The following is a 132,418-nucleotide window of genomic DNA, read 5'->3' on the forward strand; positions in this document are numbered from 1 at the left end:
TGCTGTATAGATAATGTACAGCTGCATGGTACTTGTGCTGTACACTTCTCCTATACTTCCCCGAATTCTAAATATTTCTAGTAGAGAGGAAAAAAGCTGAATCCGGCTAATGAGCACATCTTACATCTGTTGGGTTGTTTTAATAGTACTATCCTTTGATTGGACTCAAAGCCTCATACATGCTAGGCATGCATTCTACCACACCTCCTGCCCCCTTCTTGCTTTAAGTATTTTAAATAATTTTTGGGCTTTGCTCTTCCCTCACATACACCTCCCACAGAGCTGGGATTTCAGGAATGAACCACCTAGCCAGAAGAATTTGTTGAGATAAGGTCTGCTTGCTAACACTTTGCCTAGACTAGCCTTGGATCTCAGTCCTCCCCATCTCCGTTATTCCCCATGGTGTGAGATATTATAATCCCATTATTATTCTGAGTTCTCAGATTGGAGTTTTGTGGTGCTAGAAGGCACTGCTTTCTTACTTCTTACTTGACTTGAAATTATAAACCTTCATCAGTGGACATAATTCTGCTCTAGACTATCAGAACCTCATATCAATGTGTGGACACTGCTCATTGTTAAATCATAGTTCAGGATATGTTGCATGACTTTAAGCCTCACTTTTTACACACACACACACACACACACACACACACACACATACACACAAACACACACACATACCATTGTCTTCAGTGGTGACTTTGTATATCTTCTGTGAGACCACCTGAATCCTCTCCTGTGCATCTTAGAGCTTTTCTTACCAATCTTGCTGCTCTCCAGTTTGCTCCCTCCTCAGGTGTCCAGTCTCTGCCCTTGACAGTGGCTGAGGCTTGTAATACTGGGATTAGAGAAAAAGAAAAGATAGATACAGATATTTAAGTATAAACCTCATCTCTTGCACTTTTAGGTGATTTTAGATGCTTGTTTTCATCAGATCCTCACTCCCATTACTTCTCCCAGCCTCCCAATGCCATGTCCTTCTCCTAGATCCCACAGAAGGCTCAGCTGATATTATAGGAAACCGAAACATTGTGCTTCTGTGAAACCTGCATTGCTGCTGCTTTGAGTAAATGTATTTTTATCAGCGATAATTTTTCTTAATGGAATATGGGAGAATCAGAAAAAACTACTTATTTAAAGCAGTTTCACTTAACCTTTCTCTTACTCAGTTTATTTAAATTAACTTCATATGCCTATGAGGGACATTACACAAAACAATCTTTCTATGTATTTATATTTTTGCTTGTTTCTGTGGTATCATGACTCAAATTCCTTAAACTTTTTGAGGCAAAGATCTTCATTGTGGCAAATATGGCAAATTTTCAGAATGGAAGGGAGAATGGAGATCAATTAACATCTTACATCATCCACTGTCCAGGGCTGCTATTTCCACTATTGGAATTGATGATACCTTGTTTGCAGATTCATTGTCATGAAATGGCCCTTACATCATTGATAAAAGTGAGTATCTTGGGTTCCGTTTATAGCATTGGACTTTTGGTGTCTGCATACTATGTGTCTGAAGGACCCAAGAGCAAGCTTATCTCCACAGAAGTGAGGTCTCCTCTCATGATAGAGGGAGATAATGTGGGGACTTTCCAAAGGAAGAGGCTATTACTCAGCACTCCTATATTACAGGATTTGGAGAGAGAACAAAACAAACCCGTAAACTGGCCTTAGAACTTGACCTCTTCCCACTCATTTCTTTCTTCTTCAGAAAATAAAGCTGAGTAAGCTGAGGAAGGAAGCACACTACCTCCTAATTCAAATTTTGTTGCCTGGTTTCCCCAGACAATTCCTATACCCTTTCATGAGGGTTTGACCTAACATCTGATCTTGTCAAGTGTCTTCTCAGAAGGAATTCTATTGAATAATAATGTCTTCAAAAACTAACTTTGTGGAAAATCTTTACTTCCCTTCCATATCTAAGACAGCCTTTAACTCAGCACACAGATGATCCAGTGGGAACAAATACAAATTGAGTATGCTGCATTGTACACCTCGTAATGTTTATGGGCTTTAATTTTAAGTTTTAAAAGATATGTATAAAAACCAGAAGCCTGCTGGTTCATGCCTGTAATCCTAGCTAATCAGGGGGCTGAAATCTGAGGATTGCAATTTGAAGCCAGCTGAGACAAGAAAGTCCATGAGACTCTTATCTCCAATAAACTACTAAGAAAAAGCTGGAAGTGGTGTTGGGATTTAGTGGGTAGAACACTAGCCTTGAGCACAAAGGGGCTCAGAGACAGTGCACAGGCCCTATGTTCAAGCGCCATGGCTAGCAAACAAAACCGCATGTATACTTAACAAAACTGTACACATTTCCTCTTTAGGTCCATCATGATCTCCTACCACTAGCCACACTGCTGCTGGATTTTTGTAGTTCATGATCATACAGCTTTCTGGACTCGGGAGGTCTCTCCTGACAGGTCATTTCTACAAAGATTTGGTATGTGGCTGTGTTTTAACTGAGTTTCTGTTCAACTCATGTTTACAAATGAGTTTACACATCATCATAGCACCCTTCCTCTGGGAAGGGCTGCTGGTGAATTTAGCATGGACCTCTGAAATAGAGACATAATTTCATTTGACATTATTATCATTCCAGGCAAAAATTGAAATTCCAGTTATAAAACAATGTATCAATCCTATTGAAATCCTGGTATTGATTTTCCTCAAAGACTTTGAAACCAGAATTTTTTTAATCTTGAAAATGAAGTACAGAGGGGTTACAATTACACAAGCAAGGTAATGAGTACATTTCTTTTTTGGAGGGAGGGAGTCCGGTCATGGGCCAGAACTCTGGGCCTGGTCCCTGTCCCTCAGCTCTTCACCTCAAGGCTAGCACTCAACCACTTGAGCCACAGCACCACTTCCAGCTTTTTATTTCTGCTTCTGTGGTGCTGAGGAATCAAACCCAGGGCCTCATGCATGCAAGGCAAGCACTGTACCACTGAGCCACCTTCCCAGCCCACATGAGTACATTTCTTATCAAGCATTGCAGCCCACATGAGTACATTTCTTATCAAGCATTGTTCCCTCCTCCTTTGTTTCCCCTTCCCTTCCCTTCCCATCTCACTCCCCATACCACACCAATGTTGTAAAGTTTGTTTTTTGACATAATGTCTTGTACATCTCATTGTTGCAATGGGTCCACCTGTATCCCTGTTTAAACAATTTGTTTTTTCCCTTCCCCTCCACAAATTATAGCAACATCAAATACAGTGAAAACAGGGTTATACCGAGGAGGAGGGACATAAAAAACCACAAAGAAATCATCTTATAAATATGTTTAAAACAATAGAAAGAAAGAAAAAAATGTGAGTCCTTATCTTGGGGTTCATTTCACCTAACATCAACTCCTCTGAACATTTCTGCTTGTCTCAGACATATACTAGTCATTGCAAATAAGGGAAACCATGGGACCTGTGTTTCTTTGGGTTTGAGACGAGAATGTTTTATATATCATGGGAGAAGCATGGAATTGTGGACAGTTTTTGATTCTCATGTGTTCATGTACCACAGCTTTATCGTTAAACTCCATTGTGAGCTTTCGAACAATGCCTTGGGCCATCTCATTTAGAAACCTTAGATATTAGTGCAACTTGTTCTTTTAAAGGATCAATTCTTGCATAATGCAAAACATTACTTACCTTGGGGGCAATTGGCAAGGCTGAGATGAAGTCGGCCTCACCTAACGGACTACACCTCACACCAATTGCTGGAATCTGCATCTGCAAGCCCTGTTCTCCTGTGTTCCTTACAAACTTCCCAACCTCCCTCCTTACAATATAATCTAGCTGGAAGCAGTGACTCACATCTGTAATTCTAGCTACTCAAAAGTCTGAGATACATCCAGAGGATTTGTGTTAAGACCAGATCAATTAGAAAAGTCTGTTAAAATTGAGCCTCTAATGATTAGTACAAACAGAACTGAAAGTGTGAATCAAGTAGTCAAGTGCCAGCCAACTAAGCAGAAGACCCTGAGTTAAACTGCAGGACTAGCAAAGGGGGGAGGGGAGATGCAGCACTATATTCCATCTTGATAGTATTCAGAGGATGAGGAACTAGTAGGAAGTGCTTCAATAGCTGTTGTCAGTCAAGCCCTGGCTTAGAACTCTGTATATGAAAAGTTGTAGTTATTCTTCAATGGTCAGGCTCAAACTACCTACAAAGAATCACTTTATATGTATGTAGGTATAAGTTTATGCTTTGATCTACTGTGTGAAATCAGAACAAGAAACTACCTCTGAAAACAGAATCAGCTGTATGGTGGGGAGGAAGAAGCAGATTCCCTATATAGTATAACATCAACCTCCCTGGAACTACAAAGCCTATAAAACAAACTCCAGCACAACATTGGCTGTGTTTTATGGCAAGTTCTTGTCCCCTGCAAAGGCCACCCTCTCCCATGTCTGCTTTGCTCTCCAATTTCCTGTGGCAGTAGCATCCACCAACACATAATGGGATACAGGCATTGAGATGCTTGCTGATCTTTCTTTCCAACCTTATGTCTTAAATTAGCTTATCTCCATGTCCATAAGTTAATTTAGTCCAGTTTATAAGACCTTAGAAAATACGTGTTTCCAATTCAATGTGTAAAGTCTCCTTGCAGGGGCAGGTTATATCCCTTAGTCAATAACCCTTCAGTCAGTACTATAAAATCTTAGTGCCAAGAGAGAAAATTGGAAATTCTATATGCAATAGTCAGAGTGGCCAAAAGCCACTGTAAATATGAAAGCTGTTCTGGCTATGTCACCTACAACCAGTGGCAGCAGCCACACCTGTGTAATATCCAGGCTGTAGGTAAGCCTTTACAACCTGCAGCAGGTAGATCCACAGTCTACCTTTTCTGGGAGGAGGCTTTTTAAGAAATATTAGTTTTTATGATTTGCACAGTTTCTGCTTGGCAACTTCCAATCTAGAATAGATTTTTGTCATCTGCTCACATATGCAATGTTTTTACTTGTTCATCCTGTGTATGTTTTTAACTTTAGAAACTTAGTGAATACTTTCATCCAGTTTAAGAAGCCTAATTTTTAGCAGTAAAGGGCCCAGCCATTGGACTAGGAGCATCCATATTGCCTCTTTGTGATGTGGTTTGGACCAAGGAAAAGGCTTCCAAACACCCTGTATCCCCATAGGACAGGATCCAGATGGCTGCTCTACTGGTATCTTTCCCAAGGATATGGGAAGCACATCTGTGAGTACCTTGGTTAAAAACCTATTTTAGACAATGTCCTAAGAACCTGTGCTTTGGGTGTTGTTCCACTCAGGGTATCTTGTGTGTTCTCTGGGGACATTTCATCAAACCTACTTGGTTCATGCAGTGCTGTAAAACTTCCCAGGAGAAGGCCTTTTCTCCCATGAGGAGCTTCCAGATTTACCTAAATCACACTGATACCCAGTTTTCAATCAAGAATTTTATTTTACTTCACTTTAAAAGCTGCCCTTTTAAAGTAGCAGTGGGAGGCCATGCACACACACCTGTAATACTAGCCTTTTGGGAGGCTGATACCAGAATTGCAGTTTGAAGCCAGTGTAGGCAGAGAAACCCAAGAGATTCTTATTGCAATTAGCCTGGAAAAAGCCACTAGTGATCAGTGGCTGGAATGGTAGAGTTCCAGCTTTGAACAAAAAGAGCCAGGTTAAGAGCCAAAGGCCCTGAGTTCAAGTCCTATTATACACAATGTCCCCCACACCTGTACCCACACACCTTCCCCAACAAACACACAAAAGCAATTAGGGAGCAAACTTGCACAAATAAAAGAAGCGGGGAGAGGGGTTCAGTACAATTTTGTGGTTCATTTTTTCACTATTTAAATTGGTCCATTCATGATGAGTGATTGTGTTTGTGTTTTCTCAGTTACATATACCTTGTTCCTTAGTTCTAGAGACAGACTGAGAGTGTTGGCAGAGAGGAGAATGCACAGAGTTTGAATTCTGTTGAAGGGAGGGACTGGATGTCAGATTGGATAGGGGACAAGTCAACTCCTCCAGCTCCACCACTGCATGTCCCATAGTTTGACCTGGCCAATTGGCATGATGCTGTCTTTGTACCCATCAGTGTGGGGAGCGCAGGAAGACCATTGTGTCATGGAGAATGACTGTAGCTGAGGGAGTTGCGGAAGGAACTGACAGCCCACAGCTGAAGTAACAGGATCTCCCTTTGGGGTTCACAGCTAAGTTTACCTCCTCATGTAGAAATATCCAGTATCCAAGGGTATCACTTCTTTGGGGAGCCTACAATGTGGGGAGATAGTACAATTTCAGGCAATCTTGGGAGCAATTAGAGTACAATGAAGAAGAAAATGTGTGTCTCTTCTCTGAAATTCCAGAGGGTAAGAGTAACTGAGGAGAGGAAGCTGTCAGTCAATGCTGAGTTGGTAGGGTTGAGAAGGAAGGCATATTGGAGTTGGGAGTCACATGTGTAATCCTAACTATTTAAGATGCTGAGATTTGGATGATCATTATTCTGGGCCAGCCCAGGCCCAAAACTGGGTGACCTCTCCTCTTAAGCTAGTAATGAATATCAACTTCACTACAACAGGAAGCTTAAAATAGGTGAGTCCAGGCCCAGGCATGTACCTGGATAGGAAGCAAGACCATAACTAAAAAATGACCAGCACAAAATAGGCATATATCTCACCTACCAAGCAAGTACAATACTCTGAGTTCTAACACGAGTACCATGAACAAGGTTAAGCATGGTGACCTCGGTGCCCCAGTGTGATTCACTGAGATGGCTGCAGCATCTGTTGCTCTGTAGGCTCCTGCCAAAGAGGAACAGTCCATCGAAATCCCTCAATCTATGCTTACCAAGACAGCAAATGCTGAGCAGAACCCCTCACGATGGCCAAGGATGGAGGTTTAGTTGGAACTTTGGCCCCTCAAAGGGGAGGAGAGCAACAATCTGCAGGACCAGATGGACTCCTGAGTGAGAGAAGGGCAGAAGGAGGCAATGTTGAGGTTGGTACAGGGCTTGTGTTTAATGACTAATATGGCTTCAGTGGAAATGTTCTGACTTTGATTAATATGTTTTATAACATGTGAATCAAGGGAGAGCTAGGGCAGTGAGGGAAACACACTTGTGTAAATTTTCCGTAGGTTGAAACTTACTCTAAAGTCTAAGTTGTTTTTGAAAACTGAAATGTGGAGAAGTTGATAAAAGAGCACAGCTCCCCAGTACTGGCACTGTTCTCTGCAGATTTACCTGCCCTATCCATCCCTCTACTGGTGGGTACTTGTCCCCAGTGTGCCTCATACCCCATCCCAGTGTGCTGCTCAATCCAGAACAGCTGCTGTTGGGCAGGGAGGATCAGGAAGCCCTGATGCACTCATGTGCCAACAGTGCCTCCTTCCCTTGGAGGCACAACACAATCCAGAGCTCTGCAGCACCCTATCATTGCTATGAATTGGAGTCTCCAACACTTGGGCTTTGCCTGCATTATTCCCCCACACCTCCAGACCAGCCTTTTGGGACTTCTGAGACCTGGAGGATAAGAAAGGGAGGCCTGGAGGCAACATCTGTTCCCATTGGAGCACTGAGTTTGCCACAAGGACCTAACAGGCTGAGAATCTTGTGAATGAACAATGCAGGGTGGCTAAACTTTGATACTCTCTGCTAACATGTCAAGCATTTACTGACATTTATATTCTAGCCCTCTGTGTCCACCAAACCATGGCCATTTGGGGTGTGTGTGTATGTCTGATAAGTCAGAAAGTGATTGGCTAGCAAACAAGAATGACCAGTGTAATGGGTTCATATGGTTGACTGTACTGGCCCTTTATGAGAGATCTCTGGTAGATCTGAATGTGATGTTGCAGTTGGCAATTCTTTCCATCAACCCATCCCTCTGTTTATCATTCAATTCACATCCTACTCCCTACTTTTCCAGCTCTCTGACCAGCAGTCCAGGTTAACACTCAGTACTGTTCAGCCCCAATACTTTGACATCAAGTAGATGACCAGTGCAGTCCCATTTGGGGTTATTTTCCTCTTCTTGTCACTATAAGATGATACTGTAAGGAAGAGGCCAGTCCCCTCCTTGGCTTGCATACCCACACTGTCTGACCACAACAAATCCATTTCTATAAGCTCATAAGTGCTTAGTAAGTATGAAGGTGTCTTCTCAGAAATTTCATGCCACGTTTTAGGCTCCTGTCTTTCTTCACCTGTAGCCTAGCATACCTTCCTTGGGCAGATTACTGAGTTTTTCTGAAACTTCGCCAGCAATTTGAGAAGAGTAAGGGTTGGACTCAGGTCTCAGCCTCCTACTTTCCTGATATCCAGGAGTCCCACAAGTACAAGAGAGTATTCTGCCCTCACCTGGGAGGTCCATGTTTAGCACATGATGGTATCGGGTCAGGTCCCATAATGCTCCACCTGGCATTGAAATGCTTTTTTGTCCATTTTACTATGCTTTGTCCACCTATCCCTACCTGATTAAGGGTAGATCTTTAAGCTCATTGTGAGTTATTACTGAAGAAGGTGACTTGCTAACAATTAAATGCTAATTCTACCACTAAAGAATCCTTATTTCCAGGAAAATGTTAAGATCATTGTAAACAATAATCTGGGGGAATGTGTGGAGGTGCAATGGTATGGGAGGATGAGGGTCAACTAGAGGAAAGACTAAGTAAATATGGATAGGTAAACACCATCTAACCAAATGGCATTTTGGAAGTGGAATCTTTGTACTGAATGTTGACAGTGGTAGAATTCTTGATGGTTCATTGTGTTTGGAAAGATAAAAATTGGTTTGAAGTATCTGCAACATAAGCACGTGCAACTTAATATTATCAGTGTACACAACAAGTGCATGAGTACATGAAGTTGTACACATACACACACATACACAAAGTTGGAATTGAAGAGATGTTATTAGTACAGACCTGGGACTAAAGGACCTGTGCTACAAGCAACACAAGGTGACCTATACTATGACAGCTCTTGCTCATATTGTATGCTCACCGTAGCCATACTTCCAGCCCTTCTTTTGCGATTATTTTGAAGGTGGGATCTCAAGACTTTTCTGCTTAGGCTGGTCTCAGAGCCACCATCCTCCAAATTTAAGACTGCCTATTAGCTAAGATCACAGGTATGAGCCACCAATCCTGGCCCACTGCTTGTGTGTTTAAGTGGAAAATGGTTAACAGGGGGCTGGGAAGGTGGCTCAGTGGTAGAGTGCTTGCCTTGCATGCATGAGGCCCTGGGTTCGATTCTCCAACACCACAAAAGCAAAAAGAAAAAAAGCCAGAAGTGGCACTGTGGCTCAAATGGTAGCCTTGAGCTGAAGAGCTGAGGGACAGCGCCCAGGCCCAGGCCTAGAGTTCAAGCCCCACAACCGGACCAAAAAAAAAAGAAAAGAAAATGGTTAACAGCCTTGAATCAGTCATGTCATTCACACTCTTGGCAAAATTCAGGAACTCCTTTTATTGTCTTGCACATCCAAAAGTGAAAAGCACAAGTCAGGAAAGACTCCCTAGTAACAAACAGATGTGTATGGAGCTAGCTGGGAAGAGGACCACCATGACCTTGTGCTGGCTAGAGACAGATGGCTCCAGTTAGACCAGATGGAGAGAACCAGATAAGGACATGAATAGAATGTAATGGAAGAGAACGATGTTAGAGCTATTGGATGACTTTCAAAGGGCAGAAAACAAAAAGAAGTAATGAGACTAGGCATGGTGGTACATGCCTATGATCTGCATACAAAGGTAGCTTAGCCCAAAGTCCTATTTAAATTAGACCCTATCTCAAAAAAGAGAAGTTACTGAGAGAACAGAGTGGAACACTATCACTGAGTTCTCTGGACCTGAACATGTTGGTATATACTATTGAAAATATACTTCTATTGGCTAGCAGGACTAGGCTATGGCTTCCCTACTATATGTTGAGAAAGAAAATGATGCTCTAAGATGGGAAAATTCAGTGGTCCTAGGGCCCTTCTTCTTTATCCACTCTCACTTGTCTGCCTTGAAGAACTGACTTAATATAAAGAACAAGGTTTAGTGAGATTTCTGATAAGTGTTTACTTATAGTAGATCCTTTTCCCCCAAGGAGAGGCTGCTTAGTCAACCTGTGGATTAGCAGAACATTCCAGACTCTTCAGATGTTCATGACCTGTCCAAGACTGTGCTCAAATGCCAGCCTCACTTAGGGTGATATTCAGAACCTTGCAAGGCTTTCTGCTGAGGAACAGGTCCTCTGCCACTGTGTTCATCCTTCTTGCCTCTCTTGAAGGGTGGTGAGTCAGCCATACCTGTGCCCTCCAGCATTTGCTCATGTGCTATGTGCACTGCGTGGAAGTAAAAAAGCAGTGGAAACTGTAGTGTCCTGTGGGCAATTTTCATGAAGATTTCATCTCTTGAGAAGGGAGACACTATCCACTGCTTGTTTACCTGAAGCCCAGAAGCTCTGGGTCTGGTTTTCAGCACTGCCAGGGAAACACAGAAGGAAGTCATCATTTCGACCCATTCTCCCCTCTTCACCCTGCATGAGCATCTGGGAGCCTGTTGCTGGAATGGTAAATCCAGACACTTTCCTCTGAAATCAAAATGAAAACCTGGGACAAAATTAAAGTCAGTGTAAAGTGAATAAGCATGTATCGATGTATACACTATTACATGTTGTAAAAACAAAAGAATGTTCACTTCCTTCATGCAGTCATTCGAAGTCATGTGTCAGACTCACTCAGCATGGCAATAATTTTGGGAACATCAAAGTCCTGGCTGCTTTGTTTCTTATAGTTATATCCACATGGTGAAATGTGATATCCAGCAGTAATAGTTCAGCCATTAGAACATGGGCTCTGTGTCTCAGGAACAAGTCACTTTTTGTAACTCAGAGAGGAAAAGAAACCCCAGACAGCCATTCTATGCCTGGCTCACTTCCATAAGATTAATAATTACTTGGCCTTATTTATGGCTCATTTTCTTGCATATGAAGAGTTCACACATGGGAGCTGGCTTTAGAGGACAGAGTGCAGATAAAAGAAGTTAAAACAATAACCTCAAACACAAAGTAGACCTTTTCTAGTTCACATTTTTGGAGTCCATATGATTCTGAATGAGGTTATGTCTTTCTCATAATAGCCCAGCCCATCTGCCCATTGGATCATGACTCCACACAATTCATAATTAGTGTCTACTAGCATGTGTGCCACAGGATCTGGGGTTTGTGAGTACCCATCCTCATTGTTGACATTGGGGGATGAGGCTCCCTCTGTCTGCTTGCATCATGTTTCACATCTCAACACTCTCCTTCCTTTCAGGCCAATGAAATGATGCTCAGTGGTTGGAAGCTGACTTCACAGGAGACTTGTGGCAAAGGCCTGGTCTCCCAGGTTTCTGGCCAGGGAAGTCATGGAGCTCGCCTCCTGTAATACAGTTGTTCATGTAGTTGGTTCTTTTACATGTTAGTTTTTAAAAAATAAAATCTGGGAAGGTGGCCTGGTGGTAGAGTGCTTGCCTAGCATGCATGAAGCCCTGAGTTTGATTCTTCAGTAACCACATATCCAGAAAAAGCTGGAAGTGTTGCTGTGGTTCAAGTGTTAGTATGCTATCTTTAAGCAAAAAATGCTTAGGGACAGTGCACAGGCACTGAGTTCAGGCCCCAGGAATTGCAAAAATGAACAAATTGTTGATCAGCTTTTACCACTTCAGGCCATAAAAATGGGTAACAAGGCTCAGGACTGTTGCTATAAGAGCTCATGTCTTCCCACAAACAGAAGGATAAGGCTCTTGTCTCTCACTTTCCAGTACCCAGAAAACCCTCAAATGATGAATGGATTAATAAAATGTGGTATACATGTATGAGGTTACATATATATATATGCATATATATACATATATGTGTATGTATGAGGTTACATACATGTATACCACATTTTAAATACATATATGTATATATAGATATAAATATATACATATATGTGTGTATATGTACATATTTACATATATATAAATGTATGTATAAACACACACATACACACACACAAACAGAGAGAAATCTCACTCATCCATCAGAGAGCATGATAGACTACCATTTGTAATAATGTGGAAAGACTGGGAAAGCATTATATTATGGGAAGTAATCCAGACCCAGAGAACACAAGCTGAATGGTTTCCCTTATTTGTGGCTGCTACAATGCTCCAATAAACCCAAAAGCAAATACACTTAGTTGTATGCTAATAGTTACAGATGAATTAACTGAAGTATAATAGACTCTATGAAGAGCAGAAATAGTGTGGTATTTTTTCCTCTAAAGAAATGTTTAATGGTCTGCCAAGAAAACAAAAACTCTCAAAGTTTGTCTGGCAATCCATTCACTTGTTAATAATTTAGTAATTAAGGATGCTCTCACCAGAGTGGGCAACAGTAAACGTAGTAGTCACACACATTTTAGTGACTAAAATTCCAAAGCCTACTGACATTACAAATAAATGTATCATGTTTAAAATTTTAATCTATTTCTATTTCCTGACTTGCCACACCAAGAGTTATTGTCTTACAAGGGAATATGAAAATAAAAAAATCCATTTGTGGAAATGAGCATGAGATTAGTTGTTCTTTCTCAGAAGTTTGTCTCAATGAAAACAAAGAATTAAACTTAAATGCTGAGGAAAATAAATGTTATTACTTCATTATACCATAAAAGAATGTAAACTGTGAGCAAGGTAAATATGACAGGCAAAAATAAGGCAAATAACAGAGTTTCAGTGAAGTAAATTTCTTTTTTCTCACTGCTATCTAAAACCCTCCATCTCTGTTCTTCTGATACACAGCTGAGAATCTGGCAGACCTCTTAAGGACCAGAGCAGAATGGACAATCTCCACACAGGACAGATGAACACAGTGAGTTGACAAGTACCCAAGGAGTGGGTGTTTCAATATGGGAAACTGTTGGAATAATTATTGTTTCCTCATAATCCAGACAAATGTTCATGCCAAGGTCCAAAAATGTCGAAGTCAGGCTTATAAAGCCACAGGTGAAAAAGAAATAATCTAACATGAAAGTTAAATGTTTCAAACAGGAATGTGGTAATGCATGACTGTAATCCTAGAACTCTGGAATGTGAGGCAGGAGGATCTTCACTTTTAGTCCAGCTAGGCAATAAAGTCAGGTCCTGCTTTAGGAAGCTCAGGTTTCCTACTATCACTTGCCAAAGAATAACTACTTGCACTAGAAGCACCATCTGAGATTTCCATGACACCCTCTCCATCTTCACATTCATTGCGTTTACTGGTTTCTTCTCTGTCACTGTCCACTTTCTAGTCAATCAACTGCAGTTCATCTCCCTTGGCCCTATCTTCTGCACACAAATTGTTTCTGCCAATAGTGCTAATCTCATTGTTTCTCTGTATTTTAAACAGTGTCCTATCTTCATCAGACTGATCATTTTCACTGGATCTCCATGGTACACTTGTGAGCTCAATTACTAGATGTGGTTGTTTCTTTGGTCTTGAAGATAATTCAATATTTCAATATTTCAGATGTCCTGAAATCCCTCTCCAAACTTGAGCCATGCTTCAGAGAGGGAAGCAGCAGCTGTGCCCACTCTCCTAAGACTTGTTCTTCTGACCTGTGGTGGACTCTTGTGAAAAAAATGGGTACTCTATGTCCCACTTCCTTTTCCACTTGGATCTGCTGGTGCCATCACCAGAGACATGGTATCAGCCCATGATAATAGACTTGTTTTGAGAGAATAAGACAAAAACCAATAAAGGAAGCACAAGGAAAGTATATGGTGTTCAGTGTGAAAATAGAAAATTCACAGTGAAGCAAAACTTATGCAGGTCAAACCTCCATTTTCAGAAGCCATGAAGGTCAAGCCATCATACTAGTTCTTCATGTCTGTGTGTAACATATATCCTCATGTTCTTCTGTGGTCATGTAGATCATACTGACCACCAGGAGTCACTGGAAGTACAGGACACATTGGTGCAGGGGTGGAGGGGTTCTCCTGGAGGCCTTTTTTGGGACTGACAGGCCAGCGATAAGGGCAAGAAGGAGGCAGCAGTAGTTGCAGGGATTACTGCCAATTATTAGATATTAAATTATGTCTCCATTTAATGATGTGTCCCAGTTGAACAATTAATAAAGCATTAATTAATAATTACTCAATATCCCATTATTGTTTATCATATATGTACATATACACATATATATTTACATATTTTATAGAATGAGACAGATGTCTATGTATAATTAAATTATGCATCATGTGTCACTACCTATTATTAGATTTAATTATGTCTCCATGTAATTTTTATTCTGGTAATGCTTAATAAAATATTAATAAAACTTAATACACTTCCTATAATTGTTGCATCTAATTTAATCTAGAATGATTCACTAATTCAACCCTTTATCATTTATTGTAGTGACAATTATTCCACCTATGACATTTATTACATTTATGACATTCTATTACATAGCATATAGATTTGCATCCAAATTATACATCCTACCTGACACTGAGCACTTTCAAAGAAAAAGAAAACGTGTCATGCTCAGCTTCTCACTCCAAGATTATACTTTTGGCAGTGTTGGGATCTAAACTCAGGGCCTAGAAGTTCATGAATGGGTGATTGTAAGCACAGCAGCCAATTAAGCTCCTAGGCAGTTGCCAGGCCCTGAAATCGAGCCCCATATATTGACTCCATATTGTGCTTAGTATAGCTATTCATTAAATTTTTTGTTTTATTCATCTATTTGCCATTTATTTTATCGACTGTTATTACACATGGAATATTTATTACATTTATTACAGAGGATATAGATTTGCCTATGTATGAAACTTCACACCTGACATCCAGGACTTTCACAGAAAAGGAAAACATGTGTCACCATGGTCTTCTTACTCCATGATTCAATTTTTGTGAGTGCTGGCATCTGAACTCACAGCCTACAAGGCCCAATGCATGAATGGGTGAATGTCAGCATGCCAGCCTGGTGCATATTGAGCCCACAAGTAGTTCCCAGCACCTGAGATCGAGCCCCAGGGTTTGAAAAATAAGAACACATTGACATGCAGATGGTAGTACACAAATAAATATAGATCTTTATAGAGTGCCAGAGATGTCTATACAATATTCAGTTATATATGCTACATTCCTACCAGTTCTTGGGTACTTATTATGCCTCCATGTAATTAATATTGTTTTCATCCTTAATGAATTATTAATTAAATCAACCACTGTCCCAAAATAATTGCATCCATGTAATTAATAGTATTCTTTTAGTGTGCCAAAAATATTCATTAAACTCCATCGGCCTCCTAAAGTCACTCTAACCTTGACATTCATAACCTTCCATCAGTATTCCTATGACTAGGAACGAGACTTTTAGGATCTCCTGCCATTGGTAAGGGTCAGGACCGGGCTTCCCACCCAGGGCCTCTGTTGCCATGTTGGCCTATGGCTTCCCTGATAGCCCGCCAGCCTTCAGCAATGCTAGGTTACCAACACTTTTCAGCTGTGTCATTCAGACCCAGGAAGGTCACCTTGCAAAGAAAACAAATGTAAAACTTGCAGCCATATGCAAGTTGCCGAGTTTTTTTTTTAGTGTTTTTTTTTTTCCTGTCAGCCTTTGGGGCCCAGGAACCAAGGTTTGGCTGTGGGTCCAGTGGCTGCACCCTAGCCTAGAGTGATTGAAGCTGAGGCAGAGTTGCTGTGACCTGAGTTCAAGCCCTGTGCTTGACAAAATAAAAATGCATACATACATACATACATACATACATACATACATACATATATACATACATACAAAATATCTAAAATATTTTTGAGGCTCCTTGGCTTGGAATTCATGCCATTTTTTTTCTGCCAGGCCTGGGATTTGAATTCAGGGTCTGGTTAAATCTGCAGCATTGTGGGAGAAGGGGAAGCCCATCATGCTGGAAGACAAGAAAGTCAGGCCTGTCTCCAGAGCCTGAATTCAAGTCCTAGCACTCGTATACATTTTAAATACATGATTTATATTTACATACACATGTTTACTGCATATTGCAGTTAGTGTAGTTATTCATTTTATTTTGTTTTATTTATTTATTATATATTTTAGTGAGTATGATTACACATATAACATTTTTACATACTAATACATAGGACATAGATTTGCCTGTGTATTAGACATCATTCCTGAGACCCCGGATTTTCACCAATTAGGAAAACAAGTGGGACAATTGGCTTCTTCCATCAGGATTAAGTTTTTGGCAGTTCTGTGATTTGAACTCCGGGCCTAGAAGGCCCACTTCATGAATGGGTCAATGTTAGCACACCAGTCTGATGCAAGTGAAGTTGTCGGGCAACTTTGAGGACCTGAGATCAAGCCCTAGCGGTGGCCACTATATAAACACATAGATGTGTAGATTTCAGTGTGTGTGTGTATTTACGTATGTATATGCATCCATCAATGTATACAGAGACAGATAGACATTTATGTAGATTCTAGTGTATAACTCTATATAAAGTGATGTCTATATCTTACTTTTATATATTCTAATACTACCAATTATTTGGTCTAGAATTATGCCTCCATTAATTAATCACAGAACAAGACTTAATAAATATTAAATTAATCAATGACCTGTATTTATTGCATACAAACTTACAGAATGACTAGCTAATCAGTAATTCAATTAGTACATTTCAAACATCCTACTAGTGTTCCTATACATAGGAACAAGTTTCCTAGGATCTTCAGCAGTGTGTAGGTGCCAGTCCCAGAATCCAACTCAGGGCCTAGGTGTGTGAGCTTCACTAACAGCCCACCAGCCTTCAGCCATGCAAGGTCACGTTCAATTTTCAAGCCAAGTCATTGAGACCCAGGATAGTCACAGTGCAAAGGAAACAAAGGTAAAACAGTTATGTAAAACTTCCTGGTTTTTTCCTCCTCCGTTTGTGTTGGTTTGATTTTTTTTGCCAGTGCTGGGAGTTGAACTCGGTCCTAGGATCCCTGGATCATCTGTGGGTGTAAAAGCTGCACCCCAGCCTAGAGTAATCATGGTTTAAGGCACAATAAAATGCTTTCTTGAGCAAAAAGAGCTCAGGGAAAATTTCTAGGTTCACAGCTCAAGCCTCAGGACCTGCCACACAAAAAAAGATCCAGTAACTCCATGTGTCTGTGTATGAATGCATGTATTTCTATTGGAGAACATCGAGATTCTCTATGAAGAAAAGCACCCAGCTAGGAAATTTGCTTTGAATAGAATGATTTCATAGCACAGAGAGTGCTTTCAAAACAGTGCATATGCCGGGGCTCCCCTCACTATTCCCAGTGTAGCCTGAGTGTTTCTGTGCACCACAGGCTGCTGGAGGAAGTCTGCCTCATTGTTGGAACAAGCAGACAAAAAGCCTCACTCCTGTACAGCTTTGTAACAATTCATCTGGGGGCAATTGGTGAGGATGAATGTGGGTGGGCTCTGAAGTCCAGGAGAAAAAGGTCTCTTTGTACACCAAGGTCTTTCTCTCCCCAGTGCTGTGTTTTGACAGGAAGCTTTCATTTGTGACACCTCCCATGACAGGCCTGGGTGATGTCTCTGAGCTCTTCAGCTCAAGCTCTACCACTTGAGCTACAGAACTCCTTCAGGCTTTCTGGTGGTTCACTGGAGATAACCATCTCAAGGGATTTCCTGCCCAGGCTGGTTTGGACCCTGATCCTCAGCTCTCTGCCTGCTGAGTAGCTAGGATGACAGGCACGAGTCAGCAGCGCTGGCTTCCACTTCAAGTTGCTAAGTGGTGAGTAAGAGATAATAGTCTCATGGGACCTTTTGTGTCCGGGATAGTTTTGAACCCAGATCCTCAGATCTCAGCTTCCTGAGTAGGCAGGATGACAGACCTCAGCTACAGATACCTAGGGTCCTTGGCTCTACATGATAGGGCACTAGCCATGAGCCCAACAGGGAAGGGTCAGTGCCTAGGCCCTGAGTTCAACATTCACAACCGAGAAAAATAATCCAGGAGACAACTCATTAGAGTTCAATACATACATAATTTTGGCCCTGACATGGAGACATATTTGAGCCTCAACTTTCTCATGTGCACAATCATCTTACTTGTGGAGCTCTTACAAGGACCAGATGAAAGAATGCACCCCGTGAAGGACTCAGCACAAAACAACTCATGAAGGTCTCATCACATAGCTGTATCCCACAAGCTGTCTAGAATTAGGGTGTTTTCATCAGTATCACCATTCTTTCAGAAACATGTCACAAACTGTACAAAGTTCATATCTAATGGCTTAAAGGGGTGGGGGTTTTGGGGGGGGGAGTTAGCCATGGGGATTTCACTCAAAGTTGGGGCTACTATCCTAAGATCTTTAGCTCAAGGCTAGAGCTCTAACACTTTGAGCCACAGCTCAGAGTTTCTCAGACTTCCTGCCAGGGCTGGGTTTTAAACCCACCAGTGTCAGATCTCAGCCCCTGGGTATCTTAGATGAAAGGGGTGAATGAGCCAGCAGCATCTGGTTCCATGGAGCTGGGTTGCAGTGGTTTACCTCTGGCTAAGTCAGGTTAGATGGCAGCTGTCAACACCAGACTCCCAGCTTGCTCTGTGATGAGGTATTTGCAGTCCTATCCTTATATCATTGTGCTCAGAAAATTCTTTTTTTTGGTGCCAGTCTTGAGTCTTGAGTAAGTGTCTGGACACAGTCCCTAAGCTTTTATGCTCAAAGCTAGTGCTCAACTGCTTGAGTGACAGCACAACTTCTGAATTTTTCTGGGCATGTGGTAGTGAGGAATAGAAACCAGGGCTTTGTATGTACTAAGGGAGCACTCTACCACTGAGCCCCAGGAGTGACAAGTGTATAAACAAATAAACGTGTAGATTGGTAGATAGATAGATAGATAGATAGATAGATAGATAGACAGACAGACAGACAGATAGATGTATACGTATAAAACAAGAGAGATGTCTGTATATTATGAAATTGCATATACGATATTACTACTATTGGCAACTAAGTTATTCCTTCCTTTTTTAAGTATCATGACTGAATACATAATAAAGTAGTAATTGAAAATTAATTAATGTAGTATAATTGTGTATAATCTTATAATATGAAAATCATACACTAACTTCTAATTTAATTGTTACTTTTATAACATTCCATTTGTACGGATGTATCATCAGAATGTATTTCTTTGAACCTCCCACCATTCATTAGTGGCAGTCCTGGGATTTGACCTCCAGGCCTAGGTCGCCAGTTTTGGCTATGGCTTCCCTAATAGCCTGCCAAACATCAGCAATGCAAGATCATGTGCACTTTCTGGGCCTTGTCATTTAGACCCACGATGGTCACAACACAAAGGAAAAAAATTAGTAAAACCACCCCCTTGAACTTCTCAGTTTTATCCTTCTCCTTATTATTATTTTATTCCCAGCCCCAGGGTCAGCTGTGGCAGAGGTGCCAAGACCTAAGTGCTTGGCCAAAATAAAATAAATAAATAAATAAATAATAAGGCCCTGACTTGGAATTTGCACCATTTTTCTGGCAGGCTTGGGATTTGAACTCAGGGTCTGGGTAACTCTGTGGCATTGTCCTTGAAGATAAGAAATTCAGATCAAGTCCCAGGGCTTGAATTCAAGCCTCAGCACTGGAAAAAATAATATTCATATATGAGATCTATTTACATACATGGGTTTACTGCGTATGGCGTTTACTACCCTTATTTATTTAGCATTGTTACACATATAACACTTCATTTATTACATCATATCACCTAGATTATGTTTGCATTTGGATTATACATTATACTGAGACCCAGGACTTTCACACAGAAGGAAAAAATATGTGTCAAAGTTGGCTTCTTACTCCATGAATAAATTTTTGGCCTTGCTGGGATTTCAACTCATGGCCTACAATGCCCAATCCATAAATGGGATCACAGTCTTAGCACACCAGCCTCCAGAAAACAGAGCTGCCAGGAAGTTCTGAAGACCTTTGATCAAGTCACACTAGTACCCAATATATACATTAATAGATATGTATATGTATATATGTGTGTGTGTATATATATAGATATATACTGAGAGAGGGAATGTGATGATATTAAATTATATATATATAATTACCAATTATTAGTTATTACATTATGCCACCATTTAATGAAGTATCATGGTTGAATATTTATACAAGCATTAATTAAAAATTAGTCAAAATCTTTCAATTAGGGGAATCATACCATGGTGCTAGAATGGAAGATATAAATCCAATAATATTTGTGTGGCATTCTAAAATAGAATCATGAATTAACTGCAAATTTAATTATTACTTTTATAATATTTCATTAGCATTCACACGAATAGGAATGAGTTTGTCAGGGTCTCCCTCCATTTGTGGGTGGCAATCCTAGCAATCAAACTCCAGGGTAGTTTACTTCTAATGCAAACCCTTGGAATGACACAGTGAAGATTTCAGATTGTCATGGTTTAAAAAAGAACAAAAAAAGAAAGCTAGGTGTCAGCGGCTCCTGCCTGTAATCCTAGCTCCTCAGGAGGCTGAGATGTAGAGAATGCCAACTTGAATTCAGCCAGGGCAGGAAAGTAGGAGACACTTATTTCTAAGAGATCACAGGGAAAAACAACAACAACAGCAAAAAAAAAAAACATGAGTGGGATCGTGACTCGAGTTGCAGAGTACTGCCCTTGAGCAAAAGGAACTCAGGGACAGGGCCTAGGTTCATAGTTCAACCCCAGACCTGCCCCCCCTCCAAAAAAAAGGCAGCAGTAACTCCATGTCTCTGTGTATGGATGGATGATATATGAATGATGGGCATTCAGCAGGTTGTCCATGTTCAGCCCACCCAACTTGGGCAAGCTGGGACAAGCCCTCAGAGTTGCTAGGCTGTAGGAGTGGTCGAAGGTTCAGGATCCATATTCTCTATCCCTCTGTAGTATGTGAACCTAGACCTCTGGGGCCTGGTGGCTCTCATTCATTCATCATTCCTCATTGCCGAGTCATAGACTGGTCCTAAATCTCAGCAAAGATATGAAATAGTCAGTGATTTCTATGCCAAATGGGGTAAGCCAATAAATCCCACCCTCATAACTCCAGTTACAATTCAGCCTTGGGCTGTGAATGTGGCTTAGTGGTAGAGTGCTTACCTAGCATGCACAAAGTTCTGGGTTCAATTTCTCAGTACCACAGAAACAGAGAAAGCCAAAAGTGGCACTGTGGCTATCCTTGAGCAAAAGAAGCTCAGGAGCATGCCCAGACCCTGAGTTCAAGCCCGATGACCGGCAAAAAAAAAAAGTGAGCCTGGTGAGACATATTCTTCTGGGACTCAAGTGGTAGAGTGCTAGCCTTGAATGAAAAAAACTGAGGGACAGAGCCCAGGACCTGAGTTCAAGCCCTAGTACCAAGATGCACCCACACACACAGGAAGGTGGTAATGATGAGCTGAGCCAGAACTGGGGGCAGTCCTGAGGCATAGTCACAGTAAACTCTTAAGCCAGATCATGTGGTTTCTCCCTAAGTCCTTCTTGGGCTGAGGGGTCTGGGCCAAGGCAGTAAGCTCCAGGGAACCCGCCCCTCCATCCATGCATGGGGCCACAGGACCAAATGAAAGAACACTACGCATACTCTTTTGTAGTTGGCCCATGATTGCAGACCTTCATTTGCCCCCAAGCACTGGTGAGGAAAGAAGGGCTCTGAGCCCTGGGACTCCAGGCTGCTGCTAGAAGTAGCAGCCAGCCGGCTGTGGATTTGTGAGCACACAAGTCTTTCATGAGCCCAACTCAACACCCCCTCCCCCGAGGTGTGCCTGACAGATTTGCACTTTTGTGATCCCTGTATGAGCAGGCATTACCTGCCGTGCCATCTTGCAGCTTCTGCCCCTCCTGGCCCAGATCTCAGCCTCCTGAGTAGCTAGGAAAATGAGAGCTTGAGCTATCACTATCCTTCTTGGCTAAAGACAGAGTATCTCTCTACCAGCCTAGCACCCATCTACAGTTACCCCTCCTACTCCACCCCTACACCTCCAGACTGCAGAGGAATCATACCCTTCCCTGAGGTCAAAGAAATATGATCAGGTTTGAGCTTTATGTTCTCCACATAGTCAGGGGCTTCTGGGAGCTGAAGTGTACTGTAGTTCAAGTGGTAGAACACCAATCTTATGTAAACAAGCTAAAGGATACCACCTAGGCTCTGAGTTCAAGCCCCGGTAAATTCACAAACACACACACACACACACACACAAAGCACACACAAACATCCTTAGTAGGTCCCAATGTCTTATACCAGCAATCCTAGCTACGTAAGAAGCTGAGCTCTTAGGATGGCAGCTTGAAGCCAGCCCAGGCAGGAAAGTCCGTGAGACTCTTCTCTCCACTAAACTACTAAAAAAGATGAAAGATGAGCTGTGGTTCAAGTGGTAGAGTGTTAGCTTTGAGCAATGGAAGCTCAGGGACAGTGCCTAGGCCCTGAGTTCCAGCTCGAAGACATTTTAAAGACAACCTTTTCCCCCACCCCACCCCCAATCAGGCCATAAACCAGATTTTGGTTACCCTGGATCTCACTTCCACTCCTGCCACTTTCACAGCACTGCCACAAGTGGCCGGTGTGGGGCCAGCACTGAATTAAGAAGTGAACGTACAACAAGGGGGGGCATAGCCAGGTCAAGGCTAATGCCCCAGAACATTGAGGTATTGGCCATACTAGTCTCTCATGCCCCAGTTCCCTGGACCTAGAATCTAAAGTGTGTGCATCTGTATTCTGGGCATCCAGAATTGTCTAGAAGGACCTGAGCAGCCAAGCTGGGGGGAGGGGGGGAAATAGACTTTCCTGTGACAACGTATGTTGACATTTCCTAGACACTGACGGATACTTCCAAGCCACCTTGGCCTCACCTCACATGTAACCCCGGATCCTCCTTACTTGGGCGGCCTTCAGTCAGCCATCAAGCTCGAGTTGGCCAGAGCCACGGGAAAACTTCCATTCCCCACTCCACTGCCAGCGTGCAGGGAGGGATGTGCAGCCAGAGACCCAGCTGAGGAAAAGTCAGGACATCGCATGACTGAGGCCTCCCAGAGGCAAGGGAGACCCTATGCTAGCTGGCCATGGTGACCCAGAATACAGAATCCCCTGGAGGTGCCCAAAGATTTGTACAGGCTGGACTTAGGCCCCAAAGAAAAACTGGAATGCAGGCCTCTGGCAATTTAGGACTCATTATAGACCCTGACAGGGGGTTAAAGGGCAAGGTCAGTGTGGAGGAGGGGCAACATCCAAGGTCAGAAAGAGGCAGACAGGCACCCAGGAAGGAGACAGAGAGAGGCCAAGGAAAAATACACACACACACACACATACACACACACACACACACAGTTAGCCCAAGGCCTCAGCAGTCCATGAGCACCCTGAACATCCCACACCCAAGAAGATGGCACTACCATCCTCAGACCAAGTGTAGACAAAACTCAGGACATCTCACACATCTGGAATGGCTCATAACACATCTTGGCATTTCCTAAATGTACATACCACTATGCAGAAAACTCAGCTACTTTATTTTTGGTTGTCAGTCATGGGGTTTGAACTCTGGGCCTGCACGCAATCCCTTAGCTCTTGAGCTGAAGGTGGGCACTCTACCACTGAAGCCACAGTACCACTTCTGGCTTTCTAGTGGTTAATTGGAGATAAAGTCTCACACATTTTCCTGCCCAAGCTGGCTTTGAACCACGATCCTCAGATCTCAGCCTCCTGAGTAGCTAGGATGACAGTTGTGAGCCACTGGCAATGACCGGCTTCAGCCACCTTCTAATACCAAGGGAAAACCCAACTCATCAAGACACAAACCACATGTAACCCTACACTTCAGACTTTGTCACCAGCATTCAAAACCATTCTTCCATGAATGGAGAGCATATAATTGACACTGCCATCCCACCCCTGCTCTCATTCACCCACTCCCTGCCTACCACAGGCCACAACCTCTGGAGTTCTTGGTAAGGCACCACCCACACTGTTACGGCTTCATACTGGGGCAAACCCGGGGAGGCCAGCATCTGGTCTCCCAACCATAGCAACCCCACTGCTTCAACATCTCTTGCAATCAAGGAAGGGATGCCTTTCTTTCTTTCCTGTTTTATTTTCTTTTATTTTTCTACTTTTTTGGTTGAGGGGCTTGAACTCAGGACTTGGGTACTGTCCCTGATGTCGATTTTTCTTCAAGGCCAGTGCTCTACCACTTGAGCCACAGTGCCAATTCCAGTTGGATTGGAGATGAGCTTCTTGTGACACTTTCCTGGGAAATGAGATCCACTGGATCTCAGCCTCCTGAGTGGCCAGGATGACAGGTGTGGGATGAGAGGGGTGAGCGACTGGCTTAAGGTGTCTAGTCCTTCAGAATTTCCACCTACTCCTCCTCTAGAAGCTACCACCTAGACACCCCTCTACCTCCCTCAGGGACAGCAAAGGGGCTCAGAATTTGGGTGGGGCCATGGGGATTAAAGGGCCCCCTCACATCACTAGCCCTCTCTAAGCTCCCATCTGCCTCCTCCTGATTGCCTGGTCTTCCAGGGCAGATCTGACCCACAAGGAGTTCTGGGGCCTGCCCTATATCCTCCTGCCCCACCCAACCAGTACCTGAGGATTTCTGGGGTCAGCTGCTCCATGTCCCGGGGGAAGACTTTGGGAGGGTTGCTGATAAATGGATCCAGGGGTGCGCAGGGCAAAAGGAGTATCCAGCTCCCCTCTGTCAAAGGAGACACAAAGCACGGATGGATCTACTAAGAGCTTCAGGGCATAGCCATCAACCTGTCACAAAGATCCCTGGGAGAACTGTTTTATGGTGACAGCCCTGGGGCTTGACATCGGGACCCTGGCACTGTCCGCTGTCCCCGACTTTCTTTGTCTCCAGGGGAGGGCTCTTTCACCTGAGCCACAGTGCCACTTCCAGCTTTTTCTGTGTATGCAGGACCTAGGAATCCAAACTGTACTTTCCTGCGAGCTTGATGAGCCCTTTACCTCTAAGACACAATTCCAGCCCTGGATAGCTGTTCTTCTATGATCCCTCAGACCTGTATAGGGATAGTCTTGCACATCTATACCAAGTCGCACATCTATACCGAGTCTCTCACCAGCAGCCCTGGCTGGAAATGAACATGCTCTGCTGTGTTGTCCATCATATTCAGCACCTTTGCTCTCTGTGCTTCCTGTCAGATCCTCCTACTTAAGCAAAACCCCCTTTTCAAGTGCTGCCTCCAAGAAGACCATTCCGATCACCTCGGCAGAGCTGGAGCCTCTCCACTCTTCAGGCTGCCAGCCTTGTAAGACTCTGCCTTCAAGCCAATGTGAGTTGATAGTGCACAAAGGGAAAGGCCTGGATTCCACCACCGGATTTCTGAAGGCCCTGATACACCACCCAGGGACAGGTTTTGTATCACACTCCATGAGAGGGGACTCGAGGCCCAGGCAATCTGTGGGCAAAAAGATGGGGCCATTTCTTTGTGTGGGCTTGAACTGAGGATCTGGGAGCTGTCTCTCTGAGTTTTATTGTTCAAGGCTGGTGCTCTACCACTTGAGCCACAGCTCCACTTCTAGCTTTTTGGTGGTTCCATGGAGAGTAGAGTCTCACAGGCTTTCCAGCTTATGGCTGGCTTCAAGCTGTGATCCTGAGATCTAAACCTCCGGAGTAGCCAGAATGACAGGCATGAGCCTGAGCCTCAGGTGATGGGCACCAACGGCTTTTTTGTTGTTGTTGTTCCTGTTTATCTCCTGTCAACTAGCAAGCCCAACTTAAAATAATCAGTTACAGGGGATCAAAATTCTCTCCTAGGTCAGTTAATCCAAGGAGATAAAGTGTCTTTGGAAAAGGCTAGTCTGAGTTGGTTTAGGGGTGTTTGTGTGTTCGTATGTGTGTTTGTGTGTGTGTGTGTGTGTGTGTGTGTGTCTGTGTGTGTGTGTGTGAGTAAAAGTGTCCGGGATACCTACCCTCATCTCTGCAGTGCCTCATCCTCCCAGCAGGGAGTGCATCCAGGATCCTGACCCCAAGGAAGGTGGAGGGGTACCTAAGGTCACATCCAGGGGGATGATCCGAATTCTCTCCTGCAGCCTTAGCCTGGACAGATAAAGGAGAGAAGGAGAGGTTTAGGGGAACATCAAGGGGAGCCCCTTACCTTTGGCTACAAGTACCAGCAGAAGACTGTATCCATCTTTCTTGGTAGTCAGATAAAAGGTGCACACTGTTCATTTATTTTATGATTGTGTTAGTCCTAGGACTTGGATTCAAGGCCTGGGTGTTACCCCTGAGCTTCTTTTGTTCAAGGCTGAGGCTCTACCACTTGAGCCACAGCACTGGCTTATGTGTGGGTTTGGAGAGGGAGGTGGTTTATGGGAGATAAGAATCTCACGGACTTTCCTGCCCCGGCTGCCCATCAGACCTCAGCCTCCAAAAGAGCCAGGATGATGGGTGGGAGCCATGACCTCCTGACCGCCACCATCCATTTATAATCCCTTAGGCCCAGGGCTGGACCACCCACACTACACCTCCTTGTTGGGAGTAGGAAGCAGACATGAGTGGGTTTGATACTTCAACAGCCTACCTATCTTTGAGCATTGTTCTGGGTCAGTCTGAAGGAGGCTTCGTCCTTATCCACAGCAATGACTTGGCTCTGTCACAAGAACAAATGTCCAATGGGAGGTGTCAGGTCTGGGGTCTTTCCTCTGAACCCCGCCCCCCTAACCAAAATGACACTCCCCAGCAAAGGGTAGTACACACAGAGTGTTTTTATTGACTTACAGCCAGGGTCTTGTCAGATAGGTGGGGGTATAGGTCAGAGGCCCAGGATTATGCTGGGCAGGGAGGAAAAGTGACACCTTCTCATCCACTTTCCTTCAACGGTGTAGCAGAGGGATATGGGGAAGGACTCATGGGATGGACAATGAATAACCGTCATGGTCTAGCCGGGGCACGGAGGGGCTTACCTCATGAAGCTGGTTCAACAGGCTGAGCAAAACAGCTCCTGACCCACAGCCCACCTCCAGAATGAGAGGGTCACTGTGGGTTCCAGCCACATGGGGATGCTGGGCTACCTCCTCCAGCACCCATTCAACCAGTTCCTGAGAGAGAGAAAGAGAGAGAGAGAAGGAGAGGGAGAGAGGGGGGAGGGGAAGAGAGATGGAGAGAGAGGACCAGAATTACACTTAAGCCAGGTGCCAGTGGCTCAGGCCTATAATCCTAACTACACAGAGGGTGAGATGTGAAGACCATGGCTCATAGCTGGCCCTGGCAGAAAGATCTGTCAGACTCTTATCCTCAAAGGACCAACAGAAAACCAGAAGTGATGCAGGGGATTCCAAACCAAGGCCTGCATGATCCCTTCTTCCTTCCTTTCCTCCTTTTCTCCCTCCATCCTTCCCTCCTCTCTTTTTCTTTCCTCTCTTTGTGTCACCCATAGGCTTTGAAATCAGAGCCTGGGTGCTGTCCCTGAGCCTTTTTACTCAAGGCCAACAGTCTATGGCTTGAGCCACTCATCCACTTCTGGCATTTTCTTTTTGGTAGTTAGTTGGAGATAAGAGTCTTATAGGATTTCCTGCATGGGCCTTAATCCTCAATCCTCCCATCTCAGTCTCCTAAGTAGCTAGGATGACAGGAGTGAAGCAATGATATCCAGCCCAAACCAAGATTTCTTCATGTGCTGTGGAACCAGCACTGGAACCTTTCATCGTGTATGAGCCCCCCTCTTCCCTCCCCAGGCTTGGCACATGCTGTAACAGTATGTTGGATAAATAAATGAGCATCTGTCTATGACAATACTACAGACAAGTTCCATCTAATTCAGGTAAGCATCCTGGGTGGGGGCAAAGCCTGAGGTAGCTCTCCCACAGTTCTCCCTCCTCCCTCTTCCCACCCTCCTGGTGCCACTGCACTTAACTGTTTTGGTTCCAAGAACGTAGCCATGATGTCCTCACTGGATTCCTGAGCCTCTGGTATGCCTATCTTCTCAAAGTTCTCTGTTCAGCCACTGACCAGCTCTGTGGCACTCCATTCCCCACTCAGGTGTGAATATGGTTGCTGTGAGGTGAACGCCAGGCTCAAGGGGCCTCCTCTCCACTCCTGGAGCAGACAGGATGGTCCACTAGATCCGTCCCCCAAGTTTCATGTTCCAGAGAAAGGATCCTTGAGGCATCCCAGGTCTCTGAATCTCCCAGTGCAGGTGCTGGGAATTGTCTATGTTCACAGCTGGCAGGCTGCGGATGGTGAGGTCACAATCACAATCTCTGCTCCCCAAGACATCCACAACTGTGGTGGTCACCCTAGAGAGAGCCGGAGGAGAATCAGCAGCAGCCGACGATAGTAGCAGGAAACCATCTGGCTTGGGAACTCTGCCTGTGCTGCTTTGAACGTCATTGTTTGGTGGCTGAAAGGTCCATCTAATTTGACCCAGAATTCCAGGCGTTACGTAGAAATTGCCAGCTTCAAGAAAAAACCCTGGCAGGGTGCTGGTGGCTCACACCTAAAATCCTAGCTACTCAGTAGGCTGAGATCTGAGGATCGCGGTTCAAAGCCAGCCCGGACAGATGAGACCGTGAGACTCCTATCTCCAATAAAACCACCAGAAAACTGGAAGTGGTGCTGTAGCTCAAGTAGTAGAGTGCTGACCTTGAGCTGAAGAGCTGAGGGGACAGCGCCCAAGCCCAGAGTTCAAGCCCCACGACTGACAAAAAAAAAGAAAAAAGGAAAAACCCTGGAAAAGCTGGCATTTCACTTGTCCCAATCAAACTTAATGGGTTCCAAAATCAGTAGTCCCCTTTTCCTTCCAGACAGCCTACAGCAGGTTACAGAAAATGCCATTCAGAGAGCCTTAGCTAACTGCCATGTGCTGATCCCAAGCAGGCTCCAGCAGGGGGAACACACTTGCCTACCATTGCCCAGCTGGAAACAGCCCAGTAGGGACACAGATTGGAGTCTGCAGGACTCCAGGGAGGACTGCCCACCAGTACACTGCCCTGGGAGGAATTCCATGCAACCATTGGGGGCCGGGAGCCCCCTGATCAGATGCCCATGGACACCGTCAATGCCCTGGGTAAGATTCCCCTCTCATCCTCAGTCGTGATGAACCATCTGCCATGTCACACCGTTTATCACTTCCCAGACCCTCCTAGCTTCACAGCCCCTGCCCTACAACCCCTATCTCATTCCCTAATTATGTTTGGCAGATACATTCCCAACTTTGAATTAGCTCAACTGTACACATGAGAGTAGACTGTCTGGCTGGAAGAGTGGGGCTGTGGTCACAGTAGCCTCATGAGCCTTCTGGTTAAAGACAGAAGAGCAGGTATCCACGCTGGTCTGCGGTTCACACAGGCCTCCTAGGAGAGACCCACGCAGGCCCAGCAGTTACTGTGGGCTGCAGGTAAGGGGAAGAAAGTGGTGGGAAGGAACATTTAATGAAACCTTCTCTAAAGGAGCCATGACAATGTGAAAGAGAAAACAAAAACTGTGGCTGGGCTCATACTGGGCATTAATGAAAAAAGAACAACAAATACACACATGCACACAAATAAAATGCTTTTGCTCGGGCTAGGAATGTGGCTCAGTGGTAGAGCGCTTTCCTTGCATGCACAAGGCCCTGGGTTCAATTCCTCAGCACCACATAAACAAAAAGAAAAAAGTCAGAAGTGGTGCTGTGGCTCAAGTGGTAGAGTGCTAGCCTTGAGCTGAAGAGCTGAGTGACAGCACACAGGCCCAGAGTTCAGACCTCACAACCGGACCCCCCCCCAAAAAATGCTTTTTCTCTTTTTAGACATGCTCACTGTACAATGAGAAAGATGATCTCTCTCTCTCTCTCTCTCTCTCTCTCATACACACCTAAACACACAGACTCAGAGCAGTGCTTCTCCTGAATTTGTTGGTTTCTCATCTGGGCAATGTACCAGCTCAAGCACTGGAGTTCCCTTGTCAGAACCAGGGGCAACCACCCAAGGGGAACAATGCTCTAATAATGCAGCACCACCCTGCCTCCCCCTTTCTCCAGGGCCAGACCTTTCCCCTTGGGAACAACCAGCCTTGACTCCCCATTCACCAAAACCCTAGGCTAGGACGCTGGGTGAAGGAGTCCTGAAAAACGTGGCTCCTCAGAGTCTGGACAGAAAACAAAGCAGAGGATCATGGTGCCTCCAAAGAGGTGTCTGACCTGGGGTGGGGCATTGTTGGGGACTTTGATGAGGTCCTAAAGGCTATATACATGGATGGACTCCCTACTTCCAGCCTACATACTTCTGGGCAACTTGGCAGATTCTTGGGGAGGACGAGGAGACCAGATGGACTGGGAGCACTAGCAGAAGCCGGCAGAACTGGGAAATGTGATCACCCAGTCAGAACTGTTGACAGCTGGGGTTGGGGGTACAGGCCGGTTGTATGTGTGTCAGAGGGGGTGTCTTTTTCTCCCAAATACCCACCTTCTATCTGACCCCAGTGCCCTCACCTCTCTAGTGGGCTCTTCTGGGAATGTCCTCAGGTGAAAGGGTGACTGAGCACAGAAGACAAGGGCTCACACAGCAAGGGGGCCTATCTTCTGTATCCGACATCCCCCTCCCCAGCAAAAAGGAAAAGACCTAAGAAGGCAAGTGTGGGGTGCTGCTCTCCATCTCTGACTAAAGCCACCAGGTTCCCACCAGGGAGAGAAAGGATGCAGATGCAAGGCTGTGTGGCTCCCACTGCTCCAGGGTAGGGGCTCTGTGGTGCCCCCTCCTCACCCATCCCTGAAGCTTCCCTTTTCCTGGGACACTGGCATCTAGGGATGAGGGTGGGATCCCTGGGTGGACACCCACCTCCACTCCCCACCCCTAGGGTGCATTTGTGGCAGAGCCAGGACAGACTGTGGGGCACGGTGGAGGTGCAGGCAGGACTGGACTGGGAGGGGAGAGGCAAGGGTGCGGGTCCGCGAGGGTGGGGAGGAAGGGTAGAGTGGGGGACCGGGTTTATGGGGGGGTCATGGAGTGCAGGAGTGCAGGTCGGCCACTCACTTGAGCTGCTGGGAGAAGCTGTAGGCTGCCTCTCAGGGTGTGTGCCGGGAGTCTGAGGACCGAGGGCCGGAACCAAGTCAGGACCACAAGCAGGCCAGGGGCAAAACAGCTCCGCCAGGTGACTGCTAGAGGCTCCACGGGTCCCAGCCAGCAGTGCCATGTTTGAAATGCAGAGCGGGCGCGTGGTGGAGCTTCGCACAGCCTCTGCTCCTCCTCAGCCACCCCCTTAGCCTCAGCGGCCTCCTAACCTGTGCCGGCTGCCGCCTCAGCAGCCACTGCCTCTGCCCTGTTCCCCACACCGGGACCTCAGACTCAGGGCCACCATGGCTGGGCGCCTCCGAGGGGCTGCATGTGGCAATGTGCCTGCCATGCAGGCTCCGCATGCTCTGCGCTCCAGGCCAAGACCCACACTATGATCGGAGCAGCCGCCAGCCACTGAAGCTGTTTCCATGGGTGCTAGTGCTCATGCTCGCTCTTCTCCTAGCTCTCTCTTGGCCCCACACTCCTCTCCAGGGCCACCCCACCCCTTCTGCACACACACCCGCCCCTTTGGGCCACTGGCCATTGCTGCCACCAAAGTGTGCCCCTGGGCCCCCCCCTCCTCCCCTTGGTCCCGCCCTCACCTCTGGCCTCAATTGCAGCCCTGACTGGCTCCTGAGGCTTCTAGACCATGGCACTTGCAGACTTACCTCAGCTCAGCACTACCCCCCACCCCCAGTACCAGCCTAGGGGATCGAATCTCCCCTCAGCCCCACTGCTGGAGGAGACTCTCCTCCATCCCCTTCCACTCCACACACCAAGCAGGTGCATGGTGACACTCGTGTGTGTGTGTGTGTGTGTGTGTGTGTGTGTGTGTGATGGGGATAACCACCTCTCAAGGACTCAGAACATAGCACATTTTGGGATGACTCAGCACACAGCACTCTTCCAAAATCAGCACACAGCACCCTGTGTAATGACTCAGCACACAGCTCCTTTTGAAGGACTCAGCATGTAGTATGCTGGGTAGAGTACTCAGCACACAACACCCTTTGAAGGAGGGAGTCCATAGTCCCAGTGTAAAGGACTCAGTGCATGGCATGCTTTGAAAAACTCAGCACATAGCACTCTTTCTCAGGGACTCATCACACCCTGTGTTGAATCACACTGTGTAAAACACCCAATGCACAGCATCCTTCAAAAAACTCAGCACACAGAACAATTTTGAAGGACTCAGCACATACCACACTGTGGAAGCACTCAGCACACAGCACCATTTGAAGGACAGTACTGTTGGGTCTTCATCCGTCCCACAAAAGACGGACGGGGTCCAAGGAAAGGAAAGCTAAGTGCGGCGCTTGCCCATTCCCCAGCCTCCCTCAGCCCGGGAGACAATCAGACACAGCGGGGAACCAAATCCAGCAGGTAGAAAACTCCTTTATTAACAGAGAGCAGCCCCTTTTTAAAGACAAAAAGGGTGGGTGGCATGGTAAGGGAGGAAGAGGAACCAATCACTGTCAAGATCACACCCTATCATTCACCTGAGCCTTCAGGGGCTGGTTAGGCCTTGATCGGCAGGTCAATTGGGCTCTGCCCACTCAACCCCCTCCCAGTGCCATCTTTGCTGCCCATGTGCTCCACACAGTATAGAGCACCCTGTGTAAAAGACTCAGCACACAGCACTCAAAAAACACCTTGTCCCTCTCTTCTCAAGGGCTCAGCACATAGCAGGACCCTTTGGGATGCATTAGCACACCACACCTTTTGTAGGACTAAGCATATAGTACGTTGTGTAATGGACTCATCATACAGCACCCTTTGAAAAACCCAGGACGGCCCACTCTTCTCAGGGATTCAGCACATAGCACCCTCTGGGATGACTCAGCAAACAGCACCTTTTTGAGGACTCAGCACAAAACTCCCATGTGGGAAGGACCCAGCAAATGGTGCCCTGTGAAGGACTCAGCACATAGCTGTATGTCACAAGTTCAGCTGTCATTAGAATTAGGTTGCTTTCTTCAGTATCACCATTCTTCAGAAACACTGCACAAATCCTACTAGTTCATATTTAGACAGAGTGTGTTTTTTGGGGGAAGGTCAGCTGGGGGTCTTGAATCAAAGCCTGAGGGCCCTGTCTCTGAGCTATTTGGTTCAATGCTAGAGCTCTACCACTTGGAGGCACAGATCCAATTTTTTGGGGGAGTTGTTCTTTCACAGGTCTTATGGTGATAAGTAAGGACAAGTTGGGGTATCCATGGGCAAAGGCTATTAGCTCAACCTAGAGCAGTCCTCTCCCTTCCTTGTGTCCCTGGAAAGCCAGGCTTCCTGGAGCTCTCTTGGCCAAGGGTTGAACAGACTGCTCTGGCATCAGCAATCAGTGTGAGCAAAAGTCAGCTTGGCCCTAGTAACTTGCCCAAATGGAACTCTAAAGGATAATGGCATGGGGCTGCATGTTCTGCGTGGGGCCACCAGGGAGCAGGAGTAGCCCACAATAGGGATAGTACTTGAGAGTTGTGTTTACTCTTGCTTCCCTGGGGCCCCCATCATGCTTCAAAGCCACCCTGGAGAGGAAAGTCCTTGAGACTCTTACCTACAATTAACCATCCAAAAGCAAGTGGGGCTGTGGCTCAAGTGGCACAGCACTAGCCTTCAGCAAGAAAACTCAGGGATAAAGCCTAGGCCCTTAGTTCACACACACACACACACACACACACACACACACACACACACACATACACACACAAAGACGACATGCATGCAAAATCAGAGATTTCAACACTGCAGTCTTTGGGTATTCTCTACTTTTTCCCCAATAAGCCTGGTGGCTGCTTGCCTAGGTGTTTGGTGCCTACAACATCACCTGGCATCTTCAATTTTGGGGCAACAGAATGGCGAGAAGGTCAACCTTCCCCCATCCCAGCTCCTTGATTGGGTCATGGTCTATCCAGGCCCTTTGGAGCTCCTTTACAGACTCGCCAACATTCCTTCAAAAGGCATCACATACTGGGCACTGGTGGCTCATGCCTGTCATCCTAGCTACTCAGGAAGTTGAGATCTGGAGGATCACGATGCCAAGCCAGTCTGGGCAGGACAGTGTATGAGACTCTTATCGATGAACCGTCAGAAAACAAAAGTGGCATTGTGGCTCAAGTGGTAGTGCCAGCCTTGAGAAAAAGAGCTCAGGGACAGCGCTCATGGCCAACAACAACAAGGAGAGGCATTGCATGTTGTCTTTGGGATTGGCATGGCCCAAATATAATTGGAATTAATTATAATTGGAATTAATCAAGTCCTCCAAGACAAAGAAGTAACTCCTTTAGTCCTGTGCTCCTCCATCTCTTCTCACCCCCTGGCCTTGTCCGTGCTTTGGGTCAGCATGGGTCTGGCTGGATGGGAGGGCTCCAAGGAAGATCCCAGAGCAATATCACCACCTCTTTCTGCCCTGCTCAACCTACTGCTTCTGCTCATTGCCATAGACCTTCTTCCTGGAATCCATCCATGAGGTCATCATCACCAACATTGTGGTGAGCGGTGGGTCTGAACTAACTAGGGGCACTCAGAGGTGGAAGTAGGTCTGGGACTGGAAGCTTTCACCTTGGGTGTCAGCTGAGGCCATGGCTGACCTTTATTTCATCCTGAGCCTTGCACTGGTGGAAAAACAGTGTGGACTTCACATTGAGTCAGGTAAGATTGGAATCTGGAGGACCACTTGTGTGGGGGAGGATGTGGGAGGGACTCAGGAGCCAGTTGTTGGTACTCTCTTGGGACTCCCCTCTCCCTCTCTCATCCCTCAATGGTAGAAGAGAAACTTCAACTAAAGGTGTGGGAAGAGGGGGCAAAGGAATATTTTGGTGTGAACCAGACTTGTGCTTCATAATCATCCTAGCCCGTTTCCTATTTATCTGAGGAATGGCCATATGGGTTTGGGAGGGGGAAGAATCATCCTAGCTGAGAATGTGGCTTAGTGGTAGAGTGTTCACCTAGCATGCCTAAAGCCCTGGGTTCTATTCCACACAGAAAAAGCAGAAGGGGACGTGGGACAAGCCTTGATCAAAAAGAGCTCAGGGAGAGTGGCCAGGCCCTGAGTTCAAGCCCCAAGGCTGGAAGAACAAATCTTTGTTTTTAGGCTTTTTTTTTGTTTGAAAACAATTTATTCCTTGTGATAAGCATAACATGGGTCTCTTTCCTGGCCACCAATGGGCCATTAGATGTCCCTTGAGTTTAGGCCAACTCCCTGCAGCTTCTGCCCTACCCTACCCCCAGTTTATCCTTCCCTTCACCCGGCAGATGGAGGCCTGAGAGAAAGCCACTTGGTCACCTATATCTGGTGACTGCCAAGGCTTTTGAGAGTCAGTATGTCACATAGAGAGTCATGATCCACATCAGTCTACAGGAGAAAGTGAGGGAGCACTCCTCCCCTGAGCCTGGGAGCTGTGGGCAGATCTGAATGTGGGGCATCTGGGGCAGGATGTGCTCCTTGGGGGAGTCCACTATGGGGTCGGGAACCCTGACCTCTCCTCTGGCAGTTTCCATGCTGTCTTCAAGTTGCAATTCTTCAAAACCTCTCTGCTCCTCCCTCATTTCACCCACAACAGGCCCTGAGGCATCTGAAGCAGTGTTGGTGGTGGGGGCTCAGCCTGTGCTGGCATCTGGAGACTGTTGTCTGTGCTTCTTTTGGGAGGAGTGACAACAGCTCCTGCAGCACTCTCCTCTTCTCCAGCATCTCCTAGGACAGCAAGTGCATGCACTGGGCTTTCTCCCAACACAGCTCATTCAGGACCAGCATCTGCTCTTTACATACCATGAGGGACTCTTCGATAGTTCGGATGTTTGCTGACAGCTGGCTGCATCAATGGAGGAGCTCACCTGCTGGACTCTGGAAGTCCACCTCATCAGGCAGGTCATGGACGAAGCAGATTTTCTTTTCAGATGCCCATGTGTCCCGCTTCCCATCCCCACACATGCTGTGGTGGATCTCATGGGGCTGAGGGCCTGTGGCTTCAGCTAAGTCTGGCACTGAGCTGCTGGGTCGGACTGGGGGCGCCTGCAGCTGGCCCACCATTCTTGTGTCAGGATTTTCCCCTGTGGATCTCATCCTCCAAGAGCTTCTCGCAGAGCCATATCACTCTTGGTCTGGGGAACATCTCCATCCTCTGTGATGATCACATCGCGATTGGGGCGGTGGGGAGAGAATTGCCTCCTTACCTTTTGCTTCTCCAGGCCTCATGCCTTCCCCTTCCACAGGGAAAACCAGGAAGCTCAGCTGGGCCTGCAGGCACTCCTCCTGTGATCTGGTGGCTTCCAGGCACTTGAGAGTGTCCTGCCACTTCAGGGACACCACCTGGTCCCTCCAGTTTGTTGAGCCCTTCACTTGCTTCAGCTGCTCCAGCAGCTGGGTCTGCCTCTCTAAGTGCTGCTGCAGGGACTCCTTCTCAGAGCACAGTCATTCATTGGAGACAATGTGTCATTCACAGGAGGCTCTGAACTCCTGCACTGGCCTAGGGACTGCTCCTTTTCTCCTGAGCTGCTTGGCTCTCTCTCTCAGCCACCACTATCCATTTCTCTATCTTCTCCTCTGAGCAGTCCAACTGTTCCCGCAGATGTTTCTTCATCTGCTGCTGAGTCCAGGATGCTGGCGAGCTCCTCCTTCTCACTGCTCACCCTGTGGAGAGCGTCCCACAGCAGGGCCAGCTTGTCCTCCAGTTGTCCATCCCACACACATGCTCATCGTGGGGTCTCAGGGATTTCTTGCTGATCCTAGGCTTTCTCCTCCAGTCTCTGCAGTTGCTCCTGCTGCTCCACGTTTGAAGACGGAGACTGGTTTTCCTGGACCTGGATGTGAAGTTGTTCCTCCAGGTTTTTCAATTCCATCTCCTTGCTGTAGGCTTGGGCTTGCAGATGCCACTAGGCCTGAGATGGTCCCGTGGGGGAACGTGGCTTTACCAGCTTCCTTCTCAGTTCCCACAGCTCATTCCCTAGGTCCAACACATGCCTTGCCCCTCATTTCTTCTCCTCTGTCAGTTGGTTCACCCATTGGGTCAGCCGCCATGCCTGTTCCTTCCGTGTAGACTTCTCAATGCTCAGGTCTCCATGAAGGTGTCTCTCTCCAGATTCACTGTGGTCACCAGCCAGCTCAGGTTGTCCAGTAATCTCTTCAGTACCTCACTCCCCTCCAGCACTTGTTGGAACTTGGATATTCTCTTCTTCATGTTGCTCCTCTGTATCCACAGCACTTCCAGCTTCTCCTGCAACTCTGTGTTCACTTGTTCCAGGTCATCGAAGCTTCTGGTCTTTTCCTAGAGCTGAAGGGTCACATCATTCAGCTGTTCGAAGAATATTTTGGTCTCCTTCTTTGCAACAGTGACCATAGAAGCTATTTTCTCCAGCTCTACAATGGGCCACTCTGTAGCTTGCAGGCCGCTGGTGAGAGCTTGGTGCTCCCTTTCTCTGTCATCAGTGTCCTGCTGCACTTGGGCCAGTGCACATTGTAAATCACTTTCTGCTGAAACCAACCGCTATATGGGTGCCTTGTGGATCTCTACCTCCATTTTTGGTGCTGCATGTATCTGTTCTATCTTCTCCCTCTCTTACTTCCATTGATCCTGTGGGTCTGTCTTTCCCTGCTTCAGTGGTTGGATCTTCACAAAGAGTGCCTGGTTTCTTCTTTTCTGTGGTCCAGGGTGGGCACCACATTCCAGTAGCACCTCTGTGGATCCTCGGTGGTATTGGGACCTTTCACACTCTGGACACTGGTGGCTGTGACTGTGTCCAAAGCAAGGGAGGCCCATGGTCGGCATCACCTTTAGCCAGACTCTCCATTCAATCCGGCTCCCCAGTGGTGTTTGTCTTGGGGATCCCTCCCTTTTTCATGTTCTTTGTTTTCTTGAATAGTTCAAGTCTGTCAGGAGGATACTGCTGGTGTTCTTGGGGCAGTTTCTTGCCCACAATTCTCCCATTGACTCTTATTGTTTCAGGCATCTGAGCAATGGGATGGGAAAGTTGGGCTGTCCACATTCTCAAGCTCTAGGAAATCCTCTATTCTCCCACTCAATGACTAGGACATCATTTCCTACTCTACCTCAAAGTCACCTGGAGTCTCTTGCTCACCACTCAGCCACCTCTACCTTCCTCAACTGCTGGTAGTGGTGTCAACCAACAGAGGGAAACCCTGGTGCTACTGGGAAGCATGGAATGTGGGCGTGGCCACTATTCTTGTATCTATTGGTCAAAAAGAACAATGAAAGAATGAGGGTGTGCCCGGAATCCTGGGATGCAGAGAGAATGGATGGAGTCAAGATGACAGCAGCCCCTTTGCCAGTTGGGGACAAGACGGAGACCTGTTTTAGCCAGTTGGCTGCACAGATTGTTGTGTATGTCTCTTTGTTGCCAGTCCTAGAACTTGAACTCAGGATCTTGGCTCAGTCCATGAGCTGTTCTTGCTCAAGATTAGCCCTCTACCACTGGAGCTACATAGCTCTACTTCTGGCTTTGTTGGCATTGAGGTTGGACAGGGGTCTCAAGGACTTTCCTGCCTAGGGTGACTTTGACCATAATCCTCCTATCACAGCCTTGTAAGTATCAAGGAGGACTGGTGAGAGCCACTGGTGCCTGGCTAATCATTGTTCGGGATTATGGCTTCCCCAGTAGCCTGCAAGCTTTCAGCAATGTAAGATGAAGTAGCCTTTGGAGCTGGATCATTCAGACCTTGATGACCATGGTGCAAAAGAAGAAAATGTAAAAACGCCATCCCACCACTCTTTTTCTGTGCACCCTCCCCCCCCACCCTGCACAAAGCCTGAAGTTCTAGGATCACAGGGTAGGCTGTGTTTCCAGGGGCTGCACCCCAGCCTATGGTGATGAAAGCTGAGGCACGGTTGCCATGACCTGAGTTCAAGAACATGTTTGGCAATACAAGCAAAAAAAAAATAGCTCCCTGGCTTGCAATTCACACTGTTTCTCCTACCTTTGAATTTGAACTTAAGGCCTGGGTAACTCTGAAGCACTGTGGACAAAGGGGAAGCTCACCATGCTTGAAGACAAGAAAGTAAGGCCTGGTCCCTAGGCCTGAATTCAAGCACCCACCCCAGAAACATTCTATTTATATATATTGTAAAGTTAGATTTGTACTTACATATAGATGGTCAGTCCATAACCTGTTTGTCGTGGTTGTTTATTGTATTTCTGTTTTATTCATTTATTTTCCATTTTTATTGTGAAAATACTCTACAGAGGGGTTACAATTAAATGGGCAAGATAATAAGTATATTTCTTATCAAGCATTGTAGCCTCCTCCTTTGTTTCCCCATAAGATCCCTTCCCATCCTCCTCTCAGCCCCCCCACAATCCTCCCCGCTCCATCCCCCCTGTAAGCCTCCTATCCCCACCCCCAGCACTAAAGTTGTAAAGTTCGTTTTTGACTTGTACATCTCATTGTTGCAATGAGTCCACCTGTATCCCTATTAAACGATTTGTTTTTCCCCTTCCGCTCCACAAATTATACCTACATCAAATACAGTGAAAGCAGGAGTTACACTGTAGGGGAGGGACATACAAAACGACAAAGAAATAATCTTATAAATGTGTTAGAAACAATCTCAAGAAAGGAAAAAAAATATTTGAGTACATATCTTAAGGTTCATTTCCCTAACATCACCTTATCTGAACTTTTCTGCTTGACTCAGACATATACTAGATATTGCAAATAAGAGAAACCATGGGATCTATGTTTCTTTGGACTTGGCTTACTTCACTTGATATAATTTTTTCCAAGTCTTTCCATTTCCTAATAAATGGGGCAATGTCATTTTTTCTGATGGAGGCATAGAATTCTATTGTGTATATATACCACATTTTCTTGATCCATTCATCTACTGAGGGGCACCTGGGTTGGTTCCATATCTTAGCTATAGTAAATGGTGCTGCAATAAACATAGTCATGCTGGTAGCTTTAGTGTGGTCTTGTTTGTAAACATTTGGGTAAATGCCCAAAAGTGGGTTTGCTCGGTCACAGGGGAGCTCTATGTGGAGTCTTTTGAGGACCCTCCATACTACTTTCCAAAGTGGCTGAACAAGTTTACATTCCCACCAACAATGAAGTAAGGTTCCCTTCTGTCCACATCCCCTCTAGCATCTGTTGTAAGAGTTCTTGATTCTTGCCATTCTAACTGGGGTGAGGTGGTATGTCAATGTTGTTTTGATTTGCATTTCTTTTATGGCTAGGGAGGTTGAGCCTTTCTTCATGTGTCTATTGGCCATGCTTTTTCCTCTTCAGAGAAGTTTCTCTTTAAATCTTTAGCCCACTTATTTATTGGGCAGTTGTTTCTTTGAGGATTTGTTGTTGGGGGATTTAATTTTTTGAGTTCCAAGTATATTTTAGATATGAGATTTTTATTGATTGTGATGACACATATTGCATTTATGATATTGATGAAAACCCATCACATAGTATCTAGATTTGTAGATGTGTTCTCCATCATGTGTGACACCCAGGACTCTCAGAGAAAAGAAAAACAGGTATCCCACTTAGCTTCTTGCTCCATGATCCAATTGTTGGCAGTGCTGGGATCTGAACTTAGGGCCTGTCAGACCCAATTCAGACCCTAAATGGGTGTGTCAACATGGCAACCTCTAGCCTATGAAGCTGCCAGGGAATTTCCAGACCTCGAGATTGAGCCACATGGATGGACAAAATAGCCATACATGGATAGACAGGTGGTAGAACACCAATAAATATTTATTTGTACAGAGTGCCAGAGACATCTACCTAGGATTCAATGACATCAACTAAGTTCCTACTAACTCTTAGGTCTTTATTATGCCACCATTGAAGGAATAGTATTCTTTTCATGCTTAATAAACCATTCACTAAGATGAATCATCGTCCTAGGATCATTGCATCTAATTTTGGACTAGACCAATGCACGCAGAAACTTCTCATTCAATCACAAGTTTACTAACATTTCATTGTTATTCCCATGCATAGGAACAAGTATCTTGGGATCTCCCCCCACTGGTAGGTGTCAGGACCAGGATTCAAGCTCAGGGCCTATGTTGCCACATGGACCTATGGCTTCCCTGATAGCCCGTTAGCCTTCTCCAATGCAAGGTGAAGTACCCTTTGCAGCTGTGTAATTCAGACCCAGGAAGGTCACCATGCAAAAGAAGAAAATATAAAAAATCCATCCTGTGACATTTTTTCTGTCATTTTTCTATAATTTTTTCCTGCAAAGCTTCAGAACCTAGGATCCCAGGATTGGCAACGGGCCCATGGGAGCCCGCCAGCCTGAGGTGATCGAAGCTGAGGCAGAGTTGTCATGAACTGAGTTCAAATCCCATGCTTGGCAATAATAATAATAATAATAACAACAACAACACACCCTGGCTCAAAATTCTCACCATTTTTCTGCCACATCTGAGATTCCAACTCAGGTCTGGCAAACTTTGTTGCACTGTGGGGGAAGGTGAAGCTCACCATCCTTGAGACTACAAGGTCAGCCTAGTCCCAGGGCATGAACTGAAGCCCTAGCACTGGCAAAAATCATATGCTCACCTATTTTACACATAGGATCTCTCTTTACATAGAGATATGGAATGCATCATGCATTCAGTATAGTTATTCTTTTTATTGTGTGCCTTAGTCATGGATGCATTTTGTATTTTATTGCATATGATGACAGCTATAACTGTGCTGACATGGATGGCAACTGATTCCTATGAATATAGAGTTGCCTATATAGCATACTGCATCCTAGCTGAGACCCAGGACTTTCACCGGACAGAAAAACAGGTGCAACGATTGGCTTCTCACATCAGGATTCATCTTTTGGCAGTGCTGGGATCTGACCTCGGGGACAGGCAGGCCCAATGGGCAAATGGGTCCAGGTAAGCACATCAGCCTGTGAGGCACTAAGGAGCTAGGCCATTCCCCGGACCTGAGATTGAGCCCCGCAGTGATGGTGACCAGTGATGGAATCCAATCTACCTTGTGACTATCGATTCTTGGATCTTCCCCAATGCCTCCATTTCATGACTGTGATGATTATGGTCATGTTTCATCAACTCTTCATTAAAAATAATCGATACCCCATGAGTCTTGCCTATCATTTCCTACTAGCATCAAGCAGGAACTACTTATTCAAAGATGAGATCCATAAAATTCCATGACTCTTCCTAGGTCTGGAAACGAGTATCGCAGGATCTCCCGCCATTCCCTCAATGTATGGGGGTTGATCGGGATTCGACCTCGGGGCCTCAGTTTCTGGGTCGACCTCTGGCTCTTCTGATAGCCAACAGGCCATCAGCCACACCAGGTTACCTTCACTTTGCAGGCCAGCATGGTCAGCACGCAAAGGAAAATAAATGCAAAATCACCAGGTGGAACTTCCAATCGCTTTTATTCCCCCTCGCGGCTTTTTTTTTTCCAGCAAGCCCCTGGATCCGAGGGTCCATGGACGGGCTGTGGGTCCAGAGACTGCAGCCTAGGATGATCGGAGCTGAGGCAGAGTTGCCATGACTTGAGTTCAAGCCCCGGGTCTGGCAAAAAAAATAAGTTAATAAAAAATTATGAATGAAGCACCCTAGATAAGATCTCACTCTGTTATACTGCCAGAGCTGGGATTTGAACTCTGGTCTGGGTAACCCCATTGCACTGTGGGAGAAGGGGAAGCTCACCATCCTTGAAGGCTAGAATGTCAGGCCTGGTCCAGGGCTTGATTTGAAGCCCAAGCACTGGACAAAATAACAAGCCCACCTCTTTTACACATAGGATCTCTATTTACATACAGGTGTGATATGCATCTTGCATTCAATGTAGTTATCTTTTTTTATTTTGAGTCTTATTCATGGATGTATTGTGTATTTTATTGAGTATGGTGACAGGTATATCTGTGCTTACATGGATGTCAATTATTCCCATGGCTATAGAGTTGCCTATATAGCATTCTGCATCCTCGCTGAGGCCCAGGACTTTCACAGGACAGGAAAACAGGTGGATCGATGTGCTTCTCATATCACGATGAATCTTTTGGAAGTGCTGGGATTCGAACTCAGGGCCTAGCTGGCCCAATTGGTGAATTGGGTCAATTTGAGCACACCAGCCTGTGAGACACTACGGAGCTAGGATGTACCCAGGTCCTGAGACTGAGCCCTGGAAGGAGAGATCAATATAGTCATGAATTCATCATTTAAATACAGGATCTATATTATCATACATGGATGGGTGACATCTTGCATTCAGTGTACTCGTTCTCTTTATTTTGTGTCTTATTCCCATGAATGCAATGTGTATTTTATTGATTATAATGACAGATATAACTGTGCTGACATGGATGGCAACCCATTCCCTTGTGTATAGGCTTGCCCATGTAGTAATCTCCGTCCTCCCTGAAACTCAGGTCTTTCTCAGGACAGGAAAACAGATGTATCAATGGGCTTCTCACATCAGGATAATATTTTGGCAGTGCTGGGATACAAACTCAGGGCCTAGAAGGCCCAATTGGTGAATGGGTAAAGGTGAGCACACCAGCCTGTGAGCCACTAAGGAGGTAGGCCACTCCCAGGACCTGAGATACAGCCGTGGAAAGAGGAGATTGGGAGGAGGGGGAAAATAGACATGCATTTATAAGTGCAAGTTAGTATGCAAATAAGTACATATTTTTATAGTGTAGGAGAGATGGCGACCTGTGATGGAATCTACCTTGTGACTACCAATGCTTGGATCTTCCCAGATGTCTCCATTTCATGACTGTGATGATTATGGTCACGCATCATCAATTCTTCATTAAAAATAATCGATACCCCATGAGTCTTGCCTATCATTTCCTACTCACATCAAGCAGGAACTACTCATTCAAGGATGAGATTGATTGCATTCCACGACTCTTCTTAGGTCCGGAAATGAGTGTCCCTAGATCTCCAGCCCTTCTTTCATCGTAACAGGGCTGACTGGGATTCGTCTTCGGGGCCTTCATTGTCTGGTTAGCCTGTGGCTCCCCCAAAAACCAGCAGGCCTTCAGCCATGCCAGGTCAACTTCACTCTACAGGCAGCCATGTTCAGACCCAGAATGGTCACCATGCAAAGGAAAATAAACATAAAAGTGCCAGGTGGAACTTCCCACTGCTTTTTTTCCCCTCACGGGTTTTTTTTTCTTCCAGCAAGCCCCAGCGTCAGAGGGTTCAAGGACAGGCTGTGGGTCCAGAGGCTGCAGCCTAGGATGATCAGAGCTGAGGCAGAGTTGCCACGAATTGAGTTCAAGCCCCGGGTCTGGTAAAAAAAAAATTAAAAAACTATGAATGAAGAACCCTAGCTCAGAATTTGTGCCATTTTACTGCGAGAGCTGGGATTGAACTCAGGTTTGGGTAACTCGATTGCACTGTGGGGGAAGGTGAAGCTCACTGTCCTTGAAGACTAAAAGGTCAGGCCTGGAACTGGGCCTGATTTGAAGCCCCAGTACTGGACAAGCCCACCCTTTTAAATATAGGATCTCTATTTACATACAGGTGTGGTATGCACCTTGTTTTCAGTATAGTTAATCTTTTTATTTTGTGTCTTATTCATCTATGTATTGTGTATTTTATTGAGTATAGGATGACATATATAACTGTGCTCACATGGATAACAACCTTTTCCCATGAGTATAGAGTTGCCTATGCTTTCTAGATCCTAGCTGTGACCCAGGACTTGCACAGGATAGGAAAACATCTGCAAAGTTTGGCATCTCACATCAGGATGAACCTTTGGCAGTGCTGGAAGTTGAACTCAGGGACTGGCAGAACCAACTGCCAAATTGGTCCACATGAGAACACCAGCTTGTGAGCCACTAAGGAGCTAGGCCATTCCAAGGACCTGAGACCTAATCCTGGGGTGGGGGTGAAGCACCATATTCATCCATTCATTAGCTTAAATTAATATGCTAATAAAGGCCTGTTTGTTTAGAGTAGGAGATGTGGCAAGCTGTGTTGGAATCTTATCTTTCATGTGACTACCATTCTTGGATCTTTCTCAATGTCTCGATTTCCTGAATGTAATTATTATTGTCACACTTCATGCAGTCTTAATTAAGATCTTGCCTATCATTGCCTATGTGAATCATGCATGAACTTCTCAACTCGTCCCTAAGTCTGAATTCAAGCACCAGGACTGAAAAACATAACATTTATAGACATTTTAAAAATTTGAGTTATATCTCTATATTCATTTTAAATCGTGTTTGTTGGAGTGATTCATTATATTTTATTATTATTGATTGATTGATTGATTTAGCATTTTTTATGGACTGTGAGTACACCTACAACATTCATTACATTTGTTCTAATCTATTCCATAGCATGTAGCTTTGCAGACATAATGTGCACATCATACCTGACACCCAGCACTTGCACAGAAAAGGAAAACAGGTGTCACACATGGAATCTTACACCAGGAACAAACTTTTGGCAATGATGGGACCTTGACTGAGGGACTAGGAGGCCCAATTCGTGAAGGGATGAGTGTCAGCACGGCAGCATCTAGCCCATGCAGGTGCCAAGTGGATCCCAAGACCTGGGAACAAGTTCCAGGTTTGGCCAAAATAGCAAAAATGTTCTATGCAGATGATGATATACAAATAAATATAAATTGAGATATTTACATACTGCCAGAAATGTCTATTTAGTATTCAATGACACTTACTACGCTCCTATGGATTCTCAGGTCTTTAGTGAGGACTCCATTTAAGCAATAGTATTCTTTTAGTGCATAATAAACTATGAATTAAAATTAGTCGGTGTCCTGTGATTATTGGGTTTAATTTTCTTCTAGACTGATTGATGAACTACTCATCCAACCGTGACATTGTTCACATTCCTCTGGTGCTTCAATAGACAGGCAATAGTTTCTGAGGCTCCCCAGCCCTTTGTGTCGTGACCAGGGTTCAAACTCAGGAACTAGGATTCCAGGTTGGGCTATGGCTTCGCTGACAGCCTGCCAGCCTTCAGCAGTGCCAGGTGACCTACAGGCTGCAGCCGTGTTATTTGGACCCGGGATGGTCACCATGCAAGGAAGGAAAACCAAGAAACCGCCGACCATCCACAGATCGTGTTTTTTTTCGGTGCTGTTTTCATTTTGTTTTCCTGTCAGCCCCTGAGGCGTACCATCCCATGATGGGCTAAGGGTCCAGAGGCTGTACCATCCCAGCCTAGGGTGATGGAAGCTGAGGCGTGTTGCCACAACCTCAGTTCAAGCCCCGTGATTGTCAATCAATCAATCAATAAAAATTTAAAATATTAAAAATAGCTGGGCACCAGTGGCTCACACCTGTAATCCTAGCTACTCAAGAGGCAGAGGATTGTGGTTCAAATCCAACCCAGGCTGTAAAGCCCATGAGACTCTTATCTCCAATAAAGCACTAGAAAACCAGAAGTGGTGCTGTGGCTCAAGTGGCAGTGCACTTGCCTTGAGCTGAAGAGTGCAGGGACAGCGCCCAAGGCCAGAGATCAAGCCCCACGAAAAAGAAATTGCAAAAATACTAATGAAGCTCCCCAGCTTGACTTTGTGCCTTTTTTTTCTGTCAGGCCTAGGATTTGAACTCAGAATCTGGGTAACTCTAATGCACTGTGGGGCATGGGGAAACTCACCATCTTTGAAGACAAGCAAATCAGGACTGTTCCCTAGGCCTGAATTCAACCCCTAGCCCTGAATTCAATCCACATTTGAAATAATGATTAATATCTACATACTTATGTTTACCACATATTATTTTACTGTGTATTTATTTTATTTTTGCACTATTCATTCATTCATTATTTATATTGACTATTATTACACTTATAACATGTATTAAATTGATTACATCTTATGAGAACTATACAGATTAGCATATTTATTATATATCATACTTCAGACCCAGGACATTCACAGAAATTCTATAGTAGATGATCCCATGCTTAGAAAAACAGAAAGAAACCAAAGTCAAATTCATCCCTAGGCACCCCACTCACATCGGTAATCCCAGCTCCTCAAGAGGTGAGAACTGGAAGATGAAGTTTCAAAGCCAATCCAGGCAGAAAAGCCTGAGAGACCACATCTCCAATTAACTGGCAAAAAGCCAGGCTACAGGTATGGCTGAAGTGGTAGAAAATCAGCTATGAACAATCAAGCCAAGAAAGAGCAAGCTGAATTCAAGTGCAGAGAGGGGGCTAGGGAAAGAAAGCAGAGAGAAATCCTCCAAAAATAGAGAACAAAACAACAGTACACACATCCCACCTAATTTATGGTACCAACAAACTGAAAATAAAAAATCAAGCTTGTGCAGTTGTATAACTTTACATGAGCACATATGCTTTTAGGTACACTTCAAAACTATGTTTTAATAATACATATGTATATATATTAAAATGTATATATATATATATATATATCTTTAAATAAACTAAGAAAGCAGCCAATGAATAAATACTTCTGAATTAGTGCCTTAACAATGGCATTATAAATTATTTATTTTAAAAGTGTATTCCAAGTTTCTTTCCTCAGGATCAATCTATAAGAAGTTTGTTCATGTGCTGTGCATCGGTGGCTCACACCTATAATCCTAGCTACTTAGGAGGCTGAGATCTGAGGATGGCGGTTCAAAGCCAGATTGGAAAGGAAAGTCCATGAGACTCTTATCTCCAATAAACTGGAAACGGTACTGTGGCTCAAGCGGTAGAGCACTTGCCATGAGTTGAAGAGCTGAAGGCGGGCAGCCAGACCCAGAGTTCAAGCCCCACCACCGACAAAAAAGAAAGAAAGAAAGAAAGAAAGAAAGAAAGAAAGAAAGAAAGAAAGAAAGAAAGAAAGAAAGAAAGAAAGAAAGAAAGAAAGAAAGAAAGAAAGAAAGAAAGAAAGAAGATTGTTCATACAGATCATAAAATTCTAACCTTCTGAGCTTTAGGAAACTTATCTTCCTTTTCCTCCAGGGTCTTATGCTCCTTAGGCAAGTACTCCACTACTGAGCTACATCCCAGTCCCAATGGTTTAGTTTTTCATTTTACAATTCACTTTATTCCCAAAATGCTTATAAGTACCTCCTGTCCTTACAGAAGTGAGTTTTTATTCAGAAACCCAACCTTTTGTGGTATGAGGACTCCCCTAGTGTATTTTGTGGTAGGCACTGAGGAAAACTCACACGATGCAATTGCAGAGAGTTTATAGTTATAGAAATAACTAAATAGAAATAACATCAACTGTCCCTCTAGGGAGGAATGATGTACTCATTTTCATTCTCACTCTTCATGGCAGATGGTCAAATTGGAAACACCAATGTGCTATGCTGAAATGTAAATGTTTAAACCCCTTTTTGAAAACTCTCATGTTATAAAATCAAAATGTATCAAATAAAGGCCATGTGAACTTTAAAAAATATGAAAAATGCTAATGAAGCTCCCTGGCTTGGAATGTGTGTTATTTTTTGTCTGCAAGGCCAGGGATTTGAACTTGGAGTCTGGGTAACTGTGTTGCACCTGGGGGAAGGGGAAGGTCTCTATGCTTGAATATCAGAAAGTCAGGCCTCTTCCCTAGGCCTGAATTCAGACCCCAACCCTGGAAAACATAGTCCTTACATGTATTTTAAGGATAAGATTGAACTTCCAGACAGGTGTTCAGTCTATATCATGTTTGGTGTGGTTATTCATTGTACTTTTTGTTTTATTCATTTATTTACTGTTTATTTTATTGACTGTGATGACACCTAACCATGTATTACATTGTTTACACCCTATCACATAGCATTTAGATTTATAGACTTGTTCTCTATCATGCCTGACACCTCACATCTCACAGAAAAGGAAAACAGGTGTCACACTTGGCTTCTTACTCCAGAAGGAAATATTTGGCAGGCTCTGAGATTGAGCCCCAGGGGTGGCCAAAATAGCCATACATGGATAGGCAGGTGGTAGTACACCAATAAATACATATTCGTACAGAGTGCCAGAGCCGTGTATCTAGTATTCAATGACATCTGCTACATTCCTACCAAGTCTTAGGTAGTTATTATGTCTCCATTGAAGGAATATTATTCTTTTCATGCCTGATTAACCATTAATAAAGTTCAATCAGCGTCCTAGGATTATTGCGTCTAATTTGAGTCCAGACAGCTGCACGAACTATTCAATCATGAGTTGGATACCATTCCATCAGAATTTCTATGCACAGGGAGGAGTCTCTTGGGATCTCCTGCCATGGGTAGGTGTCAGGACCAGGATTTGAACTCAGGGACTGTGTTGCGGGGTTGGCCTATGGCTTTCCTAACAGTCCGCCAGCCTTCAGCAATGAAAGGTCACCTGTGCGTGGCATCCATGTCATTCAGACCTAGGATGGTCACCGTGCAAGGAACCAAAGCCAAGAAACTGCCTACCATGTGTAGCTCATGGCTTGTTTTAGTGTCATTTTCATTTTGTTTTCCTGTCAGACATCGGTCTTAGGATTCCAGGATCCACTTTGGTTCTGGAGGCTGCACCCCAGGCTAGTGTGATGGAAGCTGAGACAGAGCTGTCATGATCTGAGTTCAAGCCAGGTGCATGGCCAAAAACAAACAAAAAAATTAAATTAAAAAATTAAAACAATTAAAAAATTAAACAATTAAAAAAACAATTATTTACCTCCCTGTTTTGCAATTCGTGCCATTTTTTTCTGCGAGTCCTGGGATTTGAACTCAAGGTCAGGGTAAATAGGCAGCACTGTCAGGCTAGGGGAATCACACCATATTTAAAGCCAAGAAAGTCTAGCCTGTTCCCTAGGCCTGAATTCAACCTCAGTCCTGCAAAATATATTCCTCATATACATTTTATTTACATTTTAAAGACAGGATTTATACTTCCATATAGTCAGACAATATCATGTTTGGTATGGTTATTCATTTCATTTCTTGTTTTATTCATTTATTTACCATTTATTTTATTGACTCTGATGACATCTATACCGTTTATTACATTGTTTACTTCCTATCACATAACATCTAGATTTGTAGATGTGTTCACTATCATGCCTGACACCCAGGACTCTCTCAGAAAAGGAAAACATGTGTCACACTCGGCTTCTTACTCCAAGATTAAATTTTTGGCAGTGCTGGGATCCAAACTCGGGGCCTAGCAGGCCCAATTCATGAATGGGTAAGGGTGAGCATGGCAGCCTCTAGCCAATAAAGCTGTGAGGTGGTTCCCAGGTACTGAGATGGAGCCCAGGTTTGGCCAAAACAGTGATACATGGATTGGCAGATGGTGGCATACAATTAATACATATTGGTAAAGAATGCCAGAGCCATCTATCTGACTGAATGATGCTAACTACATTCCTACCAACTCTTAGGTATTTATTATACTGCCTTTGAAGTAATATTATTCTTTTCATGCTTAATAAACTATCAATTAAAATCAATCAGCATCCTAGGATTATTACATCCCCTTTTATACTCGAGTGATGCACGAACTACTCTTTCAATCAGTATTCCTATGCATAGGAATGAGTCTCTTGTGATGTCCTGCCATTGGTAGGTGTCAGGACTTAGATTTGTTACCCAGGACCTATGTTGACAGGTTGGCCTATGGCTTCCCTGATGGCCCACAAGCCTTCAGGAATAGCATTTCAACTCAACTTTGCAGCCGTGTCATTCAGACTCAGGATGGTCACCCTGCAAAGAAAAAAATAATGTAAAACACCCAGTCCTCTGCAGCTCGCCACTTTTTGTGCTGTCCCACATTTTTTTTTCTTCATGCAAGCCCTCTGGGCCTAGGATCCCAGCATCGACTATGGGTGAGAGTCTGCAGCCCAGTCTAAGGAAATCAAAGCTGAGGTAGAATTGCCACGACCTGAGTTCAAGCTCCATGGTTGGCAAAAAAAAGAATAAATAAATAAATTAATTATTTAACTAAATTGAAAAAAATCCCCCTGGTTTGGAATTTCTGCCAGTTTTCTTTCCTAGTCTGGGATTTGAACTCAGGATCTTGGTAAATCTGTAGTAATGTGAGGGAAGGTACAGAGATTCTACTACTTGAGTTCAAATCCTGTGCCAAGCCAAAAACAAAAAATTAAGTCACTGACCTCAGCTGGGGGGTGGGGGGATAGCTGTGGAGGTGGGAGGGAAGGGATGGGAAGGGGAAAACAAGGAGGAGGCAACAATGCTCAATAGTAAATGTACTTATTACTTTGCTCATGTAACTGTAACCCCTTTATACAGCATTTTTACAAAAACAATGTACAAAAATGAAACAACTTAGAGCTCGGGGAAGCACTTTGCAGGTAAGGGAAAGATGATTGAATAGATATACAAAATTATACACTGCTGTTTTTAAAATGTTCAGTATGGAACTGAATAAACATAACTGCTTCCATTAAAACTAATAAAGTCACTGTCTTGGAACAGTAGCTAGTATTTCTGCCACTGCTGGGATTTAATCTCACCATCCGGGTAACTCTTTTGCATCGTAGGTGAAGGGGAAGCTCACTGTCCTTGAGGAAAAAAAATTCAAGGTAGAGTTCCCAGGGCCTGAATTAAGTCCCTATAATGGAAAATAATATTTATGTACATGTGTAATATATGTTACATATTACATGTGTATGTTTATTAGAAACTATGATTTTTATTATTCATTTTGTATTTCTGTATTTCTATAATTGATTCATTTACTTATTATTTATTGTATTAGTATTATTATACACATAATATTTATTACATTTTACACATCTATTATAAAATTATACATAATAATTTAGGACATTGACTCATTTTTCATTAATAATTTATTAAATGTTGAAACATGATACATAATTAAATGGAGCCATTTGTCACAGTCTTCACATGTTTAGAGTCTCTCCCAAAAATGAGCTTTGTCTTGTTTATCTTTAACACCTTCCTGTAGGAATTTCTTTAGATGATTTATACTCAGAAACTTTTCCTTGAGGATAGACAAGTTGAGGGATAAAATTGTAAGGGTGGGACTGGGAATGTGGTGTAGGGGTAGAGAGCTTGCTCAGCATGCATGAATGCCAGGGATTGAATCCTCAGTGCTACATACTCAGAAAAAAAACAGAAGCTGTGGAGTGCTCAAGTGGTAGAGCACTAGCCTTGAGAAAAAGAAGCACAGAGACAGTAACCAGGCCCTAAGTTCAAGTCCCAACACTGGCAAAAACAATAGGCCAGATGCCAGTGGCTCACACCTGGAACCCTATCTTCTCAAGAGGCTGAGATCCGAAGACCACAGATCAAAGGCAGCCTAGGCAAGGAAAGCCTGCTAGACTTTTATCTCCAATGAACCACCAAAAGATCCCATGTGGCACTGTGGCTCAAGTGGTAGAGTGTTCGCCTTTAGATGAAGGGCTCAGGAACAGTGCCCAGGCTTGAGTTCAAGACACACGATGGACAAAAAGTGAGGGTTAATCAAAGTACTTTTCCTATTTGCTAATTAGAAGAACATTCTCTGGAAAATGAATGCTGATGTACACCAGAATTGGAGTCAGAGCTCAAGGTTCAAGTTTAGCAGATCCATATGCCCAGCCTCTCAGACCCTAACATTATAACCTTGTGTCCTACAGAATTCTGAAAGGTCCATTGTTGAAAGGCTTAATATGCTCCCCAAGCCTTTTGTGATAAGCAGTTGACTTATATTTTCAATGTCATTACAATTCTGACCTAGCAGAGCACCAGTAGTAAGGCCCATCACCCTAGCTCAGGAGGCTGAGGTCTGAGGATCACAGGGTGAAGGCAGCCAGGTCAGGAAAGTCTATGACACTCTGACTTCCACTTCTGAAAGGGTAGATGTTCAAGGGCTTCCTGGGTTTCCCTTGGTGATGAGAAGTTACTTGTACTTGAGTTGAACTCAAGGCCTGGGCACTGTCTCTAGCACTCTACTACTTGAGCCACAGCACCAGTTCTGGCTTTTTCTCTGCATGTGCTATAGAGTGATCAAACGCCATGCTTCTTGCATGCTAGGCAAGCACTCTCACACTAATCCACATTCCCAGTCCTCTCATCTTTTTCTTAATGGTAGTTTCTACATAAGTATGCTACCACTTTACATTCCCCAAGTTTAATTTTCTGAATACTTGTTATTTAAAAAAAAACCTGATCTTCTCTTCCCCTGCCTGATTTGTGACTGTTCCTGCCTTGGCCTCATAATTAAATGTAAATAAAGGCTGCTGAGATCTTAAGTGTGCATCATATAAGGACACAGGTCTGGAACTATGGAAGAAAAAAGCCATGGGCCTGAAAAGAAGAGAACGATGCAATATGTGCAACAAGTCTATCTGAAAAATAAATCTGTACATAAAAGGAGAAGTATTGCATACAATCTGCTTGCACTCAGGGAGGCAATATACACACATAAGTAGGTAGGACACTAATACATAAACTTGGCCTTCTCTTTTTGAATTTTTTTGGTGGCCATATCAGGGCTTAAACTCAGGGCCCTATGTGTTCCTCAGCTGTTTTGCTCAAGGCTGAGACTCTACCACTGCCACAGCTCCACTTCTAGCCATCTGGGTCAATTGGACATACACGCCTGCCAGGTTTTCCTGCCTGGTCTGGCTTGTATCTCCTGTTTGGCTTTCTTTCTCAAAGCTGGAGCTCTACCCTCTGGGTCACTGATACACTTCTGGTTTTCTGGTGGTTTATTGGAAATAAGAGTCTCGCAGACTTTTCTGCTCGAGCTGGCTTTGAACAGAGCTCTCCTGAGGAGACTTCAAGTGGCTTTTCTCAGGGATTCACTGAGGATCTGTTCCACACAAATCTTTAGTCTAAATCTTGAGAGGTACTAGAGAAAAATAGGAAACATGAAGATGCTTCTAGTATGTTGTAGATACTTCAGGTTGGAGACACAAAACACTGAAAATTATTAAATAATTTTATAGGCAGACAGTATGAGTATCGCTCCAAATTTTGGTCCTCTCATGCTGAGACAGTAAATTCACTGCAGCTCAATGCTAAGTGACTGAACTGGCATGTCCTGTCGACATTTGCTGCCAAAATCATGTGACACTCATTTCTCACTTTTGGCTTCAAACCTGTGACCAGAAGAGAAGAGGAGGAGAGAAAATCCTTCTCAGAGAAAGCACCTATAAAGAACATTGGGTAGTTGACTTATAAATTCAAAGCATTGGAATGGTGCTGTTAAGTAGTCAGATTGTCCAGATTAAAAAATGAAGAAGAAAGGCAGGTGCCAGTGGCTGCTGACTGTAATCCCAGCTCCTCAGGAGGCTGAGATGTAGAGAATCTGAGTTTGAATCCAGCCAGCATAGGAAAGTCCATGACACTGTTATTTCTAAGAGATCACAGAAAACCCAAAAGTGGGTCTGTGGCTCAAGGTTAATGCACTACTCTTGAGCAAAAGTAACTCAGGGACAGCGCCTATGCTCACAGTTCAACCCCAGGACCTGCTTCCATGTCCTTGTGTATGTGTGGATGTATTTCTATAGGTGAAGCTCCAGAGTAGCTATGATAAAAGGCATCAAGCTAGAAATTTTGTTTTCAACACAATGATTTCATAACACAGAGACTGCTTTCATGACAGTGCATGTTCCTGGACTCCCCTCACAGTTCCCAGTGCAGCCTGCGGGTTTCTCTGCCTCCCAGGCTTGCTGGAAGAAGTCTCTCTCATTGTCTGAACAGGCAGACAAAAGGCCTCAGTCCTGTACAGCTGTGTAACAAACAACTCCATATGGCCAATTAGTGAGGATGAGTGTGGATGAGCTCTGAAGGTCAGGACAAAAAGGCCTCTTTGTACCCCAAGCTATCTCTCTCCCCAGTGCTCCGTGTTGACAGACAGCCTTCATTTATGCCACCTCCTTTGGCAGGCCAAGTTCCCAGCATGTATCCTGCCTTTGTGAAACTATATTCTGGTGTTCAGATACAGTGCTCAATATAATTCAGGAGTCCTTCTGGCAGTAAACTAGGGCACTTATCCTCAAGAAGTGTTTCATTGAGGGTGATGATGGGCCTATGATGCCTCTGCTAGGTTTCTGGAAGCTTTGGAAATCCAAGCACATGTCTGATCTCACAATGCTTGTTGTCATCTAAGACTGCTGAAGCACATTAGGTATTGAAACCTTTGACATCTCCTAGTTGAGCCCTGGGTGGCAAAGTTTTGGGGTTGAACACAGAGCCTGATGCTGACCATAAGCTCAGTGCAGGAGCCCAGTGCTTTACCATTTTGTGTCACAGCTTTACTTGTAGTCTGTGTGTGTGTGTGTGTGTGTGTGTGTGTGTGTGTGCATGCGTGCGCACACACATACACCAGTCCTGGAGCTTGAACTCAGAAACTGAGCACTGTACCTAATTTCTCTTGTACAAGAATAGCCCTCTCCCACAGAGCCACTTCAGGCTTTTTTCTAGTGATGTGTTCCTGAGAAATCAAGTCCAGAGTTTCATAGATGCAAAGCACTCTACCCCTAAGGCACATTCCCAGCCCTCTACTTCAGGTTTGTTATTTTGTTTCTTTTTTGTTGTTGTTGCTTGTAGGAGTTGAAGTCTGGGCCTGGGTGCTGTCCCTCAAGTCTTGTGCTCTACCACTTGAGCCAAAGCACCATTTCAGGTTTTCTCATGGTTCATTGGAGCTAAATGTCTCAAAGACTCCTGCCCAGGCTAGCTTTGAACCATGATCCTCAGATCTCATCCTCCTGAAGAGCTAGGATGACAAGCATGAGTGACAAGCATCCAGCTTCCACTTCAGGTTTCTTAGTGGTGAATTGGAGATAATAGTCTCATGGGACCTTTTGTGTCTGGCATAGTTTGGATGCGAGATCCTCAGATCTCAGCTTCCTGAGAAGGCAGGCTGACAGACCTCAGCTATAGACCCCTAGGCTGTGGCACTCTACTGTAAGGGGGTCCTTGGCTCCACATGGTGGAGTGCTAGCCATGTGCCCAAGAGGTAAGGGTCAGTGCCTATGATGTGAGTTCAAGGTTCATGATTGAGAAAAACACAAAACAAAACAATTGTCTGCAGTAGATAACTCACCCACTCTTCAGTAATACATAATTTTGTCTCTACCATGGGGACATATCTGCGTCTCAATATTCTTGTCTGCATAATCATCTCAGTTGTGTAGCTCTTACAAGGACCATATGAAAGAATGCATTCTGTGAAGGACACAGCAGATGGCACTCTTTGAAGGACTCAGCACACAGTATCATGTGAAGACTCAGCACCCAGCACCCAAAGCAGGACTCAACACACTGCACCCTGTGAAGGACTCAGAACACAGCACCCTGTGCCAGACTCAGCACAGGGAATCCTATGGACTCAGCACATAGCTCTATTCCACAAGCTGTCATTGGAATTAGATTGCTTTTATCAGTATCACCATTCTTTGAGGAACATTTCACAAATCACACAAGTTCACTTCTAATGGTTTAGTGGGGGTGTTTTTTTGGGGAGGCGGAGGAAGGCTATCCATAGGGCTTGAACTCAATGCATGGGGATACTGTTCTAATAACATTTGCTCAAGGCTAAGGCTCTAATACTTAGAGCCACATCTCCAAGAGTCTCACATACTACCTACCAGGGCTTGGTTTTAAAGCTCCCAAGCAGCCAGGATGATGGGGTAAACCAGCAGCATCTGGTTCTGTGGAGCTGGGTTGCAGCTCTTTACATCTGCTTGAGTCAGGTTAGGTGGCAGCTGTCAGTGCCAACTCCTAGCTTGTTCTGTGATGTGGTATTTGAAGTCCTGTCCTTCTATAATTGCAGTTAGAACATTCTACCTTTTGTTGGTGGCTGTGCTGGGGCTTGAGTAAGGGCTTAGATACTGTCCCTAAGCATTTGCGCTCAAGGCTAGCACTCAATTGATTGAAAGAAGCAGAACTTTCAGGTTTTCTGTTTATGTGGCACTGAGGAATGGAACCCAGGGCTTTGTGCTTACTAGGGGAGAACTCAATCACTAAGCCCCAGGAGTAAAGGAGATATAAATAGATAGATTGTTGTATATAAATATTATATACACAAAAGAGAGATGTCTATATTATTAAATTATAGATAATATTATTACAAATTATTAGGTATTAAAATATATCTCCATTTAATGATATGTCCCAGTTAACAATTAATAAAGCATTAATTAATACTCAGTATCCTGTTATTATTTATTACATATGTTCATACACTCATGCATATAATTAAATATTTTATAGAATGAGACAGATATCTATATATTATTAAATTATGCATCATGTGCTACTACCAATTATTAGGTATTTATGTCTCTATGCAATTTTTATTCTGTTAATAGTTAATAAAATATTAATTAAACTTAATCCATGTCCTATAATTACTGCATCTAATTTTATCCTAGAATGATTCATTACTAATTCAATCTGTTTATCATTTATTATAGTGACAATTCTTCCACCTATGACATTTTTTTACCTTTGTGACATCCTATTTACAATAGCATATTGATTTACATTCGAATTATATATCTTACCTGACACTGAGCACTTTCAAAGAAAAGAAAATCATGTGTCACGCTAGGCTCCCCACTCCACGATTACATTTTTGGCAGTGCTGGGATCTAAACTCAGGGCCTAGAATGCTCAATTCACTTATGGGTGGCTGCCAGCACAGCAGCCTTTAGCCAATTCAGCTGCCAGGTTGTTCCCAGGCCCTGAGATCGAGCCCCATATATTGACTCCATATTGTGCTTAGTGTAGCTATTCATTTTTTTGTTTTATTCATTTATTTACCATTTATTTTATTGATTGTTCTTACACATGGACTATTTATTACGTTTATTACATAGGATAGATTTGTCTATGTATGAAACTTCACACCTGACATCCAGGACTTTCACAGCAAAGGAAAACCTGTGTCACCATGGGCTTCTTACTCCATGAGTCAATTTTTGTGAGTGCTGGCATCTGAACTCACAACCTACAAGGCCCAATTCATGAATGGGTGAGTGTCAGTATGCAAGCCTGGGGCATATTGAGCTGACAAGTAGTTTCCAGCACCTGAGATCGAGCCCCAGCGGTTGACAAAATAAGAACAGATTGACATGAAGATGGTAGTACAGTACCCAAATAAATATAGATCTTTATAGAGTACCAGAGATGTCTATACATTATTTAGTTAAATAGGCTACATTCCTACCAATATTTGGGTATTTTTAATGCCTCCATGTAATTTATAGTATTGTTTTCATCCTTAATGAATTGTTAATTAAATCAACCAACCACTGTCCTGAAACTATTGGGTCGATGTAATCAATAGTATTCTTTTAATGTGTCAAAAATGTTCATTAAAATCCATCAGCCTCCTAAAATCACTCTAATTTTATAGTAGTATCATTCAGGAACAACTTATTCAACCTTGACATTCATAACCTTCCATCAGTATTCCTATGAATAGGAATGAGATTATTAGGATCTCCCGCCATTTGTAGGGGTCAGGACCAGGTTTGAACCCAGGGCCTATGTTGCCGTGTTGGCCCATGGCTGCCCTGGTAGCCTTCCAGCCTTCAGCAATACCAGGTTTCCAACACTTTTCAGCCATGTCATTCAGACCCAGGAAGTTCACCTTGCAAAGAAAACAAATGTAAAACCGGCAACCATCTGCAAGTTGCAGGTTTTTATTCTTTGTTTCTGTGTTGTTTTATTTATTTATTATTCCTGTCAGCATTTGGGCCCCAAGAACCCAGGTTTGGCTGTGGGTCAAGTGGCTACACCCAAGCCTGGAGTGATCGAAGCAGAGGCAGAGTTGCCATGCCCTGAGTTCAAGTTCTGGGCTTGACAAAATTAATATAAATAAAAATAAACGCATTCAAAATATTTTAATAATTATGAGGCTGCTTGGCTTGGAATTCATGCCATTTTTTTCTGCCAGTCCTGGGATTTGAACTCAGGGCCTAGGTACATATACAGCACTGTGGCAGAAGGGAAACTTACCAAGCTTGTAGACAAAAAAGTCAGGCCTGTTCCCAGGGCCTGAATTCAAGTCCTAGCTCTTGCAAAAATAATATTCATATGCTTTTTAAATACAGGATTCATATTTACATACACATGTTTGCTGCATATTGCAGTTAGTGTGGTTATTCATTTTATTTTGTGTTTTATTTATTTCTTATGTATTTTATTGAGTATGATTACACATATAACCTTTTTTACATCTTATTACATAGGACATAGATTTGCCAATGTACTATACATCATTCCTGAGACCGAGGACTTTCATTGATAAGGAAAACAAATGGGACATTTGGCTTCTTCCACCAGGATTACTTAAGTTTTGGCAGTTCTGTAATTTGAACTCAGGGCCTAGAAAGCCCACTTCTTGAATGGTGAGTGGATCAATTTGCACCAGTCTGATGCAAATGAAGTTGTTGGGCAAATTTGGCCCTAGGAGTGGCCAATATATAAACACATAGATGTGTAAAATGCAGTGTGTGTGTGTTTACATATTTATGTAAATTTATGTAGATTCTAGTGTATAACTCTATAGTTATGTAGAATCTAGTGTGTAACTAGACATTTATGTAGATTCTAGTGTATAACTCTATATCAAGAGTGATGTCTATATCTTACTTTTATATATTCTATTACTATCAATTATTTGGTCTAAAATTATTCCTCCATTAATTATTCACAGTAGAAGACTTAATAAAGTATTAATTAAATTAATGAATAACCTATATTTAATGCATACAATCTTACATTAGAAAGACGTTAATTAGTAATTCAATTAGTACATTTCAAACATTCTATTAGTGTTCCTAGAGATAGGAACTAGTTTCCTAGGACCTTCAGCCATGTGTATGTGGCAGTCCCAGGATCGAACTCAGGGCCCAGGTGTCTGGGTTAACCTCAGACTTCACTGACAGCCCACCAGCCTCAGCCATGCAAAGTCATGTACAATGTTCAAGCCAAGTCAGTGAGACCCAGGATGGTCACTGTGCAAAAGAAACAAAGGTAAAACTGTTGTGTAAAACTTTCTGGTTTTTCCTCTTCCATTTTTGTTTGTTTTTTTGTTTTTGGCCAGTTCTGGGAATTGAACTTGGGTCCTAAGATCCCTGGATCATCTGTGGTTGTAAAAGCTGCACCCTCACCTAGGGTAATGAAGGCTGAGGCAGAGTTGTGACAAACTGAGTTCAATCCCCATGCCTGCCCCCCAAAAAAGTTAAGGTTCTGGTTTGGAATTTGGGACATTTTATCTGTCATACCTAGGATTTGAAATCAGGGCCTGGGTAACTCTATTTTGCTGTGGGTGAAGTGGAAGCTCACCCTCCTTGAATAAAAGAAAGCCAAGAGCATTTCCCAGGGCATGAATTCTAGCCCCAGAACTGGCAAAATAATATCTATATACATTTATAATGTACATCATATATATATGTATTTGTATAGGTATTACATATTGTACCTATGAAACAATATTCTCACAGAGAGCAGAACAGGTCAACATTGGCTTCTTACTCCACCTATTGTCTTTGTCACTGCTGGGATTTGAACTCAGGGCCTAGAATACCAATTCATCAAGGTATCAATGTAAGCACACCAGCCTCAAACAAATTCACTGCCAGGGAGTTCCCAGGACCTAAGTTTAACCTCCAGGAGTGGCCAATATATAAATAGATAGATGGGTACATTGCTGCAAATACATATATATGCATAGAGAGTGAGAGAGAAAGAGAGAGAGATGTATATGTATATTCCAGTGTATATGTAAATATATAAATATATTTATAGAATATGAGATGTCTATATATCATTAAATTACATGTAATATATTACTAATAATTATTAGGTATTAAATTATGCCTTCATTTAATGATGTATCATGGCTTCCTTGTGCAAAAGGAGCTCAGGGACAATGTCTAAGCTCACAGTTCAAGCCTCAGGACCTGTACTAAAAATAAAAAAAAAATAGAGCTAGTAACTCCATGTGTCTGTGTAGTGTGAATGTATTTCTATTGGTGAACATCCAGAGTCACTATGAAGAAAGGCACCCAGCTAAGAAATTTGCTTTGAATAGAATGATTTCATAGCACTGAGGGTGCTTTCAAAACAGCGCATGTTCCAGGGCTCCCCTCCCTGTTCCCAGTGTAGCCTGAGGGTTTCTCCACACTCCAGGCTGCTGGAGGAAGTCTGCCTCATTGTTGGAACAGGCAGACAAAAGGTCTCACTCCTGTACAGCTCTGTAACAACTCTATCTGGGCCAACTAGTGATGATGAGTGTGGGCAGACTCTGAAGACCAGGAGAAAAAGGCCTCTTTGTACCCCAAGATATCTCTCTCCCTAATGCTCTGTTTTGACAGAAAGCCTTCATTTGTGCCACCTCCTGGGGCAGGCCAAGTTCCCTGCACTTATCCTGTCTTGGTTAGACTATGTTCCAGTGTTGAAACAAACTGCTACAATTAATTCCAGATTTCTTCTGGCAGACAACAACTAGGGAGCTGAACCTAATGCAATGATTCATCATTGGTAAGGGTTCCTACCTAGGTTTTCGGAAGCTTGCTACATCTAAGCACATTTGCAAAATCACAATGTTCCCTGTTATGTAAGGCTGGTGAAGTTCATCAGGTTTGGAAACCTTTGACCTCTCCTAGTTGGGCCTTGGGTGGCTAGGTTTCTGGGTTGGACACAGGGCCTGAGTTCTGACCATGAGCTCAGAACAGAAGTTCAGTGTGTAGTTGGAAGCCCCCCACGCAGGGAGACAAACACACCTAGTTGTCTGGAGTGACAGAGCCCACCGCAATACAGTTGTTATCAAAGAAACAACTTTATTGAGAAAGTTCCTACACTGACTAGCCAGGGCCACAGCACAGGCTCAGGAGCTGATACTGCTACTCTGAGCAGCCCCCATTCTTTGGTTTTTAAAGGCAAAATCCATGAGGTTGAGTTTGGTCATGCACAGGTGACCAATGGGATCATGCCACACAAAAGGATTGCATGGTCATACCAGACCACACACAGGTGGCCGATAGGCAGAGTTTACTGTAAGCATGTGTGAAAGGCAGGGTTTACCACCATAAACCTGTGGTGTCAGATAGTTGGAGCCAGATTACAACCTATCTGTTTTATCGGTCAGTCTTTAACTCAACAATCAATGTGAGTTAGGTTGTTAAGGGGAGGGGGACCTAGAGGCATTCTTTCCATTCCAGGAACAGGGCTGGTAGGAGCAAAGGTCTAGTTAACCTTGTTTAAAGTTTTTTCTAAAATCCCTAAAACAAAGGCAAAGCCTTGAAAGAAGCTGTACCAGCTCAAGTCTCCTCTCAGGGCCTACTTCCCAGTGCTTTACCCTTTGATGTCACAGCTCCACTTCTGGTATCTGTGGAGGGGGGGCGGGGGGGGTAATTTGTGTGCATATACCAGTCTTGGAGCTTGAACTCAGGACCTCAGCACTGTACCCGAGTTTCTCCTGTACAAAGATAGCACTCTACCACTTGAGCCACAGAGCCACTTCAGGCTTTTTTTCTAGTGATGTGCCACTGAGGATTCAAAGCCAGGGTTTCAAACATGCAAAGCACTCTACCCCTATGACACTTTCCCAGCACTGCACTTCAGGTTTCTTTCTTTCTTTTCTTGTAAGTTGGAGGAGTTGAAGTCTGGGCCTGGGTGCTGTCACTCAGCTCTTCAGCTCAAGTGGAGAGCTCTACCATTTGAGCTACAGAGCCCATTCAGGTTTTCTGGTGTTTCATTGGAGATAACCATCTCAAGGAATCTCCTGCTCAGGCTGGCTTTGGACCATGATCCTGAGCTCTCAGCCTGCTGAGTAAGTAGCTAGCATGACAGGCATGAGTCACCGGCACCCAGCTTCCACTTCAAGTTTCTAAGTGGTGAATAGGAGATGATAATGTCATTGGACCTTTTGTGTGTGGGATAGTTTTGAACACAGATCCTCAGCTTCCTGAGCAGGCAGGATGATAGAACTCAGTTAAAGACACCTAACCCATGACACTTTGCTGCAAGGGGGTCCTTGGCTCCACGTGGTAGAGTACTAGCCATGAGCATAAGAGGAAAATCAGAGTCTAGGCTCTGAGTTCAAGGTTCATGATGGAGAAAACTAAACCAAAACAATTGTCTGGAGGAGGCAAGTCAATAGAGTTCAGTACATTCATAAATTTGGAACTGCCTTGGGAAATATCTGTGCCTCAAGTTTCTCATCTGCACAATCATGTTACTTTTGGAGCTCTAACAAGGATCAGATGAAAGAATACACCCCGTGAAGGACTCAGCACACAGCACCCTGTGAAGGACTCAGCACACAGCACCCTGTGAAGGACTTAGCACCCCAGGAAGGACTCTTTATATAGCTGTATCCCACAAGCTGTCATTAGAATTAGGATGCTTTCTTCAGTATCACCATTCCTTCATAAACATGTCAGGAACCACACAAGTTCACATCTAATAGTTTAGCCGGGTGGTTAGTCGAGGGAGGGTAAGGGGGTGAAGGGTCATCAGACTCAGGGGTTGCACTCATAAGTTGTGGTTACTGTCCTAAGATCTTTTCCTCAAGGCTAGAGCTCTACCACTTTGAGCCACAGCTCAGAGTCTCACAGAATTCCTGCCAGGGCTGAGTTTTCAACCCACCATTGTCAGATCTCATCCCCTGAGCAGCTAGAGATGAGCCAGCAGCATCTGGTTCAATGGAGTTGGTTTGCAGCTGTTAACCTCTGGCTGTCAGGATAGATGGCAGCCGTCATTTTCAGATTCCCGGCTTGCTCTGTCATGAAGTATTTAAAGTCCTCACCTTGTATAGTTGCAGTTAGAACATTCTAACTTTTCTTTGGTGCTTGAGTAACAGCACCACTTCCGGCTTTTTCTCTGCATGTGATAGTGTGGAAAGGAACCCAGGGCATCATACATACTAGGCAAGCACTCTACCACTGAGCCCCAGGAGTGACAAGTGTAGAAATAGATATATACATAGTTTATCTATATACATATATATATGTGTATAAAATAAGAAAGATATCTGTATATTATTAAATTACATATACTATATTACTACCAATTATCCATAATTAAATTATTCCTTCCTTTATTTCTCAATGTAGAAAATATAATAAAGTATTAATTGAAAAATAGTCAATGTACTATGATTATTGTTTACAATTTTAAAATATAATTATATACTAGCTACTAATGTAATTGTTACTTTTACAACATTCCATTCATATGGATGTATGTCAGAAAGCATTTCTTAGGATCTCCCACCATTCATAGGTGGTGGTCCCGGCATTTGAACTCTGGGCATATGTTGCTGGTTTTGGCTATGGTTTGCCTGATAGCCCACCAAACTTCAGCAGTGTAAGGTCAGATACGCTTTCCAGGCCCTTTCATTTAGACCCAGGATGGTCACAATGCAAAGAAAAAACAAAGTAAAACGGTCTTCTGGAACTTCCCAGTTTTAGCCTTGTTCTTCTTTTCCCCTTCTCTCTTTCTTTTTTTTCTTTTTTGTTGGTTGTAGGGCCAGAAATGTGGGTCTAGACACTGTTCCTCAACTATTCACTCAAGAATAATGTTCTACCACTTGAGCCATAGCACCACTTCCAGCTTTTTTCTGCTTATGTGGTACTGAGGAATCAAGCCCAGGGCCTTATGCATTCAAGGCAAGCACTCTACTACTGAGCCACCTTCCCTGCCCTTCTCCTTTTTTTTTATCAGTCCCGAGATTTGAACTCAGGTCCTAGGATCTAAGGATGGGCTGTGGGTCCATTGGCTGCACCCCAACCTAGGGTGATCGAACCTGAGGCAGAATTGCCACAAGATGAGTTCAAGCTCGGGGCCTGGACAAAGTAAATTAAGGCTGTGACTTGGAATTTGCTCCATTTTTCTGGCAGGCCTGGGATTTGAACTCAGGGTCTGAGTAACTCTGTGATACTGTGAGGGAAGGGAAGCTCACTGTTGTTGAAGACAAGAATTTCAGACCAGTTTCCAGGCCTGAATTTAAGTGCTAGCACTGGAAAAAATAATATTCATTTATGTGATCTTTTTACATACATGGGCTTACTCCATATGACATTTATTACCCTTATTTATTCATTATTTATTTTATTTAGTATTATTACATATATAACATTTATTTCATTTATTGCATCTTATCACATGGATATATTTGCTTATGGATTATGTTTCATACTGAGACCCAGGATTTTTACAGAGAAGGAAAAAAAATGTGTCAAAGTAGGCAGGATGACAGATATCAGCCACAGATGCCTAGACTGTAACACTTTTGTAAGGGTGTCCTTGGGTCCCCTTGGTAGGGTGCTAACCATGAGCCCAACAGGGAAGGATCAGTGGCTAGGCCCTGAGTTCAAGGTTCATGAGTGAGAAAAATTAACCAAAACAATTCTCTGCAAGAGAAAACTCACTAGAATTCAGTATATACATCATTTTGGCCCTGATATGGGGACATATCTGAGCCTCAAGGTTCTCATCTGCACAATAATCTGTGGAGCTTTTACAAGGACCAGATACAAGAATGCACTCAATACACCATTCCTCATATAAGACTCATGACATAGCTGTATCCCACACGCTGTCATTAGAATTAGGGTGCTTTCATCAGTGTCACCAAACTACACAAAGTTCACATCAAATGATTTAGAGGGGTGGGTTTTTTGTGGGGGGGGCGGGGGGGTCAGCCACGGGGATTCCACTGAAAGTTTGGGGGTACTGTCCTAAGATCTTTTGCTCAAGGCTAGAGCTCTATCATTTTGAGCCACAGCTCAGAGTTTTGCAGATTTCCTGTCAGGGCTGGATTTTAAAACCACCAGTGTCTGATCTCAGCCCCCAGGATCTTGGATGACAGGGCTGAGCGAGCCAGAAGCATCTGGTTCTGTGTAGCTGGGTTGCAAGCAATTTACCTCTGGCTAAGTCAGGTTAGATTGCAGCTCTCAGCACCGGACTCCTAGCTTGCTCTATGATGATGTATTTGCAGTCCTATCCTTATATCTTTGCAGTTAGAACATTCTATCGTTTTGTTTTGGTGCCAGTTCTGCATCTTGAGTAAGTGTCTAGACACGGTCCATAAACTTTTATGCTCAAAGCTAGTACTCAACTGCTTGAGTAACAGCATGACTTCTGGATTTTTCTGTGCAACTGGTAGTGAGGAATGGAACCCAGGGCTTTGGACATACTCAGTGAGCATTCTATCACTGAGCCCCAGGAGTGACAAGTGAATAAACATATAAATGTGTAGATTGGTAGAGATAGATAGATAGATAGATAGATAAATAGATAGATAGATATATGTATATGTACAAAACAAAAGAGATATCTGTATATTATGAAACTGCATATATGATATTACTACCAATTTTTGGCAATTAAATTATTCCTTCTTTTTTTAAGTATCATGATTGAATACATAATAAAGTATTAATTGAAAATTAGTCAATGTAGAATAATTGTTTTGTATAATTTTAGAATATAATTCTACACTAACTACTAATTTAAATGTTACTTTTATAACATTCCATTTGTACGGATGTATATCAGAATGCGTTTTTTAGAACCTCCCACCATTCATTAGTGGCAGTTCTAAGATTCGACCTCCAGGCCTAAGTTGCTGGTTTCTGCTATGGATTCCCTAATAGCCCACCAAACATTAGCAATGCAATGTCATGTACACATTCTGGGGCTTGGCATTTAGACCCAGGATGGTCACAATACAGAGGAAAAAAAAGTAAAACCACCTTCTTGAACTTCTCAGTTTTATCCTTCTCCTTTTTATTTATTTATTTTTTTTGCCAGCTCTGAAATTTGAAGTAGGGTGGTAGGATCCAATGATCAGCTGTGGCAGAGATGCGAAGACCTGAGTTCAAGCCCTGTGCTAGGCCAAAAAAAAGTAATAATAACAATAAGACCCTGGCTAGGAAATTGCACCATTTTTCTAGCAGGCCTGGGATTTGAACTCAGGGTCTGTGTAACTCTGTGACACTGTGTGTGAAGGGGAAAACTCACTGTCCTTGAAGACAAGAAATTCATGGGGCTGGGAAGGTGGCTCAGTGGTAGAGTGCTTGCCTTGCATGCATGAGGCCCTGGGTTCAATTCCTCAGCACCACATAAGCAGAAAAAGCTAGAAGTGGCTCAAGTGGTAGAGAGCTCACTTTGAAATGAACAGATGGGGGACAGTGACCAGGCCCACAGTTCAGGCACCATGACTGGCAAAAAAAAAAGAAAGAAAGAAAAAAGAAATTCAGACCAGTTCCCAGGGCCTGAATTGAAGCCCCAGCACTGGAAAAAATAATAGTCATATATATAAGATGTATTTACATATATGGGATCTACTGCATATGACATTTATAACCCTTATTTGTTTATTATTATTACACATATAACATTTCCTTTGTTATATCTATCACATAGAATATATTTGTATATGGATTATACATCGTATTGAGACCCAGGACTTTCACAGAGAAGGAAAAAAATGTGTCAAATTGGCTTCTTACTCCACAAATAAATTTTTGGCCATGCTGGGATTTCAACTCACCTACAATGCCCAATCCAAAAATGGGGTCAGTCTTAGCACACCAGCCTCTGGCAAATTGAGCATCCAGGAAATTCTGAGTACCTATAATCAAGCTACAGTAGTGCTCAATAGATAGATGTGTAGATTCATATTATATATATATATATATGTTATATATATACATACATATATACCTGCATATATATGTATATATATACACACACATATACAAAGAGAGAATGTGAGGATATTATTAAATTATATATATGTTCTTACCAGTTATTAGTTACTAAATTATGACTCCATTTAATGAAGTATCATGGTTGAATATTTATAAAAGCATTAATTAAAAATTAGTCAATATCCTTAATCATACCCTGGTGCTAGAATGAAAATATAAGTCCAATAATTTTTGTGTGGCATTCTAAAATAGAATCATGAATTAACTGCAAATTTAATTATTACTTTTATTACATTCCATTAGCATTCACATGAACAGGAATTAGTTCATCAGGACCTCCCTCCATTTGTGGGTGGTAGTCATAGCATTCAAATTCCAGGCCTGGGTAGATTACTTTGAATGCAAACCATTGGAATGACACTGTGAAGATTTCAGATTGTCATGATTAAAAAAAGAACAAGAAGAAGAAAAGAAAGCCAGGTGTCAGTGGCTCCTGCCTATAACCCTAACTCCTCCTGAGTCTGAGATGTAGAGAATGCCAATTTGAATTCATCCAGGGCAGGAAAGTCCACAACACTCTTCTTTGTAAGAGATCAGAGGGGAAAAGAAACCATGAGTGGGGCTGTGGCTCAAGGGCAGAGTGCTATCCTTGAGCAAAAGGAGCTCAGGGACAGGGCCTAGGCTCATAGTACAACCCTGGACCTGCCTAACCCCCGCCCCCCAAAAAAAGAGGCAATAACTCCATGTCTCTGTGTATGGATGGATGATGTATGGATGATGGACATTCAGCAGGTTGCCCATGCCCATGCCCCCAACCTGGGCAAGTCCTCAGAGAGTCCTCAGTCTGAGCCAGCAGCTTGAACAAAGCATCCTTCTCTGCCATTTAATGACTGAAGCCCAGCCTCCTTTGCCTGGGTTGTGCAACAGGTGCCTTATGTTCCGGCTGAGATGTCCCATCGGGACACCTAGCAGCCAGCCACTGCCTCCAGGGAGACCACAGTTCCTAGGCTGTAGGAGTTGTCAAAGGTTCTGGCTCGATATTCTCTATCCCTCTGTAGGATAAGTGAACCTACTCCTCTGGGGCCTGGTGATCCCTCATTCACCATTCCTCACTGCCGAGTCACAGGCTGGTCCCAAATCTTGGCGAAGATATGAAATAGCCAGCGATTTCTGCACCAAAAGGGGTAAGCCAATAAATCTCACCCTCATAGTTCCTATCAGAAGTGAGCCTTGGGCTGCGAATGTGACTTAGTGGTAGAGTGCTTACCTAGCACGCACAAAGCCCTGGATTCGATTCCTCAGTATCACAGAAACAGAAAAAGCCACTGTGGCTTAAGTGATGAGTGCTAGCCTTGACCAAAAGAAACTCAGGAACATGCCCAGACTCTGAATTTATGCCCCAAGACTGGCAAAAAAACTGAGCCTGGTGAGACATATTCTTCTGGTACTCATAGGAGGGCCAAGGTTAGAGGTAAGAGGTAGGGTAGAGGACAGTTGCTGGTGTCTCACACCTGTAATCTTAGCTACTCAGGAGGCTGAGATCTGAAGATCACAATGGCAAGCAGGAAAGTCTACATGAGACACTTTTCTCCAATTAAACACCCCAAAAGTCAGAAGTAGAGCTGTGGTTCAAGTAAAAGAGTTCTAGCCTTGAGCACAAAACCTCAGGGATAGCATCCAGGCCATGAATTCAAACCCCAGGACTGGCACACACACACACACACACACACACACACACACACCAAGCTAGAGCATTTGCCAGTCAGCCTGCACAAGTTCCATCTCTAACAATTCAATATTAAAAAAAAAGAAGAGTGAGAAAGGAAGGACAGACTTGCTCCTGGAGGTGATATAACCAGTGCTAAAATTCCACAGGAGTTCTAAGATGTGGAACAAGATAGAGAGCCTCAGGCAGAAGGTACAACAATGCACAAAGTTTCCTGAGGTGTAGTGTAGAATAGGTTGTGTGGGTCGAATGAAGGTTCTATGGCTTCAGACAAGTCCAGCAGGACATTCAAGGCTGGGTCAAGGTTTGTACTTGAGGCACAGGGAGGGCAGAGGGTGGAGGTCCCAGAATGGGGCCCAGGGGGAAGATTAGCTTGGCTTTTCACCATGGACTCCTGCCATTTCCTGTGGCTGGAAGCTTATTTTTCACAGCTCCTGACCCTCAGGCCTCCTTTACATGGAGGAGTCAGGGCAAATGCAGGGAATAACACTTGCTTAAGAAAAGCTTTTAGCCCAATGCCAGTGGTGGCTCAATCCCTGTAAATCCTAGCTATTGAAAAGACTGAGATAAGAAGTTGTGGGTCAAAGCCAGCTCAGGTCAGGAAAGTTAGTGAGACTCTTCTTGCCGATGAACTACCAAAAGCCAGAAATGGAGCTGTGGTTCAAGTGGTAGAGTGCCAGCCTTGAGGCAAAAATTAAAGAGACTGGAGCTTAGAATCTAAGTTCAAGCCCCAGTACTGGCACATAAAAAATAAAGAAAAGCTTTCAGGAGTTCCTAGTCCACTGTGGTGAAAGTCCAAATCAGTTGGGTGCTGGTAGTTCATGCCTATCCTCCTAGCTCCTCAGGAGGCTGAGATCTGAGGATCATGGTTCAAAGCCAGCCTGGGCAGGAAAGTCCAAGAGACTCTGATCTCCAATGAACCACAAAAAAACTGAAAGTGGTACTGTGGCTCAAGTGGTAAGCTGAAGAGCTGAAGGGACAGTGCCCAGGCCCACACTTCAAGTGCCACCTGACCTGCTTGAACCTCACTCTGTGGCTCTAGGCAGAGTAATTTCTAGAGGGCCCCTAAGAGTCTCCCAATATCTAGGTGTCCTACAAGTCTTGAAAGCAGCCTCTTTGGGAGCCTTTGCCTACAGAGTGGGACAAAGTATCAGCGAAGGGTCTAGCCTTGGGGCACAGAAGTCATCGGCCAAGTCATCAGAATGGCATCAATCATGGGTGCAGTGTGGACCTGAGCAGTAAATCAACATTTCAGACCAGCTTTCTGGGCCAGGAGGGGCAAGAGTTGCAAGATGGCACAGCATGTAATGCCTACTCATGGGGGCAAATTTGTCAGGCACACCGTGGGTGGGTGTTGAGTTGGGCTCATGAAAAACTTGTAGGCTCAGGAATCCACAGCTGGCTGGCTGCTGCTTGTATCAGTGGCTATCCCAGGAGTCCCAGGGCTCAGAGAACTGCTTTCCTCACCAATGTTCAGCGGCAGATGAAGGTCTGCAATCATGCACTGAGTATAAATGAGCATCCATCGTGTTCTTCCCTTGGTCCTGTACCCTATGCATGAATGTATGTGCAGGTTCCATGGCCCAGACTCCTCAGCCCAAGAAGGAGTTGGGGAGAAATAACTTATGTGTCGAGAGTTTACTATGACTGTGCCTCTGGACTGCCCCCAGTTCTAGCTCAGCTCATCATTACCACCTTCCTCTGTGTGTGTGTGTGTGTGTGTGTGTGTGTGTGTTTGTATGTGTGTGTGTTTGCATGAGCACATCTTGGTACTAGGGCTTGAACTCAGGACCCGGGCTCTGTCCTTCACTTTTATCATTCTTGGCTATCAACTCTACCACTTGAGCCACAGCTTTTCTTCCAGCTTTCAGGTGGTTATTGGGAGAGGAGAGTCTCACACACTTTAGAAAAGTGAGCTGGTGATAAGAAATGTACTCATTATCTTGCCCATGTAATTGTAACCCCTCTGTACAGTATTTTCACACACAAAAAAGGTCCTACTTGTACAAAAAAAAAAGAAACAAAGAAAAGTGAGCTGGGCTGCCTCTGAATGCCAACCCTTAGATCTCAGCCTCCTGAGGAGCTAGGAATATGAGAGCATGAGCTGTTAACATCTGGCCACACTTTCCTTCTTGGCTAAGACAATGTACCTCTCTCCCAGCCTAGCACCCATCTACAGCTAACCTTCCTCCCCCTACCCCTACTTCTCCAGGCTTCAGAGGAAACGTACCCTCCCCTGAGGACATAGAAATAGGATGCTTGACAGGTTTGAGCTTTATGTTCTCCACACAGTCAAGGGCTGCTGGGAACTGATGTGGAGATCAGAGATCTAGGCCAGGGTAAGTAGACAGCTGTTAGAACAGAAGAGAGTATGAAGAGACATCCTTGAAGCTGGATGCCAGTGGCTCATGCCTATAATCCTAGCTACTCAAGGCTGACACACGAGGTCAAGCAAGATTCAAAGCTAGCCTGGGCAGACTCTTATTTCCAATGAATCACCAAAAAGCTGGGAAGCAGAGCTACTGGAGTACAAGTGCTACAGGACCAACCTTGAGCAAACAAGCTAAAGGTTACCACCTAGGCTCTGAGCTCAAGCCCTGGTAAACACACACACACACAAACACACACACACACACACACACACACACTAACATCATTAGCCAGTGGCTCTTACCAGCAATCGTAGCTACTCAAGAGGCTGAGCTCTTAAGATAGCAGTTTGAAGCCAGCCCAGGCAGGAAAGTTGGTGAGACTCTTATGTCCACTAAACTACTAAAAAAGATGAAATGTGAGCTGTGGTTAAATGGTAGAGTGTTAGATTTGAGCAAAGGAAGCTCAGTGCCTAGGCCCTGAGTTCCAGCTCTAAGAGTTTTATTTAAAGACACCTTTTGCCCCTCCCCCCCTCAGGACATAAATCCAGATGTTGGTCATCCTAGGTCTCACTTCCACTCCTGCCACTTCTACAGCACCATCACAAGTGGCCTGTTTCTGGCCAGCTCTGGGTTAAGAAGTGAATGTACACAAGGGGGGCATACACAGGTCAAGGCTAATGCCCCAGAACATTGAGGTATTGGCCACACCAGTCTCTGCTCCCCCAATTCCCTGGCCCTGGAATCTAAAGTCTGTGCCTCTGTATTCTGGGCATCCAGAATTCTCTAGAAGAATTGGAGAGGCCCAGATGGGGCTGGAAGATACACTTGCCTGTGATAAAGTACGTGGACATTTCCTAGACACCAACAGATATTTCCAAGCTATCTTGGCCTCACCTCCAATGCAGCCCAGAATCCTCCTTGCTTGGGCGGCCTTCAGTCCACTCTCAAGCCGGAGTTGGCCAGACCCACCGGCATCCCCCTTCCCGCACTCCACTGCCAGCCTGCTGAGAGGGACATGCAGCCAGAGGTCTAGCTGAGGAAAAAGGCAGGACATTCCATGTCTGAGTTCCCCACCCAGAGACAGGCAAGACTCTATTGCAGCTGGCCTGGCTGACCCAGAATCCCCTGCAGGCGGCCAAAGATTTGGACAGCTGGACTTGAGCCCCAAAGAAAAGCTTGAACTCATGTCTCTGGCCATTTAGGACTCATTGTAGTCCCTAATAGGAGGCTAAAGGCAAGGTCAGGGTGGAGGAGGGGCACCATCCCAGGTCAGAAAGAGGCAGACAGTCACCCAGGAAGGGGACAGAGAAACATGAGGAAAACACACACACACACACACAAACACACACACACACACAAATATGGCACTGGTGTCTCACACCTGTCATCATAGCTACTCAGGAGGCTGAGGTCAAAGCCAGCCAGCACAGAAATGTCTGTGAGGCTCTTATCTCCAATGAACCACCAAATAGCCAGAAATGGAGCTGCATCTCAAGTGTTAGAGCACTAGCTTTGAGCACAGAAGCATAGGAACTTCACCTAGACCCTGAGTTCAAGGCCCAGGTCTTCTACATCCAAACTCACAGACACAGACACACACAGACAAAAGACACACAAACACACAGACACACACACTGGTAGCCAAAACCTCAGCAGTCCCTGAGCACCCTAAATATTCCACCCCAGAGAAGATGGCACTACCATCATCAGACCTACTGCAGACAAAACTCAGAGCCTCTCACATGTCTAGAATGGTTCACAACACATCTTGGCATTTCTACTGTACACAGTTAGGCAGAAAATTCAGCTACCTTTTATTTGATTGTAGGTTATGGGATCTGAACTTTGGGCCTGCCAGCAGGGCCTCAGCTCTTCAGATGAAGGTGTGCGCACTACTACTGGAGCCACAGCACCACATCCAATTTTCTGGTGGTTCATTGGAGGTAAAGTCTCACAGAAGTTCCTGTCCAAGCTGGCTTTGAACAGTGATCCTCAGATCTCAGCCTCCTGAGTAGCTAGGATGACAGTTTTGAACCACTGGCAGCGCCAGGCTACCCCTACTTTTTTTTATCTTCAGCTCTTTTCTTTCTTTCTTTTTTTATTGTGAAAATACTGTACAGAGGGGTTACAGTTACATGGACAAGATAAGGAATACATTTCTCATCAAGCATTGTAACCTCCTCTGCAGCCATCTTCTTATACCAAGGGAAAACCCAACTCATCAAGACACAAACCCAATGTAACCCTACACTTCAGACTTGGTCACCAGCATCCAAAACCATTCTTCCATGGATGGAGAGCATATAATTGACACTACCATCCCACCCCTGCTCCCATTCACCCACTCCCTGCCTGCCACAAGTCACAACCTCTGGAGTTCTTGGTAAGGCACCACCCACCCTGCTATGGCTTCACACTGGGGTAAATCTGGGAAGTTATTAGAAATGTCTGTACAGTGAGGCCAGCACCTAGACTCACAACCACAGCAACCCTACTGCTTCACTATCTCTTGCAAGTAAGAAAGGGGTGTCTTTCTTTTGTTGTTTGGTTTTTTGTTTTTGTTTTTTGGTTGAGGGGCTTGAACTCAGGGCTTGGGTACTGTCCCTGATGTCTAATGTTCCTCAAAGCCAGTGCTCTACCACTTGAGCCACAGTGCCACTTCCGGTTGGAGATTAGAGATGAGGGTTTGGTGGGACTTTCCTGCCTGGGTTGGGAAATGAGATTCTCTGGATCTCAGCCTCCCTAGTGGCCAGGATGACACGTGTGGAATGACAGGCATGAGCAATCAACTCGTGGCTTAAGGTGTCTAGTCCTTCAGAATTTCCACCTAGTCCTTTTCTAGACACTACCACCTAGACACCCCTCTACCTCCCTCAGGGACAGCAAAGGGATGCTAGAATCTGGGTGGGGCCATGGGGATTAAAAAGCCCCCTCCACATCACTAAGCCCCTCTAAGCTCCCATCTGCCTCCTCTGGATTGCCTGGTCTTACAGGGCAGATCAGACCCATGAGGAATTCTGGGGCCTGCCCTATGTTCCCCTGCCCCACCCAACTGATACCTGAGGACTTCTGGGGCCAGCTGCTCCATGGAAGACATTGGGAGGATTGCTGATAACCAGGCCCACGGGTGCCCAGGGCAGAAGGAGTGTCCAGCTCCCCTCTGTCAAAGGAGACACAAAGCATGGATGGATCTACTGAGAGCTACAGGGCATAGCCATCCAACTCTCACAAAGGTCCCTGGGAGAATTGTTTTATGGTGACAGCCTTGGGGCCTGACCTCAGGGCCCCGGCACTGTCCCTGACTTTCTTCATCTCCAGGGCAGTGCTCTTTCACCTGAGCCACTTCCAGCTTTTACTGTGTATGCAGGACCGGGGAATCAAACCTATGCTTTCCTGTGTGCTAGGCGAGCCCTCTACCTCTAAGACATAATCCCAGCCCTAGATAGCTGTTCTTCTGTGACCCCTCAGGCCTATCTTGGGACAGTCTCACACATCTATACCAAGTCTCTTACCAGAAGCCCTGGCTGGAAATGAACACACTCTGCTACATTGTCCATCATCTGCATCACCTTTGCACTCTGTGCTTCCTTCAGATCCTCCTTGTTAAGCAAGACACCCTTTACAAGTGCTGTTTCCAAGAAGCCCTTTCCAATCACCTTGGCAAAGCTGGAGCCTCTCCACTGTGCAGGCTGCCAGCCTTGTCAGGCTCTGCCTCCCAGCAAGTGTGGGTTGAGAATTCATGAAGGGGAAGGGTTGGATTCCACCACCAGATTTCAGAAGGCCCTGATACACCACCCAGGGACAGGTGTTATATCACACTCCGTGAGAGGGGGCTCAAGGCCTGGACAATCTGTGGGCAACAAGACAGGGCCATTTCTTTGTGTGGGCTTGAACTGAGGATCTGGGACCTGTCTCTCTGAGTTTTATTGCTCAAGGCTGGTGCTTTACCATTTGAGCCTCAGCTCCACTTCTAGCTTTTTGGTGGTTCCATGGATAGTAGAGTCTCATGGGCTTTCCAGCATATGGCTGCCTTGACACTGGACAGTCAGGTGAGATCTAGTTATCCAACCAAAGGATATTGGATTGAATGAATTCTCAGCCAAGGGATGCAGACTAGAGGGTTCTTGGTCCTTCTATGTCGGGAAGGAGAAGGGCTGATCCATCTCAGGAATGATCCTGGGTTGTGAGTATCCTCATAGTAACAACCCTGCTCAGAGGAGAGTGCCTCTGGTGTTCCCACCAGCCTCGACCTTCTGTCCGCCCTCTCTAAATCCCACATCTGCCATCTAGACTAAAGGCTGAGCCAGCAAGGTGACCCACCTCTATCTCTGAGAATGGCAGTCATGGGGCCCTAGAGTTCCCTAGAGGAAGTCTCAGAGCAACATGCGTCTGACTCCTGCCCTCATTCCCTGGCTGTCCTGTGCCAGTGGCCTGGTTACCTCTGTCTCTGGTTGAGGAATGAACACTGAGGGTGTCATCTTCAGATTGAGCCAGCAAAAGTCCCAGTCCCCAAGGATGTACTGCAAAGGCATCCTGCAGTGGACGACAGCGAGGTAGTCAATGGTGAACCCAGAGTGCCAGGACTTTTAATAGCCATGTGGCTGGGTCAAAGGCTCCATCACTGATGGTCTAGGTTGTCAGGTGAGGTCATGGCTTCAATGGCCTGACACACCTGATCTGGGATCATCCTCCCACTTCATCTTCCTGCTTATCTCTTGCCACCCCCTCTGGTCACGCCCTCACCCTATCCTCCCTAGCCTTTGGACACTTTCTTCTTATCTGACCAGAAAATAAACTCGGTGAGCCAGGGGAGATAGAAACTTCGTGACCCACCCTGAGCCCTAGGGTCTACCCGATGCTGTTTCCCTCTGCAGTATGGGACCACTCAGATTCTGGATGTCATGAAGTTGCTGAGGGGACAATGGCTAGTTCCTACATACTGGCTTTAGGCTCTGAAACTGTCCCCACAGAGATTGTTGGCTCCCTTGATCCAGAGACTCCAAACCAAGGCCTGCATGATCCCTACTTCCTTCCTTTCCACCTTTTCTCCCTCCATCCTTCCCTCCTCTCTTTCTCTTTCCTCTCTTTGTGTCACTCCTAGGCCTTGAAATCAGAGTCTGGTTGCTGTCCCTGAGCCTTTCTACTCAAGGCCAACAGTCTATGTCTTGAGCCACTCATCCACTTCTGGAGTTTTCTTTTTGGTAGTTAGTTGGAGATAAGAGTCTTACAGGCTTTCCTGCATGGGCCTTAAGCCTCAATCCTCCCATCTCAGCCTCCTAAGTAGTTAGGATGACAGGAGTGAAGCAATGGTATCCAGCTCAAACCAAGATTTCTTCATGTGCTGTAGAACCAGTACTGGAACCTTTCATTGTGTATGCCCCCCCACACCCCCGACTTGGCACACACTGTAATGGTTTGTTAGATAAATAAATGAGCATCTGTCTATGACAATACTACTGCAAAATCCCAACCAATTCAAGTAAGCATCCTGGGTGGGGACAAAGTCTGATGTAGCTCTCCAACAGTTCTCCCTCCTCCCTCTTCCCACCCTCCTGGTGCCACCGCACTTAACTGTTTTGGTTCCAAGGACATGAGCCATGATGTCTTCACTGGATTCCAGGGCCTCTGGGATGCCTATCTTCTCAAAGATCTCTGTCCAGCCACTGACCAGCTCTGTGGCACTCCATTCCCCACTCAGGTGTGAACAAGGTTGCTGTGAGGTGAACACCAGGTTCAAGAGGCCTCTTCTCCACTCCCTGGGGCAGACAGGATGGTCCACTATATCCAGCCCCCAAGTTACATGTTGCAGAGAAAGGATCCTTGAGGCATCCCGGGTCTCTGAATCTCCCAGATTCCTATGCAGGTGCTGGGAATTGTCTCTGCTCACAGCTGGCAGGCTGCAGATGGCGAGGTCACAATCTCTGCTCCGCAAGACACATCCTCAACTGTGGTGGTTACCCTAGAGAGAGCTGGAGGAGAATCAGCAGCTGCTGGAGAAAGGCAGTCAAGGCAAGACGTTCGTAGCAGGAAACCATCTGGCTTGGGAACTCTGCCTGTGCTGCTTTGAATGTCATTGTTTGGTGGCTGAAATGGTCCATCTAATTTGACCCAGAATCCCAGGCATTAGTAGAAATTGCCAGCTTCAAGAAAAAACCCTGGGAAAACTGGCAGTTCACTTGTCCCAATCAAACTTAATGGGTTCCAAAATCAGTAGTCCCCTTTTCCTTCCAGACAGCCTACAGCAGGTTACAGAAAATGCCATTCAGAGAGCCTCAGGTAACTGCCATGTCCTGATCCCAAGCAGGCTCTAGCATGGGGAACACACTTGCCTACCATTGCCCAGCTGGAAACAGCCCAGGAGGGACACAGATTGGAGTCTGCAGGACTCCAGGGAGGATTGTCAACCTGTGCACTGCCCTGGGAGGAAATCCATGCCACAATTGGGGGCCCAGAGCCCCCTGCTCAGATGCCCACGGACACCTTCAATGCCCTGGGTAAGATTCCCCTCTCATCCTTGGTCGTGGTGAACCATCTGCCATGTCACACCATTTATCACTTCCCAGACCCTCCTAACTTCACAGCTCCTGCCTGACTCCCCCTATCTCCTTCCCTAATTATGTTTAGCAGACACATTCCCAACTTTGAATTAGCTCCAACTATACACATAAGAGCAGACTGTCTGGCTGGATGAATAAAGCTGTGGTCACAGTAGCCTCATGAGCCTTCTGGCTAAAGACAGAAGGGCAGGTGTCCACTCTGGTCTGCGGTTCACATAGGCCTTCTAGGAGAGACTCACGCAGGCCCAGCAGTTACTGTGGGCTGCAGGAAAGGCGAAGAAAGTGGTGGGAAGGAACATCTAATGAAACCTTCTCTAAAGAAGACATGAAATGGTGAAAGAGAAAACAAAAATTGTGGCTGGGCTCATACGGGGCATTAATGAAAAAAAAACAACAAATACACACATGCACACAAATAAAATGCTTTTACTCGGGCTAGGAAGGTGGCTCAGTGGTAGAGAGCGTTCCTTTCATGCACGAGGCCCTGGGTTCCATTCCTCAGCACCAAGTATGCAAAAAGAAAAAAGTCGGAAGTGGCTCTGTGGCTCAAGTGGTAGGGTGCTAGCCTTGAGCTGAAGAGCTGAGGGACAGCGCACAGGCCCAAAGTTCAGACCCCACAACCAGACGCCCCCCCCAAAAAAAATGCTTGTGCTTTTTTTAGACATGCTGACTGTATAATGAGAAAGATGCTCTCTCTCTCTCTCTCTCTCTCTCATACACACCTAAACACACAGACTCAGAGCGGTGCCTCTCGTGAATTTGTTGGTTTCTCATCTGGGCAATGTACCAGCTCAAGCACGGGGGTTCCCTTGTCAGAACCAGGGGCAACCACCCAAGGGGAACAATGCTGTAATAATGCAGAACCACCCTGCCTCCCCCTTTCTCCAGGGCCAGAACCTTCCCCTTGGGAACAACCAGCCTTGACTCCCCACTCACCAAAACCCTAGGCTAGGACTCTGGGTGAAGGAGTCTCGAGACACGTGGCTCCTCAGAGCCTGGACAGAAAACAAAGCAGGGGGTCATTGTGTCTCCAGAGAGGTGTCTGACCTGGGGTGGGGGCGTTGTTGGGGACTTTGATGAGGTCCTAAAGGCTATATACATGGATGGACTCCCTACTTCCAGCCTACATACTTCTGGGCAACTTGGCAGATTCTTGGGGAGGACGAGGAGACCAGATGGACTGGGATCACTAGCAGAAGCTGGCAGAACTGGGAAATGTGATCACCCAGTCAGAACTGTTGACAGCTGGGGTTGGGGGTACAGGCCGGTTGTATGTGTGTCAGAGGGGGTGTGCTTTTCTCCCAAATACCCACCTTCTATCTGACCCCAGTGCCCTCACCTCTATAGTGGGCTCTTCTGGGATGTCCTCAGGTGAAAGGGTGACTGAGCACAGAAGACAAGGGCTCACACAACAAGGGGGGGCTATCTTCTCTATCCAACACCTCCCTCCCCAGCAAAAAGGAAAAGACCTAAGAAGGCAGGTGTTGGGTGCTGCTCCCCACCTCTGACTAAAGGCACCAGGTTTCCACCAGGGAGAGGAAAGATGCAGATGCAAGGCTGTGTGGCTCCCACTGCTCCAGGGTAGGGGCTCTGTGGTGCCCCCTCCTCACCCATCCCTGAAGCTCCCCTTTTCCTGGGACACTAACTGCTAGGGATGAGGGTGGGAAACCCGGGTGGACACCCACCTCCACCCCCCACCCCTGGGGTGCATTTGTGGCAGAGCCAGGGCTGATTGTGCTGCATGGGGGAGGTGCAGGTGTGATGGGAAAGGGGAAGCAAGAGGTGGGGTTCTGGCTCGGTGGGGGTCGGGGGTTGGGTAGAGTGGAGAGGTTGCAGGGGGTGGGGTCCTGGGGTGCTGGCCAGCAGGGCGGCCACTCACGCGTGTTGCTGGAAGCTGTAGGCTGAGATCGGGTGCGCACCCAGCATCTGAGGACCGGGGCCGGGACCAAGTCAGGGCCACAAGCATGCCAGGGGTGCTCCATCTATGCCAGGTGACTGCAATGCCAGCAGTCCCATGTTTGAAAAGCAGCGCTGCTGAGGGGGGCAGGGGCATCTGTGGACGCATGGCAGGGCAGCTTGCAGCCTCTGCTCCTTCTTCTCATCTGCCCCCCCATGTTCGGCCTCCTCCCCTGTGTTGGCAGCTGCTGCTGCCTCTACCTCATCGACATAGCTGCCTCCCTGCCACAAAAGATTGCATAGTCATACCAGACCACATGCAGATGGCCAGTGAGGTTAGACTTTGTCACATACTGGCTGTTTTGGTTTTAAACTTTTGTTTTAAATGACTCATGAATTCAATGGTAAAGCCAGCTTAAGATAAACATACACAAAGGAGTTTAGTGGAGTTTAACATAAGCATGTGAAAAAGGTGGAGTTTATAGTAAACTCGGAATGTGCCAGCACCCCAGCATGAGACAGATTACTGGCTACCTGTTTAGTCAGTCAGTCCTTAACAGAACTATGAAGGTGGGTTAAGTTGTTAAGGGGAGAGGGACCTAGAGGCATTCTTTTCATTCCAAGAACTGGGCTGGTTGGAGCCAAAGTTTTTTTTTTTTTTCTAAAATCCCTAAAACAAAAACAAAACGTGTAAAGAAGCTGTCCCAGCTCGAGTCTTCTCTCAGGGCCTACTTCACTTGTGCTCCTGCTCGCTCTTCTCTCTGCTCTCTCTCAGCCCCACACTCCTCTCCTGGGCCTTGCTGCCCTGATGCACTCATGCCCCTGCTCCCTTGGGCCCCTGGTCATTGCTGCCACCAAAGTGTGCCCCTGGGAACCGCCCCTCCTCCCCTGGGCCCCTCCCCCCACTGGCCACAATTGCAGCCCTGACTAGGTCCTAAGGCTTCCAGACCATGGCAATTGCAGCCTTACCTCAGCTCAGCACTCTCACCCCCCCAGTACCTGCCCTGGGGATTGAATCTCCCCTCAGCCCCACCGCTGGAGGAGACTCTCCTCTATTCCCCTTCACTCCACACACCAAGCAGGTGCATGGTGACACTCATGTGTGTATGTGTGTTTGTGTTTGTGTCTGTGTGATTGTTGGGGATAACTACCTCTCAGGGACTCAGAATATAGCACCCTTTGGGATGACTCAGCATATAGCGCACTTCCAAAAACAGCAAAAAGCACTCTGTGTAAAGGACTCAGCACACAGCTCCCTTTGAAGGATGCAGCATGTAGTACGCTTGGTAGAGTACTTAGCACAGAGCACCCTTTGAAGGAGGGAGTGCATAGCCTGCAGTGTAAAGGACTCAGTGCATGGCATGCTTTGAAAAACTCAGCACATAGCACATTTTTCCAGAGACTCATCACATAGCACCCTATAAGACTCCACACAGCACCCTTTGAAGGGCTGAGTATGAAGCACCCTGTGTAAAACACCCAGTGCACAGCACCCTTTGAAAAACTCAGCACATAGAACAATTTTGAAGAACTCAGCACATACCACACTGTGGAAGCACTCAGCACACAGCACCATTTGAAGGACAGTACAGAGCACCCTGTGTAAAGGACTCAGCACACAGCACTCAAAAACCTCACCTCATCCCTCTCTTCGCAAGGGCTGAGCACATAGCAGGACGTTTTGGGATGCAGTAGCTCACCACACCATTTGAAGGACTCAGAATACAGTACGTTGTGTAATGGACTCAGCATACAGCACCCTTTGAAAAACCTAGGAAGGTCCACTTTTCTCAGGGACTCAGCACATAGCATCCTTTGCGATGACTCAGCAAACAGCACCTTTTTGAGAACTCAGCACAAAACCCCCATGTGGGAAGGACCCAGCAAATAGCTCCCTGTGAAGGACTCAGCACATAGCTGTATGTCACAAGTTCAGCTGTCATTAGAATTAGGGTCTTTCTTCAGTATCACCATTCTTCAGAAACACTTCACAAACCTTACTAGTTCACATTTTAGACAACCTGTGTTTAATGGAGGAAGGTGACTGGGGGTCTTGAACTCAAAGCTTGAGGGCCCTGTCCCTGAGCTCTTTGGTTCACTGCTAGAGCTCTACCACTTGGAGGCACAGCTCCAATTTTTTTGGGGGGGGGGTTGTTCTTTCACAGGTCTTATGGTGATAAATAAGGCCAAGTTGGGGTATCCGTGGGCAAAGGCTCTTAGCTCAGCCTGGAGCTGACCTCTCCCTTCCTTGTGTCCCTGGAAAGCCGGACCTCCTGGAGCTCTCTTGGCCTAGGGTGGAACAGACCTGCTCTGGCATCAGCAATCAGAGTGAGCAAAAGTCAGCTTAGCTCTGGTCACTTCCCCAAATTGAACTCTAGAGGATGATGGCACAGGGCTGCATGTTCCGCGTGTGGCCACCAGGGGGCAGGAGTGGCCCACCATAGGGATTGTAACTGCGAGTTGTGTTTACTCTTGCTTTGATACAACCCCCATCATGCTTCAAAGCCACCCTGGACAGGAAAGTCTTTTAGATTCTTACCTACAATTAACAATGGAAAAGCAAGTGGGGCTGTGCCTCTAGTGGCGCAGCACTAGCCTTGAGCAAGAAAACTCAGGGATAAAGCCTAGGCCCTGAGTTTACACACACACACACACACACACACACACACACACACACATGCAAAATCAGAGATTTCTACACTGCAATCTTTGGGTATTCTCTACTTTTCCCCACTACTGGTGGCTGCTGGCCTACGTGTTTGATGCATACAACAGCACCTGGCATCTTTAATTTTGGGGGAACAGAATAGCTAGAAGGTCAGCCTTCCCCCATCCCGGCTTCTTGATTGGGTCATGGTCTATCCAGGCCCTTTGGGGCTCCTTTACAATATCGCCAAGATGCCTTCAAAAGGCATCACATACTGGGCACTGATGGCTCATGCCGGTCATCCTAGCTACTCAGGAAGCTGAGATCTGGAGGATCACGGTGCCAAGCCAGTCTGGGCAGGACAGTGTGTGAGACTCTTAGCCACAATGAAACATCAGAAAACAAAAGTGGCATTGTGGGTCAAGTGGTAGAGTGCCAGCCTTGAGAAAAAGAGCTCCGGGACAGCGCTTACGGCCAACAACAACACCAAGAGGCATTGCATGATGTCTTTGGGATTGGCATGGCCCAAATATAATTGGAATTAATTATAATTGGAATTAATCAAGTCCTCTAAGACAAAGAAGTACCTCCTTTAGTCCTGTGCTCCTCCATCTCGTCTCACCCCCTTGCCTTGTCCATGCTTTGGGTCAGCATGGGTCTGGCTGGACGGGAGGACTCCAAGGAAGATCCCAGAGCAATCAACCCCACTTCCTTCTGCCCTACTCACCCTGCTGCTTTTGCTCTTTTCCATAGACCTTTTTCCTGGAATCCATCCATGAGGATATCACAACCAACATAGTGGTGAGTGGTGTGTCTGGCCTAACTAGGGGCAGTCAGAAGTGGAAATAGGTCTGGGACTAGGAGCTTCCACCTTGGGTGTGGGCTGAGGCCAGGGCTGACCTTTATTTCATCCTGAGCCTTGCAGTGGTGGGGAGAAATTGTAGACTTCACATCGAGTCAGGTAAAATCAGAATCTGGAGGACCACTTGTGTGGGGGAGGATGTGGGACTCAGGGGGCCACTGTTGTTGGTACTCTCTTGGGACTCCCCTTTCCCTCTCTTATCTCTCAATGGTAGAAGAGAAACTTCAACTAAGGGTGTGGGAAGAGGGGGCAGGGGATTATTTTGGTGTGAACCAGACTTGTGCTTCATATTCATCCTAGCACTTACTTCCTATTTATCTGAGGAATGGCCATATGGGTTTGGAAGGAGGAGAATCATCCTAGCTGAGAATGTGGCTCAGTGATAGAGTGGTCACCTAGAATGCCTGAAGCCCTTGGTTCTATTCCACACAGAAAAAGCTGCAAAGGGAGGTGGCACTCAACTGGTAGAGTGACAGTCTTGATCAAAAAGAGCTCAGGGACAGTGGCCAGGCCCTGATTTCAAGCCCCAGGGCTGGAAGAAAAAAATCTTTGTTGGAGGCTTTTTTTTTTTGCTTTGAAAACAATTTATTCTTTGTGATAAGCATAACATGGGCCTCTTTCCTGGCTACCAATGGGCCATTAGATATCCCTTGAGTTTGGGCCAACTCCCTGAAGCTTCTGTCCTCCCTGACCTCCAGTTTAACTTTCCCATCACCCAGCAGATGGAGGCCTGAGAGAAAGCCACCTGGCCACCTACTTCTGGTGGCTGCCAAGGCTTATGAGAGTCAGTATGTCACATAGAGAGTCATCATCTACATCAGTTTACAGGAGAAAGTTGGGGAGCACTCTTCCCCTGAGCCTGGGAGCTGTGGGCGGATCTGGATGTGGGGCATCTGGGGCAGGACGTGCTCCTTGGGGGAGTCCACTATGGGGTCGTGAACCCTGACCTCTCCTCTGGCACTTTCCATGCTGTCTTTAAGTTGCAATTCTTCGAAACCTTTCTGCTCCTCCCTCATTTCACCCATCACAGGCCCTGAGGCATCTGAAGCAGAGTTGGGGGGGGGCTCAGCCTGTGCTGGCATCTGCAGACTGCTGTATGTGCCTTCCCCTGTGAGAAGCAACAGCAGCTCCTGCAGCACTCTCCTCCTTTCCATCTTCTCCTGGGATAGCCAGTGTATGCACTTGGCTTTCTCCCAACACAACTCATTCAAGACCAACATCTGTTCTTTACACACAATGAAGGACTCCTCGATGGTTTGGATGTGTGCCAACAGCTGGCTGCATCAATGGTGGAGCTCACCTGTTGGACTCTGGAAGTACACCTCATCAGGCAGGTCATGGACGAAGCAGATTTTCTTTTCAGATGCCCATGTGTCCTGTTTCCCATCCCCACGCATGCTGTGGTGGCAGCTCATGGGGCAGAGGGCCTGTGGCTCCAGCTCAGTCTGTCACTGAGCTGCCGGGTGGCCTGGGTGCCTGCGGCAGGTCCACGCTCCTGTGGCAGGATTTTCCCCCTGTGGATCTCAGCCTCCGAGTGTGCTAACAGAGTCTAGTCCATCTCCCAGGCAGCATGGAATGTGTTCTTGTATCCCTTTGGTCAGAAAGAACCATGAAATAATGGTGTGGCCAAAATCGTGTGATGCACGCAGAATGCTTTCCCAGGGAACTCTGTCCAATTCAGTTGGGGACAAGAGGGTGACATGCTTTAGCAGTTGGGGACAAGAGGGTGACATGCTTTAGCTGGATGGCTGCACAGATTGTTGTTTATGTCTGTTTGTTGCCAGTCCCAGACCTTGAACTTAGGATCTGGGCACAGTCCATGAGCTGCAGGCTAGCCTGGCTTTGTTGGCACTGAAGTTGGACAGGGGTTTCAAAGACTTTCCTGCTTAGGGTGACTTTGACCATGATCCTCCTATCACATTGACCATGATCCTCCTATCACAGCCTTGTAAGTATCAAGGAGGACTGGTGAGAGCCACTGGTGCCTGTCTAACCATTGGTCTTGCTGATGTTCTTGGAAGACCGGTGAGCTGGAGCCCACAGTTTGAATAGTTTGAATCCTAGATCCTAAGAAACTCATTCCTATCCATATGAATACCAATGGAATGTGATGTATGCTATGATTGAATGGGCAGTTTTTGAATGATTCTAGGATAAAATTATACACAATTATTTTATAGGACACTGATCGATTTTAATTAATACTTTATGAAGATTTAAACAATCACATTCATTAAATTGGGCATAATGAAATACCTAAGAATTGGACATCACATAGTATAGAGATGTCATTTTTTCTGCCCGGACTTTCTTAATTGCTATATAGCATTTTCTGAATGTACTTTGGAATATGAAACTAGGATATATTATAGCTGACCTGGAAATAAATTATTCAAACAATTTTTATCAAAAATGCTTATAGCAAAATAAAGAGGCAAATCCAAATTATGTATATTTGAAGACAATGCTTGGTTAATCCTCCTCTCACATTCCCCCCCTTCTTAAGAATAACAAACATTGTAAGGAAATGCTTAGAATGTTTTGGAGAAATAGGTTGACTTTAAACCAGTGAGTTACTCTATGCTGCATTTTGTTTACTTTATATCTAGAAAAGCTAGACTCTCATCTTATCATTTTCCTTAGGCTTTATACTCAGGTTTAATCTTCGATGGATGAGAAATAAAGATATAAACATTTTTTAACAGTGGTTAAATTTAGGCTGAGGAATCTAGGTACAATTATACTCATACAGATAAGCCTCATCAGTCATGAGACCATGATATCAAAATGTTAACCAATGCTTACTGGTGTCATGCTTATGAGATTTTGTGTATTATAAATAGTGGTTATTAGCAGTTGTTTTGTAAACAACATCATTTCATGGGTTAGGAACTGAAGTGAGACATTATACTCAGAACTAAATTGAAGGAGGAATCCAAAATTAGTTACCAAGATATACATAATTAACACAATGTTTTAAAAATGCAAGCTAAAGGAAATAATTTATAAAAAAAATCAGCATTTACAATAAATACAGAATCAGTATGACTGACACTTCTTTTATCCCAGTTGCAATACGGCTTGCATGATGACTTTTCTGGTTATATGTTTAGTTAGGTCTTGATATTTAGCTGAAGTTCTGTTCTTTCATATATTCATTTATCAGATCAAAGAGGAAATTAATTCCATGCCAGAGTCAACATCCATAATAACGATATAGTTGTATCCTGCTACTTTGCCAAAGTTTCAAATCAGCTTGAGTATCTTGAGTCTTTTTTGGATCTAACTAAATGGGTATGTAATTTTGTCAGTACTAAAAAGATTTTGATCATCACTCATTAAAATAGTATTTTCTAGAAACTACTTCTATCTTTTCATGAAATTTTTAATGTCATTTATATCATGGGTTGATGTTTTCCTTTAGATAACCTACATTCAGTCTTCTACAATTTGGAGTAGTTTAAAATTATGTATACTCAGGTACCCTGCTCAGATTCTATTATTTGCATATTTTGTTCTTGTTAAATCAGTAGGATTTAGGTCTCAATATGGATACTATTGGACTTATTCATGGCATTTCTGAATTTTTTAAGTATGTCATGATTTTTGTTATTTTATTCTTTTAATATGGGCAGCTCTCACTCCACATACAGTCACATTTGTTTTAAACAACTTGATCCATTCATGTGATTTGCTATATTACGTTCATCTAGATGAATTTAATTACAAATTAACACAACCATATTTCTTTTTTAATTTTAATTTTAATAATTATTATTGTGAAAATACTGTACAGAGGGGTAACAATTACATGGGCAAGATAGTGAGTACATTTCTTATCAAGCATTGTAGCCTCCTCCTTTGTTTACTCTTCCCATCCCTTCCCATTCTCCCACCCCCCCACCGAATCTTCCCCCTCCCAATAAGTTGTAAAGTTCGTTTTCGACATGACAACTTGTACTTCTCATAACACAACCATATTTCTGAGACACAGTTATCTTTATGGATCTACTAAAGGGTAACATGTATTTGAGGTTTTTGTGCTTAAACACAACCAGGCACAACAAGTTTTTGTTCCTGGGGGACTTCTACTTTCTTGGTTGTTTTTCCAGCTGTGGTGACTTTAACATATGTGTGCATTTTATTTCAGTTGTTTTTTGTCTATATTTTGTTTCATATAAAAGAAAATACATAAATAATCAGTGATTTAGAACTTTTCCAAATAGATTTCTAAGAGAGATACTTGAAGTTTTGTGGCATCTGGGACCAGGTAGGTCTTCTTAATGGAGGGGGTAGCAGAATAACAGACACATTCTTTGACATGATTTGAATTCTTCCTCCTCTTGCCTCACTATTTCCAATAATATTACTTCAAAGCCTTTAGTGGAAAGAAAATAATTTTGTCTGTATGAACTCATAAATTTGCTTTAATTAGGACACACTACACATTTACATGTGATTTTAACTCTAAAATCTTCTTTCCTTCTTTTAAGATCACAGATGTGAATTTATAATGCTAAAATACCATCTAATAATTTATATGAAATGGTCCAAATTATTTTCACTTCACACTATGTGTAATATAGAGTGTAATAATAGTGAGTAATGTAGTATGTAATAATTTTCTTTGGGGAAAGCTAATTACAGTGGATTTTGTGAAATACTGAGTAATAGTAAAAATTATGTTTGATTCTATTAAAAAGGTCACAGTTACATCTAAAAATAACTCATAATTATAAACTAATGCTAAAAAGTAAGATTGTTTATTGGAAAAAGCCAGAAGTTTCAATAAGCTTACTTTTTAGAAATTGACTTGGATCTGGGCTTTGGTGGCTCATGCCTGCAATCCTAGCTACTCAGGAGTCTCAGAATGAGGATAATGGTTCAAAGCCAGCCTGTGCAGAAAAGTCTGTGAGACTCTTATCTCCAATAACCCACTTGAAAAGTAGAAACAACACTGTGGCTCAAGTGGTACAGTGGTATCAATGAGCTGAAGAGCTGAGAGACAGCGCCCAGTCCCAAAGTTCAAGCCGCATGACCAACAAAAAAAACAAAAAATTGACATGGATTTTTACTTTAAATTTCATGATTTTTTTTATTGTGAAAATACATACAGAGGGGTTACAATTACATGAGCAAGGTAATGATTACATTTCTTATCAAGCATTGTTGCCTCCTCCTTTGTTTCCCTTACCATCCCTTCCCAACTAACTCCCCACTCCCAAACCAACACATATGTCAAAGTTGTAAAGTTCGTTTTCCGACATAACGTGTTGTACATCTGATTGTTGCAATGAGTCCAACTGTATCCCTATTTAAAGAATTTGTTTTTCCCTTCTCCTCCACAAATTATACAACATCAAATACAGTGAAAACAGGGGTTATACCATGGGGGAGGGACATACAAAGCAACAAAGAAATCATCTTAGAAATATGCTAGAAACAATAGCAAGAGAAAAAACACCATTTGAGTTCTTATCTTGGGGTACATTTCACCTAATATCAACTTATCTGACCGTTTCTGCTTGTCTCACAAATATACTAGTTATTGCAAATAAGGGAAACCATGGGACATATGTTTCTTTGGGCCTGGCTTACTTCACTTAATATAATTTTTTCCAAGTCTTTCCATTTCCTAACACATGGGGCAATGTCATTCTTTCTGATAGAGGCATAGAATTACATTATGTATATATACCACATTTTCTTGATCCATTCATCTACTGAGGGGCATCTGGGTTGGTTCCATATCTTAGCTATGGTAAATAATGCTGCAATAAACATAGTTGTGCTGGTAGCTTTAGTATGGTTATGTTTATGATCATTTTGACAAATGCCCAAAAGTGGGATTGCTGGGAAATAGGAGTGCTCTATGTCCATACTACTTTCCAAAGTGGTTGAACAAGTTTACACCCCCACCGATAATATAGTACACCCCCACCGATAATATAGTAAAGTTTCCTTCTGTTGTTATTAGAGTTCTTGATTATAGCCATTCTAACTGGTGTGAGGTCGTATCTCAATGATGTTTAGATTTGCATTTCTTTTATGATTAGGGAAGTTGAGCATTTCTTCATGTGTCTATTAGCCATGCTTCTTTCCTCTTCAGAGAAGTTTCTCTTTAAGTCTTTAGCCCACTTATTTATTGGGCAGTTGTTTGAGGATTTGTTGTTGGATTTACTTTTGTGAGTTCCATGTATATTTTAGATAAGAAACCCTTGTTTGTTGTATGGCCAGTGAAGATCTTCTCCCAATCCATGGGTTTTCTATTGATCTTGCTAGCTTTATTCTTTGCCATGCAGATGCTCTACAATTTTATGTAATCCCATTTGTCCAACCTTTCTTTGATTTGTTGTGTTTCTGGGTATCTATTAAGAAAATTTCGGCCTGTGCCAAGGGAGACCTAGGGTGTCTGCTGTAACTCCAGATCTTTGATCCATTTGGAGTTGATTCTGGTGCAGGGTGATATATAAGAATATAGCTTTAGTTTTCTACAAGTGATTAACCAATTTTGTTTGATAGCCACTTACTGAAGAAGCTGTCTTTCTTCCATTCTATTATTTTTAGCTCCCTTATCGAAGATTAGATGGCTATATATCTGTGAGTTAATTTCTAGGATTTTAGTTCTATTGCATTGGTCCTGAGATCTGTTCTAGTGCCAGTCCGAAGCTGCTTTGTAGTAGAGTTTGAAATTTCCTATTGATATTCCTCCGGCATTGTTCTTTCTGAGGATCATTTTTTTATTCGGGGTCTTTTATTGTTCCATATGAATTTTTGGATTGCCTCTTCTATTTTATTTGAAGGATGAGGTTGGAATATTCATAGGTATCACATTGATTTTGTACATAGTTTTGGGAAGTATTGCCATTTTCATGATGTTGATCCTTCCAATCCAGGAACATGGGAGGATTTTCCCACTTTCTAAGTTGTTTTGATTTCCTTCTTCAGGTTTTTAAAGTTTTCATCATAGATTTTTCACTTCTTTGGTTAATCTAATTCCTATGTATTTCATTTTTTGTGGGGCTATTACGAATGGAGTTGCTTTCCTTATGTCAGCCACGCTTTTCTCATTGTTGGCATACAGTAAAGCCATTGATTTTGAGTGTTAATTTTATACCCTGCTACTTTGCCAAAATTTTGAGTCAGCATGAGTAATTTGGGAGTGGATTCTGTGGGATTCTTTAAATATAAGATCATGTCATCTGAAAAGAGCGAAAGTTTTATTTCATCTTTCCCTATTTGGATCCTTTAATGTTTGCATCTTATTGCTGTAGCGAGGCATTCTGATACTAAATTGAAGAGAAGTAGAGAGATTGGACATCCTTGTCTAGTTCCTAAGAGGAAATGGCTTTAGTTTTTTTTTACCATTAAGTATAATGCTGGCTGAAGGTTTGTCATATACAGCCTTTATTGTATTGAGGAATGTTCCCTGGATTCCTAATTTTTCCAGAGCCTTCATCATAAAGGGGTTTTGGAACTTGTCAGACGCTTTTTTCTACATCTATTGAGATAACCATGTGGTTCTTATCTTTGCTCCTGTTGCTGTGAGGAATTATATTAATTGATTTGCATATATTGAACCAGCTTTCCTCCCTGAAATGAATACTGTTTGATCATGGTGTATGATTTTTTGGATGAATTGTTGAAGTCGATGGGCCAAAATTTTGTTGAGAAGTTTTGCATCAAAGTTCATCAAAGAAGTGGGTCTCTAGTTCTCTTTCTGTGATGAGTCCCTGCCTGGTTTTGGGATGAGGGTTATGATGTCTTCATAGAATGAGTCCCGTTGTGCACTTTCTCTTTCAATTTCATTGAAGAGTTGGAAGAGTATTGGTGTGAGCTCTGCTTTGAAGGCCTTGTAGAATTCCGCTGTAAATCCATTGGTCCTTAGATGGGAGTTCTCTTATTGGTGCTTCTATCTCAATGCTTGATATGGGCCTGTTAATTTGATTTAACTCATCTTCGTTTAGTTTTGGCATATCAATATTTGCTAGGAAAAGGTCCATTTCTACCAGGTTCTCAAACTTATTAGCATAAAGGTTTGAGAAGTATTCCCTTATAATGTTCTGGATTTTGGTTGTTTCTGTAGTGATGTTTCCATTCACATATCTGAGTTTGTTTATTTCCGTGTGTGCTCTTCTTTTTCTGATAAAAGTTGCTAAGCGACTGTCAATTTTTGTTAATTTTTCAAAGAACCAACTCTTTGTTTTGTTGATTCTTTCTATGGTTTTTTTGGATTCTAATTCGTTTAATTCTGATTTAATTTTAATTATTTCTTTCAATCTACTGGATTGGACTTTATTTGGTTGCTCTTTTTCAATGAGGTTCAGATGTCTCTTTAAGTTGTTGGTTTCAGATCTCTCTAATTTGTTGATGTAGGAACTCAGAGGTATAAAATTGCCTCTGAGTACTGCATTTCCTATGTCCAAGAGGAGCTGGTAATTTATGTGTTCATTTTTGTGGAATATCATGAACATTTGCATTTCCTTTCTAATCTCTTCCATGACCCACTGGTGATTCAACAGTGTGTTGTTCAGCCTCCATGTGTTACAGGACTTTATTTGGTGGCTTTTGGTGTTAAGTTCTAATTTTATTCCCTTGGAGCCTGTTTCTTGGCCTTTACTGTGGTCTTGTTGGTTTTCTATGTGTAGGACATCTTCAAGTATCTTTTGTAAGTCTGGTTTGGTGGTTCTAAAAGCTTCTTGTATCTGAATAGGCCTATCTTTTTGCATGTTTGGGAAGTTCTCTGCTATGATTCTGTGAAATAAATTTTAACCATTAACTTCTGTCTCCAGGTGGTCCTCTACACCCATTATCCTCAGATTACTCCTTCTGATGGTGCTTTCCAAATGTTGAATAGATCTATCATATTTCTTGGATTTGTCTTGGATAGTTATACATTCTTTCTCTATAATATCTAGGCTGTCTTCAATGCCCAAGATTCGATCTTCTGCATGGTTTAACCAACTGTCAAGACTTTCTACTTTGTTTTTATTTCTTTTCCTTCTAATTGTTTGGCTTTGATGGCTTCAAATTCTTTGTTGGAGCTTTGTTTTAGGTCTTGTATAAACTTTACTTTCTTAATTTGGTGGTCAGTGTTTCTTCTCAAATCACTTAGTTTATTCGTTATGGTTTCCTTGGACTCCCATTACTTTTCTTGGGCTCCATTGAGCATTCCCTTTATGGTCTCCCTGAATTCATTCAGCTGTCTGTTCATGGATTCCATGAATGCCTTTTTTGATCTTGCTCTATTCTCATCCCTCTCTTGCAATTCCTGTATTACTCTTTGAACAGCTTCCTCTCAATCATGCAATTCCTGTCTTTCTCTTGGACTGATCTCAGCCTTCTCATGTATTTCTCTTTGACTGTTCTCATACAATTCCTGTATTAATCTTTGAGTAGCTTTCTCATGCTCACAAGATTCCTGTATTAATCTTTGGTTTGCCCCCTCTCACTCTCTATCACACTCACACTGAGTCCTTTGCAAGTTTTCAATCTATTCATTCACCATGTTTACCAGTAGTGCTTGTAGAGCTTTTTAGGAACTCTCTTCTGGATTATTCATTAAGTATTCTGTCACTTGATTATCATGAGTGGGAATTCATATAGCTGGACTGGCCATTTTTCTTGTGTTTTCCAGCTTGTTCTGCCCATTTGGTATGAAAGTAAAACCAATTTTGTGCTAGACTACTATTTTAAAGCAAGCATCAACTGGAGTCCTGTATTTGCACAGTCAAAATGGCTGCGTATAAAATCTAGTTCATCAGATACAATCTATTCATCATCAAACAACCATGGACTAATGGGGTAATAAAAGCAAAAAGGATTTGACACACCAGAAATTATTAGGTTTAGGGAGAATTGTGGAGAAAAATAGGATTAGAGGGATGTGGAAAGGTAAAACAAGAGTGAATTTAACCAAGTCCTAAATCTAAGAGTGAAATGGATTGGACAGAATGATAGGAGAGAGATTTTTTTTAAATAAAGAAAAAATGGATAAACAAAAATTTAAATCTAAGAAGTGAAACACAATATTATGCAAGTTTAAAGAAATGATATTGAGAGAAGAAAAGGATAGGTATTAAAGAAATTAAGCCTAAGATGTTTTGAATCCAGTAATAAATTTCAGGATTAAGTATGTACACAATGGGGGATAAGGTCTAATAATTGACCACAGGTATATATCTGGCGATGAGCTGAACAGCAATTAAGTCAAACAAAAAAGAGAGAGAGAAAAATATGAAAACAATAAAAAAGGACCAAAATGTCAAAAGAGATTAAACACACACACACACACACACACACACACACACACACACACACACCAAAAATAAAAATTATGAGTTTAACAAATAAAAATTGAAAAAGGTTAAAAAAAGAGTTCTTTGATTTTTGGGTTTTTTTTTGGGGGGGGAATGGGAAGACCCTGTATCTCCCCTGTGTCCATAACCAGTTTCTTGGTGGAGTCTCTGGTGTGCTTGTGGTGTTTGGTTTTTGTTTTGCTTGACTGGTTTCTTAAGTCAAATTTTTCGTGCTGGCAGAAAAATGCTTTGCTTCTTCCCAGGCTATTCCGTGGAAGGGAGATCTGCTTTGAGTATCACAAAAGAGGGAGATGGCTGTTTCCTCCAGTGTGGAAATGCCTGATGAGATAGGGTTGAGGCCTTTCAGCAAATAGTAGCTTTTACCTGTGGGGCAATTCCTGAAACACTCATGGAACCCATTCTTAGGGTTTTTTTTGTTTTTTTACAGAGTTTCAATTGTTTGTCTAGGCTGCTGTAGGAAGGGGCAGCCTCTGTCTCTGTTTACCCTGTGAAGGAAATCACTCCTCTGAGGACACTGGTTCTCCTGGCTGGCTGGGGTGACATTCCCCTGGGTAGAGCTGAGCCTGGCAGGTCATGTCTACTTCCTGTGACCTACTAAATGACTCTTTGTTTTTTTCCAAGGCCTGAGTCAGAACTATCTGCTCAGCCCTGTGGAGGTCAGTATCTTAGATGGAGATCTCTGGTAGTGGGGGATGGGTGGCCTTGCCTCCTCTGCTCCTTGAGAAGGAGTGAGGATGTCAGGATTCTACTCATGCCAGAGTGTTGTTTCCTGCGACTGTCTGGTCTGTGATCTGCAGAATGAAGATATCTGCTCCTTGTTAGTTCTTGCTGGTGTTGAGTAGAATCTGCTCACCGGCCACATCTGGGGCCTTTGTCGTGGACTCTCTCTGTAAGTATGGGGGCTACAGCCACTGGTGCTGTCCCTACTGCCACCTCAGCTGTGGCTACTGGCAAGTGCTCAGATCTATCATCTTGCCTGGATTTTCCCTCTTTGGCCAAACTCTCTGTACTGTGATGGCACACTTGGTGTGACTCTCTGGCCTAGGACTGTTCACTGGAACATTAAACCATCTTCCCCCAAATCCTCATGATTTTTTTTGACCAGAAAAAAATAGCTTTATTTGGACTGAGAATTGGAAAATGAGAGTAGAATAGGTTTTTTTGGACTGAGAATTGGAAAATGAGAGTAGGACCTGAGCTAGCAGGTCATCAACTAAATGGACTTACATTTCCAGAAAGCTCATCAACTAAATGGACTCTTGCTTTGAATCAAGGCAGCCTTGCAGTTAATGAAATCATTAATGCTACGTTTATAAAAAAAAGTACAGGTTTTTTATCATAATGAATTTTTCACCAACCACAAGTATTACAAATGGAAATGGAAGGAAAAAAAACACATTTTACAGAATTTAAACTTGTCTTCAGCATTTAGCTCAGAGGTTTCACCATCTTCAAAAAACTCCTCCTCTGTTAAAGTCTTCAGCTCTTGAGACTGGAGGCACGACTCAATTGGTAGAGTGCCAGCCAATGAGTAAAAGCATTAGGTACTGAGCTGGAGTCCCAGTCTCGAACCAAAAAAAAAAAAAAAGAAAGAAAAAAAAGAAAAAGAAAACAAAAGATCAATCAACCAGGAAGGAGATGGTCTTTACTAGCCCACAGAAATACTTTATCCATTTCCCTAGCCAGTCAGGGCTGAACAGCAGGGTAAGGCTCAGATGAGGGTGGGGTGGGGTTCAGAGGGCTAATTTCCCCCTAGTACAACACCGCAGCAGAAGCTTGATGAGAGCAAAACTGGTGAGACTTGAGGAGAGGGTCCAGGCCCTGAATTCAGTCAGAGTCACTGCTGGAAGAGGAGGAGGAAGAGGAGGAATGCTTGCCATGCTTGTGGTGTTTGTGCATCTTTTTATGTGTTTTCTTCATTTTCTTCAGTGTTTTCTTGTCCATTGTGGCTCATGGGCCTATGCCAGGAGCCAGGGGATTCACAGGACACATGCCAGGTGCAGGTGGTGGGCATGGGGAGGGTAAGGACCTGAGGGTTGGTATCCTGGATACTGTGGCTGTCGCACAGAGTAAGAGGGCCCACATGGAGGGAAAGCTGGGTTCCCCTAGGGAGGTCTTGGAGGAAAGGGACACCCGGGAACAGGACCAGGAGGAATGGCCAGATTTACAGGTTGTGGGCACAAAAGAGATGGACACCCGGGATTGGAACCTCCAGGGCACCCCATGTAAGGGATACTTGCATTTTGCACCGGCTGCCCTGCATTGGGATGCCACATGTTCAGGTGTTTTCCTAAGCCTTTCCTCTGGCGCCTGGATTAGACCAGTTTTCCTGAGCCTTTTCCCCCTCATGATTTTTTATGAGTGTTTTTTAGTGAAAAATGTTTTTGGTGTTTATATTTTGGTTTGGCATAAAATGAGCCTACTATTGTCTTAATTTAATAAAAAAATTCTGATTCTATGAAAAAATATCACCACCCAAAAAAGAGGAACAAAAGGAAAATAAATATGACATGAAACATAAATCTTAATGGACCAATAGTCTGTCAGTTTGCTTTAACTTTTAATCAAAAATTAAAGTAATACTTGATAATGTTTTATTAACATATTTAAATTTCTTCATTCTTGTCATTTAAGATTCACTTTATAAAGAAATTCAACAGGTGACAGTGTTTTGTCATGACTTTTCCAAAGAAATGATCATTTCATCATTATAGTGTATAGCACAATACACCCAGAAAGCTTTTAAGGAAAAATATTTTCACATTCTTTGGTTTGCTTCAGTCTGTATTTAAAGCTGCATACCACATCTTACCCACCCTATTGTCTGTCTTCTCATTTGAAATATTTCAATAAGTTTTCTTTCCCTGGATTGTCAGTCAGCAAATCTTTATAAAACAACATGCTTTCATTCATTGTGCTTTCCAAAATATATCTCACAAATGCCAAAATGAAGCACAATCTGAAACATCTGTGGATTTTTCCACCTAGAGTCCAAAGTAATCACTTTCCATACTCCTTAGAACCAGCTGTTCACTGGCATTAATTGTTCTATCACTTCCATGCTTTAAAACAACAGCATTTGACAATGGCTTACATTTTAATTGGTTTACCACATTTGGTTCGTTTTCAGCAAGGACTGTCTTCAAGGAAGATGGTAATAGATGAGGTTTGCAATTATGTATTTGGAAAGGGCTCTAAGTTGTGGATATAGAATATCCATTTCAGTGACTAAATATTTAAATTAAATACTATAATGTATATTCCTTCAATTTTCTGGCTACAGTGTTCTACAATCTAGATATTTTTTAAGGAAATATTGTACATGTTTCCTCGGTGACAACGTAATTGGAAGACTTAAATTTTTCTTTTTTTCTTTTTATATTGTGAAAATACTGTACAGAGGGTTTTCAATTACATGGGCAAGATAATGAGTACATTTCTTATCAAGCATTGTAGCCTCCTCCTTTGTTTCCCCTTCCCATCCCTTCCCATCCTCCCTCCCCTGCCCCACCACCTAATCCTCCTCCCCTTCCCCACCAAAGTTATAAAGTTCGTTTTTCCATATAACGACTTGTACATCTCATTGTTGGAATGGATCCACCTGTACCCCTATTTAAACATTTCTTTTTTCCCTTCCCCTTCACAAATTATACCAACCTCAAATACAGTGAAAGCAGGGGTTATACCATGGGGGAGGGACATACAAAGCAACAAAGAAATAATCTTATAAATGTGTTAGAAACAATCACCTGAAAGAAAAAAAATGAATACATATATTAGGGTTCATTTCCCTAACATCAACTTATCTGACCTTTTCTGCATGACTCAGACATATACTAGTTATTGCAATTAAGGGAAACCATGGGACCTAAGTTTCTTTGGGCCTGGCTAACTTCGCTTAATACAATTGTTTTCCATGGAAGACTTAAAATTTTCATATATCATTGCCGTCTTAAATGAAGTGAATGTACCTGGGTTTGCATACAGAACTTTTGGGACAGCATTAAAATTTGAATCTTGAATGGGACTTGATTGAGAATTGTGGCAGGCTTTCATGATATGAGAAGAGAAAGGCCTTACTAATGCTTTAATTTGCCACATTGCTATATTAGTTTATTCAAACCCACACATACACACAGATATACAAATATGTAGTATGGAGACCCAGTCAGTCTGCAAGAAAATATTTTTTTTTGGGTCCAGTTGTGGGGCCTGAACTCTGGGCCTGGGCGCTGTCCCTCAGCTCTTCAGCTGAAGGCTAGCGCTCTACCACTTGAGCCACAGCGCCACTTCCTGCTTTTTTTTTCTTTTTGCTTATGTGGTGCTGAGGAATCGAACCCAGGGCCTCATGCATTGCAAGGCAAGTGCTCTACCACTGAGCCACCTTCCCAGCCCTGCAAGAAAATATTTTAATAGGAATTCCATAAAATATTTAGTCTGCTGATGCCGGGCGCTGGTGGCTCACGCCTGTAATCCTAGCTACTCAGGAGGCTGAGATCTGAGGATCGCGGTTCAAAGCCAGCCCGGGCAGGAGAGACGGAGAGACTCCTATCTCCAATAAACCAACAGAAAACCGGAAGTGGCACTGTAGCTCAAGTGGTAGAGCGCTCACCTTGAGCTGAAGAGCTGAGGGACAGCGCCCAGGCCCAGAGTTCAAGCCCCATGGCCGACAAAAAAAAAATTAGTCTGCTGAGATCTGATTGGAATTTATAGCAATATCTATTTGCTTCCACCCCTGGACAATTCATTATCATTGGTGAGGATGTTGCCATTTGAATTTAGAATGCCCCAGAAAGACCTATGTGTTAAAGAAAAATGACTTTCAATTTCCTCCCAGACTGTGGAGAATACCTGAATAGTTCTTCTGGAGATTAAGTTCTTCAGAGTGAAAACTCTGAGAACATGCACACTCATCTACTTTCTTTTTTTCTCTTTTAATCATTCTAGGTCAAAAACATTTCTTTTTGACATTCTCCTCACCTTGACATTGTCTTGTCACAGGCCACCAAAGCAATAAAACCAACTGAACATACACTGAAACCTTCAAACTTATAAATCTGAGTAAGCCTTTCTGCTTAATAAATGGACAATATCACTTATTATGATAGGTTATAAAGCTAACACAGAAATCTAGTCTTTCAAACAATGTAGAGTATATAAAGATGCTTCATTATAAAATATCTAACTCCAAGTTATATTTTGTGTTTTTGTTTCTGTAGATCCTGGGGCTTAAACTCACAGCCTGACTGGTGCTTTTGTGTTCAAGGCCAGTGCTCTACATAAAATCTGAACTGGAACTCCATTTCTCCTGGTGGTTAATTGGAAATAAGAATCTAATGAACTTATACTGGCTGGCCTATTCATGTTGCATACTTTATGTAATTCCAATTCTCAGTATTATATAGATGTTCCAACTACAATATAAAAAAAACGTACTTAAGATATTTGTAAAGTATAAAATGAGGGAAGAATTTTCATCCTTTACAAATCTATGTAAAATCTATGCTAAACTATTGATATTTTACTGGACCTTTCCTGCAACCAGTTTGATATAGTTTAATACTTGTCACACCAACTTTCTCTCTATATTCTACTGGATATACACTTTTTCATGTATGTTTGTATATGTATACAAATATGTATCTATCTATATATGTTCCAATGTGCATCATCGGACTTGAAACTGCTTTGTTTTGCTGTTCAGCAATGAACCTTGTCGGCTCATTCTGTGACCATATCAGTGCTCATTGTCATTATTCCTTTATTTACCAAATCATCAGCCTTCTAAAGTCAGCTTCATTTCTTGGGTAAGGTTACCAAACAGTCCAACCAATATCCACTCAGAGGGTTTTAATAAAGCAAGTTTTAAGGAAGAATATAACATGAAGTGACAACTACAGAAATTCCACAGAGACCTGACATCTTTCACATTTCTGTCTTCCTTCTCTTCTCATACTTCAGAAAGTATTGACTAACACTATAAATATACTGCAATTATAAGTTAAGGATCAGTGTTTTGTGTTTTTTTTCCAACCTGAAGCCTTCTTTTCCATGATTCAACATAGACTTTTGGGAGATTTTTTGGATTGTGATGTGATTCCATCCAAAACAAAGCCATGTATATCAAGAAAGTCAATGTTTTCAACTCAGAGTATTAAACAAAAGAGGGAGAAAATTAAGGTTAGCTATATATGTTAAGCATAAATATAGGCAATATCAAGATATCTAGAAATGTATACTTTTACTGGATAAAGTGACTCAAACCTGTAATAGTATCTACTTAGAAAACAGAGATTAGAGAATTTCAGTTCCAGGCAAGCCCAGACAAAAAATAAAGTTTCAGGAAACGCTAACCATTTGCTGGGTGCAGTGTGTTTTGCTTGTGTTAGGAGGACCACAGTCCAAGCAGGTCCAGGCATAGTGATACTACCTCAAAATAAGCAATCAAATTACAATCTGCAGGTATGGCAGTAGTAGAGATGCCAAAGTTGTAAAGTTCCTTTCATTGTTGCAATGGGTCTACCTGTATCCCTATTTAAACATTTTTCCCTTCCCCTCCACAAATTATGTCAACATCAAAAATATGTGCTTGTGTAAGAAATGCATGATTCTAAAATTTCATGACAATTCTTTTGAACTTACTTTTTTGTGGAATTGTCTAGTTTAAGAAAATCAATTACACTTTCTATATAAAAAATGTTCTGTGCTTAATCCGGCAGCCCATACACTAACATCGGAATGATACAGAAAAGATTAGCATGGCCCATACACATTGATAACTTGCAAATTCGTGAAGCAATCCATATTTTTACAACAACAAATGATGAAGAGGATGGGGCCACAAGGGAACCCCACTGCATTCTTGGTGGGAGTGTAAACTTCTTCAACTACTTTGGAAAGCAGTATGGAGTTTCCTCAAATGACTCCACATAAAGCTCCCCTATGACCCAGCAATCCCACTTTTGTTCATTTACCCAAAGGATCACAAACAAGACCATACTAAAACTACCAGCACAACTATGTTTATTGCAGCATTATTTACCATAGCTAAGATATGGAACCAACCCAGATGCCCCTCAGTAGATGAATTGATCAAGAAAATGTGGTATATATATACAATTGCATTCTTTGCCTCCATCAGAAAGAATGACATTGCCCAATTTGTTAGGAAATGGAACGATTTGGAAAAAAATTCATTAAGTGAAGTAAGCCAACTCCAAAGAAACATGGTCCCATGGGTTCTCTTATTTTCAATAACTAATATATAACGACAATGACATTGCTACAGAATATAAATATTTTTAAATGAAAAAGGTGTAGGTAATGACATTGTAAGTGATCTTTATACCAAATAAATATTGGTTTAATTTCTAAAGAAATACCTGAATGAACATCATTCAGCTTCCACTGTTTATTATTCCTGGAGTAATTGCTTAAGGAGAACAAATCCACGTCAAAGCGCTCTACCACTGGGCCACCTTCCCAGCTCAGCATTACATTTTATGTGCTTAATACTTTCCTGAAATTCTTCCTTTTGGATTAAATATCCCAACAAAACTATTTTTTATGATTTCTTATATGATTTATATAGATTTCTTATGCGATTCTTATATGATTTCTTAGAGATCCATAAACAAAACAGCTCAGAACAGGAAAAGAGTAGGTAAGAAGTCATAAAAAATACTATTATAGCGGTCTTAATGGCTAAGTGTAAATAATATGTAACAAAACTGTTGGAAGATTCATTTGCTCTTTTTGCTATTCTCTCCCCTTCTCTGTAGGAAGGTTCTCACTATGAAGTGCCAAGTGGTCTGGACCTTTCAAGCCTTGTCTCAGTGACAGAAGTGATGGGATTAGGGACATGTGCTCCCATGGCTGGCTTTTACCAAGTTCACAATAAAGTAATACCAATACACATAAAGAAATTTTTGTAAGTGATGTGTATTCACTTCTTCAATTGCCAAAATTAAATTCATATGTCAAAACATCAAATTACTTACATTATAATATATGTAGTTCAACTGGCATCACTAACACCTCCATAAATCAAATGCAAACTAAAAGCTCTACTTCAAAAACCAACATCTAAGGCAGTGTTGGAAATACAAGAAGATACACAACAAATCTAAAGGAGTGAGATCTTTAACACTGGCAATGATCAGTGATAGATGAATTTTTAACCAGGCTTGAAAAGTTCGGGTCTCAACTAACTATGTGATTAGAGTTGCAGAGTTGACCTTGGTATCAAGATTGAAGGTAAAATTCAAAGGCAGCTAAGATTGCTGCAATATTGTGGCTTGATACAGTGTGACCCTGTCTGATAATGGTAAAGCACAGAGTAGAAGCTAAGTCAGTGAAATGTATAGGAAGGATTCTCCACTGAGAATAATTGCAGGGGGTGATCATCACTCTTGCGTTGAAAATGTATAGTCCATCATTCTACTTTACCCTCTAGTGTTTTTTTCTGATCTGAAGATAATTATAACATACCAATGTGCTATGAGTGCTGAGCAGTGTAGGTGTATATTACGCTAATATACGTAAAAATCCTTACAGGTATGGAATGGCCTGACCCTGACACTTCATTCTGTGTTGTTGAGTTTCATCAACAAATGTTCATAGTTAGGCAATTCACAATCATCTAAGTCTGAATCAGGAAACTGAGATAAGACATTAGGGTCATCACTCCAGTGACATGGTCTGTGACCTATGAAATAAATAACATTATTTCATAATGTAAATGTGTTTCTGAAAAATTATGCACTACAAAATACCAAATATACAAAAGGGACAATTATCCATCTCTTATATTATCAGAAGTTAAGATACTCTTGAATTGTACTTTTTTGCTAGAGGATCACAGTATGACTGCTGATATTTGGTATCTTTCCTGGTGCTCCTATACATTTGTCAATCTTCTTTGAGGAAGTGTTTTTCCATAGTTTTTTTTTTGAGGTGTTCAGAATATCAGTACTGTCGCTAACCACAACCATGGGACAGCAAAGATGATGGGATACCTGGCCAAAGAACTGAGAAATCACAGGAAGTAATAGGAAAGAAACACCAGAGGACCCAAAGCCTCATTGCCAGCTTCTGGATCCCTAAATCCTGCTTGACATGCTTTATATTCCTTCTACTACAGGGGTGGGGTGTGGGGTGGGGGGATGGTCAGTGGCTACAGGTATGTCCACAAACTAAGGCATCAATCTTGCTGGTGGTTACAACTATTGACATGAGATATTGTTTGTATACATAGTGATAATTGAATCCCTTATTGTTAGGGAGTAGAAAGGAGCAATAATCATTACAATCAAAACATAGACATTTATCTTGTCTACAGAGTCTTAATCTTTTAGTGTCCAACAGCTATAAATTAAATACTCTTGAAGTAATAACTCATATCGCTGTCTTCCCTTGACTGACCTTTCCAGAGTACAGCTCTCAGCCTTTTGACTGCTGTTTGAGATAACTTCCCAATCTATCCCTTTCCAGGTCTAACAGCTTGAGTCTAGAATTCCTCACAAGTACTGTGACAGATAAATTATTTTGAAAAGAATATTTTTTTCTTAGATAGGTTAGATTTTTATATTTTATTTCAAAAATATTATACAGAGTGGTTACAGTTACATGAGTAATGTACATTCCTTGCTGAATAGTGTTACCCACTCCATTGTTGTTCTCATATCCCTTCCCACCCTCCACACCTCCCCCTCACCCCAAAGTTGTAAAGTTCATTTCCAATATAGTGTCGTGTGAATATCATTGTTGCAATGGGTCACTCTTTGTACTTCTTTCATCACTATATTTTTTCCCTTTCCTTCTCCAAATCAGATAAATACATATACAAGATGGAAGGTACCAGAATCAAGACAGAGATTTCTAGGGATAAACCAATGGAAAAAGGCAAATGAAATAAAATTAAGATCTAGATACACTACTTTACCTACATCAAGGTTGATATCTGAAAAAAGACTTATTGTTTCTATGACTTAGAGTTAATGTCAATTAGCATCATTTTGTAAGGTCAAATGTACATAGCTGTGGAACCAGCAATCCCATTCCTGGGCACTTGTGGAAATGATCTCAAGCTAAACCACACTAAATCTACAACTATGTTTTTTGCAGCATTATTACTATAGCTAAGATATGGAACCAATAAAGATGCCCCTCAATAGATGACAGGATCAAGAAAACGTGGTATATATACACAATGGAATTTTATGCTTCTACCAGAAAGAATGACACAACCCCATTCTTAAGAAAATGGAAAGACTTGGAAAACAATCATATTATGTGAAGGAAGCCAGACTCAAAGAAACATAGGTTCCATGGTTTCCCTCATTTTTATTAATTAATGTATGCTTAGGATAGTCCTGGCAGACAGGTTCACTTTTAAACTCTTAATATTCCCTTTTTTCTCTCCCTCTTCCTCTCTCATTCCATTTGTTCTAAGTCCTGTGATGATCTTGTTGATTTTCTCCCCTGTTACATTCATCATTGCATCTTGCGAACTACTGGTATGCACTTCTGTATTCTGTCTATTCTCCTTGTGCTTCGGCTTGTACCCCTCTCACAGTGGAGGGTCAGAGATTGGGGATATTTTCTTCACTCTTTAAGTCAGACATCTATCTTTACTTTCTAGCAATACATTCATTGAATTCTTTCTGTAAATTCTAATGCCTTGAAAATGATTACTGCATTTTCATGGCTTTGTTATTTGGTATTAGGGAAGTACATAGGTCAGTAACTGTAACTTAGGAAAAAGAAGACTGCAATCATGCCTCCGTAGATGTTGTTCATTGGATAATGTTTACTTCAAGGTCTGCCTGCCTGCTTCCTTTTCACTGTTTATTTATCAATGTAGCCTTTTCTTCTGGAAAGTATTTATTGGCCTAGTGAAGATCAATTCCTACTCTAATTAGTCATTAATTTTATTCCAACATCATTTCACAGCTACTTCTGAGTTTCTTCAGGGTCTGTATAGTAGTGTTTCACATTCTTAGAAGTTTTAACATCGATGCATCCAATGATAAAGACACATTGCTTAAGTCACCATTTTGATGACTGAAAAGAAACCATGCTGCAACCTCACTATATGGTAATTTTCTGGTTTTAAATTCTTTTAGATTAGAATTGATGGTGGAGAACGAACATTGTGCCTACAATTTTATATTTTCCTAATTATTTTTAGTATCCTTTCCAATATTGTATAAAGTTAAAACATTACTACTTACTTTTAGGATTTCTAAAATGGTCAGAGTAAAAATTTTATTCATTCACAATTTTAACACAATAGTGTCCATTATGACCAAGTGAGAAATTTTAAACTTTTTATTTGTGGTCCTTAATGGTGGTGAAAGGGAATCAAGTCCAATGCTTCATGTGTCTTAGTCTCCTGTGTGCCTCTGAGCCTGCGGTGACCTGTGGTTTTATTTTCACTCAACTGGAATAAAGAAAAATTTCACTAGGAAGAAATTATTACTTGGTTACTTTCTCCAGTATCTCTCGCATATATAAAAGTAATATAATTCTACACTGACAGAAAATAGAGTTTTATATTGTATTTATTAATAGTAACTTTTTATGTCTTGTAGCCCCACTCTTCACTAAGGTTTGCCCCTTTCCTATCCCTGCTTCCCATAAAACGTGACTGGATCCACTAGAAACACAAGTCCAGTCAGCCTCTTCCTTAAAAAGCCCAACTTTAAATAACCTACCCCCTGGTAGCCCTGCTATAAACTTTCAAAGGCCTGACTGAAACCAGATTCCTTCCTGAAAGCTCTCCTCTGCCATAGGGAAATCCCTCTTCCACTCCACCCCTTCCCAGAATCCCTGCTCGGCACCACCAGAAACCAGGCCACATCCAAGAACTCCTCCTGCATTGGGCTCCTCCAACGAATCCCCACCTCATCCACCAAATACCCAGCCCCTAACTACTCTAGTCCTGCCTAGTCCCATTGCTCCCATATCCTAGTACCTGCAAGCTCCTCCCTTTCCTTTCAACCCCACCCCCAATCATCCTTCCCCCTTAAGCCCCTCCTGGTTTCATCAGAAACTCCTCCCATAACTAGCCTGCTTCTAAGTGGCCTAAACTCTCAAACACAGCCCTGAATCTACTTCTTCCCACAAAGTTCATCATGCTACACCAAAAACCCTCCACCTGCCTATAACTGCCCTTGAAACCCCACCTTGCTTGGCCAGAAGATTCTCACATAGCCCATCTCCTGCCTGGAAAGCCAGCCCTGCTCCACCACAAGCCTCTCCACCTCCCACATCTACTCTCTCAATGCCCTGGCTTGCTCCTGCCACCTATTGGCTCCTTCCTCAGATCCACACACTACACCACCAGATACCATGCCCATAATTATCCTACACCATTGTAGCCCTTCCACTCTTTCTCAAAGCCCCTTTTCCAACTAGCCCCATGGCTCCAAGCTCTGTCCTGCTCCAGAAAAACCCCACTAGAAAACCCCCACCACACTATCCAATCTCTCGACACCCACATTGCTCCACTGGAAACCACTGCACCAGTTGGTCCACCTCTGGAAGTCTCAGCAGGCTGAACTGTAAATCCTTGTCTCTCCATAGTCCCTTTTTGAAAGTTTCTTTGCCCTACTGGAAACCCTGTCCATCCATAGTCCATGTCCTGCCCTGCAACACTGAAATCCCCACCCAACCTGATTTTTCTTTTTGAAATGGTGACTGCCTACACCAGAAACCCCATCCAAACTAGTCTAGTGCACTGCTCTCACAAAGCTCTGGTCCTGAAAAACTCCTCCATACATTGTGACTATATCCTGCTCTGCAAGAAACCCCACCTCCACCCTAACACACTTCCCTAAGGCCTGCCATTCTCCACCAGAAACCCCGCCCCTTACTAGCCCATGTCTTCCACATTCCTACACCAGAATCCCCACCTTCTGTCAGCCTCTTGCCTCCATTCCCTTCCCTGCCTTATGGAAAACCTCACCCTACATATCCCACAAGGGCTCACAGTGGCTCTACCAGCACCCCTCCTCTACATAATCTCCTCCTTTGTAGCCTTGTTCTTCCTTCTCAAAGCTCTTCCCTAAATAGCCTCCTCCCCAGTGACCCCATCTTCTTCCACTGAAAACCCGTCCACCTGCCAGCCTCCATGCTCAATCCCGCCTACTCCACAAGAGTCCTGGCCCCTAACAAGTGTAGTCCTTCCTGTCCCCTCCCTGCTGTCTCAAAGCCCTACACAGACTGGGCTTCACCCTCAAAGCCCCACCCTGCTCCACCACAGAGACTGTGCCAATACCAACTCCTCCCTTGAATCAGGCAAGGCTCCACAAGAAACCCCACACCACCTCATCCATGAAGGTCCCATCTAGTAACTTTTATTACAAAAGAGATTTTATATTGGCCATATAATTCATACTAATCAATATGATAAGAAAGCAGTATTGCAAAAAGGCAACAAAAATTAAATAGCTATTAGATGCCTTAGTCTAGTTTGGGGTTCTGTTACCAGGCAGATACACATTGTGTGAAAATGTCTGAAGGGGATTCCTCTTATTGGAAAGCATTCTTTGAAGTATCAGTGATTATGAGTGATCATTTTATTTCTAGAAAATTCGTGCACATTTGTGTCAATAACTTCAAAAAATATTAGTTATTTTAAATCCTCTGGTTTCGTTGAGGAAAGAGTGTTTGTGTGTAAAAAGATGACTTTCAACTCATCTCTCTAATGAATAATTTTGGAGTTGCCTACCTTACCATGTACCAGAGATTTTAGTAACAGAAATTCTCTACCAGAATCCACTTTGAATTTCCTCCTTCCACTAAAGTGCCCTTTGGAAAACACTGAAGTGAGATTACACAGGTAAAATGCCAGAAATAAAAATGTGTTTGAGATCATTAAAAAATTATGATGAAGACCCCACCCAATGTGCTTTTAATTTTCTTTTTTTTAATTTAATTTAACTGCGGACTTTCTGAAGACCAGAAGACAAAAATATAAGAAATGCCTTATTATACCATGGTTCTGAAAAAAAGAACAAAAACAAGGAAAGACAACATAATGAGACAGAAAGGAATGAGGAACTTGTACATGTGATATAGAGTGTAAAAAATACTCTGAATCAGGTAAAACTAATTTTGGTCATGATGTATGGTTGTTCAATATATTTCATTGTAAATATTGCTCTTTATTAAGCTGTGACTTCTCAGGGATCTTCTCAGGTAATTATGTAGATGGTCAGTTTCATCATTGCAAGATCATCAGGATGAAAAACCCCACACACCTTAAGACACACCTGCAACAGCACTAGACATACACTTCTATTGGCCCAACAGTGTAAGACAGACCTATGTTTTACCACAGCTTTGTATGTGGTATGCTATGTTTTATTCAGGCTGAAGAGCCAAAGTAAGTCCAATTTGAGATTAACCTCACCATCTTGTGCTAGTCTGCCCTCAGAGTAACCCCAAGAGGGAGAGAAAAAAAACACAGGTTGTCACCAACACTGCCCACTCTTAAGAAAGCAGAGCAGTTGCCCAAGTGTTTCAGGAACAGAAAATCCCAATAGTTCAGAGAAAGGGCAGTGAGGTTAGAGTGGACTCAAACCAATCATGTAAGTGCTTGTGTGGAAATTCCCTACATTGTATGGTCAATACTATAAAAGCTGTGCTGATTTTGTGCTTGAGGACTCTTTGTGTCACTGGTTACCCAGTGTGCAGAGGACCAAGCTTGAGCTTGCAAATAAATGACTCTTTTGCTGTTCACATTGGTTGTGGTCTCTGGTGGTCTTTTGGCAGTCCCAAGTCCATAAAACATTTCTGAGGGTTTGTCTGGAATCTGCCTCATAAGACCCTCCAGATGCCCCAAAAAACCCAACTGTCAAGCCTAGGCACTGCTGTTCTGTATATTTGGTTGCCTGCAGGTTCTGTATCTGTAATTCTGGTTTCCCACCAGGTCTGTATTCTGGCTGGCAAGGAGTCTTGGCGGACGTGCTATAAGTCTGCCAAAGGGGTCTATCAGGAGATATCCCCAGACCCCTTTGGATAGATTGCTGTTTAGTACAGACACTTTTTGGGAAATTTTCCATCTGTATTCTGGCACTTCATGCAGACACTTTTTGGGAAGTTTTCTGTCTCTATTGGGAAGTTCCCCCCCCAAAAAAAGATCTGTGTTTTCTATGTGTTTGTGAACACGTTCATGATAGAAAATGTCAGCGTGCTGTAACAATTGAGTGAGTTTAAGTTTAAAATTCAAAAGGTTATGAGGTTGGGACATTACCTGAAAATTTTTATAGAATTTTCACATTGTTTTAAATGGTTTTTTAAGGATTGTTTAACTTAAAAAGTTGAAAATCTGTTATTTTAGAATGCATAAGGCTGTTTACACTGTAATCAAGGTATCTGGCTTAACAAAAAGAAGAAACTTAGAAGCCAACAGAATACCTATCTTTAGGAGTGAAGGGTGAACAGGCAGAAGTGCAGTTCAGCTGGTCATGCATGGTGGAACAGGACTTGGGAAGAGTCCACGCATGGTGAAAGAGGGCAACCTGGCACAAACACTGTTCATCTAACCCTAAGGAGTCTGAATGGGTGCATGACCATTCCACAGGAAGGACCAAGTGGCCCATTTTATTCTGTCCTTTTTCCCTGCAGATAGACACTGGAAACATGATGGTAAAAATGAGTGATGTGTTGATCTGATTAGCATTGCTCAAACTGTCCCTTGGATGTGTTAAAATTAAAATTAAGAAGGCCTTAAAAAGAGTATTAAAAAGTTTATTTGTATGTGATTTTCTCTCAATGATATTCTGCCATTGGATATATTTTTTAAGGCATCAAGGTGTTAAGTCTAGCTTTTTGGTACAATGATGGTGATTGTAATTTTTGCATTAAGAAAAAATTGTTATTTGAGTTTAAAAGTTTTAATGTGTATCTGCTTTAAAACAAGCAGCCAAGAAGAAATGAGTGACACCTAGCCTCAAGAGTTCAAGGGATTTTTCAAAATGCAACTAAAAACTAAAGTATAGAATATTAAAACAGAGATTAATAGAAGGCTTACAAGTTAGGAATGGAAAGTTTAAAAGTAAAATTGTTCTAAACATTTGCCTCAAAGTGCAAAAAGGAAAAATTAGGATTACCAAAATAATTGCTTAATTCCTATTTCAGTTTGCTTTCATTGGTTTTTTTTTGTAACAGTTCCCAGCAGGCCCCCCCCAAAAAAAGACTGAGGATTCTTGTAAGTTTGTCAGAAGTAGCTTTGGCTCTTAATTAGATTCAGGTAAGAACATGCTTAAAAGTTACTTCTATGTTTACCACCTTGTTGCTTTAAATTGGAGGAAAGTGGCCTTTTATGAGACTCATTGATCTGCAAATTGGTTTGAAGCCAGCCTGGGCAGAAAAAGGTCCATGTGAGACTGTCACCACTACCCAGCTAGCAGAAGGCTGAAAGAGCAAGCAGAGTTGCTTTAGGATTCAAAGTGGCAGAGTGCTAGCCTTGAGCTGTAGAGCTGAGGGACAGCACTCAGGCCCCAAGTTCAAGTCCAGCAACCAGCTAAGAGAAATGCCAATGAGGCATTTTTCTCAGTGTAGAGAAGATTCTCCTGGGACGAAAGCAGTGGAGGAGAATCCAGAGACCGTAAGCCACTGCTTGGATGGCAGAAATAATGTCAGATCCTAGAGTCATTTGTGCGTGACCCTTCAACAATTGGTCAGAGCCACGAGGTCATGGGAAGATAGTTTGTAAGCATCCCTAATATCTTTGACTATCTACCTTGTAAGGGATGGGAACTTAGTCATCTGTGATAGTACTAAAAAGCTAAGGTTGTCAAATGTGGAAGATAGTTTAGATACCAACCCTGTATGTGCCAAAAGCTCTAATTGGCAGTAACTTTTGAGCTACATGAAATTCATGTGCTCAGGAAAAATGTTTGGAAAACTGAGAGTGTGTTTCTACTGATATCTGTCTGAAGGCCTGCATAGGTAACTCAGGCATTGTTAGGATTACTAGAGATCACATTCCTAAGCCATCCAGAAAGATCCTTTTGCAAACCAGAAGGCTAAATAAGCTACACTGCTCTAGCCAGAAAAAAGGTTTGTGCATTTGTCAAAAGTTATAATGTTGTTCTTAATGACTTCTAACCCAGGTATACTCTTTGTAAAAAAGGCTAAGGTTATAGGTTTGTGGCTAGGTAGGATAAACACCCCTAAGTCAGCTTGAAGAAGTGACAGAAGATGAATCTTTGTCCATCATCCCATTTTAAGAACAAGGGACCAGAGTCACTTTTCTAAAAATGTGGCAAAATAGACAGAAGGAAAGGCATGGGAAATAATAGTACAGGCCTGAGCCCTCTATATCTGCCTAGAAAATTCTAGCCTTATTAAAAGAACTATTTGTTTAAAAAGTTGTCATTTTGGTAAATTGCCCTGGGCTATTTAGTCTTAAAAACCAGTTGGGTCACAGCCTGCCAAGCCTATGCAATGTATCCTTAACCAGTCTGTGTAGGAATGTGCAGCCCAGCACGTGGTGTGACAGTCCCTTAGAGCCACTGAGAGACCCCGCTGCTGCACACCCTAATGGGTAAAGTTCAAGGACAGCCTGACAGTCACCGGGAGGAAATCTACATCATAATCCAGACCACCTCCACCGTGATAAAAGTAGACTGAACTCCTGCCTGATTTCATCACCTGAGATGCCTTCCAGGTTGAAAGCTGCTAAAACTAACATCTTTTGGGACATTCTTTTGGTGATATCCAGTATCCTTCTCTACTCTCACAGTCGATACTGGGGGCAAGGATATCACTGGTTTGCCTTAGGCACTTCAGGGTCACAGCCTAGTTTGGCTCTCATATGGTAATAACCTGCTTCCTCCTGGATGAGTTTTGAAGATAAAGGAGAGATTTTTTTCAAATCAATGGAGGTAGTAAGAGGAATGGGACCCAGCCCTAATTTTAGCCTCAAAATCTAGCAAGCTTTTCATTGCACTGGTACCTTGAGGCTTTCTGAGATAAGTTGGTTTCCACAAGTCAAAGGGAAAATGAGCAGTTTTAAACTCTAGCCACAAAGAAGCTCAAGGAATTGTAAAGAAGATAAGAAATGATTTAAAAAGTAAGGATTGTCTTAAAATGTTTGTAAAGAAGACAAACCTCAGAAAGTTTAAGTATGTAGCAAATGGTATGAGTATGTCTTAAAATTGGAGCTTACAAGTACAGCTGGTATAAAATTGTTAGCTGTGATATACGTTGGAGCTTACAAGTACAGCTGGTATAAAATTGTTAGCTGTGATATACGGAGTCAGGCTTGCTGGAAGAAAATGTAAGGACCTTTGGTACTGTTAATTTTGTTACTCACAGTCAGACCTTGTAGACTGGTGTCCTTTGTAAAAGAGAGGATCAGTAGGGTACCATGCACCAAACTGTAAATATAGAGGACTGTGCCAATTAGGGTACCATGATTGGTCTGTAAATATAGAGGACTGTGCCAATTAGGGTACCATGATTGGTCCCAGATGCTCTAGAAGAGGTGGGAATGAAGAGCCGAGAGAGAGAGAGAGAGAGAAAACACAGGTTGCCATCAAGCCTTCCCACCCTTAAGAAAGCAGAACAGTTTCTCAAGTGTTCCAGGAACAGAATATACCAATAGTTCAGAAAAAGGGCAGTGCGGTTAGGGTGGACTCAAACCAATTATATAACTGCTTGTGTGGAAATTCCCTAAACTTTTTGTTCAATACTATAAAAGCTATGCTGATTTTGTGCTTGGGGACTCTTACCATCACTGAGTTACTGAGTGCATGGAGGACTAAGCTTGAGCTTGCAAATAAACAACTCTTTTGCTGTTCGTATTGATCACGGTCACTGGTGGTTTTTCAGGGGTCCCAAGTCCGTACAAAATGGCTTGATACAAAATGTCTCTCCCCAGAGAATTAAATGATTGCATTTATAGAAAAGATCTAGTGTCATTATTAACATCTAACACATGCTGAGGTTTTTATTTAAACCTCTCTTTCTCATTTTCTTTCTTTTTCTTTCTTTCTTTCTTTCTTTCTTTCCTTCCTTCCTTCTTTCTTTCCTTCCCTCCTTCCTTCCATCCTGCTTGTCTTCCTTCCTTCCTTCCTTCCTTCCTTCCTTCCTTCCTTCCTTCCTTCCTTCCTTCCTTCCTTCCCTTCTGTCCTCCTCCTTCTCTACTTTCTTTTCTTTCTCTTTCTTTCTTCCCTTTTCTTTCCTCATTTAGGAAATGAGTACGAATTTAGATTTTTTTTGCTGAACAAGTATTCTACCATTAGCACAATCCTTTTTCAATTTAACTTTGCTCATAGGTTATCAATTTTCCTGAGGGCTTAACAGAGGCTAAGTTCCTCACCTCTGTCTGCTAAGTAGCTGGGATCACAAATGCATTCCAACATGCCAGGCTTTAGGATGATAAGAGAATATTATTACTTTCCTTGCACACTGGTTCTAAACTGTGATCCTCTCAAATTCTACCCCTTTAGGTAGTGATGTGAGCTCCAATAGCTTGTCCTCAGTATAGATTGTCTAAATGAATGACTGAAGGCAATTTCACTTTAATCTCATTTTTTTGCCAGTCCAGGGCCTATTATAATTTTATTTCTAGACAATTTTGTGTATATGTATACATAAGCTTTAAAATGTTGCTTCCCCCCCCCCCCGTTTATCCTTTTTTACTTTTCTTGGTCATGGGGCTTTAACCTTGGGCTTGGGCACTGTCTGTCCCTAAGACTTTAGATCAAAGCTAGCACTTTACCACTTGAGCCACAGTGCCACTTCCAGTTTTCTGGTGGTTAATTGGAGATAAGAGTGTCATGGATTTCCTGCCAGGGCTAGCTTTGCACTACCATCCTCAGATCTCAGCTCCTGAGTAGCTAGGATTACAGGCATCTGCCACTGGCTCCCAGCTAAAATGTTACTTATTTTAAGTTCTGTGATTTAGTTGAGGGAGTAGCATGAGTGTGTAGAAAGATAACTTTCAAATAATCTCTAAATAATTTCAGAGTTTCTTTTTCATAATATTCATTGCAGTGATTAATAACAGAAGCTCCCAAAGTAACAGAATGATCCTTCATTTCCCCCTTCCCATAGGCATTATTGGAAGAAAATGAGTGAGATCTAAGTCTAAGACAATATGTACTTGAAATTATAAAAAATTATTTTGATGACACATAAAGAGCCAGATACACAACCTGCTTTTCATTTTTTAAAGAAAGGAATGTCATACAGGTATATTTATTGGCAGGTTTTTTTCATCTGAAAAACAAAGAAAAAAATCATAAAAAAATCATAAAAAAGCTGAAGGGAATCAACAGCCACATAAGTGTGATTGGAGAGTTTAAGACATGAATTTATTCAGGTAAAATAATTATTTGGGAAAGGTATCTGTTCACTGAATTTATTCATCATTAATTTTATTTTATTTACGTATCACTTAATATATAAACACATACATGTGTGTATATATGTGTGGGGGGGTGTGTATATATGTATGTATATATATATACATATATATATATCAGCAGTATCTGTCCAATGAACAGTATGTTTAGGTAATTTCATGTCAAATTCATCTAAAGGATGGACTTCCATAAACCTTAACAACCCTGCAACACCACTGTACATGCAAACTTAAGGGTTCACCATTGTAAGCCAGACCTGTGTTTTACCAAAGCTTTGTATATAGTGTGTTAGTTTTTCATTTAGGCTTGACACAAAATGTGTTTGCCCCTAGAAATAAATGATGGCATTATAACTACAATAATTTAGTGTAAATCTTTACATTGAGCACATGCTCAACATGATTTGTTCATTCTTTCTTTTTCTAATTTATGTTTAGGAAGTTGATTTGTCTTTTGATGTTGTGTTTGCCAGACAGGTACTCTACCACTGGAGTCACTCCACCAATCCTTTCTTGTTTAAGTTACTTTAATCATAGAGTAGCAATTTTTGCACCCAGCCTAAAAAGCAGGGATCATGATTGCATTCCAATATCCCTACCTAGTAGGTTGATATGGGTGATACTTTCTTTCCTAGACTGATTCAGAACTGTGATCCTCTCAAATTCTCCCACTTTAGTTAATAGTGTGTGATCCAGTTCTGCCTACCTCTAGAAGACATGACAGAAATAAATGATTACAAATAATTTGAGTTAATCATTGGCTAATATAGATGATTTGATATTAAAATGTAGGGTAAGTTTAAAAGTATAATCACAGTAGTCATATTTTTCTAAGGAAATTTTGTTTCACATTAAAAACACATCTTAACTAGAATTAAGGACTTATTTTGCTGTCTGTCATCTTGTATGTCATTTGGGAAACTTCATGTTTTTCATGTGTGATAAAGGACTTTGAATGATCTGATGTGCTGGCTCACATCTATAATCATGGTTAGCAATCAGAAATAAATAGATCACAATTTGAACATAGCCTAACCAAAAATTTAGGAAGTCCCAATCTCAACAAACTAGTGGATCATGTTGAATCATGCAATTAATCTCAGCATTACAAGAGGCTAAGTTTCTGCCCAGTACCTGTGTCACTTAGGTAACTGGCTCACTTGGAGGCAGTCACCTCTTCTAATGCAGAAATTGGGCTGAGATTCAGCCAAGAGGAGAGAGAAGTCTGCCCCACCTTCCCAGGGTGGACCTCACAGAATGCAGTGAAAACGTGCTTGCTTTCCTCCTCCAAATAGCTTGAGATGCCATGCTGGTGAGTGTTCATTATTTGATTCCAATGATCTGTGGTAGAGGTGTAAGGAAACATTAAATTAAATTTCATATTCGCCCATTGAGCTACTCTTTCCAGTTAGTGAGTTCAACTCAGCAAGTGTTCATTATTTGAGAGTTGAGAATACTGAGGTAGGAGAGAGAGGGAGGTTTAGTGAAAGAAAGGGGAGATTAGTAGAGAGAGGGAGAGAGGAGAGATGGGGAGAGAAAAGGAAGGAAGGAAGGAACGAAGGAAGGAACAAAGAAGGAAGGAAGGAAGGAATGATTGAGAATGAATGATTTGGAGTCAGGAATCACATGGCAGAGGTACTACCTGTATTTGGTATTAGGTCTGCCCCAGGCAATGCAGACCCTATGCAGATACCTCCCCACTTCTTGGCTAAGTTTCCACTCTTTATGTGTTACCTAGTTATCTGGGACACTTGGAAGCAGCCACCTCCCCCCCCTGCTAAGTCACAACCTGATTAGCCGCTAGTCACACTTTCCATCTGACCAGAGGAGAGTCTCAGGCCCTGAGGTCACATCCAGATCCAGTGTGGCCAGACTTTTCGCCCACCTGGGCATACCTCATCTCGTCCTTGGCCTAGATACAACTTGGCCCTAGGTTGGGTCGCCAACCCCCCCCTTTTTATTACATGCCTCTCCACCATGTATGGCATGGGCTAGGAAAGTGGATCAGTGGTAGAACACCTGCCTTGTATGCATGAGGCCCTGGGTTCAATTCCTTAGCACCACATAAGCAAAAAGAAAAAAGCCGGAAGTGACACTGTGGTTCAAGTGGTAGAGCTAGCCTTGGGCTAAAGAGCTGAGGGACAGTGCCTAGACCCAGAGTTCAGGCCCCACGACTGGACTCAAAAATAAATAAATAAAAATAAACTAATTTACCTGACTGAATATCATGTGCTGTTCTCTTCATTGGCTACCTAATGAAACTTACCTAATTAATATACCTTACACTTCAGAGTTTCTAGTTATGAACCCAAGAATATTTTTCTGACACATGTGAGTTCAGTATCTACAAAACATATGTACTACCTCATCATTTAACAGTATAAATCTGCCTGGAATCTTTTTTTTTCAATTTTTTTAATTGTGAAAATAACATACAGAAAAGTTGCCATTACATGAGAAAAATAATGAGTACATTTCTTATGAAGCATTGTTGCCTCCTCCTTTGTTTCCTCTTCCCATCCCTTCCCATCTCCCACCTCCCACGCCAAGTTTTAAAGTTTTTTTTTGACATGTGTTGTACATCTCATTGTTGCAATGAGTCCACCTGTATCCTTATTTAAAGAATTTGTTTTTTCCCTTTCCACAAAGTGTACCAACATCTGAATCTTTAATAGCAGCCTAATTAACCTTAAAGTTTATTTTGTTTGCTTTGCTTTGTTTTATTTTTTGCTTAAAGTAATCAAAGATTTGCTGGGACAATCTGAAAAGATCTCTGCCTTCATATTTTCTAATCACCCTTGGCTACAAATTGTGTGCTACCAGCTCCGATGACGAGACTTTGAAATTCTGGAAAGCAGATGCACATCATAAGGCCCTATGGCTTTGGGATTTCTCACATTCTTTTTTAAAATGTAATTGTTACTCTGGTGTGTACAGTGAGTTTACCATTTCACAATACATGTAATGTGTACATTTGTCTTGTAGACAATGCCATCCTTTTCTGAGCTTTCTCCCAGTTTCTGTTTTTTTGTTGTTGTTTTTGATTGTTTTTGTTTTTGTGCCTGACTTTCAGCTTGAACTCAGGATTGGGTGCTGCCCTTCAGTTTTGTAATAAGGCTACTCTACCTCTGGAGCCCCAGCTCCCTTTATGGATTTTTGGTTAACTGGAGAAAAGGGTCTTAGAGATTTTCTCTCTTGAGCTGGCTTTAAACTGTGATCATCAGCCTCCCGAGTAGCTCAGATTATAGGCCTGAGTCCCCAGTGTGCAGCTACTGAAGTGTTGGTTGCATGCTTCCCTGGTTGTGTTACAATTATCCTCGACTCTTGGCACTGATACTACATATTTCCTAGCTAAAATCTGAATTGGTGGAACATGCTTGTATTTTGAGGAAGGCAGGAATAGGAAACTATATGCCATAGGGACATATTAGCTAATCAAATCATTTGGAACATGGCATAAAGCCAAGTAAATTTATTGCCAGTTGACTGTGTCATGTCTTTACTATTAATTCTGCATGGCCTGTAGATGATGTTATACATATCCAAATGACCCCTGGCAGAAAGAAGATTTCTCATCCTGTTCTAAAAACAAAACAAAACAAAAAACAACCAAAAACGACTACATATGAGTGCAGCAGTTTCCTCTAATTAGAGTCCAGTCTGCCCTAGTTTATGAAAGAAATGTCCTTTGTTCTGCTACTTTTTCTAACTACAAATATAATGAAATCTGTAGTAGTCTGTAGAATTGTATACCACAGCTTTCATTTTAGTTCACAAGAAATTCATACATTAGGTGCTGGCAAAATTGGTTAACTACTTGTAGAAAACTAAAGCTAGATCCTTATATATCACCCTGCACCAGAGTCAATTCCAAATGGATCAAAGACCTTGGAGTCAAAGCAGACACTCTGAAACATTACAGGATAGAATAGGAGAAACTCTAGGTCTCCTTGGCACAGGCTGAAATTTTCTTAATAGAGCCCCAGAAGCACAACAAATCAAAGAAAGGTTGGACAAATGGGATTGTGTGAAATTGCAGAGCTTCTGCATGGCAAAGGACATAGCTAGTAAGATCAATAGAAAACCCACGGATTCGGAGAAGATCTTCACTAGCCATACAACAAACAAGGGTCTCATATCTAAAATATACCTGGAACTCAAAAAATTAAATCCCCAACAACAAATCTTCAAAGAAACAACTGCCCAATAAATAAGTGGGCTAAAAACTTAAAGAGAAACTTCTCTGAAGAGGAAAAAGCATGGCCAATAGACACATGAAGAAATGCTCAACCTCCCTAGCCATAAAAGAAATGAAAATCAAAACAACATTGAGATACCACCTCACCTCAGTTAGAATGGCTATGATCAAGAACTCTAATAACAACAGATGCTGGAGGGGATGTGGACAGAAGGGAACCTTACTGCATTTTTGGGGAGTGTAAACTTGTTCAACCACTTTGTGAAGTAGCATGGAGGTTCCTCAAAAGATTCCATATAGAGCTCCCATATGACCCAGCAATCCCACTTTTGGGCATTCACACAAATGTTCACAAACAAGACCACACTAAAGCTACCAGCAGGACTATGTTTATAGCAGCATTATTTGCCATAGCTAAGATATGTAACCAACCCAGATGCCCCTCAGTAGGTGAATGGATCAAGAAAATGTGGTATGTATACATAATAGAATTCTGTTCCTCCATCAGAAAGAATGACATTGCCCCTCTTGTTAGGAAATGGAAAGACTTGGAAAAAATTATATTAAGTGAAGTAAGCCAGGCCCAAAGAAATATAGGTCCCATGGTTTCCCTTATTTGCAATAACTAGTGTATGTCTGAGTCAAGCGGAAAAGGTCAGACAATTTCATGTTAGGGAAATGAACCCTAAGATATGTATTCAAATGTTTTTTTTCTTTCATGCGATTGTTTCTAACACATTTACAAGATTATTTCTTTGTTACTTTGTATGTCCCTCCCCCATGGCATAACCCCTGATTTCACTGTATTTGATGTCAGTAAAATTTGTGGAGGGGAATGGAAAAAAATCATTCAAATAGGGATACTGATGGACCCATTGCAACAATGAGATGTACAAGTCGTTATGTCAAAAATGAACTGTACAAATTTGGTGGGGGGGGAGGATTGGATGGGGAAGCAGAGGGAGGATGGGAAGGAATGGAAGGGGAAACAAAGTAGGAGGCTACAATGCTTGATAAGAAATGTACTCATTATCTTGCCCATGTGATTGTAACCCCTTTGTACAGTATTTTCACAATAAAAAAAAGAAATTCAGACATTACAATGCTTATTATTTTTTTGTCAGTTGTGGGGCTTGAACTCAGGGCCTAGGTAATGTCCCTGAGATTCTGAGCTCAATTAAGTTAGCACTCTACCAATTGAGCCACAAATCCACTTCTGCTTTTTGAGTAATTAATTGGAGACTAGAGTTTTATGGGGACTTTTCTTCCTGGGCTGGCTTTGAACTGCAATCCTCACATCTCAGCATTGTGAGTAGCTGTGGTTACAGGCATGAGACACTGGCACCTGGCTTCAAATAGTCATTTTTAAAATGATGAACTGCTTGGTGCCTCTGGCTCACATATATAATCCTAGCTACAGGTAGGATTACAGGTATGAGAAGCAAACACTAGGTGAGTGTTGTTCATGATGGTTTGTATTAGCATGTTTTAATATTGTTTGTTTCTTATACTACAATGCTCTTATTTTTATTTTCCTCTAGGTGGGGGTGATAGGTTCTACCAGTGTTGAACCTTCTTTGGTTGAGATAGAGCCATGTGGAAGTTCTTGCCTAGTATGGCATGAAATTGAAGTCCTCTTGCTCTCAGCTCCCCATGGACCTGGGATGATAGATGTATTCCATCACCCATAGCTAGGAGTTGGGGAGCATTGCAGGTAAAACTACACTGGTCTGGAACTGATGTCCCAAATAGCTAGCTTTACAGGCAAAACCTTGTTGTATTCCGTTTCACTTTGAAGAAATGTACGTACATACTTAGAGAGTACAATGATAACACACTACATGTTTAATATATAAAATAGTCAATATAATTAGCACGTTTATCTCCTAAAACATTGAAGCTAATGTATTTTGGCAACCTGACTTTACTAGTTTTTTTGGAATATACCATAAACATAAATACACTGATAATGTGCAGTAGAAGATTGGAAGTTGAGAGAGACAGAGAAAAGTTAGACTATATGTAGTAAATATATATTTACCTATTGCTGCTCTGAAGAACATTATCATATATTCACTGTGACAATACCACCATATATTCACCATGACAATAATTTTCCTGCAGTGTAGAATTTTCCATTTCATAATCTGCCATCATTTATCTTTTTTGCATTCTCCTTATAAGTATGAATGTTTTCCAGTTTATTATAATGTTTTGAAATTATTATATGATGGATTAAAATATTTGTAGAGTCTACTGAAATTATCTCATTTTCTTTGGTTTTGTAATGCTAAATCATTAAGAACAAGGCTTCCTGAAAGTTATGCTAGCAGACAATATCACTAAATTGAATTCTAATTATATCTTATTATTGTATTTTGATATAGGGTTTTACTGTTGCTGTTTTATGATACAGAATGTTATGAAGCTGGACTAAAACTTGCAACCCCACTGCCTCCAGTTTTATCACCAGGTTCTGGAGGCTCATAATTAGAACTCTAGCTAATCAGGAGGTTGAGACCTGAGATTTAGTTCAGACAGCCTAAGCAGGAAATTTTATGAGTCTCTCCTCCCCAGTTCACTACAGAAAACTTGCAGTGGAATTGTGGCACAATTGGTAGAGCACTACACTCAAAGCAAAGATGCTCAGGAATGACATATAGCCCCTGAGTTCAAGTCCTAAAACACACATATGCACAGACACACATTCACACACACACTCCCACACACATGTACACACAGATTCTCAGGCAATGTTGTATCTTAAATTAGTATCCGGAGATTAGACAACAGCCCACTTATTTGTGAAGGTTTTTTCTGATTATTTTGAATGAAGAGGATAGTTCAGGGGACACAGATGACAAGACTTTAGTGAGGAATATTTTATAAATTACTAGCTTATAAAAAGAACAGGAGTATAGCTTTAATCTTTAAGTAGTACATTCCTTCAACTATAGTATTTTAAAATAATAATCATTGAATTATGAGAAGAAAATGCAGCACCTCTTCCCTTCTTCCCCTCCCCTGTATCATAAAATATGAGCAAAGTATCAAGAATAGTCTTTTATCTTACAAGAATGAACACCCGTAAAAATGTCTGAGTGTGTAAGATTTGTTTTTCATTACTTGTACGATTTCCCCACCTCTAAGTACTTGCCTTTTTTCCACATGACAGCACACAGGGGCTTCAAAAGCAAACAGAAAATTAGGAAACAAAAATCTGACAATGTCCTAGGAAGTAGATGTCAAAAATACAGGCAAGAAGCACATGGCAGGCTGAGAGGGCCTGAGAAGCAAAATGATTTGTGCAGGATGAGAGAAATAGTGACAAATAAAGCTGGATCTGACCTAGGAAGGGTTCCTTGAGGCTGAGATCATGCTGGTTTGTAGGCCTAGCTGAGGATGTTGGGATTTGATAATGTCCACATGTGTATAGAGTGATGTGGGAGGGGAGATTTCAGCCTCCAGTTGTCTTTGGAATGGTCTTATGTGAGCAAGCAGCTTAGATCATTGGGCTCTGAGAGATGATACTACCTCCCTCACAATGGAGCAGAACATGGAACTCTGAGAGACACGCAACTGTTAGCTACAGTCAACTCAAGCCAGCTCAGGTGGCCTGTAGCTCAGGAACAAGAAAGATGTTCCTGTGTTGTTTTCAAAGTTCAAGAGGCTGAGGTCTCAGGCATGAGTGGTGTGAGTGCCTTACTCCATGCTGCAGACATTGGATCAGTGCCAAACCACGAATCCAATGTCTCAGGCCTTTTTATAAGAAGAAACTAAGGGAATCACAAGGCAAATCAGTCCAGGTATAACTATGACAGGAAACCTATTTAATCTCATCTTACCCCAAAGTACAACTTTCTTCTTGTGTGCTTTGATATGTGTATACTGAGAAAATATTTACTGTGTACTTTTCAATACACTCTGTTACTCATTTTGAAGTGTACTCCAGTTTCTATGTTTCAAAGATCCATTCTTTTTACCACCTCAGTGTGACAATGAGTCAGCCCAAACCCTTAATGTGCCTTATAACATATGGATCCTGGACTCAGGCTTGTTGGAAATGCAGGCAATGGACCTGTTCCTTGCCTATCAAAAAGGTGATCTCTTCTATGTTGGAAATTTCCTCCACCAATATAGAGAGTCGGGGACAATGGAGCAGTTGCTGGATATTCTGTTTAAAAAATGAGTGTTCCAGCCGGGCGCTGGTGGCTCACGCCTGTAATCCTAGCTACTCAGGAGGCTGAGATCTGAGGATTGCGGTTCAAAGCCAGCCCGGGCAGGAGAGACCGTGAGACTCCTATCTCCAATAAACCACCAGAAAACCAGAAGTGGCGCTGTAGCTCAAGTGGTAGAGCGCTCGCCTTGAGCTGAAGAGCTGAGGGACAGTGCCCAGGCCCAGAGTTCAAGCCCCACGACCGACAAAAAAAAAAAATGAGTGTTCCTCTTTCAAACCCAGGCTGATGATTACCTCCCCCTCTCCCGAAGATTAGTGGAATACTTGATACTTCCCTGAGACTGTTTCACGGAGCTCTTATCACAGGAACTTGTCTTGAGACAAAGAAGTGCACTCCCAGCTAATTCCTTAGGACTGGGCTGCCAGAACATTCATTTGCCTCAGAAGCTAGTGGAGCCTTAGCAGTTTGCTTGCTGAGAGACTAGGATTAAAGGAATGAATCAGTGCCACCCAACGTCCACCCTCACCTAGGGAAACACTATCTTGGACGCCTTTGATGGAATATAGACAGAAGCAAGGATGCAACTTGAACTTGAATTTGGGGCCTGAGTGCTGTCTTGTTTGACGCACTCTGCCATTTGAGCCCCACATCCAGGTCTGGCCTTAGGCTGGTTAATTGAAGATAAGTGTCCTTAGAATTTTACAAACTAGACTGGGTTCAAACTGTGATCCTCAGATCTCACCCTCCTGATTAGTAGGATTAGAGGCATGAGCCATTGTGCACTTATTTGGACAGATCCATATAAACATCCTCACAGAATTTGCATGAAATTGTATAGACATATCTCCACTTTTTGTCTGTCATGTTTACATTGCCATTTGGGACTTAGCCAGTCCCATGTGTGTTCTGTTATTTCAGAAAAGGAGAAGCATACCGTTAGCCTCCTCCTCTCCTCCCATTGGTATAGATCCTTCTACCGTAACTGGGAGGAAGATGAACAAGATGAAGAAGTAAGTGGATGTTGGCACACAGAGAAGTTCTGTCCTTGAAAACTGGGTATCTTTGAGGTTTCTGATCAAAGTCAGCTTTCTTCTTTGCACACCAGTTGTGATTTTCCCCAGGGGGTTTAGGCTTGGCACTTCATTGGATAGCAGATTATACAGTTGTGGATGTGGTTGTGGTTTTGGACTCTCATGGATGACAAGGAGGACTTGTCAGATTTAGTGGGGAAACAACTTTCTCCTCCTATCCCATGGGGAATTTTAGAGGATTGTATTTGAAAAATTCCTAGAACTGGGTTGTGAGGAACATCCTGCTTGCAGAAGTCTCTTCCCACTTCCCAACATGCACATCCCGCCAGAAAAATGCTTTAGGATAAGGCTCAGGATGGGGAGGGCAGGCTCTCATTTTCCTTGTCACCAATATGCCCACAGCATGGTTTGTTCCATCTTCCTTATGAGGATGGTGATTTCTGTGACCACAAGAACCATGACACCCTGAAAGAATTTACACAGTATGTCAAGCTCAACATGCCCTCTTCGGACTTGCTCTTCTGCTTATTTATTCTTCGGGAGCTTAAAAATTCAGATGGAGGAATGCATGACCCATGAGACCAAGAAAAAGAGGAAGTCGTCCTTGTTTAGATGCCTTAGAGCTGGTGAGTAGGGATGGAACATAAGTCTCTAGGGATGTGAGTGATTGGCCAAGAGCCTTTAGTACACCCCAGCTTGGCAAAATATCCTTTTATGAATATTCTTTGCCAGTTAATATCTGTTCTCCTTTTGAAGGAACTTGGAAGCAGCCACTCATTAGAAACACCCTAACTTCTCATCAGTGTTCAGTCCATACTCAAGTTCTACAGCTTCTCCCATTAGATCCTCATGAAATTTATTCACATGTTAACTTCTATAGTTCTAAGACTCCTGTAACTATTTCCACGCTCAGGTTTGCATCACCATAGAGCAGCCCCAGCAGAACTCCAGATAAAGAATCCATCAGTGATGTCATCTATGTTGACTGATAGAGTTCTCTGATCTCCAGAAAGCATGTGAACATAGAGGGTTTTCTTTTTTGAATTTGTAGAAAGGCTCAAGCCGGTTTTGAGTCCTGGACATCCCACTGGTTCTGAACCCCACATGTGATGCAGGTGTACCTGCACATATCACCAAGGAAGAAGATGATCCAGAATGACTTTCATTGATATTCACAGTCTACCTGGATCGACTCCAAACCAGTCAAAAAGACACATCTAGGTGTGCAGGATAAATGTGTGCTAATGGAAAATAACCCCAGTCTGTGTTCAGGAAAACCATTAAGTGAGGTCCAAAATCTAGATTCAGTTGAGGAAAGGGAATCTTTCCTCACAGAATACCCAGACCAATCTGTCCTCCTTCAGGGGATCCAATTTTCCATTGAGAAATTAGAATCTGTCCCTCCCTGGACTCAGGAAGAAAATCCTGTCTTTAATGAGGAAGTAAATCCCTTTGAGGATTCTCAGGCAGAATTTCTGCCTAAAGGCAACTTAGAGGCCAATCTAGACTTAGAAATTCCCTTCCCCCTTCCTGGGAAAATCTTTATTTTTCTTTTTGTTTTGATTGTTGTGAAATGTTCATTCTACTTATTTTTCTAACCTTCTTTAAATGTCAATGTTTTTTATATATTCTAGATTCATGAATCCTAAATATGTTTCTTTTTAAGCCTACAATGAAGCACTGTGCATATGTGTTCTGTTAGGGGGGAAACACAGAGTGACAGGGGGCTGTACAAGAGAGCCTACTGCATATAAAGGGAACTGTTAAATGCACAGTGAGCAGCAAAGAAGCCAGGCCATACCTGCATGGGGTGACAAGGTGGCTACAAAAGGTCTAGGATAGCAGATCAGATGTCCTGGAAATCTATTCTGTGAATTGGGACAAATGCCACAATACTTATACTGGTATGTGGGATGCTCTTCCAACAATGAGTTCAAATCTGTATACATCTTCATAATGCTTTGGGTAAATATGGAAGAAAAATTTGACTCTAGTAATATAAAAAACCTAGTTAGGGCTGAAAATATTTGACAAAATATATAGAATATATGTATACTGGAAAGTAAAAGTCATCATCAATAAATGAAAGAAGGCTTACATAGATGAACAAACACAAAATCAGGAAGAAAAATAACACAAATCAGTTATATGTAAATACATGTTATATTTTTATGTTGTATATATAATATATAAGATTGAATATGATTTTTCAAACTACAAAGGCATTTAAGTTTTTAGTCTTGAGTATTTCACAAAATATTAGTGTAAAATATTTTGGGGAAAGTAGTGATATACTTTGATTATAATTATAGGAATATATATTTGTGTTTTTCTAGATCTAACACAGATTATAAATAGATGAATAAACATATACATATATTTGTATATATCTGTCTAGGAAGTGAATATAATGAAACTGACTACACTATGTATAAAAAAGCAGCTATGAGTTGAGTCCATGAGACTCAATCTTGTAATCCTAGTGATGTGGGAAGCTGGGTTCAGAGTTTTAGTTTCTTTTACCCCCATTGCCTTAGATTTTCAGAGGAGATCACAGTGGGATCACACTCCTCGACCCCAGAGGAAAGTCAGTAGAAATCAGGACAAGCTTCTTATCTTATGAGAGTCTACTCAGTTCCTGTACCAAGATGGCCATCTGTAGAACATCAAATGAAAAGTTGGCATTCCGTCCAAAAGGGTCTAAAAAGAGCCTTTTGAACTATAGTCTCTGACTATACTGAATTAAGCCTTATTTCCCTTCCCAAGCTGCAAACACATAGAAATATGACAAGGGCTCAAGAAAGATGGACAAAGACTTACAAATCCATAAAATTATATACTCTGTTTCAGTAATTCAATGATAAATCATCAAAGCATGTCTTGAATTTTTTTTACGGAAATGGAAACATACTCTGAGTGTATCAGGGTGAGAGTTTGGTTGCTGAATTGGTGAATGCACTTCTGGGCAAAGGTGAAACATATATTGGGGAAATTGTGTGGGGGTGGGTGTCCTCACACAGATACCCAAAACAATGGCCATTACTTCTATGTTGTCACAACCACCTTTGCCATAGCAACAAATAAGTGTCAGACACTGGTTTGGCCCTGAAGTGGACTCAACAACACCAAAAAGCACAAAGAATGAGAGGGAATGACTACTAGCCACCACACTTCAGCTTGAAGAGCTGTCCTAAAGAGAAGCTAGGATAAATTGAGCTGGAGAAGGCTGATCTCCATATAAGCCTCCTGAGCACTACAGACTGGGCACTATTACAGGTGTTGGAGAAACAGAAGTGAATGTGGCCCTTTCCTCACTAATTTCATGCTGAAAAGAAAACCAGAAATCATAATGATAATTTCTATAAATCAGAGACATGACATTGGTGATTTTGTAGCAACAACTTCACAGTGGGGATGGGAGAAGACATTGCATTAAACAATCTAAACTAGAGCTCCAGACCCTCAGTTCAAGCCTGAGTACAGGCCCACTGGCACTCCAAAAGCCACCGCCCAAACAGCAAACCAAAAATATGTCAGAATATTTTGTAACTTTTGAAGCAAAATCCAATGAGGCAACATAGTTGCCCGTTTGTTGAAGATTTGGTGGGGAAACCCCAAATTCAACATGTGTTAAAATGACATAACAAACAAGCAACCAAATAAAATCCCACTAAAGAAACTTCCTTAGTATTCACTGGGACCCATGGCAAAGATACTTTTTCTATGCTTTTTGAAAATCAGTGTTTTTTTCAGTAAGGTAATTAGTATAAATCTTTGTTGTAAGTTATAGGAGTCATTGAGAGCTCCAAGTGAAGTGAATGTACAACAAAAAGCACACAATATTACAAGTTTCTATGCCTCTGTTGAGACACTAGAAACCTGTAATAGCATGGCCTCTTGGAAAGAGAAGGGATGCTCACCATCACTGGTCATAAAAGAAATGCAAATTAAAACCAAAACCATATTTAGATTCCACTCACCCCAGTTAGAATGGCCATTATCAAGAGAAGAAATAAAAACAGATACTGGGGTGGATATGGCTAAATAGGAACACTACTACACTGATGGTAGGAATGTAAGCTGGTTCAACCACTCTGGAAAGCAGAATGAAGGTTCCTCAAAAGACTAAACATAGAACTCCCCTAAGATCCAACCACCCCACTCCTCAGAATTTATCCAAATGATCTCAAACTAGGGTATACTAAGCTACCAGCACAACTATGTTCATTACAGCATTGTTACACATAGCTAAGATATAGAGACAACCCATTTGCCCCTCAACAGATGAATGGATCAAGAAAATGTGGTATATTTACTCAATGGAATTTTATGCTTCTATCAGAAAGAATGACATCGTCCCTTTTGTAAGAAAATGAAAAGACTTGGAAAAAATCATACTAGGTTAATCAAGCCAGGCCCAAAGAAACAAGAGCTCTATGATTTCCCTCATTTGCAATGAATAGCATCAGCCTGTTAGTCCTGAAAGTGGATCATAATAGCTCAGGAGTTATGAATATATATATGACCAGAGAAAATGATGCTAACTAAAATGAATCCCAAGACATAGAAACAGCAGGTCTTCTTTAGTTTAGTTGTCAAGCTTGATATAGCCAATGTACTGCAACTAGTTCTTTCTTCTTACTTTATGTCATTTTTCTTTTCCTATTGGTTTTATGGCAATTGTAGTCTTTGATTCTGGTACCCTGTATCCTGTAAATGCCTTTATCTGATTGGGGGAAGGGAAGGGAAATAACAAAATGCTGAAAGAAGTACAAATGGTGATCCATTGCAACAATGATACTCACAGGACACTATGGCAGAAATTAACTTTACAATGTAATGGGGGTGGGAAGGAAAGGAGGGAAGGGACAGGGAAAAAAACACTTGAGTGGGTAACAATGTTCAATAAGAAATGTAACTTACTCATGTAAATGTAACCCCTCTGTACAGCATCTTTATACTAATATAGATTTTTAAAATTATAAAAAATATTTTTTTGTAAACTCTCAAGCTAATACCAATGGAACTTCTGAGTTTGTGTCAAAGAGTTTTTTAGGACTTTCAAGAAGCTAGTACTGAGTACATACAACCACAAGTGATAATGAGAAAAGTAGAGCTTTTTATTGTATTATATGAATAAAGGAAAATTTCTTTTCATTTATGTTAACATAGAATTCATGTTTGTGATCTTCATTGTTCCCAAGTTAGACTAATCTCTTGCTCTTAGCTTTCTTTGGTATGTATAGCTTGGACATGTAATCTGAGATATAAGAATTACTCTTTGTTTAATTTGGAGGCACTCCTCCCTGGGCAAGAAGTTAGTCTGGAGGAAACCTGCTGTGGTTTGAGAAAGTGACTGCTAATTAAGTGCCTCTTACTAATAAGAATTATTGGTAGGATATGAAAACATATTTGGATAATAAATAGACTAGAAAAAAATTTTTAAGTTTGCGATTTTTTAATCACTACATTTCTTTTTGTCTAAGTATAAAAGCCAGATTTACCTTAAGGACCTAGAATAAGCAAAATGGCTTACCGAGTTAAGATCATTTTTTTCCACAGAAGATGACAGCAGCAGAGGAAATACAGGGCCACAACTGGCACAAGGAAGAGAGACTTTGATTTTTCCTTAATTCTTAGGCTTGAATGTTCAAGGAAGAACTCTGGGGACTGATGACAGGTAAGGACCTAACATTTCCTGTGTCGTTCCATCATAGTAAGCAGTAGGTACCAAGTCTGACTGGTGACCTTGGCTGTGTCCTGAGAACGTCTAGCAGAGCTCTGTCATGGTCACTGGAGAGGCAGGGTTGTACTCTAAGAGGACCTACAGGAAGGTGGTAACAAGGCCTGTGTCAGGGTTTTGCCAAATCTAGATGATTTATAATAGGCACTACTGTCTTCTGGCTAAGAATGTGGATATATCATCGAGGTCCTGCATACAAATATATCACAAGTATTAGCTTGCACCATTTCTTTATGAAAGCCACCAAAAGGTCATTAATGCCCTCTGGACATATTCTGATCAATATTTAGTAGGTAAAAAGCTGTAAAATCAAGTTCATTATGAGGAAAAACCCCAGATGAAAACCAAATTGCAGGAGCATTTATAAAAAATGTTTTTCTGTACATATCAAATGTGACAAAGTTTTAAAAGTTAATGAAGCTGGGAAAGTTAAATGGATTACTTTTTTACTATGGTTGCAACTGTCTTTTACATTTCAACTACTTAACAAAAAGAAAGTAGACCAAGCATCACCAGTGGCTCACACCTCTAACTCTAGCTATTTATAAAGCTGAGATCTGAGGAAAGTGGATTATAGCTAGAACAGGTAGGAAAAATCTGTGAAATTTTGATCTCCAATTAACCATTCAAAATCAAGAAGTGAAAGTTTGGTTCAAGTGATATACTGTTACCCTTGAGTTAAAAAGCTAAAGGTCAGCTCCCTGAGTTCAAGCCCCAGTATGCATACACACACACATAAACACACACACACACACACACACCCTTGAGTAAAAAATCTAAAGGTCAGTTCCCTCAGTTCAAGACCAAGTATTTACACACACACACACACACACACACACATACACACACACACACACGCACACACACACACACACACATTTTATCTCAAAAAGAACCAGTGACCAGGAAACAGAAACAAGATATTTTTCTTTATTTTATTTCATTTTTGTCATGTTTCTTCATTTATCTCACGCACGCACGCACACACACACACACACACATTTTATCTCAAAAAGAACCAGTGACCAGGAAACAGAAACAAGATATTTTTCTTTATTTTATTTCATTTTTGTCATGTTTCTTCATTTATCTCTCTTTGTGAATTTAAAGGGGCATTCAAAAAGAGAGACAAATGATGAACATGTGCAACAGTGATATTCAATTGGTACTATGCTGAAAATGACCTATGCAACTTGTTTGTGGGGAAGGATGGGAAAACTGGAAGAGATGAAGGGAAAGGTTAACATTGTCCAAAAAGAAATGCACTCAGGGAAGTAGAACTGTGGCTCAATGAGTGCCATTCTTCAGCAAAAGAGCTCAGAGAGACAGTATTCAGGCCCTGGGTTCCAGCCTTATTACTTACTGAAACAAAAACAAAGACAAAAGAAATGTAGTCCTTGCCACAATATATAACTATTCCTTCTAGATCTCAAGAAGAAGAAGAAGAAGGAGACGAAGAAGAAGAAGAAGAAGAAGAAGAAGAAGAAGAAGAAGAAGAAGAAGAAGAAGAAGAAGAAGAAGAAGAAGGAGGAGGAAGAGGAGGAGGTGGAGGTGGAGGAGGAGGAGGAAGAGGAGGAGGTGGAGGAAGAGGAGATGGAGGAGGAGGAAGTTAATAAAACCAAACCATTGAGAGAGAAAAATTGAGAGAGCAAGGGAAGGGGTGACAGTTTTAAAAAGATATATATCCAGACTTGACTTATATGACTATAACCTCTGTGTAACTCACCTTTGTAATAATAATACAAAAAATAAGACAGAAATAAAGTGCTGGAGGCATAACTCAAATGGAAGATTTGACTAATATGTATGTGATATCAAGTTCAAACCCCATTATCAATTTCCCCTTCAAAAATGGTTCTTCTCATCACTTGTGCTTCCCTAGCTTATGAAAGGGGGTGCAAACAGTTAAAGAGAGAGAAAGGTCTGTCAGGCACAGAACTGTACTTGCAACGAGCAGTACTTGCTAGAACACGTGTTGATTAGAACAGATGAGGACTCCATGTTTTCTGAAATAAACAGACATAGTTGAGCTTGAATACAGGCTCCACTGTATACTAGATGGGGACTCAAACTTAACTCTCTGGAGCTCAAATTCTTCATAGGTAAAGTCAGCATAACAATATGTATCTCATGGGATTATGAGATCTGGATGTCATCAAACATGGAGTGGGTTTTATCTTAGGTGTGTCAGCAACACTCAAGCACTGCTGGAAGGAGTATAAACTGGCATGATGTTTACTATATTACTTAACAGTAACACAACAACTACTACAGACTCATGCCTGTAATCTTACTTACAAAAGAGGCTGAGAAAGAAGATCAAGGTTCTAAGCCTGAAGAGGAAACTGGATCAGACTCATCTCCAATGACTTCTAAAAAAGCTTGAGGTGGAGTTTGGTCCAAGTGGTAGAGTACTAGACTTGAGAATAAACCTCAGGAACAGTGCCCAGGTCCTGAGTTCTAGTCCTAGGTCCAGCACAACCACACACACACACACACACACACACACACACGCACACACACATACACACACACTACATTTTGTATGTTCCCATCACCCCACTTAACAATACTTTCCCTCTTCCAAGCTCAACAGTTGTTTTGTTTTAAAAGGGACTTACTGTGTAGCTCAGGCTTCTCTTAAGTTTACAATCCTCCTGGGAACTGGGATTACAGGCATGTCTACCATAATTAGCTTCACTCAGTAACTCTATTTATAACATTTTCTGCAAGAAATTCATTCATGCTCATGAAGATATGTGGCTTAAAGCTGTTCACATTAATATTTTACTGTACAAAATGTAAATAATATAGCTGGACATGGTACTATGCTACCACATGGGAATGCAATCATTACTCAGGAACCTGACACAGGAGAATTAGGAGTTGAAGAAAGCCTGGTCTACACTGCAGAACCTTGTCTCCAAAGGAAAGAAATTCTATAATTATTAATCTGCTATG

The 132,418-nt window shown here is 42.7% G+C and overlaps 1 protein-coding gene and 1 pseudogene across 1 annotated transcript; both read right to left on the bottom strand.

Moving 5' to 3' along the window:
- Positions 1-764: 764 nt before the first annotated feature.
- LOC106002681 lies at positions 765-84,999 on the bottom strand (the record flags this gene model as incomplete). The annotated part of the gene is given in 17 exon segments (XM_013037523.1): positions 765-841; positions 3,657-3,786; positions 6,196-6,246; positions 6,657-6,776; positions 10,163-10,304; positions 10,408-10,552; positions 24,594-24,764; positions 24,975-25,099; positions 26,018-26,069; positions 26,558-26,620; positions 26,934-27,068; positions 76,080-76,175; positions 76,509-76,598; positions 77,213-77,561; positions 80,278-80,375; positions 84,550-84,710; positions 84,903-84,999. Coding segments are annotated over 17 exon segments (2,102 nt in total), but the record flags the coding sequence as incomplete, so codon positions are not given.
- Positions 85,000-95,557: 10,558 nt separating this feature from the next.
- Positions 95,558-96,221, bottom strand: LOC106002682 (annotated as a pseudogene).
- Between the last annotated feature and the right edge of the window lie 36,197 nt (positions 96,222-132,418).

The sequence above is a fragment of the Dipodomys ordii genome, unplaced genomic scaffold, assembly GCF_000151885.1.
Source record: "Dipodomys ordii isolate 6190 unplaced genomic scaffold, Dord_2.0 Scaffold1000000042, whole genome shotgun sequence".
In the NCBI taxonomy this organism is placed as follows: domain Eukaryota; kingdom Metazoa; phylum Chordata; class Mammalia; order Rodentia; family Heteromyidae; genus Dipodomys; species Dipodomys ordii.